The sequence below is a fragment of the Bos javanicus genome, chromosome 18 (assembly GCF_032452875.1).
Source record: "Bos javanicus breed banteng chromosome 18, ARS-OSU_banteng_1.0, whole genome shotgun sequence".
Lineage (NCBI taxonomy): Eukaryota > Metazoa > Chordata > Mammalia > Artiodactyla > Bovidae > Bos > Bos javanicus.
Genome location: NC_083885.1, coordinates 34591169 through 34733421, shown reverse-complemented (window position 1 = coordinate 34733421; position 142253 = coordinate 34591169). Strand labels below are relative to the sequence as shown.

Sequence of the window (142253 nt, the reverse complement as noted above, 5' to 3'; positions counted from 1 at the left end):
TTAATATGCTGTCTAGGTTTGTCATAGCTTTTCTTCCAAGGAGCAAGCGTCTTTTAATTTCATGGCTGTCACCATCCATAACACTGTGGCTGCCACAGTGATTTTGGAGCCCAAGAAAATAAGGGCTTCCCAGGTAGGTCAGTGGCAAAGAATCTGCCTGCCAATGCCAGAGACACAGATTTGATCCCTAGGTGGGAAAGATCCCCTGGAGAAGGAAATGGCAACCCACTCCAGTATTTTTGCTTGGGAAGACCCATAGACAGAGGAGCCTGGCGGGCTATAGTCCATGGGGTTGCAAAAGAGTGGGACTTGACTTAGCAACTAAACAACAATTACCTATGATAAATCAAGTGCAGTCTTCCCTGGAGGCAGAGAAAACTGGGAGAAGACCAGAAAAGGCCACTTAGAACCCTGAAAATGTGGCCTTCTGGGAGGAAGGCTCACTGGCTTACCTGGGGAGCCTGGCCAGCCCACCTGGATCCAAGGACATGGCTGCCATAAAACAGCTTCTGTCAGACTTGCTGGTGATATGATATTCATACTGCCACTCACCCTTGCCGTTTTTCAGAAGTTCTACCAGTAAGACAGAATTTGCAGTATCTCTCTTCCTGGATATTGAGACAGCTGTTTCCAACTTAAACTAAAAATAACTCCAAAGGATTTGAAATAAATAGGTGCAATTATTATTATTTTTACGGGCAACACAGTTTCTGGGTGCCTACCATATGTCAGGCCCTGGGCTGGTGACTACTGGAGAAACACAGATGGCAGCCCCAACAGCACTTTCCTGAGAAAATTACATCATTCTGCTGTCTGAAATCACTGAGTTTTTCTAAGTTACCACACGTACACCACTTCCAAAGTAAAAAATCCACCCTTGAGGATTTTGTGTGCATTGGTACTTTTGTTTAAAGCCTATAGTGAGTTTAGTTGCCCTATATATACATGATGGCTAGCCCAAGAACCCTATTCAGTGTCAAGTCTTCCTTGGCACAAAGTCTTATTAGGGAAAAAAAAAAAAAAGAAGGAAAAGGACTTATCTGTGCCTTGATAAAGGGAAAGCAGCAGCTCAGCTATCATTTTCCAAGAAAATATGTAAAAAATACTGTCTCAATGAAAACCAAGCAAATGTGAATACTGATGAGTTACTGATTTTTGTCAGTCAAAGTGAAAAACATTAAAACATGATTAATACCTAATGTTGATGAGTGGGTGTTGCCTTCTTGGTAGGTGGAGTATAAATTGAGTTTGCCCAATGGGCAGCTCTTTGATCCACTAATTCTACATCTTTTAATTTTACAGAGACAATCAAAGGCAAACACTGCAAATTTTCTACAATAAACATACATTCCCCCATCTTGTATAATCAGAAAAAAAAAAAAAAGAAGCAAAACTGTATTTTGCAAGCAGAGGAGTGGTGGGGGTAGGGAAACAAATCTCTTAGATGATTCTGATTAGGTCCCCTGATTCCTTAGCAATGCAGATAAGCCCACCTATGGAATGTTAGGAAAGCTGGATTTGAAGATGACCAGGAGGAATTGAGATGGTGGCAGGGGGGTTTTGTCTGACTTGTCAAAACTGTATCTGGCCTGATCATCTGGGAGAGTTTAGAAAAATGTCAGATGTCTTCTTTGCCAGCACAAGCTTGCCCCTGCAGCGTTTCTGTGGCATCAGTGTTGCCCGAGGTGGCTTTAAGCCCAGAAAAGCCTTCTTGCTGATCTGAGCACATCTGTGCTTTGAGTCAGTTGTCCCAGAGACCAGTGCCATCCCAAATCAAGTGATTTAACTTCACCACCTTTGAGCCAAGCAGGTGGCTTTCCCTGGCACTGTTCTCTCCCAGATTGATCACACATACACACACGCACACCCCACCTCTCTTCCCATTAGAGGGAATGGTTACCAATCCCTGCAGAGCAGCAAACTCAGGGACATATTTAGCCAGTCTTGAGGATGCTCGTGACAAAGGCTTGGAAATTTTTGAAAAATACAAGTCCTGCCTCAGCCCTCTTAAACCTGTTGTGAAGCAACAGCACTGACAGCCTTGCCAGCAGTCTTCAAAAATGGTTATGTTAAGCACCTAGCTCCTAGAGTCAAGCTAAGATTGCCCTTCAGTAGAGGAGGATGGGCAGAGCCTTTTTGGGGAAACACAGCCTGTGTTTCTGTCTCTTTAAGGCTTCCTCAAACATAAGTTAATCTTTTTCAGCTGCTGCCAAGGCTGCGATGATCTAGGCCAGAGGGCACCTTCTTCTGTGACCCTCAACGAATCATTCCCTTTGCCACTGTCACCCCATACCCATTCTCACTCAGCCCTTATTAACTGGTGAGCTCAGAATTTTCCATCACCCTGGAGTCCCAAGTCTGAGGCCCAGCTCTGACACCTACTTGCTGTGTGATCATGGGCCAGTCACTTTCTCTCTCAAAGCCTCCATAGAACTATTTGGAGAGGGCAGTTATGTGGGCCTTGGAGTTGTCATTTGCGCTCCAGTTTGCCCATGACATATCCTTTCTTGAAAGTGAATTTGGAGAGGAGCAGAAGAACAGCATGGGCTTCCCAGGTGGCACTAATGGTAAAGAACCCACCTGCCAATACAGGAGATGGAAGAGATGCAGGTTTGATCCCTAGGTTGGGAAGATCCCCCTGGAGAAGGAAAAGCCAACCCACTCGAGTATTCTTGCCTGGAGAATTCCATGGACAGAGGAGCCTGGTGGACTATAGTCCATAGGATCACAAAGAATCAGACTGAAACGACCTAGCAGCAGCAGCAGAACAGCAATATGGGCCTAGTGTGGGGAAGACAAAGTTGGGAGACAACTCTGGAGCTCCGAAGAAGCACACTTCCTGTTCTTTCCCTTGAAGCGCCATCCTGTGCTCCCCTGTGAAACAGTAGTTCTCCAGGAAAACTTCCAGTGCCTCTCCCACCACTCCGGTGGAATCCCCACCCCAAGTGCCCAGGGCACCTCTTTCAGACAAGGTTGAGTGAGTGAAGTTGCTCAGTCGTGTCCGACTCTTTGTGCGACCCCATGGACTATAGCCCACCAGGCTCCTCCATCCATGGATTTTCCAGGCAAGAGTACTGGAATGGTTGCCATAGACAAGGTTAGGAGTGGAGTATCAGCACCTTGGCCTGAGCAGGTCCCTAACACCCAACAAGAAGCCAAGAGCCAGGTTGGAAAGTCCAGAAAGGAGCTATTGTGACCAAGAGACCTCAGATGGAAAAAACAGATTACAACAGAGAGAAGGCGTTTGATAATAACAGCAATTATCTCTGCATTTCTCCCAACCCCTCTTTTCTCTGCCTGCAAAGAAAATTAAGTAGGACACATGCCAGCAGTTAACAATGCTTATCTCTGTAGGAACTTTCACATTCTTTGCTTGTCCATTTATTATTTCCTTTAAAAAAAAATGTTTTTAACAGTCAGCCTGTCTATCCTACCTAATGACACCTGGGAGTGGGAGGGAAGGAGACACAGCACAGGGTGGGTAGGGACTGTCCTGAGGCCAGGGAGGCAGCTGGGGAGAGGGCAGTGTCCTAGAGGAGACTGCTGTTCTAGATGGGGGAAATCAGGTAGGTTAATCTGATAAGACAGGCTTTGGCCAGAGATCTGAAGGGAGTTAGGGAATGAGCCTGGCAGTATCTGGGAAATTGAGATACATTCAACAGAGAGAAAATATCAGGGACAAAGGTCCTGGCCTTGCCAGCCAAGGGAAGGGCTTAAATTTTATGGCTAGGGCTGCCTGTCTCATCTCCAGCTGGCTGAAGAGAACTTAAAGGAGCATCTCCCCCTTCTTTCCTGTCATGAGAGTGTATGTTCCTCGGTTCTTTGTCTCATCACAATAAAGATTTGGCGTGACAAACATTAAAGCCCCCTTGGCGTGTCACAGCTCTCGGGTCTTAGATAGACCGTGTTATAGCTCTCGGGTCTCGAAAGGACCATGTTATAGCTCTTAGACAAATCAATGTTACAGCTCAGTGTTACAGGTCTATTTTATTTAGAAGATAGCAGGAAAATCCATCTTTGAGGCATGAGGGCACTTCGATCCAAAGATTCGAAGAGAAGAGCACCCCAGCGTGGGAGAGAGAAAGAGAGAGCTAGCTTTGGCTCCTCTTTTTATATGTTTATCTCTCCCTGGGCCTGTCCTGTGTAAATTGGGCCAGCCAGGAGTGTTGTTTGTTTTACCTGAGGTCCTCACTCCGGTCCTCGGACCTTCTTTTGTTCTATTTTCGTGGGCTTTTCCCGTCTTCGTCTTTTAGCCACCACCATTTTGGACTCCTTTTCCCTATTCTACCTACCTGACATTCCTAAAGTGTGCTCCATGGAACATGGTCTCCGAAAATGTTCTGAGAGAAAAGGGCCACATCCATACCACTCTGCCCTGGCAGAGATGCATAATAAACAATGGCTTTGTTAGTTAGAATAGGAAACTGGAGTCCAAAATGGCAGTGGCTAAAAGACAAGGAAGGGAAAACCCTGTGAAAATAGAACAAAGGAAGGTCAAAAGAAGGTCCGAGGACTGGAGTGAAGACCTCAGGAAGAACAAACAGCACTCCTGGCTAAGCCCAATTTGCATAGGGCAGGCTCAGGGAGAGGGAAAAAAACATATAAAAGGAGGAGCCAAGTCTCTCTCTTTCTCTCTCTCTCTCTCTCTTTCTCTCTCTCTCTTTCTCTCTCTCTCTCTCTCTCTCTCCCTCTCCCTCTGTCTCCCCTTCTCTTCTCTCCTTTGGGTTGGCATGCCCTCACTCTTCGAGGATGGATTCTCCTGCTATCTTCTCAATAAAATAGACCTGTAACACTGATTTGTCTAAGAGCTATAACACGGTTTCTCCAAGTTTGTGACGTGCCGAGGGCATTGGAGAAGGAAATGGCAACCCACTCCAGTGTTCTTGCCTGGAGAATCCCAGGGACGGGAGAGCCTGGTGGGCTGCTGTCTATGGGGTTGCACAGGGTCGGACACGACTGAAGTGACTTAGCAGCAGCAGAGGGCATTAATGTCCAAATCTTTGCTGTGACGAGACAGAACCGAGGAGCATACATTCGCCTGACAGCCTAGTCAGAATTATTGGCTGAATCAAAATTATTCCGTAAAAGGAATTCATCCAACTTCATTGCATCAATGCAAAACTGTTCACCATGGACCTCCTTTTTACCATAAAATTTTGACACATCTGGTAGAACCTGTGTACTTTGTGAGATGCCATATATCTGTTCTTGGAAGAGCAAAATAGAGTCGGAAGACCTGAACTGATTTCCCCAGGTTGCCCTTTAAGCTTGTGGCTGAGAGGAGTCTGGGTCTTGCTCTCTGGACTCATTGGCAAGCCACATTCCTAGAAGCACCTTATGCATATTTAATAGCCTGAGGGACCAGGTTAGACTTCTTCAAAGCCAGACAAATCCAGAGGAAGACCCCTGTACACTGTACAGGGAAGCTAGTTTTCACCATGCCATGTTTTTGTTTAGCCATCTTTAGGTAAAGACTGTAGCTTAAATAGGCACTTCATCTTCATGGGTGTTAACAATGTGTGTGTCTTGAGCTTGGTCCCCCAGTGGGCAGTGCAGGCTGATGCATTTCAAACACACTCATGGAAAATCAAATATACTTTAATCAGGTGATAGAGATAATCAAAACCTCTGTCTGAACACTCCACTTCTTGTAGAAGACTGGGAATCTGTGGATTGTTTCCTCCCCCGCCCCATAGGATTTTTTGAAATCAAAGTATAGTTTGATTGTGTTGTATGTTGTATTCTTTTCTGTTGTAAAGCAAAGTGATTTAGATATACATACTATACATTTTTAAAAATAGCCTTTTCCATTATGCTTTATCATAGGATATTAAAAAAGTTCTCTGTGCTATACCGTAGGACCTTGCTGTTTCTCCATTCTGTATGTATAGCTTATATCCGTTAACCCCATCCTCCCACTGCGTTCCTCCCCCGACTGTCTCCCCCTGTGCAAGCTGAAGTGCGTTCTCTATGTCTGTGTGTCTGTTTCTCTTTTGTAGATAGGTTCATTTGTGGCATAGTTTAGAGTCCACATATAAGTGATATCATATGGTACTTGTCTTTCTCTTTTCTGACGGACTTCACTTAGTATGATAAGCTCTAGTTGCATCCATGTTGCTGTAAATGGCATTATTTTGTTCTTTTATATGGTTAAGCAGTATTCCATTGTATGTATGTGCCACATCTTCTTTACCCATTCATCTGCTGATGGACGTTTAGGCTGTTTCCATGTCTAGACTGTTATGAATAGTGGTGCTATGAACATCAGGGTGTATGTATCTTTTTGAATTAGAGTCTTGTCTGGCTATATGTCCAGGAGTGGGATTGCTGGATCATATGGTAATTCTATTTTTATTTTTCTGAGGAACCTCAGTGGCTGCATCAACTTACATTCCCACCAAGAGTGTCATAAACCAGGTATTTTTTCTTCCCTGCTGAGGACCAGTGTGGCACTGTGGTCTTGGGCCTCATTTATGAAGTGCCAAGCCCCACCTCAGTACTTTTTACACCTCTTCCAAAAGAAATGCCTAAGGATTGATGCTTTTGAACTGTGGTATTGGAGAGTCCCTTGGATTGCAAGGAGATCAAACCAGTCAATCCTAAAGGCAGTTAGTCCTGACTATTCATTGGGAAGACTGATGCTCAAGCTGAAGCTCCAATACTTTGGCCACCTGATGCAAGGAGCTGATTCATTTGAAAAGACCCTGATGCTGGGAAAGATTGAAGGCAGGAGGAAAAGGGGATGACAGAGGATGAGATGGTTGGATGGCATCACCGACTAGATGGATATGAGTTTAAACAAGCTCTGGGAGTTGGTGATTGACAGGGATGCCTGGCGAGCTACAGTCTGTGGGGTCTCAGAGCCAGACAAAACTAAGTGACTGAACTGAACTGAACTTCCAAAAGAACACACTTCACAGACCGTGTGCAGGCCATCGCAGGAGAGAGTGGCCTCAAAATGTGGTGTGTTAGCTTTTATGGGCTGAGTAGTTTCATAGCCTAATGAGTGGGAGGATTATTCCAACTCTTTTGGGGAATGGGAGGGGATTTCCAGGAATTGGGCCACCGCCCACTTTTTGGTCTCTGAAGGCCTTGGAACAGTCATGAAGCCTGTGGGTGTGTCATTTAGTTTGCTGATATGTTACAATGAGCCTGTACTGAGGTTCAAGGTCTAGTGGGAGTTGTCCTGTCCACCATCTTGGATCCATTTGATTCTAATCAGTTTATGTTGTATCCTTGGGCTCTGTCTTTCTTTCAAAGGCTGTGCCCCTCCTCCTTCCCTTCTGTTTCAAAAGGGCACCCCATGTAATGTGGGAGTTTCAGAGGCTGGGCCAAAGGTCAGGCAGAACGTGAGAACCCCAGCCATCAGCTGGATACATGATTAGGGCCAGAGGCCTCAGCTGAATTTAGAGCCTCTGTTTCTCTATCTGCTGAATGGGGGCAGCCATTCCCATGTATGTTGTTGGGGTGAACTCCTCCCCTAGGTGTCTTGTGACTACAGAATGGCGGCAAGGGTTAGCATATGGGGGTGTTGAAGCAGAGCTGTCCTCCTTTCCCTGGCTCTGGAGATATTTCTGTCTAAAGAACTAGGGCCTGTTACTGTAATCAGGGCACCCCCATCCCCAGACTCTGCCGGAGACTGGGTCAAATTTAATTCAGCTTATTTTCTGTGCTCACTTCAGTCCCATGTAACTACCTGCAGGCCTTTGTCCCTATTGTTCCCCTGCCTAGAACGCCCTATCCTATCCTACACACCTTTGGGAACAGTGGGGCCACTGTCTCAGCCCTCCATGCATGCCCTTTCCTAAGTAGCCCAGTGGTCTCGGTGGCACTGACCAGCTGCCTGCTCCACCCAGTGCTGGACCCCAGGGGCAACAGAGGAAGCAAGAGCCTAGGATGTTAGTAAAGCAGGACCACAGACAACAGCAAAAATATTTAAAATATTTCAACAAGTAAAAACCTGCTGGATAGGCTTCCCAGGTGGCACAGTGGTAAAGAATCTGCCTGTCAATGCAGGAGACGCAAGAGACTCAAGTTTGATCCCTGGGTTAGGAAGATCCCCTGGAGTAGGGAATGTATTCTTGCCTGGAAAATTCCATGGACAAAGGATCCCGAAGGCTATAGTCCACGAGGTTGCGAAGAGTCGGGCATGACTGAGCGTGCACACACACACACACACACACACAGCCCACTGTTGTTGTTGTTCAGTCACTAAGTTGTGTCTGACTCTTTGCAACCCCATGGCTTCCCTGTCCTTCACCATCTCCCTGAGTTTGCACAAACTCATGTTCATTGAGTCGGTCCAACCATCTTATCCTCTGTCATCCCCTTTTCTCCTGCCTTCGATCTTTCCCAGAACCAGGGTCTTTTCCAATGAGTTGGCTCTTCGCATCAGGTGGCTAAAGTATTGGAGCTTCAGCTTCAGCATCAGTCCGTCCAAAGAATATTCATGGTTGATTTCCTTTAGGATTGGCTGGTTTGATCTTCTTGCTATCCAAGGGACTCTTAAGAGTCTTCTCCAGCACCACAATTCTAAAGCATCAATTATTCGGCTCTCAGTATTCTTTATAGTCCACCTCTCACATCCATACATGACTACTGGAAAAAAAAAAAATAGCCTTGACTCTGATAGCTTAGGCTGGATGGTATCAGATTCATGATCTTCAAAGAAGATTTAGCTTTGGGACCAGGGACCAGGCTTCATCACTCAAGAGCTTTTGAGTAGCAGAGTTTTACTGAAGTATGAAAAGGCACAGAGAAAGCTTCTGATATAGACATCAGAAGGGGAATGGAGAGTGCCGCCCTAGTTTTAGCAAGGGAGCTATATACTTTTTCAATTGGTTATTACAGTAAATCAAAAGAATGTCTCAAGGTTGTAAAGGTCTTACTAGACCCACTCCCACAATATACATTTTAAGATAAAAGGATTAGTCAGAAGGTTTTCAAGAAGGAGAAACATGTCCTCAGGCAGGATACATTTTTGTTATATAATCCTTAGTACAGAGTTTAAACTGAGTTGTTTTGTTGTGTAATCATCAGCTCTGGGCTTAAAGGGAAAAAAAAAAAAACGTTTTATGTGACTAAGACTAAAGATGTAGAAAAAAAAAGTTTGTTCTTTTCTCCTCCTTGAGAGCCCCAGACCCCACTCTCCTCCTCGGGGACCTCAGACTTCTTATCAGTTCTTATCAACCTACATAGAAATTTACTCTCTCAACTCTACAGACAGTTGTCAGCAAAATGATGTCTCTGTGTTGTAATACACCATTTAGGTTTGTCATAGCTTTCTTTCCAAGGAGCAAGAGTCTTTTAATTTTGTGGCTGCAGTCACCATCTGCAATGATTTTGGAGCCCAAGAAAATAAATTCTGTCACTGTTTCCCCACCTATTTGCTGTGAAGTGATGGGACCAGATGCCCTGATCTTGGTTTTCTGAATGTTGAGTTTTCAGCCAGTCTTTTCACTCTCCTCTTTCATCTTCATCAAGGGGGTCATTAGTTCCTCTTCACTTTCTGCCATTAGAGTGGTATCATCTGCATATGTAAGGTTATTGATATTTCTCCCAGGAATCTTGATTCCAGCTTGTGATTCATCCAGCCCAGCATTTCTCATGATGTATAACTTCACATAGGAGTTTAATAAGCAGGGTGAACAATATATAGCCTTGTTAATATTTCTTTTCCAATTCTGAACCAGTCTGTTGTTCCATGCCCGATTCTAAACTGTTGCTTCTTATTCCACATACAGGTTTCTCAGGAGGCAAGTTAGGTGGTCTGGTATTCCCATCTCTTTAAGAATTTTCCACAGTTTGTTGTGATCCACACAATAAAAGGCTTTAGCGTAGTCAATGAAGCAGAAGTAGATTTTTAAAAAATTCCTTTGCTTTTTCTATGATCCAACAGATTTTGGCAACTTGATCTCTGGTTCCTCTGCCTTTTCTAAATAGAGCTTGTACACCTACAAGTTATTGGTTCATATACTGCTGAAGCCTAGCTTGAAGGATTTTGAGCATTATCTTGCTAGCATGTGAAATGAGAGCAATTGTGCAGTAGTCTGAACATTCTTTGGCATTGCCCTTATTTAGGATTGGAATGAAAACTGACTTTTTCCAGTCCTGTAGCCACTGCTGAGTTTTCCAGATTGCTGGCATATTGAGTGCAGCACTTTCATAGCATCATCTTTTAGGATTTGAAATAGGATCTGGAATTCCATCACCTCCACTAGCTTTGTTTATAGTAATGTTTCCTAAGGCCCACTTGACTTCGCACTTCAGGATGTCTGGCTGTAGGTGAGTGACCACACCAAAATGGTTATCTGGGTAATTAAGACCTTTTTTATATAGTTCTTCTGTGTATTCTTGCCACCTCTTCTTAATCTCTTCTGCTTCTGTTAAGTTCTTGTTTCTGTCCTTTATTGTGCCCATCTTTGCGTGAAATGTTTCCTTGGTATCTCTAATACTCTTGAAGAGATCTCTAGTCTTTCTCATTCTGTTGTTTTTCTCTATTTCTTTGCATTGTTCAGTTCAGCTCAGTTCAGTTCATTCAGTCATGTCTGACCTTTTGCGACCCCATGGACTGCACACGCCAGGCCTCCCTGTCCATCACCAACTCCTGGAGTTTACCCAAACTCATGTCCATTGAGTTGGTGATGCCATCCAACCGTCTCATTCTCTGTTGTTCCCTTCTCCTCCTGCCCTCAATCTTTCCCAGCATCAGAGTCTTTTCAAATGAGTCAGCTCTTTGCATCAGGTGGCCAAAGTATTGGAGTTTCAGCTTCAACATCAGTCCTTCCAACGAATATTCAGGACTGATTTCCTTTAGGATGGACTAGTTGGATCTCCTTGCAGTCCAAGGGACTCTCAAGTGTCTTCTCCAACACCTCAGTTCAAAAGCGTCAATTCTTTGGCACTCAGCTTTCTTTATAGTCCTACTCTCACATCCATACATGACTACTGGAAAGACCATAGCCTTGACTAGATGGACCTTTGTTGGCAAAGGAATGTCTCTGCTTTTGAATATGGTATCTAGGTTGGTCATAACTTTTCTTCCAAGGAATAAGCACCTTTTTATTTCATGGCTGCAATCACCATCTGCAGTGATTTTGGAGCCCAGAAAAATAAAGTCTGACACTGTTTCCACTGTTTCCCCATCTATTTCCCATGAAGTGATGGGACCGGATGCCATGATCTTCGTTTTCTGAATGTTGAGCTTTAAGCCAAATTTTTCACTGTCCTCTTTCACTTTCATCAAGAGGCTCTTTAGTTCCTCTTCATTTTCTGCCATAAGGGTGGTGTCATCTGCATATCTGAGGTTATTGCTATTTCTCCTGGCAATCTTGATTCCAGCTTGTGCTTCTTCCAGCCCAGTGTTTCTCATGATGTACTCTGCATAGAAGTTAAATAAGCTTATTGTTCACTTAAGAAGGCTTATTTTTTTAATCTCTCCTTGCTATTCTTTGGCACTCTACATTCAGTTGGGTATATCTTTCAGTTTCTCTTTTGCCTTTTGCTTTTCTTCTTTTCTCAGCTATTTGTAAGACCTCCTCAGACTACCATTTTGCCTTTTTGCATTTCTTTTTCTTGGGGGTGGTTTTGGTCACTGCTTCCGGTACAAAGTTATGAACCTCCATCCATAGTTTTCTGTCTATCAAATCTAATCCCTTGAATCTATTAGTCACCTCCACTGTATAATCATAAGGGATTTGATTTAGGTTATACCTGAATGGTCTAGTGGTTTTTCCTACTTTCTTCAATTTAAGCCTGAATTTTGCAATAAGGAGCTGATGATCTGAGCCGCAGTCAGCTCCATGTCTTGTTTTTGCTGACTGTATAGAGCTTCTCCATCTTCAACTGCAAATAATAGAATCAATCTGATTTCACTATTGACCATTTGATGATGTCCACGTGTAGAGTTGTCTCTTGGGTTGTTGGAAGAGGGTGCTTGCTATGCCCAGTGAGTTCTCTTGGCAAAACTCTGTTAGCCTTTGCCCTACTTCACATTATACTCCAAGGCCAAACTTGCCTGTTACTCCAGGTATTTCTTGACTTCCTAACTTTTGCATTAGAATCCCCTATGATGAAAAGGACATATTTTTTCGGTGTTAGTTCGAAAAGGTCTTGTAAGTCTTAAAACCATTCAACTTCAGCTTCTTCGGCATTAGTGTTTGGGGCATAGCCTTGGATTACTGTGATATTGAGTGGTTTGCCTTGGAAATGAACTGAGATGACCCTGGCTGGTGTTCCCTGACTGGGATGGACCAGAGATGAAGCTGCTCATGGCCACCAGGGGGCGTAAACACACTTCAGGAAGCACTTGAGCCTCCCACTTTGCCTAGTTGGTGGAGAGAGAATGTGTGTGTATATGCACACATCCTTCCATAGCGCTTAGCACCAGGAACTGACAGTCAGTGGTGGAGAGGTTAAATGCCTTTTAAGCAATTTAAAGAGTGGTGGCTCAAGCTTAGCTCTGGATGTTGGCCAATCCCGGTCCCAGCAATTCTTGCTGTGTGCCCCAGAGCAAGCTTCTTAATCAGTCTTATCCTCAGTATCTCATCTCCCATATGAGAATAAGAATGGGCCCCACCTTGGACTTCCCGGTGGTCCAGATGCTAACACTCCAATGCTCCCAATGCAGGGGACCCAGGTTCAATCCCTGGTCAGGGAACAGGTTCCTACATGCTGCAACTAAAGATCCCCCATGCCACAATTAAGACCTGGGCCAGCCAAATAAATATAAATATTTTTTAAAAATGAAAGAATGGTGCCCATCTCAAAAGGTCTTGAGTTTAATTAAATGAACCAGTTCATGGGCTGTGTTCACTGGTTGGTCACACCACAGGCATTTGGAGCATGTTCTCAGGGGCAGCAAAGGAAGGTACTTTAAAGCAACTCATTACTTAGTATTGTATTAAAATAAAAGCATAATGGGGAAAATCAGAACTTTGTTTAACTTCTTTATTTTAGTATCAATTTAGTATCATTGTTTTTATATCTAATTACACAGGTGCATATGCACTTACTCGCTTAGTAGTGTCTGACTCTTTGCGACCCATGGACTGTAGCCCACCAGGCTCCTCTGTCCATGGGATTCTCCAGGCAAGAATACTGGAGTGGGTTGCCATTTCCTTCTCCAGGGGATCTTCCTGACCTGGGGACCAAACCTGGGTCTTCTGCATTGCAGACAGATTCTTTACTGTCTGAGCCACCAGAGAAGCCCAGTTACACAGGTGAGGGTCCTGTAATCCTTTTGATATATAGCTTATGTGGGTTTTTCACCCCAGGAAGGTCCCTGGAGGAGCTACTGAAGATGGGGCCCCCTATATCTATTAGGGGGTTTCACTTCCTGTGAGGCCCAGAGCAGTTGAGCAGACATGCATGGAGGGCTCAGGAAAGTAGGTCCTGGTAGCATCCTCTGAGGAAGAGTGGGGATGGGTAGCAAGGTCCACATAGGTCCCCAGCCCTCCATCCCCAGAGACCAGCCTCCTACCCCGGAGCTGGCCTTGGGGAGGCCCCGCCTAGGGATCCCATCACTCCTCTCATCCATACCCCCACCTCCTTCAGGCCATGCCTAACCTTCTACCCTGTGCTTCCCTTGCCCCCGCCCCCACCCCTATGGTTCTCTGACCCCCAGATGACCTCCCCATTTGTCCCCTAGACTTGTGGTACCACCTCAGAAAGCATTTGGAGAATCTGGGGGTAGTTGTCAAATGGTTGAGGAGACCTTGGCTTCTGGGACGGTCAGGGTGCTAGGAGTCCTACAGGACAGCTCACACCACAGAGGATGTCTGAGTCCTGCCCCACCTTCAAACATCTCACCTGGATATTCAGTCAAGTGAAGAAACTTTATCTACATCAGAGGCTACAACCTTGTTCCATTTTATTTGGAAATGCAAAGTAAGGCTTGCACAGGTTTAATATGCAGCAAATTATCATACTTAGTGTCATTTGGAATTTCACCAGGAGCTGTTCACCAAATAGGAAAATCTCCCCATGATGGCATCAATACTCATGTTCCTCCGCCTGGAATGTGTGTGTGGCTGCCATGTTACAGGGCTTCTGAATATGGGCACGGACACACGGGAAGACTTCTTCACATCCTTGTGCCCCTGTATTTGCATAAGGACACACATGATATTTTTATTGAAAATTACATATTTTATGTATATAAATATATCTTTTTATGTACTATAAATCATTGTCCTTTATATCAGTGGTCCCTAAACTTTTTGCCTCAAGGCACTGGTTTTGTGGAAGACAATTTTTTCCATGGACTGGGCCAGGGGATGTTTTAAGATGATTCAAGTGAGCTTACATTTATTTCTTTTAATATGACATCAGGTCCACCTCAGATCATCCGGCATTAGATCCCAGAGGCTGGGCACCCCTGATTTATTTACAACTAAAGTGTTACATTGATTTTTTGAAATTATGTGTAGATGTTACATTTTCTTCCATTTTCATTGAAGGCTCATAATGGGACATATGGCATTTGTTATTTTAGAAAGTAAGCTCTGAGAATCTCACAAACATACTATAAGCAAAACATCCAGAAACCATGGATGTTTCTGAAATAAATGACTTTATTTATTTGGAGTTCAAAACAAGACAAATGTAGTTTATGCTATTAGAAGTCAAGATGGTGGTTACTCTGGGGAGATAGGAACTTGATGAGGACTTGAGGGGTTTGGAGTGCTGAAAATGTACTTTTGTTGATCTGGGTGCTGTTTGCACATGTGTGTTCAGACAGTGAAAGTTCACTGGGTGTATGTACTTTTCTGCGTATACCCTGTGTGTGTGTGTGTGTGTGTGTGTGTGTGTGTGTTTGTTAGTGGCTCAGTCCTGTCAAACTCTTTGGGACTCCATGGAATGTAGCTCGTCAGGCGCCTCTGTCCATGGAATTCTCCAGGCAAGAATACTGGAGTGGGTTGCCATGCCCTTCTCCAAGGGATCCTCTCAATCCAGGCCTCCGAAGCTGGGTCTCCTGCGTTGCAGGCAGATTCTTTACTGTCTGAGCCAACAGGGAAGCCATATATACATTATGCTACCATGAAAAACAATAACGGAAAACAAGGTTAACATCACCAGTAATGGGACAAGCTAGAAAAATCACGCTAGCAAAGTGATGCTCAAAATTCTCCAAGCCAGGCTTCAACAGTACGTCAACAGTGAACTTCCAGACGTTCAAGCTGGTTTTAGAAAAGGCAGAGGAACCAGAGATAAAATTGCCAACATCCTCTGGATCATCGAAAAAGCAAGAGTTCCAGAAAAATATCTATTTCTGCTTTATTGACTACATCAAAGCCTTTGACTGTGTGGATCACAGCAAACTGTGGAAAATTCTTCAAGAGATGAGAATACCAGACCACCTAACCTGCCTCCTGAGAACTCTGTATGCAGGTCAAGAAGCAACAGTTAGAACTGGACATGGAACAACAGACTGGTTCCAAATCGGGAAAGGAGTACGTCAAGGCTGTATATTGTCACCCTGCTTATTTGACTTATATATAGAGTACATCATGAGAAATGCTGGACTGGATGAAGCACAGGCTGGAATCAAGATTGCCAGGAGAAATAACAATAACCTCAGATATGCAGATGACACCACACTTATGGCAGAAAGTGAAGAACTAAAGAGCCTCCTGATGAAAGTGAAAGAGAACAGTGAAAAAGTTGGCTTAACGCTCAACATTCAGAAAACTAAGATCATGGCATCTGGTCCCATCACTTCATGGCAAATAAATGGGGAAACAGTGACAGATTTTATTTTGGGGGGCTCCAAAATCACTGCAGATGGTGACTGCAGCCATGAAATTAAAAGACTCTTGCTCCTTGAAAGAAAAGTTATGACCAACATAGATAGCATATTCAAAAGCAGAGACATTACTTTGCCAACAAATGCCCATCTAGTCGAGGCTATGGTTTTTCCAGTAGTCGTGTATGGGTGTGAGAGTTGGACTATAAATAAAGCTGAGTGCTGAAGAATTGATGCTTTTGAACTGTGGTGTTGGAGAAGACACTTGAGAGTCCCTTGGACTGCAAGGAGATCCAACCAGTCCATCCTAAAGGAGATCAGTCCTGAATATTCATTGGAAGGACTGATGCTAAAGCTGAAACTCCATTACTTTGGCCACCTGATGCGAAGAACTGATTCATTTGAAAAGACGCTGACGCCGGGAAAGATTGAAGGCAGGAGGAGAAGGGGATGACAGAGGATGAGACGGTTGGATGGTATCACCGACTCAATGGACTTGAGTTTGAGTGAACTCCAGGAGTTGGTGATGGACAGGGAGGCCTGGTGTGCTGCAGTCCCTGGGGTTGCAAAGAGGCAGACATGACTGAGTGACTGAACTGAATTGAACTGAATGAGACAAGTCAATATCATGTGCTGAAGACAATATGGGATTGATGTGTGATATTCTCATGAAAGGTACATAACCCGAGTCTCCATGAGGAAACACTTGACAAAACCTGAGGGAGATACATCAGTATCCCTAGTAGATGTATTCCTAGTACATCACTGGCTCTCCAACATGGCAAGGCTGTGAAAGAAAAACACACGGGGGAGCTGTCCAGAGAGAAGCAGACTTAAGGGACCAGACAACTGAATACAATGCATGGTCTGGGAATTTGGGGGGTTTACGAAGACATTATGGGGACAATGAGCAAAATCTGATTAAGGTACACTGATCAGATAATAGCAACATATCAATGTGAATTTCCTGATTTTGATTCTTGTATTATGTATGTAAGAGAATGTCCTTGTTTTTAGGAAAAACCGCTAAAGTATTTAGGAGTGAAAGCGTATCATGACTACAACTTATTCTCAGAGTTTTTAAAAATATGTGCATATGAAGAAAGAGTGGGAGAGAGCAAATGTGATAAAACTGAGTCTGAGTGGCTAGTCTATGGGTATTCATTGTATTTTTTTTTCAACTTTTCAATAAATCTTGAGTTATGCTAAAGTAAAATGTTGGGGTTAAGGGGTTCCAGGTCTCATAGCATTGGCTCTTCCTTTCTCTATTCCTATGACCACCTTCTCTATTTCCTTCCTTTCTCTACTCCCAGTTTTCATGGGTGTCAGTGTGAAGAGAGGCAGAAAAAGAAAGAAGTAAAGCCTGGCATTTCCTGACATGGAGGCCAGGGCTGTGTGCCACAGGTGCTGAAGGCCCATCTCTAAATGTTCTAACCTACAGCAAAGCTTAGCAAAGTTGGCTGGGATTGGCAGTTCTTGCCAGCTGCCTGCCATCTGACTTCCCTTCCTCAGCATGACCTCTGACCTCAGGGGACACTGGGATCAAGGCAGGTGCCCCAAAGACTGTAAAGCTGGCTGCTGTGCTCTGACCCGTGCCCCAGAGTTTGCCAGAGCCACCCCTGGCTCCAGCTAAAGCAGCCAGGTTGGCGCTCAGCACTCTGGACCCAGCCCAAGTTCAAAGGATGCATGTGAGCAACTCTGTACATGGCAGACCTGAGCTGCATGGGCTGAGGAGGCCCCCAGTCTCCTTTGCTGCCACTAGAAACCACAGGCTGAGTGTAGGGGCCAAGGGTTTTAAGGCTTAGCTGCCCCCAAATATTTTTTTAGCTCATCTGGCCCTGCCTGAAATTGTACCATTAGAGTTCTGTTCTCCTAGGAGAGACCATTTCCAAACACTGACTTCTCCTAAAGTACAGACCTCGTGTTATAGGGGGTCATAGTTCATGGACTTGGGTAAACACATTGGATGCTTTTATTTTCCATAAATCAGTTGAATCTACCTCTAAGCTCCCATTACATTGGGCTGGGAGGGATTTCAGCACAGGTATTCTCCTGGGTTGATGAGTGCTGATGAGAAAACTCTGGGGGTTTGGGGAGGCTCTTTTGATCATCTCTCCCTGCAGGTTTTGACCCAGAACTATGTCCACTTTCAGTGTAGGGAGTGCCTAGGGTGACCCATATCCTGAAATCCAGAGCTGTCTGCCCCCCAGCTCAGACACAGACTAACTCTCCCCCTGGGAACTCTGTTTTCCCTCTTCTCTCAAGCTCTACCTCTCTCGGGCCTCTCATTGACACATTTTACAAAAGCAGAGACTGAGGCCAAGTGAAGAGACTGCAGAGCAGACGGAGAGGAGGCGGTAGTCATTCCCCCATAAGGTGTTTCTGTGTGCCCCTTCCAGGGACACTTGTCTTTCCTCAGAGGACCATTCTCAGCTGTGAGCACTGTAGCTCAAATGGCAGGATTTCAGGCTCCATGAAAGGTGTGCGTGTATGCTCAGTCAATTCAGTCATGACTGACTCTCTGTGATCCCATGGACTGCAGCCTGCCAGGCTCCTCTGTCCATGGGGATTCTCCAAGCAAGAATATTGAAGTGTGTTACCATGCTCTTCTCCAGGGGATCTTCTCAACCCAGGGATCGAACCCACGTCTCTTATTTCTCCTGCACTGGCAGGTGAATTCTTTACCACTGCACCACCTGGGAAGCCCCCATGACAGGCAAGCAGGAATTATTTGGTATGGGGGAGATCTTTCTGCTAGATTAGGCTCTTGTGATGGGTGAAGAGCATAGCACTGGGAGTCATACATCTTAGATCTCCCACCAATTCATTTGAACAGACGCTGTTCCCTCTCTGGACCTCAATTGTTCTACCTGTAAAGTGGGGTCAGACCAGGAATCCTCTCAACCTGGATGCTCTGAGATTCCCTGAGCAATTTATTGATCACTGCCATGGCTTCCTCTGGTTGAAAAAGGTGTTCCCCAAAAACTCTACTCTTGAACGCTCAGGAGAAGAAGCAACCACAGCAAAAATTCACATGCCCACCCCCAGTCCCCCTGGAGGTTGCATAGCTGGAGAGACAGGGAAGTGAGCCCTCTGGGACACCTGTGCCCCGAGCAACAACAACTTGTCACTCAGAGCAGGTGCTGAGAGGAGGAGCAGGAGAGAGAGTCCCTTTTCTGAAGATCCAAGGGTTCTATGGGGGCCCAGCTGAGACCAGGGCTCCTGTGTACCCATGCCTTCCCTGCAAGGCTTTTCCCTGGAGGGCAGCTTAGTGGAAAAGAGCCATCTGCTCACCCTCACATGCCACTAAAGACAGGTATTTGGGTTGCAGCTGGAGAGATTTAGATTAGGTTCACAGACTGCCAAGCCAGGAACTGCCAGGGCATGGGCATGAGTCCATTTCCAGGAGCCCAGGAGGGGGAGTAGAAGGAGCTGATGAATCGCACCTGCCAACATTTGTACTTGAGCCTGTGTTGGGAGGTGAATTCAGGCCAAGATGCCCAGCGCTTTCTGAAGCTCAGAGTCCTCTTTCTCCAATCTGGGAGCCCTTTAGCCCCTGCTCTAGAATTTCCAGTAGCTCCTCTTGGCCCCTGGATGTAAGGGTAGACTCCTGCCTGGCATTTGTGCCCTCCAGAGCCTGGGGACCTCTGTGTCTGCAGCCACACATCTCCCCTATGTTGATTCATGCTGGGCAAGAGCCAGACCTCCCTCCTCTCTGTCTCGTAGGGCTCCCTGCTGCTGAGGCTTTTGAGCCTCCGCTCGGATTCTGACAACTTTGCCCTGGCCTCCTCTTCCAGGAAGCCCTCCCGAACGAATCAAGTCTCCTCAACCAAGCCATGACCCTTCTCAGGGGCACTCCCACCTCCCCCAGTCTCTTGCCATTTGTTCCTTCTTGAGGGTCTTGAATCTTTTTCCCAATGGAACAGCAAGGGTCCTGCAGGGAGTGTCCTGAGACACGGCCAGCCAGGCCTGACTGAGAAAGGGAGTTAGGGCAGTTTCCTAGAGGAGGGACGTCCTGGCAGAGAGAGCCAAGTTGGCATCAAGTGTTCTGAGACTGCCCTTGTCGAGGACAGAGCCTTGGAGCAGATCTGACTCATGCCTGCCATTGCCTTGTCTGGCTCTGGGCCTGGCCAGAGGGCCTGCTTGGACACCTTGCTAGCAGATGGCCCTGTAAAGAGTGCCATCCGTTTCGGGCTGTGCTATCCAGTATGGTGGCCGCTGGCCACATGTGGTCTTGGGCACTTGAAATGTGGCCAGTCTGAGCCGAGATATGTAGAAAGTGTGAAATAAACACTGGTGTTCAAGAATTTAGCACCAAAAATAATGTGAACTATCTCATTAAATTCCTTATATTGATGATATGTTAAAATGATAAAGTATTTTTGGATATAATTGAAATATATATATTTTATTATTAATATTGAATATATTGTATTATATATAATATATTAATATAATTTATATTATATTAATATATATCATATATTTCAATATATAAAATATATTAATATAATATATTTATATGTTAAATATAATATATATTATATTTAATATATATTTATATAATATATTATGTAATTAAGATAGATTTTATTATATAAAATACATTATATAATTTATAATTAATATAATTATATAATATAATATAATTAATATATTAATTATATTGTATTATAATTAATAATTGTATTATGTTGATTAATATAATTAATATGTAATATATGACTTATAATTAATATATAATTATATATACTATATAATTAATATACAATACATTTTATATATTTATATATAATTTTATATATAATATATAATTATATATTTTATATATGATTAATATAATGTATATAATGCATTTATATATAATTTATATATTTTATATATATAAAATATATGTTGAAATGTATTTATTGAAATATATTATTATTTTGTATATATATAATTTTATATTATATTATATATATAACTAAAATATACTATTCAAGTTACTTTTTTATTTTATATAAAAATTTTATTCTTAAATTTTATTAATCTTCCAGCCTTATTGAGATATAGTTGACACACAGCACTATATGAATTTAAGGGGTACAGCATAATGATTTGACTTTATACATCATGAATTGATGGTCACAATAAGTTCAGACAACATCCATCATCTCGTATAGATAAAAATGTAAAGAAATAGAAAAAATTTTTTTCATTGTGACAAGAGCTCTATGGATTTACTTTCTTAACAACTTTCATATATGACCTACAGCAGTGTAATTATACTTATTGCATTGTACATTACATCCCTAACAATTATTTCTTTATAACTGGAACTTTGTGCTTTTGACTGTCTTCATCCAATTCCTTCTAACCCCATACCCTGCCTCTGGTAACCACAAACTTGGTCTCTTTTTTTGTTTGTTTGTCTGTTCTTGAAGTACAGCTGACCCACAGCATGTTAGTTTCTGGTACCCAACATAGTGATTCAATATTTCTATGCATTTCAAAATGATCACTACTATAAGTCTAGTTACAATCTGTCATCATACAAAGATAATACATAATCGTTGGCTGTTTTTCATATCATACATCTCATACCTGTGACTTATTTATTTTGCAACTAGAAGTTTGTGCCTCTTGATCTCCCTCACCGATTACTTTCTTCCCCCATCCCTTCCCCTCTGTCAACCATCTGTTTGTTCTCTGTATCTATAACTCTGTTGTTGTTTCTTCATGTTTGTTCAGTTGCTTTGCTTTTTAGATTCTACATATATGTGAAATCATACAGTATTTGTCTTTCTTGGATTTATTTCACTTGGTATAATACCTCTCAGCCCATATCCACATCATTGCAAATCAAGACTTCATTTTTTACGGCTGAGTAATATTCAGTTAAATATAAATGAAATTATTTCTTCCATATATTGGCAATTATAAATAATAACTAATGAACATAGGGGTACATAAATGTTTGCTCAGTAGTAATTTTATTTTCTTCAGATAAATACCCAGAAGTGGTATTGCTGTATCAAATGGCAGTTCTAGTTTTGATATTTTGAAGAATCTCCATATGGTTTTCTGTAGCAGCTACATCAATTGACATTCCTATCAACAGTGCAGTGAAGGTTCCCTTTTCCCCACACCCTCGCCAACACTTATTTGTTGTTTTTTTGATAATAGCCATTCTGACTAGTGGGAGGTAATATCTCATTGTGGTTCTGATTTGCGTCTCCCTGGTGATGAGTGATGTTGAGCATCTTTTCAAATGTCTCTTGGCCATCTGCCTGTCTTCTTTGGAAAAATGTCTGTTCAGATCCTCTGCCTATTTTTTAATTGCGTTATTTGGTTCTAGTCTTTGTCTGTGCTGGGTCTTCTTCACTGTGCATGGGCTTTCTCTAGTTGCGGTGAGTGGGGGCTCTTCTCTAGTTCTGACATGTGGGCTTCATTGTCCTATGACATATGGAATCTTCCCAAACCAGGGATTGAACCCATATTCCCTGCAATGACAGGTAGATTCTTAACCACTGGGCCATCAGGGAACTTCTATTTGGGTTTTTTTTTTTTTTTTTTGATGTTGAGTTGTATGAGTTCTTTTTATATTTTGGATCTTAACCCCGTATTGGATATATTGTTTGTAAATATCTTCTCCCATTCAGTAGGTGGCCTTCTCATTTCGTTGATAGTTTCCTTCACTGTACAAAAGCTTTTTAGTTTGATGTAGTGCCGTTTGTTCATTGTGGCTTTTGTTTCCCTTGCCTGAGGAGACATATCCAAAAAGATATTACTAAGACCAGTGTTAAAGCAAGTACTGCCTCTGTTTCCTTCTAGAAGTTTTATGGTTTCAGGATTTATTTTAAAGTCTTTAATCCATTTTGAATTTATTTTTGTGCATGGTATGAGGGCGTCATCCATTACAGTTCTTTTTCAAGTAATGGTCCAGTTTTCTTAACACTATTTATTGAAGAGATTGTCTTTTCCCCACTGTATATTCTTGCCCCTTTTTGTCATAGATTAATTGGCCATATAAGTGTGGGTTCATTTCTGGGTTCTGTATTCTGTTGCATTGATGTATAATCTGTTTCTGTGCCAATATCATATTGTTCTGTATAAAGTATACTGTAGCTTTGTAGTATAGTTTGAAGTCAAGGAGTATGATGCTCCTAGCTTGTTCTTTCTCAAGATTGTTTTGGCTATTTGGAAGTCTTTTGTGTTACCATACAGATCTTAGAATTATTCATTCTAATTCTGTGAAAAATGCCACTGGTATTTTAATAGGAATTGCATTAAATCTGTAGGTTGTTTTGGGCAGTATGGTCACCTTAACAGTATTAATTCTTCCAACCCATGAGCATGGTTTATCTTTCCATCTGTTTGGGCCATCTTCAATTTATTTCATCTGTGCCTCATAGTTTACTGAGTACAGATCTTGGATTTATTCCTAGGGGCTTTATTCTTTTTGATGTGATTATAAATGGGAGTGCTTTCTTAATTTCTTTTTTTGACAGTTCATTGTTAGTGTATAGAAATGCAACTGATTTCTGTATATTAATTTTGTATCCTGCAGCCTTACCGAATTTATTGATGAGTTCTAGTAGTTTTTTGGTGATGTCTTTAGGATTTTCTAAGTCAAGTATCATGTCATCTGCTATAGTGATAGGTTTATTTCTTCCTTTCCAGATTTGGATTCCTTTTATTTCTCTTTCTTTTCTGATTGCTGTATCTTGGACTTTTTTTACTTTTAAAAATAGAGCTACTAGAAAATTTTTACTTACATATGAAACTGACATTATATCATTTCCATTTTACAGAGGTGGACACAAGCATCAGAGGGCTTGAGTGACGTGTGGTGCAAAGCCCAAGTGTGGAAGTCAGTGACTCTGCTTTAGAATTTGTGAGCAGAGAGGACTTCAAAAGGGTGCATTCCCCAGGCCCTTTGGCTATGGGACAAACACTAGGACCCTCCATGCTCAAAGAGTCAAGTTCCCCTCCTCCTCGGAATCTTAACCAACCAGCAGTATATTCTGACTTTGAGGGTGGGCTTGGAGTTGCAGCTGTGACCCGTGGACAGAGGAGGCTCCCCAAGATGGCCAGCCTGAGCAGATGCCATTAACTGACCTGCTTCCCCAGTTCCAACCACAGCGGGCCGGCCTCTGCCCTGCCCCAGGCGCCGTCGGCTTGAACCACAGTGTGGGCCCTCCCAGACGTCACCCCTGCCAGCCACTCTGTCGGGTGTCTTGCACCCTCTGCCTCAGACCCACCTCTGTCCCCGCCGCTCAGGCCGCAGACCACTTTCCCCACAGTTAAGCATCCTGGCTAGCGGTTGTTCCTGGTCAGCCCTTAAGGGGACCCTCTCCCCGGCCCCTGAGGCAACAGATGTAGAGGATGACTTTGGATTTGGGAGCAAATTCTTGGCAGTCTGGGTCTTCACAGCCACCCCACTTCCTGAGATGGGGTGAGGCCAAGAGAAGGGAGATGCTCTGGAGCCCAGGAGGTGCTTCAGGGGGAAGATTGTGCCCCCTAGCCTGGGCACAGGCTCGGCATGCTGTGGCCACTTGCCTGGGCCCTGCGGTCCAAATCTCTTAGAAGGTCACCCTGGCTACCCTGGGAAGGGGTCTCTGGGGTCTTGGGAGTAAGCATAGCCCATTTTGTCTTGAGTACCCTAAATGTGCCTAGCAGTGCCTCCAGGAGGCAATCTTGCCACAGATGAGGATTCAGGACCCAGTCCTGTGGCCCTTGAGGTCAGGTCAGCTGGAGGCATTTGGGATCCAGCTGGCGCATCCCATTTGCATGTAATAGGGTCAAAGCTTGCACTGTAATTTTAGCAGAAGGAGGCCACTTTTGGTTTTAAAATAGTTTTAAATTTAAAAAATGAATTAAGTGGAAGGATGAAAGGCGTGAGGAATCTTGGCAGCCTTGGCATAATTATTTTAAAACCAGCTCCCATTTCTCAAGTCCTCCGCAGCACCAGGCCTGTGGTGCTGCCATCCCTGGGAGGCCGGCCAAGATCTCTGGCAGGGCCGGTGGTATGAGGCCTGTTGTACTGCCTCCAGGTGGCCACCGCTATGCTCATCCCTCCTTCCCTTGGGCCCAGCTGCTCTGGCAAAGAGCAGGCGGGTTATCGGACAAATCCAGCTTCAAATTCTGCTCGGCCACATGTCTATTTAACCTCCCCCAGACTCATCTTTCTCATCTGTAACATGGGGGTTATGACAGCTCTTGGGTCATAAGGAGAGAGTCAGACACCTGCCCCAAGCCCCTTGCCTGCCTTCCAAGGCCCATTACTAGCGTTACTTCCCTCAAGCTGAGCAAACACTGTCCTCCAGACACCATCCCTTTAACCATCATCAACGTGGAGGGAGAAAACGGTCCCTAGGTGAGGCCAGGAGTGCCTGCAGGAGTAAAACTGTCTGACCCTGTGCAGGAGCAGCTCTTGGCTAGGGACCTGTGCCTCCTGTGCCCCGACACACTGGGGAGAGGTATGCCCCGAGCATGAGAGCGGAAAGGGGCATTGTCAACAGAGCAACCTCTCCCTCCCCTGCCTCCCTGGGCTTGAAGCTAGAGGTCTGAGGCCCAATTCCGCCCTCTCCTCATGGCCTCAGCCAAAGCCCAGAAGTGTCCCATGACCTTGGAGTGCCTCCTGGTATAGTGACCATGACAAGCTGCGGCCAAAGTGAGTAGACACAGATGCGCCCATGGCCCCACCAGTACCTGCAGGTTGGCCTCCTCCCCAAGGATGTTCAGGCACATCCTGAACATGCCTCATTCCCAGGCATGCCCTGGCCCATCTCTCCAAAAACCTTGACCCTGCATCCCCTCAGCTCTCCCTTCACAGCCTCAGGCATACATTTGCTGTCCCAGTTTTACTCCCCGCCCTACTCCTCAGTGCCCCCACTGTCCACCATCCTCCCTGCTCTGGCTCATCTAGGGTGCAGCGATAGCTGGGTTTCCAACCCTTCTGGACTTGGGCTGGGACTATGTTGAGTCCAGCAAGGCACTTCAGGTGCACGTTTAAGGAGACGTGTACTCTCAACATCATTCAGATGCAGGGCTGGGACCTGAGGGTGCATGCCCCTTTACATTTTGCACCCTGAGAGATCACTTATCCCACCCCAAGCCCACCCTGCCTCAGACTCCTCAGACCCTCCACCTGCCCCCCTCACCTTTCCAAACACTCATTAAGTGTCTCAGACCCCACTCTGTGGCTTTCCCCCTCAGCAGCATCTCTCCAGGGTTGTGCCCTGGTTCTGGGCTGGATCCCTCACTGAGTACCCTCTTCCTCCAGCCCCTCAGCCTCACCTACCACCTTGAATGAAGATGCTCCAAACCTCCCTCCACCCTCTACCTCTCTTCTTGGCTCAGACCCCAACACCTCACTCCTTCCTAGCACTCCTCTCCAGGGCCCCACAAATGCTGTTTGTCCCTCCTGGTCCCCTCTTGCCCAGGCTTTCCTGTCACCTCTCTCTACCCAGGGACATACTCTGGACCCCCCCTCCCCCCTCCCTCATTAATAGATAAATGCTATCTAAATCTCTCTCATTCAGCCCCCTGCTCCCAGCCTCCACCGCCCTGTATTCTTTCTCCTGGCCGCTGGCCACCATCTCCCCCTGCTGCCACTCCTGCCTGCCCCCCAACACTCCCCAGGGATCTCCACCTTTGCACATCTGGCCTCATCCTCCCTTTACTCCAGATCCTTCCTGACTCCACTAGCCTTGGAGACAGTCCCAGGCCCTCCCCCAGGGCTCCAGCCCCACTGGTGCTTCTCCACTCCACAGACACCCTGGGCTCTTACCTGGGAGCTGGCACCCCTGCTCTTTCTGCTCAAACACACTGTTCCCATCTCTCTGCCTTGGAACACTGGTTGGAATTTAATCCCTTCACCAGATGAAGATATCACAGTTTGAGCTCAGTGCCCATGGCCTCTCAACATCCCATGCTTGACTCATCACCATGGCCTCTCCAATGTCCAGAACAGTACTTGATAGAAAACAGGCACTCAATGGGTATTTGTTGCATGAATGATTGAATTTATTAATCAGTGCATGGAGGGATTGTCATGTAGGTGGCTTTGGTGGCTGGGTGGGGATGAAGGGAGATACTACATAAGCTGTAACCAGTGCCTGCCTATGGCAGCAGGTGGCTGGAGGGAGAAGGCCACGTCACCCGCAGCAGGCTGAGTCCCAGTTTTAATGGCCTGGCAGTGAGGTGCGTGCATGGCGGAGGCCCGCAGAAGAGGTAATGCTGAGAGGGCAGCTCTGCCCACTCTTCTAATTATTGCTTGAGTCTTTCCAGGAGTGCCAGCTGCTTGCCCCAGAGAGTTTGGTCTCATCCGTCACAGTGTGAGCTCGGGGTAGGGCTGCTGCCACTGCCAGTGGGGAAGACAAGAGGAGGTTCCCAGGGGCCTTTGGGTCTTGGAGAGCAGAGGCAGCCTCAGGCTTGGACCACACTCGGCTTAGGTCCCTTCCTGTCCCCAGGGCTGCTGAAAGGTGTCCCCCGACTTGAGGGTCCTGTCAAGAAGCCTCCAGCGTGGCCAAGGAGCAAGCCAACTGAAGGAGGGTCCACAGCAACCCCAGGCAGGGAGCCTCGGATGGTTTGGTGTCTGCTGACATGGAAGCCCTTGGGAAGATGGTGCCCCGGTGACTGGCTGGGCAGGTAGACAGCTCAGGCCCGGAAAGAGGCCTTGACCACACGGCCCTTCAGTGGCTGTGGCGGCCGGAAGTTGTTCACCATGTGGATCCTCTCATCCTCCTCTGAGGTGAAAAGCAGGCTCCGGAATTTCTCCATCTTAAGGCAGAAGAGATGCTCAGGGCAGAGTAGGGTAGCTGTGGTCCCCTCTGACCCCAGACACATCATCTGGCATACCCTGCCCAGCCAGCTCTGCCCCTCTCTCCTCCTGTTCCTAGGGCTTGTCCCTACTTCTCCCCACTCGTTTCATGTTTGGGACCCCCAAGCTCAGTGACTTATTCACTAAAGAGCCTCTGAACCTGGGTCCTGCTCGTGTAGCTCCAGTCCCAATCTTCGCTCTAGCTAAGAATCGTCCGCAAATGCAGCATTCAGGTTCTAGCACGCTAGGGGCGGTCCCAGGATCCAGGGATCGCTCCTTCTAGCCTGTGTCCAGGTCCTAATGACTAACAACCAAGCTGACCCCCACCCAAGAATCTGAACATGTATTAGCAAAAAATAGGAACCTTGACGGTGGGACCGCAGGCTGTGGGCTGCTATGGTCATGCTGCCCAGGTGTGCCTGAATGTCACCTCCCTCCATCTGCTCCTCTGGGAGGACTCACCTGCCTCTCAGAGATACGGATGGGCTCCCGGAGCACAATCCAGGTGACGCTCTCGCTCAGCGGTGGCGTCGTCAGGGACCCGGGATAGGTCCAGTAGTGCCGGCTGGCAGGCAGGAGGCACTTGGGGTTGAAGCAGCTGAACTGGGCCTTGGTGCCCTGGGCCAGGGTGGGGGACCCAGGAATCAGCCTAGACCTCCCACCAGGATGAGAGCAGCACCCTCCCACCCATTTCTGTCAATAGGATTTAGGCTTATATGGCCCACTGATGCAAACTGTGGGCAAATGTCTGTGATCCCAGAGGCCATCACCCATCCTTTTGCATTAGAAAGCTGTGGCTCCTAAAGCTCTCAGGGCACCATGTTCTCTCCTTTGCCCTTGACAAACCTTAGTGGTGCTGCCTGTCGGAGGACCATTAATGGGATAAGCATCTTATGAATCCTATACCCAACCAGACAGCACTCTGGGCACACAGCGGGGCCATGGACACTGATGATGAGGAGTCAGTCGCAGCGCCCCACAGCTGCGGACCTGCACCCTTCACCTCTGCAAGGGTCTGCTGCAGGATGGAGGAGTGGGAGGGCCCACTCCATGATCTAGCCTGGCCCTCCCTCCCCTCCCAGGCTGCTCTGGATCAAGGACACCGACCCCTGGTCTCACCTTAAACCGAACCATGTAGAGCGCATCTGTCAGACGGTTCATGCTGGGGTGCTCGTCCCCCGTCTGTCAGAGAGAAGGCAGCGTGAGCCCAGAATTCACTATGTTCTGGGACTAGGGGTGGCACCAGGCCTCCCATGGCCCTCTGGGCCCCAGGTAATCCCCTTACCTCCAGGAAGACACCGACCACAGCCAGGCCATCGGGCGCCGAGGCCGCCTCCCCAAAGGTGCTGTACTTCTTGGCGTTCCAATGAACCAGGTGCAGCTACAGGGCAACAACAGGCCAGGCCACTGCGTAGTACCTCCCAGAGTCCGTGAGAGCTCAGGGCTAGGTTTCCCTCACTCCCACAGGACTCCTGGCCCCCTGCAGGAGGGGCTCCTCTGGGAGCCATGGGTCAAGATAGCATTAACCCTGTTCTAGGTCTGATCCTTTCCTGAGCCCCAAGGGACCAAAGAGCTCAGGCCCTACCCTCCATGAACTGTGCAATAGATAATGACCATCTAATGTGACACCTCCCTGAGGAAGTGGACCCTGCAGCTGAGGCCAAAGAATCAGAAAAAGGTTACCCAATGGAACTCTCCAGGCAAGGTATTTCAGGCAGAAAGAACAGCATAGGTAAATGCCTAGAGGTATGAAAGAGCCAAGCTTCCCAGGTGGCTCAGTGGTAAAGAATTCGCCTGCCAATGCAGGAGACACAGGAGATGTGGGTTCGATCCCTGGGTCCAGGAGATCCCCTGGAGAAGGAAATGGCAACCCACTCCAGTATTCTTGCCTGGAGAATCCCATGGACAGAGGAGGCTGGCAAACTATAGTCGATGGGGTTGCAAAAGAGTAGGACAAGACTTAGTGACTAAACAATAACAATAGCAACATGAAAGAGCCAGGTGTGGGCAGGGATTCATTACATGCAGGTCAGTACGAGAAAAGGTCAAGGTGAGATGAGGCCAGGCAAAGCCAGGTCACGCAGGCTCTTGAATGCCAGGCTTAATCCTTGAAGGGCTGTTGCAAGGCTGTGATGGGACTGGATCTGCCCTTCAGAAAATTCCTTCTGGACACACAGATCAGCACAACAGTGGGCCAACTTCAGGTGGAAGACCCTGTGCTGAGGGTGGGTGGAGGTCCCCTAGGGACTTCACTCCCTCCAGTGCCCCACACTGGGCACCTAGCAAACCCCTGACTCCCCAGTGCCCCACTCCCTCCCCCATCAGGCAGAGGAGGGTCTTACCTCGCTGGGGAATGACTTGCCATCCACCGTGTGCTCCGAGCCCACACCGTGCTTCTTGCCCCAGTGGAAATGGAACTGCTTAAGCCGGTAGGGCCCATCCAGGGGGCCCCCAGACACCACTGCGGGGAGAAGGGGGACCTGTAGCAATAGCTGTGAGAGACCCCACTAGCATCAGGCGGCAGTACTAGCATCAGGGCAGTGCCCAGAAGGGAGATAAACTTTTCATTTGGAACATTCCTGGGGCTAAATGGACTTGGATCAGTCCCCACGCAGTTCCCTATGCCCTTGACTGGGCCAGGGCAGAAATCCTGGAGGCCTGTAGGTGACAGAGGAGTCTGGTACTGACAGGGTACATCCTTCCATCAGGCTGTCCTCCCCACTCCTGCCCACTTTCCAGTGGAAGCTAGGATGTTGCTTCTCAGACCCCCTTCACCACTAACGGTAGATGTCCCATGCCTGCAGCCCTGACTCAGAGCTGGGTCAGAAGGATTCTCTTTCTTTAGTCTTCATGGTAACTCAGGACAGAACCTATTATTATTCCTATTGTATAAAGGAGGAACCGAGAGACAGAGAGGGCAAGGTCTTTGCCCAAGGTCACACACAGCAAGGCACTGAGCTAAGATATAAGCCCACATCTACTTCATGTAAGTCCAGAGCCCAAGGCCCTAATCACCAGGCTGTGTTGCCTGCCCAGAACTTGGTGGCTCCCCAGGACCTGATATCCAGAGGCCAGCTCCTGAGGATCCCTACTCCAAGGGTCAGGCCCCTGTCTTGTCCAGAGTCCCGCCCTCATGGCCTCTTTGGCAGGGGCAATTTATGCTGGTTTTGTGACTTTCCTACTCTGATACCCAGTGAGCAGAGGCCACACACAAGGCCTCCTGGGACTGATTGAATTTCTAGCTGAAATAGATCTAGCAGTGGAGGGAGCCCCCGCCAGGCCTGAATGTGAGCTCCTGGATCAGGTGACGGCCCTGGGCTCAGAGTTCCACTAGGCCCCTCCAGGATGGGTGACTAGGGCGGGGCCCTGACCCCTGTGGGCCCCTCGAGGAGGAGGATAATGGGACAGCCCAGAGGCCCCGTCTCACTGTCCTGCCTCACCTGAGCAGCAGGTCTGTCCATGGCAATGCTGGGTGGTTAACTGAGCCTGAAGATGGTGGCTCTGGGTTGAGGCCCGGTGAGGATGCCTCCATCCTGGGGAGGGCCTACAGACTGAGCTTCTGATATGGACTGTGGAGGCTCACTCTTCCAAGCATGCCCAACCTGGGACTCCATAGTGTAACCTCTTAAACAGTGACCTCCCTCTCTAACCCTTGAGCTTGGCTTCCTCGCCTACTCTCTGCATCCTGACCACAGAATACACTGCCATTCTCGGTGTACTTACTGTGTGTTCAGGCACTCTGCAGACATCAACCCCCACAGTGGCCTAGAGGGGGACACATTGTTACCCCCCTGGCCAGATGTGGCACAGAGGCTCGAAAAGGTAGATCTCTTGCCCAAGGTCACACAGCTGGGAAGTGGCAGAGCCCCAACTCTCTCACTCCTAAGCCTACTTTCTTTCCACTGGGCCCCTAACCCCTCAGGCCTGGGCATTCTATTAAGAAGGGAACCCCAGCCAGGCTAGAAAGTAAGCCCCTGGATCCGTAGTCCAGAGGAATGCTCCCTTGCAAGAGTGGCCTTCACTGAGCTACTTATGTCTGAATCGAGCCCTCAGTGCCCTCTGAAGGTTATTCTGAAGGTCCAGTCACTTGAAAACTACTCCTTCACAAACTGTGATCCTTGGTGCTTCCCTGGTGGCTTAGCGGTAAACAATCTGCCAATGCAGGAGATGCAGATTCGATCCCTGGGTTGGGAAGATTCCCTGGAGAAAGAAATGGCAACCCACTCCAGTATTCTTGCCTGGGAAATCCCAAAGGACAGAGGAGCCTGGCGGGCTACATTCCACAGGGTCGCTAAGAGTTGGACACGACTTAGTGACTAAACAACAACAACAATGTCATCAAGAGCCCCATGTCCCTCCCCAAAGTTCTGGGCGAGAGCCTTTTACTTAGAATTCAGTACCAGGAATGCTGTGTCTCTCTTCCGAGGATCTGCTGAATTTCCTCCCTTCTGCAGCAAGAATTATAACTGATCCTCTTTCCCTTTTTTCCTAGCCTACCAGAGAACTCGGGATTAAGCAAATAAGATCATTCCCATCTGGCTTTCCTCCTCTTGTCTGCCTTTTGATCCTCTATTTGAAACTTGAGTTCCCCTGAGTACTTTCATTGCATGTATGGGGGGCAGAGGTCGGAGACAGAGGGGCAGAGTACCAGTCACTTCCTTATGTAAGGAACTTTAGCAGGTTCCCTCCTTGTCCCCCTCGACCCCTCACAGGCCTGGTCATAAGGACAAAAATCCCTATACTAAGGAGTACTCCCAAGCCTTCTGTCTAGGAATTTATCATGGAGGAACCCTCTAATCCCAGGGCAAAGAGACTAACCCTCTAATCCCAGGGCAAGTTCCCACTGGGCTCCCTTTGGTCCAAGGTAGTTGGGATTTGAGGCTATAGGTGGGCTGGAGACTTTGGAGTAGGACCAGGCAGGTTCTGGCCCTCCCCAGCTTACTAAGTTTCTGCTAGCCCATCTTAGAGGCAGGTTCTTAAGAGGAATAAACCAACTGCCTATGACCTTAACAAGTGGCCTGGCATGCAGAACATTTTAGCTCCATTCTCTTTCTGCTGGGATTAACCAGATCACACACAGAGGAGGGTTTGGCCTTAGGCCACACAGCAGGTCAGTGATGGGGCAGGGAGTGGAAACAAACCCGACCTCAAGAACTGAATGAAAGAGAAGAAAGAGAATTAGTATTTCTTGTGCATCTACTACATGCCAGCACTACAGACATCATTCCAGGTTTTTCATTTTTTTCTCTCTGTGACCCCAAGGAGGGAAACAGGGTCTTAATGTCCCCCATTTTATGCATCAGGAGACTGAGGCTTCACAGCTAGTACAAAGTGGAGCCTTCCTTTCCCAGTATAGCGTTCTGCCCTTCTTGAGCCTGCCCCAATCAGGTTAGGATCCCAGGGAGAAGAGTGGTAGTGGCTGGCAGGGACCACTTACCAGTTCGGTCATCACTGTCATTGAAGTCCACTTGGACAGAGTGGCCATTGTTGGCGATGCTGAGGGATGTGCAGGACTCATAGGAAATCTCCAGTGGCTTCAGGCTGGGCGAGTACACAGCCTGGCTAGATACGATGTTGATTGGTGACTGGCGGTCTCCCTGGGCAATGGGATACAGCTTGTGCCAGTGTGAGGGGCCTGCAGATGGCGGGGAGAGGGCAAGGATTTAGGCTAGCCCGGATCTCAGGGCTGCAGACGAGGGCATCTGTGGGGGATTGTCTCTGTGCTATATCCTTTCAGAGGTCAGCCTCTGCTATGGAGTCGCATGGTCTGGAGCGTCACTCCCAGCTCTGCCACTTCCCCTCTTAGCCTCCATCTTCTTGTCTGTGAAATGACCTCTCCAAAGCTCTCTACTCATAGCTGATAGGAGATCCAGAGAGCTAACGTGAGGAAGGGAGCGCACAAAAGCTACAGTCTCAGGGGCAGTTTGGGATAGCAAGTCCTCCCCAACACCCAGCATATGTTTAGAGAGGTCCCCAGGGCCTCGAGGTCCCTGACCCTACCCTACCGAGTGCCTGGCCTCTTCTTGCATCTGACCAAGTTCCAGTCGGTATTCATAATAACTAACAAAAGCTCACATCAACTTCACTTTGGCTCTATGACATGCATTTGCTTCTCATAATAGCCTTGTCAAGTAGAGACAAGTGTGATTCCCATTTCACAGATGAGGGCACTGAGGGTCACTTGTGCACGTGTGCATGCACACTTGGGTACAGGAGTAAACACACAGTGTGTGCATGCCTTGCCCCCAGCTGCCCTCCCTGGGCATGTGCAGGTCCAGGGAGATTTTCATGTGCGCAAACATATGTGCACAGTGGCCTGAGTTCACCGCATCCAGAGCGGGCAGGCCCGGTAACACATGTGTACAAGTGTGCAGCCCTTCCAAGTATCTCTGACACACACATAGGCATCCTTACACAGAGATAACCCTGTTGCAAACCCGGGTCTGCACTAAGAGACTACAGCAAAACACATGCTCATGCACACACATGCACACCTGTGTGCACACCCACGAGCACCCACCACCTGCCTCCCATAGATTCCATCTGCAGCCGAAAGGCTCGGCATCTCCCTGGGGAACATCCTGAGATGCAGCCTATTTTTAGAGCCACTGCCGGCTGGTGCTTCTCCCCGTTTTTGGCTTCTTAAGTTTTCCTGAGAAAACAGCAGCAGGTGCCGACAGAGCTGTGTCCCCAGCGGATGACTCAGAAGCGTGGCCCAGACCCACTGTGGGTTATTTTTGAAGTCCTGTGAGCATGCCGCATGCCGGCACCTCCATCCTCTGTCCTTCCCGCCCTCACTGTCCCTAGGGTGGGTGACCCAGGACTGGGTGAGGCACAGCAGCTTCAGGGAGGCCAGCTACAGGGCAGACCTAATGTGATACTGGACATTCAGTGCTGGCGGTCAGGACTAGCAAGAAGGCTAGAGTCAGTGGACTTTGACTCTGGGGAAGGCATCCAGAAGCTGGCTGGGAGCAGAAGCTGGGCGTGGGGGAATCTTCTAGGAGGGTCCTGTCAACCTGCGCCTCTCTGCCTCTCTCTGCATCTCTGCGCATCTCTCTTGCCTTTTTCTGAAAATCTCTTTCTAGCTTTCACATGTCCAAACAGGGTTTTCCCCTTCAAAATATGCTCCTGTGTGCTTGGGACCTCAGAGTGGAGGCAAAGACCCCACAGCACCTCCCTAACTTTCTCTGGCCCAATTGTAACCTCCAGACCCCCAGACTTGGTACCCAGGACCCCCATCCACCCCTCACAGAGTGCCTGCCTCTCTGTAGATAAGTAGGGATGGGGGTGTTCCTCCCACCAGCACTCCCCTTCTCCCCACCCCCACCTGCCTTGCCTGGGTTTCCTCTGGATCTTGGTTCCTCGGGGAAAGCTAAGAACCTTTATCCCACATCCCCACCCCAGCTTGGTAAGAAATAGCCTCAAAGGAACTGCCCTGCCGCAGACCCACACTGAAGCGGTCTGGCTCTTACCGTCTGCCTCTTCTCTCTTTCTCTGCGTCTTAAGGAGGAAACTGAGGCAGGATCGAGGAGCTATTCTCCGGGTCAGACCAGGAAGCTGATGTGGGCCACCGGCTCCCTTGTCTCACACCGGGACGTGCTCAGACACCCTGCCAGAGGCAGACACGCAGACACATCCATGCGCCCTTAGATGCTCCCTTCCTTCACATACCTGCCGACTCGAAAGCTTGGACACTTCGACGGGCAAACTCTGCCGGGGACACCGCGCCCTTGCCCACGCGGAGCCCAGCTCCGGGGAGGTCACTGCACACCAGCCGTGCGCGCTCCCCTCACATACACCGCGCAACGCGCTGCGTTCAGCCCGCCCCCAGCTGCCCTGGGCTACCTCCACCCGCTGCGCACTCCAGCGGGGGATGAGAGAGTGAGTGTCCGGCCCAGGTCCCAGCGAGCTGGGTCGTCAGGGGCTGCGCGGAGGAGGAGGCAGGACGCGCTTGGCCGCGGGTGGCTAGCTGGCGGCGGGGCCGGACGGAGAGCGGCGCGCACTTTGCGCCAGGTGCGGGGGAGCCAGGGCTCTGACCCGGCGGGTGGGCCGGGCTCTGGGGGCTGGATGGGAGAAGGGTCCCCGTCTCGCCTGGAGGATAGGGGGCTTGCAGGTCCCGCTGGGTGGGAGGGTCAGGGGCGAGTCCCAGTGGATGGGGGCTGGCTGGGGTTTATGCCTACCGTCGTTCTGGCCGTAGCCCCAGCCGTGGTGGCCGGTCATGCCGCTGCCGTCACCTGCCGGCTCGGCTCAGTTCTGCTCGCTCGGGCTGCGGCTCCGGCCCCGCTCGCTGCTGCGGAGCAGCCTCTTAAAGCGGCGGCAGGCGGGAGGAGCGGTTCCCAGGGGACCCGCCCCCCCCCACCCCCTAGTAGGGCGAGAGAGGCCGGCCCTGCCCCGCCCTGCCCTCTCCCACCCACCCCGCAAGCCAGTTGAACCCTGAGTTGAGATGCGGGCTGTGTAGGGGGTGTCAAGGGGACCTAAACCCCACCCCCACCGTGACCCTGGCCGAGCTCTGTTCCTCCTTCCCTCCAGCACGTGTACAGCCTCTGGGGCAGGTGGGGCAGGAGAAGCCACCCATCATGAGGGCCGCCTCCGTTTCTCCACACCCCATCCGTCCCCCAGGCTTGTCTCTGGGTGGTAAATCCCACCACCGGAGACCTGGGCTCTGGGCCCCGGAGTCCTCTTGGACTGGGACCCCTTGAAACTGCAAATTGCACTGACCATCAAGTGTCCACGAGTGGAGTTTCCCCTGTTTGGTGAAGGATCCAGGTGCTGGGCCAACCTTTGGATCATTCCTGTTTCCTAACCCTCTCAGCTTTCCTACAACAATGGGTGGTATACTTCCATTAGCCTGATCGCACAGAGCAGGAGACTGAGGCCCAGAGAGGTGAAGTAACTTCTTGCTGCAGATCTTCTAGCTACAGAGTGAGGGCTTTACTCTCAATTTGTCTCACTCCTGGATTCTTGTGCTCTTTCCTACTTCCCCTTGGTGTCGGGGTTGGGGGTGGGGGCAAAGGAGTCCTGTGGTTGTGGGGGTCTGGGAGCCCTGGGGTAGGAGGAGGGCTTAGGCAGAACCAGGGTCTTATAATGGGAGTGAGGAGTTTGGGCTTTAACCACTGGGCATTAAGACAGACAGACCCCAGGGAACTTCCCTGGTGGTCCAGAAGCTGAGACTCTGCACTCCCAATGCAGGGGGCCAGGGTTCGATGGATCCCTGGTCAGGGAACTAGATTCCACATGCCACAACCAAGGATCCCACGTGCCGCAATGAAAACTTGGCGCAGCCAAATAAATACTTCAAAAGACAGACCCACAGAACACCAGCTGGCTCCCACCATGGAACTAAGTATGAGGCCGTACCTCCACCCTCTGCTTCTCTTCCTTTCTTCCTCCACTGTCCAGGTCTCTATTTCTTTATAGCTCACTGTTTGTCCCTCCTTTCCTTGCCTCCCCATGACCTTCGGCACACCTGCTGGGAGCTCAGGGCCTCCACCCTGCACTCAATCTCAGTATCTGCCTTGGCCCAACATTTTCCCATCCACAAGCCCTGGTCCTTGCTGTGCCCTCCACCTGGGACGTCCTCTGTCTTCCACCCACTGGCTCCAGCCGGCCCAATCTGATTCATCTGAGGATGTGGCCTTATGCCAAGGATAGGGCTTGTCTCTGGCTAGGCCTCAGCAGGCACTTTTGGGAAGACAAACAGATGGGTGGATGGAAGGAGAGACAAATGATCCCACCCAGGGATTTGTACCCAACCAGAGTTGAAGGACCATTTGTGAAATCTCCGCTGGTCTGACCTCTACCAGAAGGAGACTATTTCAGACCCTGTTGTTGGCTGACCTTGTGAGGGAATCTGCCAGCTTGTCTGCCAGGCTCCCCTATATCTCTGTGGCTGTCTTGGTTTCCCTTAGGCCCTGAACCCCTCAGGTCCCCGAGTAGAGTTGTGGAGATTAAGTGACAACTGGTTGGCTGGGCCAAGGTCAGTCAGTCACCTCCCAGCACTGCCTAGACACCTCTCCTTGACCCTGGAGCTGGAAGGGGCCCTTAATAAAAATCTGATTCTAAGACAGGGGGCAGAGGATCATAACAGACATGCAGAAGGTAGCCCCCAAGACTGCCTCTGTTCATCTCCCAGAAGAACCAGCCACCTTTCTCCTGGGGGAGCTGCAACACTCTCAGGGCCTGGGGTTGGGCCCAAATGTGTCTACTTCATTGACCTACTTCCCCCTCACTGTGACCCAGACATTTCCATATTTATAGTACTAAAAAAAAATGGAATTACTTTTATAGCATTGGATTGAGCTTCATTCTCACAGTAGCCCCACTTTGTAGATGAGGAAAGCAGGGCTCAGAGGACTTGAGTTAGGGTGCACAGTGAGTGGTAGAGCTAGGATAAAAACCCGGGGCTGCTGAGTCCCTTTTTCAACATGTCTAAAATCACCAGGAGGGGGGAGGAAGTGGGTTTGAAATTTGATTGTCATTTGTGTAGACAGGTAAGACTTCCTCCACAGTGACTGAAGAGAAGCCAGGGAGAGTGTTTGCCTCCTGGGTGGAGTCTGGTAGCCTGGAAGGGTGGGAGAGGGTGCAGAATGGGAATGGGAGGGACACCTTTTACTGCTCACTCCTTCACAAAGAATTAAAATATTGCCTCTTTAACAACCAAATAAAAGTTGATCCAATTCTTTCCTTCCTGCATCCAGTCTTTAGCAGTTTTCTCTAGGTGCTGGAGAGCTGGGAATTCAGGTAGGTGAGAGGAGATGATGGAGTCTGCCTGTCTGAGGTGAAGCCTCAGTTTCCCCTGTAGCCCACTCAGGTCAACTTGGGAAAGACTGTGCCCCCATTCAGGCACATCCTGTCTCAATTACATGCTGTCTTTAAAATGGAACTGGGGACTTCCCTGGCAGTCTGGTGGTTAAGACTGCGCTCCCAATGCAGGGGGCGTGGGTTCGATCCTTGGTCAGGGAACTAAGATCCCATATGCCATACAACTCAGCCAAAAAAAAAAAAAATTAAAGAAAAAGTGGAATCGAAAAAAAAAAAGAATTGTTTTCACTGCTCTGGAGTTTATTCTTTGGTCTCATTGGTGTCAGTGGCCTCCTGGATTTTGCTCTTTATGGGGGAGAGGAAGTGTAGGGATGTGAGAGCTATGATGAAGGGCTGGGGGAGGATTGTACAGCCACACCTCATTCATCCTGACCTTGACCAGATCTCACTTCCCCTCTCAAAGATACAAGTGTCTTTGCTCTACAGTAACAAGGTGATTAGGGCATCATCCCTGCCCTACCCAAACTCATGGGATCCCTGTGAGTTTCAGTTGAGACAGTAGTTGTCCAGTGCTGCACCAACAGGCAGAATCACGCCTGCTCTTCACTGTGTGTTGTGCCCAGGGCCAAAAGGCCAGACTGGAAGCCCTGCGACCTAGAGACTCTAAGATGAAAATTATAGCTTCTCAGGTTTTTTTTTTTTTCCAAAAAATTTCCACTCCAAGTATATAGAAACAATGGAAACAATGAGACTTTAGTTTCTTGGGCTCCAAAATCACTGTGGATGGTGACTGCAGCCATGAAATTAAAAGATGCTTACTCCTTGGAAGAAAAGCAATGACAAACTTAGTGTATTAAAACACAGAGACATTCCTTTGCCTCCAAAGTCAAAGCTATGGTTTTTCCAGTAGTCATGTACAGATGTGAGAGCTGGACAATAAAAAAGGCTGAGCCCTAAAGAACTGATGCCTCCGAACTGTGGTGCTGGAGAAGACTCTTGAGAGTCCCTTGGACAGCAAGGAGATCCAACCAGTCAATCCAAAAGGAAATCAACCTGAATATTCATTGGAAGGACTGATGCTGAAGCTGAAGCTCCAATACTTTGGCCACCTGATGCTAAGAGCCGACTCATTGGAAAAGGCCCTGATACTAGAAAAGATTGAAGGCAAGAGAAAGGGGTGACAGAGGATGAGATGGTTGGAATGGCATCACTGACTCAGTGCACATACGTTTGAGCAAATTCCTGGAGATGGTGAAGGACAGGGAAGCCTGGTGTGCTGCAGTCCACAGGCTCACAAAGAGTCAGACACGACCGAGTGACTGAATAACAACAACAAGTATGTGTGTGTGTGCACTCACAAGTGGAATGAATCTGGGCTGTGAACTCAGACAGACCCAGTCCTGGCTCCCAGCATCACTAGCTGTGTGATCTGGGGTGAGTTGCTTCACCTCTCCTCCTGTTTTCTGATCTGTCAGATGGGAACAGAGAGTCAAGGGGGCTAATAGGATGGTCGGGTGGGCATATCTGTGAGAACAAAGTATGTACTCCTCAGACTTCTGTTCTTTCCCCTTTTCCTTAGCTTTTTTGGGAAATTTAAACCCCCAAATATTCATTTTCCAATTACAGTAGTGGCACCTATTATTATAGAAAATTTGGGAGGATCAGAAAAGCATAGTAAAGAAAATTCACTGGTCATATTACCACCCAAGAATCACCACTGTAAACAGTGAAGTGACCATCCTGCCAGGCTTTTTCAGTACGAATTGTGCTCAGTCACTCAGTCATATCTGACTCTTTGAGACCCTATGGACTGTAGCCCACCAGGCTCCTCTGTCCATGGGAGTCTCCAGGCAAGAATACTGGCATGGGTTGCTATTTCCTGCTCCAGGGCATCTTCCTGACCCAGTGGGTTGAACCCATGTCGCCTGTGCCTCCTGCATTGGCAGGCAAGTTCTTTACCACTAGTGCTACCTGGAAAGACAATATATATTAATAGTACTTAAAAAACAATCAGAACCATATGTGGAGTTTTGTGACCAGGTATTTGTCACTTAATGCCCTATGGTAAGCATTTCCCTGCTTCATTAGTCTTGGAGAACTTGACACAATAACTGCACAATACTCTAGTATGTGGATTTTTCCATTTTTCACTATTGTAAGTGTACTGCAGTGGACAGCCTTATTTATACATCTTTGTGTGGGTGGCTGACGATTTCCCTGAGAAAGTGGATTAACCAAATCAGATGATAAACACATGGCGGGTAAGACATTTTAAAATGTAGAAGGCATACTTCCCTGGTGATCCAGTGGTTCAGAATCCACCTTGCAATGGAGGGGACATGGGTTTGATCCCTGGCTGGGGAATTAAGATCCTGCAAACCATGGAGCAGCTAAGCCTGAGCACTGCAACCAGTGAGCCTACACGTCACAAACTAGAGATTCGGTGCACGAAATGAAAGACCTTGCACGAGTCAACTAAGACCCAACACAGCACCCTGGGAGTGTGTCCTACATTGGGATTCATTCCTCCTGGCTGGTTTCCCACAGGTTATAAGCTCTTCTAGGGCAGACCCTGATGCTGGGAAACACTGAGAGCAAGAGGAGAAGGGGGTGACAGAGGATGAGATGGTTGGATAGCATCACTGACTCAACAGACATGAGTTTGAGCAAACTCAGGGAGATGGTGAAGGACAGGGAAGCCTGGTGTGCTGCAGTCCCTGGGGTCGCAAAGAGCTGGACACGACTGAGCAACTGAACAACAAAGGCAAACAACAAGGGTCCACTCTTCCTGGCAGCTCAAGGATCCGGGCTCCTCTGGCTGAGACCAAGCAGGATGGGTAACACAATAGACCTGAACTGGGGTCTGGCCAGATCTGTAGTGTGTTTGTTTCTAATCCCTGTGCCACCTTTAAATAGCTGTGAGAATTTGGAATTTTACTCACCTCTCCAAGCCTCTACTCTCTTGGGTATAAAATGGGGTGAATAGTAGTATCTGTTGCATTGGGTGGATACGGTGAGCACAAAATGGTGGTGTGGTCAAGGGTCCACCTGGCTCACGAGTCACAGTAAATGGGGGTGGTGTGTGGGTTTTAGGGCTCAGTTCTCCCACCTGTTCAGTGGGAGATTGGCCTAGGTCGGTGGTTCTCAAACTTGAGCCTAAATCAGAGTCACCAGGAGTCTTATTAAAAGTTTCTTAGGCCTCACACCAGGGTTTCTGTTTCAGCAGGTCTGGAATAGGGCCTGAGAATTTGCCTTCCTATCAAATTCCCAGGTAATGTTGATACTGCTGGTCCAGAATCACCCTTAAAAAACCAATGGTCTAAATCAATAAAGCCATGCTTTCCTGATCTGATACCTTTGATTGCCTCTCTTCTACAAAAGGAAAAACTTGTGAGGAGCCCTGAGTGCCCAGGTGGTAGGGCTTGTATTGGGTCAACCTCCATGGTTCCAGCACAGCACCTTTTCACACTGGCTTGAACTAGATCCCCTGCCGAAAGCTGTTAAAGTTTTAATGTCTAGGACCTTTGAGTGTCATCTTATTTGGAGACATGGTTTTTGAAGACTTAATCAAGTTAAGATGAGGTCATGGGTTTCCCTGATGGCTCAGTGGTGAAGAATTTGTCTGCCAATTCAGGGGACACGGGTTCGATCCCGGGTCCAGGAATATGCCACATTCCATGGGAAAACTAAGCCCGTGCACCTAGAGCCTGTTCACAACAAGAGAAACCACTGCAATGAGAAGCTCGTGCATCTTATCTAGAGAGTAGATGCAACTAGAGAGAGCTTGCAAGCAGCAACAAAGAGCCAGTGCAGCCATAAATAAATCTTTCCAAAAAAGTTTTTAGGGTAGGCCCTAATCCAATGTGACTTAGAAGAGAAGAAATACAGAGACATGAGGAGAGAATAGCATATGATGATACAGGTGGAGACTGAAGTGCCACATATGGCTGTGAGCCAAGGATTACTAGCCAACCACCAGAAGCTAAGAAGGCCACGCCAGGTTCTTCCCTTTAAGTTCAGAGGGAACGCACTGCACACTTTAATTTTGAACTTCCAGCTTTCACAACTGTTAGGCAATGCATTTCTGTAGTTTGTACCAGTTTGTGGAACTTTGTTATAGCAACTCCAGGAAATTAATACACTGAAGTATCTTCTTTTACAGGTTGCCACCAACACAAACCTTTTTCAAAATCATGTATATCTTCATAGGCAGTATGACTCCCCTTCGCCAAACTTGGGGATGTTTCTATTCATGCAGTCCATGATTGCACTGAACTCTCACCTGTCATCTTTTGACCTTCCCACATTCCCTGGGTGTATTTTATTATCTATTATATTTCACCTGTCCAATTGGAGGACATGTGACAGAAAAAGCATATGACAAGCTGGGAGAGTCTCCTGCCTCCGTTTCCCACCGGTTGTGTTCCATGGTGCTATGCAGGGGCCAGGGAAGTCACAAGAGGGCGTTCCCCAACCTGATACTGGTGACAGCACCCAGGGGGAATTTTATCCATCATTGCTGCATGGTTACTGTCAAACCATGCCCCTTACTCAGTTCCCACCCCAGGGTGGGTTGGGGTGGAGATCTGTGCTCACTTTCACCTTATTTGAGGTAATCATTAACCTGAAGATGCATGTAGTGTCTGTGAAATAGGAAGGAATCCTCATGTCCCCCTAGTCCCCTCTCTCCCCACCTTCCTCATGGAGTAGCCCCGTTCCTTGTCAGCCATCCCCACAGGGATGGTTCTTTTCAGGAAGTGCAGAGCTTTAAATTCCTCCTTGATTTTATGTTCTCAGTCTTCACAACCTGGCTCCTACCACCTCTGAAACTTCCTCTGAGCACTCCTTGTTGTTGTTTAATTGCTAAGTCACGTCCAACTCTTTTGCGACCCGGTGGTCTGTAGCCCCGCCAGGCTCCTCTGTCCATGGTATTTCCCAGGCAAGGATACTGGAATGGGTTGCCATTTCCTTCTCCAAGGGATCTTCTCGACCCAGGGGTCGAACCCGGACCTCCTGCATTGGCTGGCAGATTCTTCACCACTGAACCACCTGGGTGACCACTCCCTACCCTTCACCTAACTCTACATCACACCAAACTTCCTTTAGTGCCTCAGCCTGTCATGCCTTATCTGTCTCCCAGGGATGACACCTGCTGTTCTTTCTGCTTAAAACTTGCCCACATCATGTGAAACATTCCTGGAAGAGGGGAAGTAAGTAGAGTTCCTCTGCTCACCTCTCAGGTCCTCAACTTCCCTCTACCTATAGGAGGGTCATATTGTCTAGGGAGTACTCGTTTACTGTCTCTCTCTTCTTGGAACAGTGAACTCCCCAAGAACCGAGTCCCGGACTTATTCCTCTTTGCATCTGCAGCCAGGAGCAGCTAGCTTTGTGGTTGGAAACACTCCAACCACAACCAGGCGCTCACTGTGGGCTTCTTGCTCGAGAGGATGGAAGAAATGGGTGAATAATAACATAATAATGAAAGTTCTTCTTCCAACAGGATTTTTTTGTGAGTCCTGTGTGTTCAAAATCTCACTTAAGGTTAACAGAACTCTGTGACGGAGGCTCATTTATCCCCATGACACAGAAGGAAAAAACAGGATTTGAGAGGTAAAGAGCATATTTCTAAACCAGTGAGTGGTGAAAATCTAAATCTGCCTGATTCCAAAGCCCAAGTTCCCCACAACTACCGAGCGTACAAAGTCACGGATTGGTCGACCAGAAGGACTGCTGCACGGGTAAGGCGCGACCACCTTACCCTTCGTCATCAGACCCGTTTCTGAGCTTTGGCCGCATACTCCCGGGTGTACAGGCGACGCGTGCGCAGTGCAGTGGAGGCGCCCCCTGCCGGCCGCGCGCAGGAGACGGCAGCGGCAAAGGCGCGCTTAGTGCGCCTGCGCGCTCGAGGAGGCGGTGGCAGTTTTCGGTAGTGGCCCGGCGGTTCTCCGTGGGGCGGGCGCGGCCATGGCGCAGCCGGGGAAGCTGCTTAAGGAGCAGAAGTACGACCGGCAGCTGAGGTGAGCCAGGGCTCACCGATTCGGGCGGGCCAGCGGGTTCCTCTGCGTCCGGGCCGGGCCTAAACGAGCGGGCGGCGCGGTTGGGCCTCGGGCCTCCCGCCGGGCTGGGCCGGGCCGTGCGTCCCGTGCTCAGGGTTCCGGCCTGGGCCCCCGGTGCTTCTCGAGGGCCGGCACTCGCCTTCCCCGAGCGGCGCGCCTGCCCGCTCGCCACGCGGTGTGCAGGTCGAGGTGCACCGCCCCCAGCGTCCGCCGGGTCACCGCGGCGGCTGCCGGTTCCGCCTCGCTGTGCTCCTGGTTTTGCAGAATGAGGGGCCCGGGACTACCCCATCTCGGCCGCCGAGGGCAGCACCGAATGTTAGGTATTGTTCTAAACCGGCGCTGTCCAGTAGAAATATAATGCCAGTCTCATGTGAACCACATACGTAGTTATATATATGTGTATATATAACACATGTATATATGTGTATAGATAACATAATATTTATATTTGTAGTCACATTAAAAAAGGACAAACGGGTGAAAATAATTTTAATACTTCAGTTTATTTTGTTTAACCCAGTATGTGCAAAATATTACTATTTCAACGCATTATCAGTATAAAAAGTTATTAGAGATATTTTACAATTTTTTCATTCTGTCCTCAGAATCCAACATTTTACACTTTTGGCGCGTCTCAAATTGGACTAGCCTTATTTCTAGTGCTCAGTAGCCACATGTGGCTAATGGACTAATGGATATCTACTTAATGGACTGTAGGTCTAAGCCATTGGGCTAGTCGTTGGCTACTTCCTCTCCCATGCCTTGTCTCCTAACACTTCCCATTCCTTATTTATTGAGCATTTTCTATGTGGTTAAAGGGCTTCCATGGTGGCTCAGCTGTAAAACATTCACCAGCAATGCAGGAGACCATCTACAATGCAGGAGACGTTGGTTTCATCCCTGCATTGGGAAGATCCCCTGGAGAAGGAAATGACAACCCACTCCAGTATTCTTGCCTGGGAAGTCCCATGGACAGAGGATCCTGGCGGGCTGTCGTCTCTGGGGTCACAAAAGAGTCGGACATGACTTAGAGACTAAACCACCACCAAAGGCAGCAGAAATAGCACAACCATATGGCCCCCCTCCTTTCTGAAGACCCACAAGCCAGAAGTTACAGTATGTCCCTAAGGACTGGAACTCATTTTCACCTCTGGCTTAGTGCTGTTGTTAGGGGCTTTATGCACTCAATTGTGAGAGCAGTCTTGAAGGCAGATATTCTGTCTCCTTTATAGATGGAAAAACTGACTCTTAAAAGTTTGATAACCTGCTCTGAGTATCCCATGTGTTTGAACCAGGATGTAAACTCAAGCCTTCTGGGTTTTCCAAAGCTGATAAGGTCTGCTCCCTGGGGAAAGGGAAAGGAAAGTTTCTGGGGAAAGAAGCAAGATGGTAGAGACTTTGTAACCAACTTGTGTTCTCTTGTAAATTCTTGGAGATCCTTGTGTTTTGGAGCAGAGGTAACCATACATGACAGAGCTGATAAAATATTTTAGATTACTAAGTAACTGTGACAAAAGAGAGTTTTTGCTGAATCCAGTCCATTTAAGGAACAAACAGAACTATTTATTGATTTTGAAGTGTCAGAGGGAAGCAGGTACAAGCAAGATTGTGCCACCAGCTAGCAGTCAGCAGGCCCTGCCTTCCTTAGCCAGCAAGAGAATGGAGAGGATTGATTTTTGTTTGGGCCATTTCTTGAAACGTATTTCCTAGAGATGCACCGATATTCTCTTAGGCTCTTTCTCCAACTACCCAAGTATCCATCAACCGAATATGCCAAGTGTCTTCTGTGTGCCCTACTTTTATAGGGAAAAAACAGAGGTTTCCAGTCTGTCTGGTTCTTGTAGACTCATCCTCCATGCATTTGACAGCTATTCAATGATTATTTATCCTGGGCAAGGCACTGTATCAAGCACTGGGGCTTCAGTGGTGAACGTAGGGAGTGGTTTGTGCCCTTACGGAACTTAGAGTGGAATGGAGAGATGGATGTTCAGCAAATAAAACGCCAGATGAGGCAGTTACAGTTGTGATTTACTCTGGAGGACGTACAGGCTGCATAATAGGAGAGGATATGCTTTAGACAACAGACAGGAAGCAGCTTAAAGTCTCTCAGTCCTCCAGGCTATGATATTTTTCTAATGATTTGGGCTTCCTCTGTGTTTCCTATACTGACAAGAAAAGACACATTAGACTTTCTGGGCAAAGGTAGCCATGTTAGCTCAGCTGTCATGATGCCTGTTTGATCACATATCTTGCCCTGTTAATGATATGCTGGTGTGACAAGATGTAACATGTATTTCAGGTTATAACACATTTCTAATCCTTATTACATCTTTCTGTTTGTTAATGTATGCATTTACGAGTCATGCTGTTAGAATTGGGAATAACATTTTAAAGCACTCCTGTAGAAGTCAGTGTGAAGGCTTTTCAGATGGTACTTCAGTTTTCTTGGTAAAGCTTTTCTCACTCTTGAACATGTCATGGTGGATCAGTATTATGTCAAGATCTTAAATTATACTGGATCCCTGTAACTTAAGGAGAAATAAAATAGAGGATGCATGTGTGCTCAGTCGCTTCGGTCGCTTCAGTTGTGTCCAACTCTTTGCAACCCTGTGGACTGTAACCCTCCAGGCTCCTCTGTCCATGGGATTCTCCAGGCAAGAATACTGGAGTGGGTTGCCATGTACTTTTCCAGGGAATCTTTGCGACCCAGGGATCGAACCCGTGTCTCCTGAGTCTCCTGCCCTGCAGGCATATTCTTTACCCATTGAGCCACCTGGGAAGCCCAAAATAGAGAATGTTGTTGTTGTTCAGTCACCGAGTCGTGTCTGACTCTTTGCGACCCCATGGACTGTAGCGCACTAGGCTTCTCTGTCTTTCACCATCTCCTGGAGCTTGCTCAAACTCATGTCCATTGAGTCGGTGATGCCATCCAACCATTTCATTCTCTGTCGTTCCCTTCTCCTGCCTTCAGTCTTTCCCAGCATCAGGGTCTTTTCTAATGAGTTGGCTCTTTACAGGTGGCCAAAGTATTGGAGCTTCAGCTTCAGCATTAGCCCTTCCAATGAATGTTCAGGATTGATTTTCTTTAGGATGGACTGGTTGGATCTCCTTGCAGTCCAAGGGACACTCAAGAGTCTTCTCTAACACCACAGTTCAAAAGCATCAATTCTTCGGCACTCAGCCTTCTGAGAATAATAGGTTTTAATAATAATAGAGAATAATAGGTTTTAAATCTAAAGTACTTCTCTAATGTTAATAAATATAAAGACTTTCTGTTCTGTAAGTTATCTGACTTGAAAAGAGTAATGAACTAAGAGCTGAAAGACCAAGTGTCTAGTTCTGATTTGACCCCCGCTTTAACCATGACAGGCTCAAGCTCAGGTTACTCAGCTGTGTGATTCCCATAACACCTCCTGCTGTTCCTGTCTCACATGTGTGCCATGCTGCTCACATCAGTTATTTGATGCAAGAACACTTTAACGATCACCATTCAAATAAAGTTGTATTTTCATGGAAGTTTTTAACATGTTAAATTTGTGTCTTCTTTTGTAGGTTGTGGGGTGATCACGGCCAGGAGGCTCTAGAATCTGCTCATGTTTGCCTAATAAACGCAACAGCCACAGGAACTGAAATCCTTAAAAATTTGGTGCTACCGGGTATGATAGTTTTGTGGTTGTAAATTTACTTCTTTAAGGTTTTTAACCAGAAACATATATTCTTGACGGACTCTGTTTTATTTCCCAGGCATTGGTTCATTTACAATTATTGATGGAAATCAGGTCAGCGGAGAAGATGCTGGAAATAAGTATGTTCTATTCTTTTCAAATACATTCTTTAGAGAAGGCAGTGCATTGTCATGCGAGAGCAAGGCCTAAACCCCAGCTTCACCTCTCAGTCAGGGTGACTTGACTCAGGTGGAAAGTCAAGTCAACGCTGTGTTTAGGATTACGGCAAGGATGGAATGAGTTAATATAGGTAAAGTGCTAGCAAGCTGTCTGGCAAATAGGGTGTTAGTAAAATATAGCCATCATTACTGTCTTTATTGTTGTTATTAATGCAAAGAGTAGTCATTATTCCTTAATTTGTGAAATCTGTATCCTTCCTAAGTCCTTGCATTGATTCCTAGGTATTAGTATGTAATTAACAATAATTATATTTTGGGATTATAAGAATAATAAGAACTGCCTTTTATTTGTGGTGTCTTCTAGGCTTGGTCCAGGTATCTCTCTTCCTACACTACATTGTCTCTATAAGAATGCCATTTTAAAGTTGGCTTGTATATCATTCTTTAAAGATGATCATATATAGACTGTCAGGGCATTCCCGAATTTGGATTTCAAGCTTCCCTTTTCAGGAGCTTGGAGTCTGGGTTCTCTCATGTTTGTCAAAAATCAACAACAATGAGTAAATACAAGGGAAATCAGATTTTGGTTCATATTTGGCTTGGTTATCCTTTCTTTGGGTAGAGTACCCTGACTCTGAGAAGCAGACTCAGATATGGGCCTCCGGACATGATAAGGGTATGTGTGGGAGAAAGCCTGAGTAAATCTGTTATAGTTATCTACAAGAGCAGTCTAGCATTTCCCAAGGGTGGGTCTGTGGAACTTTGGTTCTAGGGAACGTTTATAGCTGTTAAATGGGCATATGGATTCCGTGGTCAAATTATAAAGTATTTCCTTAGTATAAGATTTTAATATTGTGTATTATATATGCTATTAATTTCCAAGAGAGGATATAATGCATGGTGTTTCCCAAACTTTTGAAACTTTCCTCCAGGGCAAACATTTTGGGAAACATTGATTTATTAGTCTGTCTTGCGACCCAGGGATTGAACCCGTTTCTCCTGAGTCTCCTGACCTGGGAAGCCCAAGATAAAGAATGTTGTTATAAGTTTTCACTCAGCTTTCTTCCTCTAGGAAGTCTATTACACTTTAAAATTAAAATATACTTTGTTTTAAACTATGAATGAAGTGTACCAGGTATTACACCTAACCTTCCCTTTATAGTCCAAGAAACCATTAAAACTTTTTTTTATTCTATTTTAGTTTTTTCCTTCAGAGAAGCAGTATTGGCAAGGTAAAAATCAGTTTGTAATAGAATACAGTTGTATTTGAACACCTAGTGATGTCACTATATCTTGATTGCTTGAAAAGCTTTACTTTGAAAGAGGTTAACTGTTAAATTGTATTAGAATCATTATAACCTGGTTTTTAAAAAGATCTTATTATTTCTCTGAGAAAAAAATTAATTCATTTCTTTCTGATCTTATAAAGATTTATGTGCTTGGTAATTTAAGAACTTAGAAGTTTTATATTGTATCCTGTATTAAAGCTAAATACTAAGTAATGTTAATAGTCAGAAGTTGGGGTATTTGGGTTAAGATTTTTTACCAAGAGTTAGTCAGAATGTGTCTTATTTTTGTATTTCATATTAAAAATCTTACAGAGCCATATTGGTCAACTTAGTGTAGTATTGTGTACTACATAATGTATTATATAGTATTATGTATGTGGTTTCCTTAAAGACTGATCTCTCTTATACAGGATTGTAAATGTGGAAGGTTAGCATAAGTCCAAACATGACTTAGAATATCCCTGCCTGCTACCCAGAGTTTTCTGGTCATTTGCCTAATCAGAAAAGTAGAGTGCAAATCATGTAGTCATGTAAGAATTCTGAATAATGATGGTTTAGCTCTGTTTTAAAGAATATTATGGTTTAGTCTCAGTTTCTAAATTCTATGAAAAGCAGACTCTTCATATCTATGCATGGAGTTTGGGTTGTTTTACAGTCTGTTTGCCTGATCTGTAAATTAGGGGGTTACATTTTAACCAAATTTTTTTCTAATTAAAGTCAAATGCTTTGTTTTTTAAAGAACCGAGCTCAAGCTGCCATGGAATTCTTACAAGAATTAAATAATGATGTCTCTGGGAGTTTTGTGGAAGAGGTATATATGTTATTATTTCTGTACAGAAATATAATTTTTTAGTAATTCAGAGCCCTAGGAATTTAGAATTTTAATCTTTGTATTTTTATGTTGAAAGTTGAATTATTTTAACATTGGAGTCTAGCATTTGCCTCACTTGTTCTAAAAAAGCTTAACCATTTCTGTCATATTTAATATGATTGTGAAATTGTTGGATTTTCTTTCCCCTGTCCTATTTAGAGTCCAGAAAACCTTCTAGACAATGATCCTTCATTTTTCTGTAGGTTTACCATTGTGGTTGCAACTCAGCTTTCTGAAAGGTAAATTTTTAAGTTAATTTGTTTTTATTTTAACCTCTTATTAGATTTGCATAGTTTTGTTTTCTCTGCAGAGTCTATGGTTTTTAAATTCTTCAATTCCATAGAAACCTTTAATTAGAAGTGGTCTAATTAAAATCTCCAGCATTAAAAACATAGGGAAGAGAAAAACACAGAGATGTGAAACTTAGAACGGTTAAATTGAACATTGGTTATTTTTTTAGTGGGAAAAAAAAACAATTAATTATAGGGAGTGCTTGGGGGTAGATAAATAGGTTTTATAAATATTTTCTTCTTTATTATAGAAATGTTTTTCAGTAACATTCTCCCTAATACGAAAGACAAGGCTTTCATATCTCTCTAGTCCAACAGATATACTTACTTTGAAACTGCTGCCTTGTGGACTTGCTTGCTTTTCAGCCTATCTTTATGTAAATATGCTGTTTATATGAATGCAAAAGTTATATCTTTGCATTTATTATTTAGTGAGGAAGTTGCTTCATTTTAAGGCATTTTCATGTTGGGCATCTATCCATTTGCTTATGTTCTTGTCTATTATGCCTTCTTTTACAGTACATTACTACGTTTAGCAGATGTCCTCTGGAATTCCCAAATCCCTCTTTTGATCTGTAGGACATATGGACTAGTTGGTTATATGAGGATCATTATAAAAGAACATCCAGGTAAAAATGTTGCACATATGGGGCTTCCTGTTGGTTGTTTTAGCTATAATTTTAGGAACTTGATAATTTAGAAAGTCAGTTTGAAATCACAAAGTTAATTTATAGCAGCACAACTCTGGTTACAGGTTCAAAGTGCTAATCAGAATCAGTAGGCTTTAATCTTCCTATTTCCTTTACTAAGCATTATAGAAGGATACAAAGCAGGAGATAAAATAGGTACAGCTTCGTCATGTTATTAGGAGGCCTGGCAGCTCTGCAAGTACCTAGCTTTTTTTGCCTCTTAGCCTACATAGGGCATATATGGCTGGCACAAGCAAGAGCCAAGGAATGTGGGTCACATTGATACAGAGAGGTTACACTACCTTTTCCCCACCTGTTTTCTATTCTATTCTTATATAGGCCTCAGGCTCCCCCAGTTGAGGTATAATTCCACACAACAATCAAGGCATTTGACTGACTACTGTTCCAAGGAAACTGTGTTAGTAGGAGACTAAAGTCATTCAAAGGCAGGCTTGCATCAACTCAAGTTCCTTACTTACACAATTTTGATCTTAAATCATCATAAGATTTTCACTCAGGACTCATACATTGCTGTGAGCCAGGTTGTCTGTTAGTGCAGTGATAGTATCACTGAAGAGTGATGTCTGCTTGGGAAGCTGGGGAGTGGCTTTTGGGGATAAGCTTTTGGCAGTGGGGCAGGGTCATTTAAGAGTTGTGAGAAGAGTGATGAGGTAAACATTTTGTTTTAAATGGGTCACTCGGAAGCCCGGTGGAGAATGAATGGATTTGGAGGGACAAAGGTTGGAGGCAAGGATTGCTTTTAGATTTTCAGCGGTCTAGGTCTGAGAAAGAGAGAGAGACAAAGACAGAGAGAGCATCCTTGACTGAGGGCAGATGTTATAAGGATAGGGAAGAGGGGAGAGATGATAATGAAGGTTAAGCTTGCTAGCTGTATGCTGGCCTTTATGTGGGTTATTTCATTTACTCTTTTCCAAATCCTTATAAAGTCGATACTATTGTATCTGCTTTTTATAGATTAGGATGCTGAGGCATAGAGAGATTAAGTTATTTGCCTAAGGTCACACAGCTAGCAAGTGACAGAACTGAGCCTCCCTCTAAACACTCACTGAAATTACACACTTTCCCGTACTCTCCTCTATGGAGGGCTGTGTACGAAATGACAGCAGGATGTGGGGAATGACTGATAACTGGGCCATGGAAGCTTGAAGTCAAGGAAGACCATCACATTCCTAAGGAAGAGGTATAGGTAGATGGTGATGCTGTCTGTTGAAAACCATAGGAGGAGGAAGGGTAGGTTTTTGGGTGCTATCTGAACACATTTTCATCTTTTCCGATTATAATAACAAGAAAATTCTGTGCTAAAGGAATCTTTGTTTTATTTTTATTAATACTGTAGTCCACTTACGATTTGTGCATTTAGTAAAATATAAGTTTATATGTAAATTTAACTCAGTAATGAACAAAACAGTGAGAAAAAGCTGTAGGCCCTGTGTCCATTTAAAAATTACAGATTTCCTAAGTTCCTGTGATATATATGTTGCCAGCAATATTGCTAAGGAAATAAGTTTATCTTTCGGGATTATTTGGTTCACAGTAATAGAATCTCATCCAGATAATGCCTTAGAGGATCTACGACTGGATAAGCCATTTCCTGAACTGAGAGAACATTTTCAGTCTTACGATTTGGATCATATGGAAAAAAAGGTTGGTGGTGTGTGTGACTTTTCATTTATAAGTATACTGAAAACTTTTTTTTTTAACCTAAGGTTTTTGAATTACAAAGTGAGAAAATATAAACCTCATCCAGGTCACACAGTAACAACATTGTACCTAATTTATTTTAAATAAATCTATCTTTCCCCCAAATTTAAAAACTTTTTTATTGAAGAAAAGTACATTAACTGAACATATCTGTGTAATCAACACTCAAGTCAAGAAATTGGACTTTGTGTGTGTGTGTGTGTGTGTGTGTGTTTGCCTGCCATGCAGCCTGTAGGATCTTAGTTCTCTGGCCAAGGATTGAACCTGTGCCCCTGCAGTGGAAGCAGGGAGTCCTAACCACGGGATTGGACACTCACATGTACCAGAAGCCCCCTTCATGGTTCTTTTCTCCTAAACAAAGAGATGTACTTTTTAAAATAGTTTGAATGTGGGGTGGATGTTTGTTGAAATTGACTCCTGTTGAAACTTATTTTTAGAGTTTGAGAATTACCAAGGCAACTGCATATTTCATTATAGAAATAATGATATTTATAACAGGCCATGTACTTTAAGGCATATATATGTATTTTCCTACCTACACGTTAATTAAAGTGCAGGTATTTGGTTCATCAGCAAACGCAGAAAAGATCCCTTGTCCTTAGTCTAGGCTTGATGTCTGAAATCAAGATGTGAAAGTGAAAGTCGCTCAGTCGTGTCTGACTCTTTGCGACCTCATGGACTATATAGTCCATGGAATTCTCTAGGCCAGAATACTGGAGTGGGTAGCCTACCCCTTCTCCAGGGGATCTTCCCAACGCAGGAATTGAACCAGGGTCTCCTGCATTGCAGGCGAATTCTTTACCAACTGAGCTATCAGGGAAGCTCTACTTGAGCTTTATTTCTTTTTTTTAAATTTTATTTTATTTTTAAACTTTACAATTTGTATTAGTTTTGCCAAATATCAAAATGAATCCGCCACAGGTATACCTGTGTTCCCCATCCTGAACCCTCCTCCCTCCCCATACCCTCCCTCTGGGTCGTCCCAGTGCACCAGCCCCAAGCATCCAGTATCGTGCATAGAAGTGATCCCTAAAAGTATAGTCTTTGAGCTTTATTTCTGAGTGGCAGTCTCTGAGACTGTTTTCTGAATGTTAAAAGGAACAGTTGTAGTATATACCTGCCTTACAAGGATTAAATTGGACACTGCCTCGAAAAGCTTTGTTAAGCAATTTTTATTAACCCAGTTCATTTTTCCTCCATTCATTATTCCACATATACTGAGAGATGCAAACATGGTGGAATAATTGAGTAAAGTATTGTTGAATTTGTTGAAAATGATACAGTGTAGTGAAAAATAAATGTTAACTAATACGGATATTTTCTTTGATTGTTTTATTTTTAGGACCATAGCCACACTCCATGGATTGTGATCGTAGCTAAATACTTAGCACAGTGGTATAGTGAAGTATGTCCTTTCTTTCTTTTTTTTCCCTAAGATTTATTTATTTATTTGACCGTGTTGGGTCTTAGTTGTGGCATGTGGGATCTTTGTTGGCACACGGGACTTCTGGTTGCTTATGCACAGGCTTCTCTAGTTGTGGCGCGGGCTTAGTTGTCCCACGGCATGGGAAATCTTAGTTCCCTGACCAGGGATTGAACCCACATCCCCTGCATTGGAAGGCGGATTCTTAACCACTAGACCAGCAGGGAAGTCCCAGTATTTTCTTTCTTGAGAAAGGACATTCCATATGTGACTGTATTTTTTCAGTTTATTATAAAGAATTTCATTGGAGGGAATGGGAGACTGATATTTTTTCCTTATGGGATTATAGGAAAAGTGGATGTTTTTCAGTTTGAATCTAGCATTTTCTCTTTGATACTGACATTTTTATTAACAAAATGAAATTTGAACAAATGTCATTCTGAAACTGGCAGTGAGGAGTGAATGTAGAGAAATGACCCACACTTTTTGTTTTCTATCAAGTCAGCTGGTTTCACTGAGGTATCGATTTGCTGATGCAATCTCATGTGGATGGGGAAATTGGCAGGAAACTGGACTTTTAATTTCCATATCTTGAGTTTTTGCAACTATATTTAAATTTATTTAACCCAATTTAGACCAATGGACGAATACCTAAAACATATAAAGAAAAAGAAGACTTCAGAGATTTGATTAGACAAGGTAATTTGGGATTTGATTAAACCTCGTATAAAGTTTAAAAAGATTGCTTGAAGCTAATTTTATTGGATTTCTGTCAGCACTTTTGTTGGATGATGCCATCATGAGCTTTTATTTTATTTTCCTCAGGGGAGGTTAAGGAACCACTCCTTGTGTAATTTTAAGAATGAATAATGATAAGCTGTATTTCTTCTTAAGGTTCAGTATCCAATCCTCCCTTCTGAATCTGACAAAGTTATTTCCTTAATGTTGGGGAAGGAGAAGGAATGAAAAGAAAAAGGCTGTTCTTTGCTAATTAGTTTCTATTTTAATAGGAATTTTAAAGAATGAAAATGGGACTCCAGAAGATGAAGAGAATTTTGAAGAAGCTATTAAAAATGTGAATACAGCACTAAATACAACTCAGGTATTAAGAGCTACTGAAGTATTCACCAGTGAAAGGTGTTTTCTAAAGTCCTCATAGGTGAAATAGTTGATTTTAGTTTTAATTTAATATTTCTTAAATTGTATAGTTGGTTAGAAATTAATATAATACAGCTTTAATCTTCTTTTATTAGATTCTGTATTGTCCTTGTTAAAATGGATGTCAGTGCTTCAGCATATAATATTTATGCAGTAATTTACATAAATTAATTGTTTGAAGTACATGATTTGTGAGTAGTAAGGGTTTAGGGGTAGGAATTATATAATGAAGGTGTTACTTTGCTAGTACAAATAGTGTTGCCTGAAAAGTTAAATCTTACTGTGCATTTGCTTTTATTTTTTTGCATTTGCTTTTAACAGTAATTATTTGAATACATTGGAAGATGTTCTTAATAATATCATATACCTTAAAAATTACTTGGAGGACTTTATTGTTGAAGTTTGACCAGTGAAGTTTTGGGGGAACTTTGGAATAACAAAATTGGTAGTTAAAATTTTCTTATAGTTTAAAACAGCAAAAAACGCTACCTTTCAAGTTAGGAAAGCACTTAAGGTGTCATTACAAACTTTTTGGAGACAGTGAGGTTGTGTTGCTGAGTGATTAAAAATATGTGCTGTGTGAACCACACAGTTTTCTGGGGTGATAGAAATTTTCTAATGTCTCAATTGGAGTGATGGTTAAAAGTATATGTATAGTTACAAGAAAGCATCAAATTGTCATTTAAGATTTGTGCATTTCACTGAATGTATAATTTACCCCAGTTGAAAAAAAACAAATAAGGTTCTGTGATTGGGGGACAGTGAGCTAAGCAGACAGACAAATGTACTAGGTACTGTGAACAAAATTAGAGCAGAACAAAGGGGTAGAGCATGAGGGGAAGGAGGAGGTCTGGGATCGGGAGGGACCAGGGAGACTTTGAAGGAGATGTGTTTAAGCAGAAGCCTAAGTGAAGTGTGACATGCAGAGGTCTGGAAGAAGAGGTTTTCAGGCTGAGGAAGTACAAGTACAAAGGCCCAGAAGTGGGATGATGCCTGGCATTTGTTCAAGGATGGGTATGAAAGCCACTGTGATTGGAATGAAGTGAACAAGAGGGAAAGTGGTGGGAGGAGTTTAAGTTTGGAGAGGCAGAAAGGGCCCCATCATAAAGGCAATGCAGGCCACTCAAGTGTTTTGAGCAGAGGAATGAAGTGACCTGATTTATATTTCTAAAAAAGTTATTCTGGCTCTTTTGAGGACAAAAGACTCTAGAGGGGAGTGGAAGCAGAGAGTTACCAGTAAGAAATTTCTTTTTTCCACATAACAGTAGAACCAAAGCCTACAATTTTTATAGTTTTTATAACATATGATGTTCTTACTTGCATTAAAAGTTCTTAATTTAACTATCTTGCTCTTTTCAGAGTGCTTGTCGTCTTCTACCATCACTAGATAGGGTATACGGGTTTCAGATTTTTTATAAGCTGAAAAAACATGAAGGATTACAAATCTAGCTTGTCTGTTTTCTTCGTTCTGTCTTCAAATATAACTATAAAAAGATTTACTTAGACTCCTTCTTTACTCCATATATGATGTAAGAAAATAGGTCAGTCTTTAAATGCTAACAGGAGTGGACAGGAGGGGATTTTCTTCTGTTCTCTCTTTCCCCAATAAATCTCCATCTGGTGATAATTCTGAATAAAAGTCCAAACAAATCAGAAGTTTGTATTTGAACTTATTTGGAAGATTACAGTGAAAATAAAGGTGGGCAGATTCTTAGTATAGGTTAATGTTTTGTGTTCCTTTATTAGATCCCAAACAGTATTGAAGATATATTTAATGATGATCGCTGCATAAATATCACCAAACAGGTAACAACAAATAAGTAAAATTAGTAACCCTTAACCTTCAGGTCAAATTGAGATGTCACTTAATATTAATTTTTTTTTCTTTTTTTTAGACTCCGACATTTTGGATTTTAGCTCGTGCCTTAAAGGAATTTGTGGCCAAAGAGGGTCAAGGAAATCTACCTGTTCGAGGCACAATTCCTGATATGATTGCAGATTCAGGCAAATATATAAAACTTCAAAATGTGTAAGTCACCTGTCTTCAAGCTATGTAAGAGAAAAATCAGTCTGTTTATATTAGAGAGGAACATGTTTTATCAGTCTACCAGAAATCAGAAATCAAATGAAAGTTTGTTATAATCTCATTGCTTTAAAAATAAGCTAAAAAACTTAGAGGGCAGATTTATTTTAAAATAAAATTTATTTTATTTTTAAGAATTTATTTTATTTTTAAGAATTAATTTTAGGTTCACAGCAAAATTGGGCAGAAAGTATAGAGAGTTCCCACTTAGTTTCTGGGCGTCAGACTTTTTCTTTCATATTTCAAGATAAACCCAACATTTGAACACTTAATTCTGTGCAATGAACCGGTCTATGTATTAACTAGTTTAATATTCACAAATATCCTATGAGAGAGATACTGTTATTGTCCCAGTTTTACAGGTGAGGAAACTAAGGCATAGAAGAGGTAATTTATTCAGGGCAGGACAACTGGTAAATGGTAAAACCAGGATTGGAATTCATGAAACCCAGATCTGTACTCATAACCATGGCTCTGTCCTCTTTTATCTGTAATTACAAGCTTTCAAGACTCTAGTTTTTGATAACTTTTTTGTCATTAATGTTTCATAATTTAAAGAGTTCATGACTGTAGACAGACATGTGCTATCCACTGTCATAAGGATGGGTCTCAATAGATATTACCCTTGTGTATCTTTGGGTATGCTGAGGATGAATGCAGGGCCACTGGCCTGGCTTCTTCAAGGGCCAGATAATGTCACACAGAGAAGGTCTTTATTCCATAGACAGATTGTACTCTTCATGTCAGTCATTCTCTTAACAAATCTTTGTTGCCCTAGCCTAAAAGTTCAACTACTTAAAACTTGGGGAAAGTCAGTTGAGAGAAAGAAGTATGACCTCATATCAGAGGTGATCAGCTTAACACTGATCATCTCTACAGGGTGACCATCTCAAGTTTTACATGGATTTGTTAGATGGTCGGTTTTGAAGGGTTTAACTTTCCTTGGACTTGACCAAGGAGATTGAAAAAGTGAAGTCGCTCAGTCATGTCTGACTCTTTGCAACTGCATGGACTGTAGCCTGCCAGGAATTCTCCAGGCAAGAATACTGAGTGGATTGCCATTTCCTTCTCCAGGGTATTTTCCCAACCCAGGGATTGAACCCGGGTCTCCCGCATTGCAGGCAGACTCTTTATCATCTGAGCCACGAGGGAGCTTAAGCATGTTCTTTTTTTAATTTTTTTATTATTATTTTTTAAGCATGTTCTTTTGCAGCATATTTTGTTAGGTCCTCTATCAGAGAAGCATGGATCATGGACTTCTCCAGGAGGGCAAATTTTAAATTAGGTGCTGTTAATTACTCAGAGATCCTAGGTATTAGGTGAAGTCCCAGAGTCCATCACCAGCCACTAACAGGTGCTACTGGTAGCATTTCCATGGCATTGTCACATTTCATACATTGCCAGATCAGTATTTTTTTCATGAAAGGTAAAGACATTTTTTTGTTTGCTTCATGGTGATATTTAAATCTGGCAGTTTAAATATTTGTTAATAGTAGCTTTTTGTTGTTCTTTTCCAGTTACCGTGAAAAAGCAAAGAAAGATGCTGCTGCTGTGGGTAATCATGTTGCCAAATTGCTTCAGTCTATAGGCCAGGTAAGCTGCTGGGCACAGTGCCTTTGATAGACAGTACAGCTCCACATGGGCCGGATTGCATTGCATAAACCCAGCCAGGAAGGGCTCAGAGAGAGGGTGTGGCACTGGCTCAGACCTTCTGCAGAGGGTCTTTCACTTGCCTGCCTAATGAGAAGGCCAGTCATAGTGACTGGCTTTGTGCTGCACCCTCTGTTGATCTTCTTTTACATTGGAGCAAAATCTGCATTTATCTCTTTACAGGCACCAGAGTCCATTTCAGAGAAAGAATTAAAATTACTCTGTAAGTCACCTTGACTTAAATTTCCTTATTTTGTTTGATAAAAATTGTGACATGGGAAATGTTCCCAGCAATTTTAAATGGTTGAAATTAACATTTTTCCATGGTCTCAGTGGTATCAATATAGGTAATTATTGGGTAAGGTTTTTTTCTCTCTCTCATAATGAAAGGAGAGGGTATTCTAGGACTGATCAGAGATAGGTCATATCTGTATTGATACACTGAAAATTATCAGTAGTGCAGAATTGTTTTTGGCTTATTAATTTTAAATAACTTGGAAAAGTCTTATCTAAAGAGTTTGGGTATGAAGTCTTGAGTCACATGTACATTGACAAGATTGGTTTAAATACTAATTTTGACCAGTATTTGATCAGACTGTTAGAATTAGGAATTTCGCCATTTAGTTTCGGAGTGGCTAGGCTCCTGGGGTCTCTTTGATAATTCTTCAGTAGGCCCAGAGTATTTAAGAGTTAATTTAAGAATAATAAAGTCTGTTTCATATGCCACCTGGGAGTTTTTCCCCATAGCTATGACCTCTCGTTGCTGGAAAAGCATGTTTTGTATGTTACCCATTCTTAAAATATATGTGTCCAAATTATCCATTTTAAGATTCTTCAGCAATGTTTGTTTAGGCTTAGATTTAATGTTTTGTTCCACTACTAATCTTGTGCCTCGTTTATGCATTAGTATTTGTTGTACTACATTATATGATACCAGATTAAAAGCTGGATATTGGGTATTTGAGAGTATTTGAAGGTATTTGGGTAGTATTTTGGTCTCTCTACTGGAATACATTTGAAAATTCTCATAATACAAAGTTTTTTGTTTTTAAAGCCTTAACTTATACCCAGAGCACACTATATATACCACTCTCCTTCAGGACTGCTTATCCAGAATAATAATAAAAATTACCATTCATTGAGCCTTGTCAGGCTTTCTGCGAGGTATATACTTTATACAGTTGGAATTCTGATCCACAGAACAACTCAAAGTTAAAAAATATTATTTCTGTTTTACAAATGAAAACTGAGGCTCAGACAGGTGCTGTCACCCACGTACTCAGTGCTGAACTGAATGTAATGCCAAGAACGTGAATTTAAGATGGCTTGTGTTATAGTGCCATTTCTGCTAACCATTAGAGCCACTTCTTCATATTTCTGTGTCTGTAAAGAGAATACACAAAATTTTCTGTTCTTAATCAGGATATTAGTGTATCTTAACCATTTACTTCCATCATGCCTTTCCTGTGTTCAGGCAGCAATTCAGCATTTCTTCGAGTGGTGAGATGTCGATCCTTAGCTGAAGAATACAGCTTGGATACAATTAACAAGGATGAAATTAGTGAGTAATAACCTTTTGATGCTAGGTTATTAATTTTAAGGATATGATATTTTATACATATTGTATGACAGTATGTATAACAGAGTGTATGGTGATAATATAAAGGATAATATAAATATTTATACTCTAAATTTTATTCTGTTAGCCTGTCCAAGTGGTAGTAATTTCAAAATATAAAACTCAATGTGCTGTGTGGTGCTTAGTCGCTCAGTCATGTCTGACTCTTTGCGACCCCATGGACTGTACACCACCAGACTCCTCTGCCATGGGGCAAAATACTGGAGTGTGTTACCACACCCTCCTCCAAGGGGTCTTCCCAACCCAGGGATTGAAGCCAGGTCTCCCACATTGCAGGTGGATTCTTTATCATCTGAGCCACCAGCAAAGCCTATAAAACTTAATGTACGTATATATAATCATATTTAGGTTACTGAGTAAGTTGTGTTATATGTAGAAGAGCTAAATTTAGCATTTTACTACTTTATTAGAGATTATGTGGCCATAACTAACTATCCATAATACCACTGGGTTTTATTTTAATAATATATTTTCCTTTATTTTACTATTATGTATCATTTTCTATTTTATCATTACAAAATATTTAAATTTTGTGATAGAATTACCTTGTATTCTGAAACTTCAGTATATAGTAAATTCAGTTTTTCCTTGTTTTTAAATCATGAATTACCCAAATTACACTGAAATGTTTTTCCTTTCAGTTTCCAGCATGGACAATCCAGATAACGAGATAGTATTATACTTAATGTTACGGGCTGTTGATAGATTTCATAAACAGCATGGTAGATATCCAGGTAAGGATAGCAATTAAATTATCAAATACAGTGAAAATATTTTTTTTTGGCTTCACAGCATGGCTTGCGGGATCTTAGTTCCCTGACAAAGGATTGAACCCAGGCCAGAGCAGTGAAAGTTCCAAATCCTAGCCATTGGACTGCCAGGGAGTTCCCAATAAAATCTTAAATAAGTACTTAAATGGAATGAAATCTTAAAGGGCTCTTGGGGTGTTGACAGTAGTAGATGCTTGAATTCACACTGTAAACAGTTTACACATGGTTCATCTCAGTGAGGCCAAGTGTAACCAACTGCAAACAGTATTTGATTCTGAACTATTGCAGGGGACTGTTGGTTGGTTGCATATAGGATAAAACTTCTTCCTGCTAGTTTCTATAGTTGATTTCTAAGATTCACACTGAGTTTGATTTGGTAGAATGGGAAAATCACAAGAAGTATGCCAGTGACTTCTGAACTCAGAACTCTGAAGATGTTTCTTTGCTCAGTATCTATTTTTTGTTATCTATAAATGTAGTAATTGGGGAATTGGCATATGCTCCAAGGTCTTCAGTTGTCCAGGACATCTTTATTAAGATGATAGTTTTAATTGTGCAGGATTATTGCATAGCAGCACATTCTGGGTGTGTCATAAAGCCTGTTGCCCCAACTGATGTAGTATACCCAACGAGTTGTAATGTTAATGAGCAAGCTTACCAGAAAAGGAAAAAGAATGAAACAGCAAATAAATGTACTGCTTTATTTGTATTGTTTGCTTAGAATGTATTTTTTGTTATCTTCTGCATAACAGACCATCCCCAAATTTAGTAGTTTAAAACAATCCATTATTGTGTCTGTGACTTTGAGGATTGGCTAGGCTCAGTTAGATAGTTCTCCCTGGGGAAAGGGGATCCCATGGAGATGCATGATGCCTAGGGCTGGAGTCGTCCAAGAACGGAGGTGCAGGACACCTGGGGCTGGGGTCATCCATGAAGACGTACCCACTGACATGTGTGGCACTTCAGCCAGGGTACTGGAACTTCTGGGGGCTGCTCAGGCATCTGTCATCCTGTGGCTCACTGGGGCTTCCGTTCAGCATGGCAGTTCGAGATTTCTTACGTAGTAGCTGCCTTCCCCAGAGTTAACAGTTCCAAAAGACTCAGGTTGATGGCACAAAGCTTTTTATGACTTGGCTTTTGAGCATCACTAATGTCCTATTGGCTTCACAGAGTCAGCTTAGATTAAGAGTGGAAGGGGGACCACATGAGGGCATGAAGAGGTGTTCATTGGGGAGCCATCTTGGGAAATTAGCTATTATATAGAGCACAGACTTTGGAGTTAAACCTAGGTTCAAATCACTTCTTGTCTTCTTGGTCTTGGGTGAGTCACTATTTCCTTCCAAGTCTCAGTTCTTTCAGTATGGAATGGTGATAATAAAACTCTTGTTAGATTGTTAGGGTTAGGTACATGATGTATGAAAATCACTTAACACACTGCCTAGCTTTTTATAAGTACTTAATAAAAGGTTCAGTTCAGTTCAGTTCAGTTGCTCAGTCATGTCCAACTCTTTGCGACCCCATGAATCGCAGCACACCAGGCCTCCCTGTCCATCACCAACTCCCGGAGTTCACTCAGACTCACGTCCATTGAGTCAATGATGCCATCCAGCCATCTCATCCTCTGTCGTCCCCTTCTCCTCCTGCCCCCAATGCCTCCCAGCATCAGAGTCTTTTCCAATGAGTCAACTCTTTGCATGAGGTGGCCAAAGTACTGGAGTTTCAGCTTTAGCATCATTCCCTCCAAAGAAATCCCAGGGCTGATCTCCTTCAGAATGGACTGGTTGGATCTCCTTGCAGTCCAAGGGACTCTCAAGAGTCTTCTCCAACACCACAGTTCAAAAGCATCAATTCTTGGGCGCTCAGCCTTCTTCACAGTCCAACTCTCACATCCATACATGACCACAGGAAAAACCATAGCCTTGACTAGATGGACCTTTGTTGGCAAAGGAATGTCTCTGCTTTTGAATATGCTGTCTAGGTTGGTCATAACTTTCCTTCCAAGGAGTAAGCGTCTTTTAATTTCATGGCTGCAGTCACCAACTGCAGTGATTTTGGAGCCCCCAAAAATAAAGTGTGACACTGTTTCCACTGTTTCCCTATCTATTTCCCATGAAGTGATGGGACCAGATGCCATGATCTTTGTTTTCTGAATGTTGAACTTTAAGCCAACTTTTTCACTCTCTACTTTCACTTTCATCAAGAGGCTTTTTAGTTCCTCTTCACTTTCTGCCATAAGTGTGGTGTCATCTGCATATCTGAGGTTATTGATATTTCTCCCGGCAATCTTGATTCCAGCTTGTGTTTCTTCCAGTCCAGCGTTTCTCATGATGTACTCTGCATATAAGTTAAATAAGCAGGGTGATAATATACAGCCTTGATGTACTCCTTTTCGTATTTGGAACCAGTCTGTTGTTCCATGTCCAGTTCTAACTGTTGCTTCCTGACCTGCATACAGATTTCTCAAGAGGCAGGTCAGGTGGTCTGGTATTCCCATGTCTTTCAGAATTTTCCACACTTTATTGTGATCCACACAGTCAAAGGCTTTGGCATAGTCAATAAAACAGAAATAGATGTTTTTCTGGAACACTCTTGCTTTTTCCATGATCCAGCAGATGTTGGCAATTTGATCTCTGGTTCCTCTGTGTTTTCTAAAACCAGCTTGAACATCAGGAAGTTCATGGTTCACGTATTGCTGAAGCCTGGCTTGGAGAATTTTGAGCATTACTTTACTAGCATGTGAGATGAGTGCAATTGTGCAGTAGTTTGAGCATTCTTTGGCATTGCCTTTCTTTGGGACTGGAATGAAAACTGACCTTTTCCAGTCCTGTGGCCACTGCTGAGTTTTCCAAACTTGCTGGCATATTGAGTGCAGCACTTTCACAGCATCATCTTTCAGAATTTGAAGTAGCTCAACTGGAATTCCATCACCTCCACTAGCTTTGTTCGTAGTGATGCTTTCTAAGGCCCACTTGACTTCACATTCCAGGCTATCTGGCTCTAGATGAGTGATCACACCATCGTGATTATCACACCCATCTTTGCATGAAATGTCCCCAGTAAAGGGTAGATGCTACTATTTTGAGGACAAGGAATAATGATCGTTTTTAAACTAGAGGGATTTAACAGTACCTGGATATTATGGCAATGACATTTTTCCTTCCAAGTAATAATAACAGGTTCCCTTTGGAGACATCATAGTTTGATCATTAAGAACTGCCTGGGCTCATGTTGCAGTTTTGCTACTTATGAGCTAAGTAACTCAGGCAAATAACCTGATCTCTCTGTGCCTCAGTTTTCCCATCTGTAAAATGAAAATAATAATAGTGTCTATTTCACAGGGTTGTTGTGAGGATTAAATGAAGTAATATACAGATGGTATTTAAAACAATGTCCAACGTCTATTAATGCTCCATAAGTGTTACTTATTATTATAGCTTTATGTCCTTAGTGTTATTTAATCTCCTGGAAAGGGTAATAAACACCAGAACTTTTATAAAGGATGTGTGTGTGTGTGTGTGTGTATAGGACATTACTTTCTCATTTATTCAGTTCTATCAAAAAATCATTGAGCACCAACTATGTGTCAGATAGTCTTCTAGATACTGGGTATAGAGCCCTGAACAAAGCAGATTTGTCAAATTCAAATTTTTAATAGGTCTTTAGATGGTTTCTTTGATTGATACAGGTTTGTGATAGTTGCAAATATTGGTCTCATACTTTCCATTATTTTTGTTCTTATTTCAGATTTATAGTTTTGACTAAACAGCTAACACTGGATTAAATAGAAGAGGCAGTCAACAATTTTGAATCATGTATTTATTTCAATGAAAAATAATTTATATATATATATATTTTAGGAGTGTCTAACTATCAAGTTGAAGAAGATATAGGAAAGTTGAAGTCTTGTCTCACTAGCTTCCTTCAGGAATATGGATTATCTGTAATGGTGAAAGACGATTATGTCCATGAATTGTGAGTATTTTTTTTTAGGGAATATAAGAGACAGTACTGTTGTGTCATATGGCTAATTGTGTTCCTGTCTCCATCCTTTCCTGTAGTTGCCGATACGGAGCTGCTGAACCACACACCATTGCTGCATTCTTAGGGGGTAAGTTCCAGAGACGAGAAGACTGTCACCTGTTGTTAAATAGTACAGTTGTGAAGTTTTTGTTTTCCTAGCTGTTTTAACTAGGGAGGTCAGTGTAGCACAGTTGGTTTCCCTGCTTTCCATCTCTCCCACTGCTGTCCTGAAGCGTTAATTAGTCTTTCTAAGGCATAGCTCTGAGTGTTTCTCTCACTTAACTAACCTTCTGACCTGCCAGTACACACATATACACTATAGTAGTCCTCAGAAAACAAATCCAGAGTCCTTTATTCTGTGTTCTGGTTTTACCCAGCCTTTCTTTCCTTGTTTTTTTCAAGTTACTTGCTTTCCCCCTAGACATGCCCTTTGATTTCCTGCTCCTTGAATCTTTACCCCTCTGCGGACCCATTTGCCCTAAATCTCCCTCTTTCTTCCATGTCTAAAATCTACCTGTTTTTCATGACCCAACTCAACAATATCTTCTCTTTTGTAAGACTCCTTGGAGGCTGGAAGTTTGAGATCAGGGCCGGTATAATTGGTTTCTGGTGAGGCCTCTCTTCGTCTATTCATGGCTTGTAGGCAGTCAACATCTTGCTGTGTGCTGTAACCTCTTTTCTGTGCAGGAAGGTGAGGGTGGATGGAACAGAAGCTCTCTAGTGTCTCTTCTTCGAAGGCCCCTCCCCATGACCTTAGTTACCTAATTACCTCCCAAAGACTATCTCCAAATATGGTCACATTGAGGGTTAAGGCTTTAACATAGAAATTTTGGGGTACATGCCTTTGGTCTACAACACGTGCATCCTATTATTATTCTGCACAAGTTACTTCTTTGGGGGCTTTGTTTAAATATTATCTTCTTTGTGAAGCCATTCCTGATACCCTGATTTAAAATAGTCCCTCCTCTTGCACTCATATCCCCCCCACCCCTTGCTTTTTCTCCTTAGCTCTTAGTCACTTGACATTTTACTTGTTTGTAAATTCTCTCTTCCTCACTACTGAAAAGCAAGATCCATGAGGACAAGGATTTTTGTCTTTTGTTCCCTGCTGTATCCCTAGTGCCTACTAGGACAGTATCTGGTACAGAGCAGAGTCTGATTTTTTTGAATGAATGAATGTGAAAGCAGAAGCTTCAGATTATAAAAGATGAAAAGTTGTTTTCTTAGTTGTTTTTTGTTGTCGTTTCTTTATTTTCTATTGTTCTGTTTTGAACGTGCATGCGTACCAGTTGTGTTTGACTCTTTGTGACCCCATGGACTATATAGCCTGCTAGGCTCCTCTGTCCATAGAATTTTCCAGGCAATAATACTGGAGCAGGTTGCAATTTGCTTGTCCAGGAGATCTTCCTGACCCAGGGGTAGAACCCAAGTCTCCTGTGTCTCCTGCATTGCAGGTACCTGGGAAGCCAAGTTGTTTTGAATAGTAACTTTAAAACTTGTTACTATCTCTATATACTCAGACTGTTACTGAGTATAGCAGTCTAGCAGTATTTAATATAGATCTTTTCCAAATTACAAATATTCCTTTAACCCCTTTTTATTATAAAACATGTACGGGGTAAAATTCAAATGCAACAGAAGGGTATCCTTTGAGAATCTTTTCTGTCTTTAAAAAAGCCTTTTTAAAAAAATGCAGTAGTTTATAATACTGTTTGACTTTTTCTTGCATAATATTTTTTGCCAATATTTTTAAACCACCATAATTTTAAAAACTTCTTTCTTTTAAACTATGGTATAATATTTCAAGGTGTGAATGTATAGAACAAATTTTTATTTCCTTTAATAACATAGTTATAAAAGCTTATAGTCCCTTGTTTTCATCTGACTCAGTAAGTTATGTCTGTTTTGGATTACTGTTAAACATCTTTGGTTTTGGAAAGGAAAGGTTTTTATAGAATTGAGTATTTTTATATTTATATAATTTTTTAAATTCTTTTTCAAAGATTTGCTTTTCTCCTTTTTCCTTGCAGGAGCTGCTGCTCAAGAGGTTATCAAAATAATCACCAAACAATTTGTAATTTTTAATAATACTTACATTTATAGTGGCATGTCACAAACTTCAGCAACTTTTCAGTTGTAGAATAAGCACCCTATAGTGTGTTAATGACTGAAACTGTAATTGTCTTCAGGTTGTGCCCTAGTCTGTCAAGTTCCGCTAGGGAGAATTGTTAAAATTGTTTCCTTAATAAACATTTTTCTCATTTGTAATAATGTAATCTTGTTCTTTGCGGGGGCAGGGAGCTGAGGTGGAGAGGAAGGAAACAGTTTTCTCAGAGAATAAAAGTTATCCATTCCTAATTGAGTTCATTATTTCTGGCTTGCTATTTCAAAGTTACTTATAGAAATGGATTACATTAGAAACAGCTTAAAATATTTTTTTCTTAGGCTTAAATAATGAATTTAAGGCATGTGCAGATTTTAGCTGTGGAGATCTTTGTACCCATCACTATTTGCTAAAACTAATACAATTTAAAGAAAACACATTTCAAATGTATAGTTTTATCAGAAAACAAAAGCAGGCTACAAAGGGGAGGGAGAGGGAAGACTGGAAGAGAGGAATGAAGGCAGGGCTTGGAGCTCGTATGCTATGCTATGCTAAGTCACTTCAGTCGTGTCCGACTCTGTGCGACCCCATAGACAGCAGCCCACCAGGCTTCCCTGTCCCTGGGATTCTCCAGGCAAGAACACTGGAGTGGGTTGCCATTTCCTTCTCCAATCCATGAAAGTGAAGAGTGAAAGTGAAGTCACTCAGTCGTGTCCGACTCTTAGCGACCCCATGGACTGCAGCCTACCAGGCTCCTCCCTCCATAGGATTTTCCCGGCAAGAGTCCTGGAGTGGGGTGCTATTGGGGCTCGTAAGGCCTAGTCTTAGTCTCCACGTCTGCATACACCTGCTGGGCCTCAGCGACTCTATGGCCAGTTCTAAGTTCTTGAGGCAGACGCCCCTCTAAGGAAAGAAAGCCCTTTACATGGAGAGCGGTGAGCTTAGAGGAGTTCTCGTTTCACGTTGTGACTTTCCACCACTTAACAGGCGCACAGTTACTAAACCCCGGCCCTTTGGAGTGCTGGTGAGCGGCTGCGCGCATTTGACTCCGATTGGGGGTGGGACGGCCGGAAGTCCCGCCCCTCGGAAGTGCTCCCGCCCTCTCGGCGGGAAACGGTCCGGCGTCAAACTAGGCACGCGTGGAGGGAGAAAGGGCGAAACCCAACGCGCTGCGACTTAAGGGTAAAGGCCACAGACTCCACTCTGCGCCTTCGGGCCCTGCCTCATCCCCTCCTGGGAATCCGCCCGTCGCCTCCTGTGGAATGTCTGGGGTGCGTTACACCTCGCCCTAACCTTAACAGACCCACAAGAAGGAATGGAATGAGGTGGCGGGAAGGGGCCCTCCTAAGGAGGCGGCCTTCCCCGGCTGCGGCCTCCACAGGGAAAAAGAAGTGTCACGTACCACTTAGGAGGCTTGACCCTGGCAGTTTTCGGTCTGATAGTACTTCAGAATCCCCGGGGGTCTCCCCAGGTTATTCTGATACACGAAGGAGGTGTGCGCTGCTGCGGAGGTCGTTTCTCGGGTCGGGTGTGAGTTCCTATGTGCTGCATCACCTGAGGTGGAAGGCATGTTAAAGGGACTGATTTTCGGACCCACCCACTCTCCTGCGGGTGAATCGCAAGTGATGGGGCCGGCCTCAGGTCGCTAACCAGCGCCCCGCTCACTGCAGGAGTTGGAGAACCCTGGACTAAGAGGGAAAGGCCCGAGGGACCACCTATGCTCTTCAAAAGGAGTTTCCTCCAGCTATTTAGGTGAGCCAGGCCAGGGGGGGTTGCTGCTGCTGCTGCTAAGTCGCTTCAGTCGTGTCCGATTCTGTGTGACCCCATAGACAGCAGCCCACCAGGCCCCCCCCTCCTCCCTGGGATTCTCCAGGCAAGAACACTGGAGTGGGTTGCCATTTCCTTCTCCAATGCATGAAAGTGAAAAGTGAAAGGGAAGTCGCTCAGTCGTGTTCGACTCCTACCGACCCCATGGACTGCAGCCTACCAGGCCCCTCCATCCATGGGATTTCCCAGGCAAGAGTACTGGAGTGGGTTGCCATTTCCTTCTCCAGGGGGTCTTCCTGACCCAGGGATTGAACCGAGGTCCCCTGCATTGCAGGCAGACGCTTTACCGTCTGAGCCACCAGGGAAGTTCCTGCCTTCTCCGCCAGGGGGGGTTAAGGAGCGCCAATTGACGAAACAGGGTGGAGTTTGCCCTCCATCTTGGGAAAGACGTCTATCAGTTACCTCTGGAAACTGGGATAAGGTGATGCGGGTGGATGCAGACCGGCGGCTCCAGGCTCCTGAGGCTGGGAGTGCTGATGTAGTGAAATGGCTCCTGGTACTGGCAGCCTGTTTCTGGACCCAATCGAGTGTTATTTCTGAAGGCAATGGCACCCCACTCCAGTACTCTTGCCTGGAAAATCCCATGGATGGAGGAGCCTGGAAGGCTGCAGTCCATGGGGTCGCTGAGGGTCGGACACGACTGAGCGACTTCCCTTTCACTTTTCACCTTCATGCATTGGAGAAGGAAATGGCAACCCACTCCAGTGTTCTTGCCTGGAGAATCCCAGGGACGGGGGAGCCTGGTGGGCTGCCGTCTATGGGGTCGCACAGAGTCGGACACGACTGAAGCGACTTAGCAGTAGCAGTAGCAAACTATTTTAAGAGAAAGTTTAACATTACTTGCATACTGGCCCTTTCTCTCCTGCCTTGCCTGCTTTAGAGGAATGTTTCCACGCGAATGAGTCCAAGCTGGGGATCCACTGTCAGCTACTTAGTGGTGGCGTTTATTGTGGGATTTTCACCCCTGCCAGCCTTATCCACAGAATGATGTCATTTATCGTTCTAATATTTTGGGGGTGCTATTTAGATTTCAAAAAGCTTTTCATGTTAACATGTTCTAGACCACATAAGTAATGTTCAGCTCCTTTACTTACTTAAGTTTTAATTTGAGCTTGGGGAATTTATTGAGTGAAACCTGTAACTAGGGTAGTTTCTTTCTGGTACCTGGGGGGTGAGGAGGGTGATGGGGGGAGGAATCCCTTTTTTCCTCTTGTGAGAATGCAGTAAATGATTTTGAAATCTTGTTCATGACAGTTTGCATCTATTCACTAACTTCTGAAAATAAACTTAACAATATGCTTTATTGGAGCAGGTGCTTTTGTTCTTGGGAATATACTGTATTTTATACTTTAAAATTAATTTTATAATTATTAATCACTTGAAAGTTATAACTTGTCCTTTGCCGTGGATGTTTTTAAATATGTAGCAAGTAAATATAATGACTTGTTTTTAATGTTACTAGATATTTGGCAAACTTTATTTTACTGTGTAACTATTTATTTAAAAATGGTATAAAAAAGGGGACTAGAAGGTAGTTTGTGTTGTCAGTTTCAATTTAAAAGTTATATCCCTCTTTAATAATGAAAATCTTATTAAAAAGCAGATCGACTAAAATGAAGGAACTAGTCCTTAAACTATCTCACAAAGCAAAAACCTCCATGTATGATACAATGGACTATTTTTTTAGCAGAAATATTTTTAATTGGAAGATAATTACTTTAGAATGCTGTGTTGGTTTCTGTCATACAATAGCATGAATCGGCCATAAATGTACATATGTCCTCCCTTTTGAACCTCCCTCTCACCCCTACTCCATCCCACCCTTCTAGGTTGTCACAGAGCTCCCCGTGCTTTACAGCATCTTTCCACTAGCTTTCTGTTTTACACATGGTCATGTATATGTTTCAGTGTTACTCTCTCAATTCATCCCACCTTGTCCTTCCCCACTGAATAGACTAATGTTTCAACAGATTGCTTTTTAATCTAGTCTTTTTCCAAATCTTAACACATTTGCTCATAGACAACTCAACCTTTAAAAAAGAATGAAAATTTTCCTGTATACTTTTATGTATATATAGTATGTCTCTTTATAACATGTCTCCAAATTATATGTAGGAAACAGAGTAACGGGGGATAAGAGTGTAGCCCTTACCTCAGTTTTCTTGATTCTCATTTCAGCTCTGTCACTTACTAGCTGTTTGAACTTGGACAAATTGTTACTTTCTCCTCGTCTATCCTTATAGCTCCCTTGCATGGTTGCTGTAAAGACTAAAAATAATAGGTTTATAGAGGTTTACAGGGCCTGACCTACCATTGGACTTGCTGAACATTAGAAGCTTCTATTACAAAACCTGTGAAAAATGAGAAACAGTGAAATAAAACACTACCAGCTAAAGACAACAAGTGTTAATATGTTGCTGTTTTCCATCTAATTTTATATTTGCCTCTAGATAGTTGGGGTCATACTGTAGATAAAATTTTGAGTCTTGCTCTTTTTGATTATATTGTAACATAAGCATTTTTCCATGTTATCAAACATTTCAAGTAAATGTCAATATTCTTGTAACAATATCCTATCCTGTGGATATACTATGATGTACCTACCCATTCCTTTTTTAATGGAATATTTAGGTTAAAAAACTGCCAAAACTAGTAAACGTGTGTATGCACGTGTACTAAGTCACTTTAGTCACGTCCGACTCTGTGTGACCTTGTGGACTGTAGCCTGCCAGGCTCCCCTGTCCATGGGATTCTCCAGGCAAAAATACTGGAGTGGATTGCCAATGGCCTCTTCCAGGCGGTCTTCCTGACCCAGGGATTAAACCCATGTCTCTTACATCTCCTGCATTGGCAGGCATAGGGTCCATGGGGTCGCAAAGAGCTGGACATGACTGAGCAACTGAACTGAACTGAACTGATTGGCAGGCAGGTTCTATACTGCTAGCACCACCTGGGAAGCCCCCAGTAAATATGTGTATATTACTTTATAAAAGATTTGCATATTTGTCATTAAATTTTTTGTTGGGAATTTTAATTTTGAGAGTAAGAATGAGCAATAGAATAATTGTCTCCCTTTACCTACATAGTATTGGGTTAAATAAGAATTTTTGAATTCTTTGAGTCCTGATTTATTGTTCTAAGAAGTTGACTGGACGCTGATATCTTTTTCTAAAAAAATCAGTTTAGCATTTTAAAGTAAAGAATGTGAGAGGCCATATTAGGGTTGCCAGTTATTTTTAAAATTCTTCTAATGAATGATTTATAAACAAAGATTTAAGCTTGAACGTAAGCAGAAGTTGTTAGAAAAAAACTTTAGTATTAAGCTAAGCTTGTGAAGAGAAATGCACATCTAAAGAGTGTGTGTGTATTTGTGTTCTAAACCTCTGATTCATGGAGGGGTGCCCAATCTGAAATGATGGGAGGAAAATTTACAGAAAAGGAAATAAGGAAGGAGGAGCAGAGCAGTTAGATTCAATCAATAATTCATGTGTTTGTTTAATAAAACCTATTGAACCTTAAGTGCCTGTAGAACTTAAGAATGTGAGGTGCATTCATGTATGTTCTCAATTTTAATTCTTGTAACAACTCTATAAAGTTGGAAATTTCTATTTTATAGATGAGGAAACTGAGCCACAGAGAACTTAAGTATACCTAATATCTAGTAAGTTTCAGGGGCTTCCCTGGTGGCTCATTGGTAAAGAATCTACCCTGCCAGTTCAGGAGATGTGAGTTTGATCCCTGGGTCAGGAAGATCTACTGGAGAAGGAAATGGCAACCCAATCCAGTATTCTTGCCTGGAGAATCGCATGGACAGTGTAGCCTGGCGGGCTACAGTCCATGGGGTTGCAGAGTCGGACACGACTGAGCACACGTGTTCTTTTCCTACTCCTTTGCATACTGCACTTCTGGAAATCTCAAAATAGATTTAAATTGAGAGAATACCTTTATCTTATAGATGAAATATAAGGAAAAAGAATGCAGACAAGCATGGAAAGTGAGGACACAAAGAAAATACAAGGTGAGAAATTTATGGATCATATATCTGGGATTTGTTTTTTAGTCTATTTGTGGAATATACTGCAGATTATCTGACAGGCTCCAGGAATTGAAAGAATTATTCAGTAATTTACATAAATATTTATTAAACATCTAGTCTGTACCAGTCACACTGACTTCAGGAAACTGACATTCTAATGGGAGATGGCATGCTGATAATTAGAATACCATATGATAGCTGATTCAATGGAGGTATATGTAATAACAGTGGAAACCTGAGAGGACCACCAGCAAATTTCAGACTTGTCTTCAGAAAAATGGAAATTTAATTCATGGAAATGGAGGAGGTTAACCAGAGAGGAAATACTAAAATATAATAGGCTGGGAAATAGTACTCCCCGATGGACCCCATCACATCAGGGTTTGGCTGAGGAAGAGGACCACCCCCAAAAAAGACTAAGAAAAACATTTCAGAAAGGTAAAGAGACAGGAATGTGGTATTTAGGAAATTAGCCTTATGAGAATGCTTTGCGAAAGGCATTCTCATTACCCTCATACCCAAGAGGCTCAGTCTTAAATGTCACAGATGATGACTGAAGTATCCACTGGACTTAATTTGTTTTATCAATAGTAAACTTAATAGATTTCAGCCAGATTGCAGTATATTGAGGTCTGGGTGGGAAATAATTTGGAGACAGTATGAATAGCTTGGTGGTGGTTGTTTAGTTGCTAAGTCATGTCCAACTCTTTGCAACCCCATGAACTGTAGCCTGCCAGGCTCCTCTGTCTGTGGGATTTCCCAGGCAAGAATACTGGAGTGGGTTGCCATTTGCTTCTCTAGAGGATCTTCCTGATCCAGGGATCAAACTCAAGTCTCCTGCATCGCAGGCGGATTCTTTACCATTGAGGCACCAGGGATTCCCGTGAATAGCTTGCTCTTCAGAGCTTATCTGAAGATATATGGCAGTAACTAGAGGGTGGTTGTAATGTTAAGGATCGTATAAGAGGTACAGAGATAAGAGAATTTGTGAAGGGACTTTCCTGGTGGTCTAGTGGTTAAGACTTCACACTTCCACTGTAGGGGGCTAGGTTCTGTCCCTGGTCAGGGAACTAGATTCTACATGCTGCAACTAAGACTTTGCATGCCACAACTAACAAGATCCTGCATGCTGCACCTGAAAAGACCCCTCATACTCCAACTAAAAGATTCCACATTCCAGAAGAAGGTAGGAGATCCTTCATGCCACAACTAAGATGTGGCGCAGCCAAATATATATATATATATTTTTTTTTAAGTTTTATAGTTTCAAATTTTACATTTAGAACTACAGTTCTAATTAGTTCTAATTAGTGAATAATGGATTCAAGTTTTGTTTTATTGTTTTTTTGAATATGAATATCCAGTTGTTCCAACACCATTTGTTGAAAAGGCTATGCTTTCTTCTCTACATTGCCTTTTTAAAAAAAAAAAAAAATAGCCACTCCTATATATGGGTTTATTTTTGAACTGTATTCTGTTTCATTTATCTGTTTATCTGTTGATGCCATACTATACTCTTGATTACTGTAGGTTTGTATTAAGTCTTGAAATTAAAGACAGTTGAGTCTTCCATCTTTACTCTTCTCTTTCAGAATTGTTTGGCTATTTTAGGTCCTTTGCATTTCCGTATGAATTTTTAAATCAGCTTGTCAACTTGTACCAAAATAGCCTGTTGGGATTGCATTGAATCTCTAGATCAATTTGGGGGAGAACTGACATCTTAACAGTATTTAATCTTCTTACCCATGAACAAGGTGTATCACTTCCTTTATTTCAGTCTTCTTTAATACCTCACCGTATTTTTTAGTTTTAGTGTGTATGTAATTCACATCTTTTGCCAATAAAACTTCTTTTTCTCTTTTTTGGCCACAGCTTGTGCAGGATCCTAGTTCCCTAACCAGGGATCAACCCTGTACCACCTGCAATGCAAGCACAGAGTCTTAACCCCCGTACCACCAGGGAACTTCCAGTGTTTCATATTTCTTATGCCATTTTAATTGGCATTGGTTTTGAGTTTCAGTTTCCAATTATTTATTGCTGGTATATAGAAATGTTACTGATTTTTGCATGTTAGTGGATATTCTGAAACCTTACTATACTCACTTATTAGTTCGGTAGCTATTTTGCAGATTCCATCAGATTATCTACATAGAAGGCCATGTCGTATGTGAATACTGATAGTTTTATTACTTCCTTCCCAATTTGGATGCCTTTTCTTTTTTTTTACCTGATGGCACTGGCTAGACTCTCTAGTGCAATGATAAATGTAATGTTAAATAGAACGACATTGGCTAGCTTCTCCAGTACAATGGTAAACATCTCTGTCTTGTTCCTTAGGGAGAAAGAATGAATTCTTTCTCTGCTAAGTAGGATATTTACTGTAGGGTTTTTGGTAGATATACTTCATCAGGTTAAGGAGGTTCCTTTCTATTTCAAGTTTGCTGAATTTTTTTTTAGATCAGAAATGAAATTTTATTTTATCAAATGCTTTTTTTGCATATACTAAATGACGTATTCTGTTTTAGTTTGTTGTATTACATTGATTTTTAAAATCATAAACTAATCCTGCATTCCTAGGATAAACTCATTTGGTCATGATGCATTATTATTTTAATTTATTTTTGAATTCAACTTGTTAAAATTGTTTAGAGTTTTTTGCATGTATGTTTGTGAGGGATATTGGTCTGTAGTTTTCTTTTTTCCTTTCTAATGACTTAGTTTTAATATTAGAATGAGGAAATAATACTTTCCTAAAATAAGTTGTAAAGTATTATTTCTTTTGAAACTTTTTGGAAAACTTTGTGTAGAATTGACATTATTTCTTCCTTAAATGTTGGGAAGAATTTACGGATGAAGCCATCTGAACCTGGGGTTTTCTTTATAGAAAGGTTTTAAACTATGATTTCAATCTGTTTCATATATATATAATATTTATTTCTTCTTGGGCGAGTTTTGGTAATTTGTTTCTTTGAAGCAACTTGTCCATTCACCTAAGTCATTGAATCTGTAGGTATGAAGTTGTACATGATCATTATTATCTTTTGAATATCTTTAGAAGCTATGTTGATGCATCTGTCTCAGTCTGATATTGGTAATTTTTATCTTTGCTCTTTTTTTTCCTGATCAGTTTGTCTAGGGGTTTATTGGCTTTACTGATGTCCTCAAAGACCTGGCTCTGCAGTTCAGCTTGGATCTTTATGATTTCCTTCCTTCTGCTTATTCCTTACCCTTTCACTAGTTTCTTTAAGGTGGAAGCTGAGATCATTAATATGTGACTTTCTTCTTTTATAATGTAGACATTTAGCATTACACATTTCTCCTAAACACTGATTTAGTAGCATCCCACAAATTCTTTTTTTTTTTTTTTTGGAGGTGTGTATGCTTCATGGCTTGTGGGATCTTAGTTCTCCAACCAGGGATCAAACCCAGGCCCCAGCACTGAAAGTGCTAAGTCTTAACTACTGGACCATCAGGCAATTAGTACATCCCACCAATTCTAATATACTGTATTTCACTTTCATTCAGTTCATTCTAAATAAATATTTAAACCAAAGTAGCTTTAATTACCGGAGAAGGCAATGGCACCCCACTCCAGTACTCTTGCCTGGAAAATCCCATGGATGGAGGAGCCTGATAGGCTGCAGTCCATGGGGTCGCTAAGAGTCAGACACGACTGAGCGACTTCACTTTCACCTTTCACTTTCATGCATTGAAGAAGGAAATGGCAACCCACTCCAGTGTTCTTGCCTGGAGAATCCCAGGGATGGGGGAGCCTGGTGGCTGCTGTCTATGGGGTCGCACAGAGTCGGACACGACTGAAGCAACTTAGCAGCAGCAGCAGCAGCTTTAATAGAATAATAATTGTATTTTCTTTTCCTATATTTTGTGTGAGGGGAAAATCAAATAATTATAAGAAGCTCATTTCAAGTTGTTTTATTTAAGGAGCATCTTTCTTTTACATATTTTTAGTCCTTGTTGGATTTTTAAAAAGTAATACATATTATTTAAAAAACAAAAATATGTATTTTGAGGGTGAAACTTAAATGATTAGTTTTTGAAAGGAAATGTTTAAAATAATGAAATTTTTGTTCTTTAGAAGTGAAGACTGACCTGAACTTATTATTGGAGTGTCTGAAGTATCAAATGGACAATGCTTTTTCACAAAAGGAAGCTTTGGTTACTATTCATTCAATTTGCCAACAAAACAGTAAGACGTGATAGTGAAATTTTGTTTGTGATTCTTTGTAGTATTGTGATATACGAAATATGCATTGTTCTTTCTCTTCTATTCAGTTATTTTATATGTTACTATGTTCATGTGATTTATTGTCCTTAAAAGAATAATTATAATAAATCTTTGTTTTGTCTGCAAATTTTACAGGTAATGCAGGTCTTTATTTTCGGGAAATTGGTGGTTTGATGTTTGTGAAAAATCTTGCAAAGTCAAGTGAACATAGTATGGTAAAAGAAGCAGCCTTATATACATTAGGAGCTGTTGCAGAGCAAAATGGTAAAATATGAAAACTTTATTTCACTTTCCTAAGCATTGTGTTTTACTTTAACAAACTATTGAAGTATAATTTTAGAATTAAATTTTTTACATGTCTGGATAGTTTTATCCAAATGTTTTATTTAAATTAATGCATGCCAAATATTTTATTTAACTTTTTAACTAATGAGGGAAGCAGTAAAATGTTAAAACTGCTTCAAAAGTAATGGCAAAAAACAGTGCTGTAGACTTTTGGGAAAGCTGAATTTTATGAACAGGTACATAACTAGTCAGTGTCTGCAGGTCAAAGATCAGTTGCATTCTACTGGTCAAAATGTTTTGCATTTCTGTGGACAAGAATAACTTGGGTCACTATCAGTTTTCTAGAGTTATGAAATAGCCCAAAGACAGTAAAAGGCACAAATAATCTAGAAAGAAGGCTAGACAGGACGTTCAGTACTTGTTATCATCCATTTCGAAATCTTTCATAATTTTTTTCTTGCCAATAGTTGGAAACATTTTTTTACTTTTGTCTTTTACTATGCTTATCCCCCCCCCCTTTTTTTGGCCATACAAAAGTTTTTTTATTTTTATAAAAATAAATTCATCATTCTTTTCCTTTCTTGTTTCTGAATTTTGAATCGGAGGAAGTTTTCCCATATTCCCAGATTATAGAGGAATCCACCCACGTTTTCTTTTGGTACTTGTGTGACTTTATTTTTTATTTTTGCATATTTTATTCTTTTTGTATTTTCCTGGGGTATGAGATGATGAATGGTTCCAGTTTTATGTGGCAGTCCAGCTATCCCAACTCTTATTGTAAAGTAGATCTTTTTCACATTGATTTGAGATGCAGCCACTATCACTTAGTGAGTCTATCTTTAGTTTTTCTATTCTGTTCACTGTCTGTATATTTGGGTACTTGAATCAGAATATTAAGGTAACCCACAACCATCTTGTATGTGGATAAAGATGTTTTGGGTGCTTGGCCGCTCAGTTGTGTCTGACTCTTTGCGACCCCACGGACTGTTTCCTGCCAACTCCTCTGTCCATGGGATTCTCTAGGCAAGAACACTGGAATGGGTTGCCATTTCCTTCTCCATGTTTTGGGTGTGGCTGACAAAAATATTTTTTTTGTAGTGTACCTGAAATGAAGTTAAATCTAAACCATCAATTTGTCAAATAACTTTATATTCTTATATTTTCATCCATTAACTTCATCACTTGTTTTGAGAATAAGTTATGCTCTAGGCACTGGGGGTAAATAAGACATTGTCTTTGCCTTTGAGAGTGTCTAAAAACTGTTTTAGACACTGGATATATGTGTTCAAATTATGTTTTACAATTCTGCTTATTGCATGATTATCACCAACGAACCCCTCCTTATCAGGTAGGTATCATTTTTGCTTTTTGGAAAGATATTTTTATATCTAGAAGAGTCTTTAAAAATAGCACAACTATCATTTACCCCCTTTTCTAAAGCAGGTTTCTGAATTTTCTTAAATTTTTTTTGGCTACATTTTGTTACTTCTCCTCAAATTTTTGGGTCATGTTTTATCTTATATTTTTGTTAGGCTTAACTTTGAAATGTAGTTACTGAAAATTCTATGAGATTGCAATACATGCTTTAGAGCTAGGTCAAGTCCTTCTGATTAAGATACTGCTTCTTTGGTCTGCTAATTGAGTAAGCACTTAAATTTGTCAGAATTTGTTATATGACTGATGAATGTCAGTGAAATGAGACTTGGTTGAGAACCATCCATAATGACAATTTTATATTTTGTTCAGCATATTTTAAAACTTGTTTGTGCTAATACATAGAAATTAAAATTATATTTTCATGTTTCAGTTTACTGTCAGCAGACTTTATGTACTTCAGAATTGTTTGAAGACTTAACTTGGTTCTTATCTAACAGTGATTCAAACACAAATTTGAAAAGAATGTCTGTCTATGTTATTTTGGTTCTGGTTTCAAATAACAGTAAGTACATTCTCTTATGTTATAGAAATATTTTTAAAAATAATAAATTGGGACAGTATTAATTTTTTTATTCTAGTCAGTGCCTTTTAAAACCTTACTAACTTTTTAGAACTACTGGTTCTAAAGACAATATAGCATGATTTTAATTATTTAATATTTATTAATTTAAAAAATAGTAAAGTGATTTGTATTATTTAACTAGCATTGAAAAGGAATGGGATTAAAAGCAAAAAGAAGCATTTAATGAATTGTTGTTGTTTTGACACTAAGTCATGTCCAACTCTTTTGTGACCCCCATGGACTATAGCCTACCAGGCTCCTCTGTCCAGGGGATTTCCCAGGCAAGGATACTGGAATGGGTTGCCATTTCCTTCTCCAGGAGATCTTCCTGACCCAGGGATCGAACCCACGTCTCCTGCACTGGCAGGCAGATTCTTTACTGCTGAGCCACCAGGGAAGCCCCATTTAATGAATTTATTTGGTTGATTTTCCATTGAATTGGCCATTCAGTTATCATCAGATTTAAGGTCATTATATCAGTCAGCAATGACCTTAAATTTCATGTAGCTCTTGGCTAAAGTTTTACTTTGCTTTTGTTGTTTTAGTTTTATTTTGGAATAATCTTAGCTTTACAAAAAGTTGCAAAGATAGTATATAGAGTGTTCCTGTATACCTCTTGCTCAGGCTAAAGGCTATTTTTTTGTTGCTTTATTTCGATCTTCAAATTGTTAGAAATTTTATATGCATTTAAATGCTTCTAGATTTTATTTTTTCAGTTTTTAATATTTTAAATTATTTTTTTCTATTTTGGAGCATATTTTGGTACTATAATACAGAACTATGCAAAATAAATGTTTTGTGATTTTTAGAGGAAATTTGAATACTGTCATTCTCTAAGCATAAGTAATACATTTTCCATAATAATCTTGATTATATATTTTTTACCTACTGTAATTCTGTATTGTACTTTATAATACTTTAAAATGGCTGAAAGTTATTTATTAAAAGTACTGCTTAAATGTTGTTTTCCATTTGTGCAAAATTATTTTCTAAACAGAAATCTTTCATGTAATACATGGCAATTTTTTTAAGGGACTGGACAGACACTTGTGAGAGAAACAGGTTGTATTTCAGTTCTATCACAGTTGTTCAAGTAAGTAAATATATGTTTCTTCTTATTAATTATTCATAGCTTAATACCTTAACACATATGTATTAATTACTTTCTTTACTCTTTAACCTAATAGGACTGTTCTTTCAAAATATGAGTTGAATTTGTCAGATGAAAGTGCTTTTCAGAGTTATCAGTTGTGGTCTTCAGTGTGTAGTACTCTGTGTGTCTGTGTCAACAATCCTCAAAATGGTAATTATCTCAAATATTTAAATACAAAAAAAGACTAAAAACAAATAAAAAGCTGATATTTTCCAAGTATACTAAAATATGATTGCCTTTATCCCTTTCAGATGAAAATCAAATGCTTTGCTGCTCACTTTTTATGCATGCTAATGACTGGCTGATAAATTGCATGAAAGCTGAGATAATTCGCCCTATTTGCTCATTTATTGGACTCACTCTTGCAAATAACAGTAAGTATTCATTATTCTCCAGGCTTTATTTGAAGAACTATATTTCAAAGCATAACCTGTTGAATTAATTAATGAATTCCAAGTAAATTGGGTCGTTTTGGATGCATTTTACTATTGTATAAGTTAAAATCTTATACATAGAAAAACATAGCAAAACTATAAAAACCCACATAGAGTGTTCTCTGAAAAAATTAGAAATTAATAAAAATAAAACATCTAGAAAAGTTCCTAATATCTAGAAATTAAGCAACAAAATACTAAAAACCCACATCAAAACAAAAACACAAACCTATGAGTCAAAAAAAATTACAAAGGAAATTAGAAATGTTTTTAACTTAATGATGATGAAAACACAATATTTTTGACGGAAAGGCTTGCATAGGAAAGAAAAAAGGTCCCAAATCAATTATATTAGTTTCCACCTAAGAAACTAAATAATAAAACAAGTTAAAGTCAATGTAAGCATAACAAAGGGAATAATAAAGAGAACATTAGCAATCAATGAAATATAAAAAGAACAGAATAGAGAAATAAATTAAACCAAAAACTAGATCTTTGAAAAGATCAGTAAAATGGATCCTTTACCCAGACTAATCACAAAATAGAGAGAAGGCCCAAATTATGAGGAATATAGCTTTATGCCACTAAATTAGATAACTGAAGTGAACTGGACAAATTCTTTGAAAGACAAGCTACAAAAGCTCACTCAAGAAGAAATATATAACCTGAGTATTCAGTATCTAACACAGAAATTGAATTTGTAGTTTAAAACCTTAACACAGGAAATTCTAGGTCATAAAGGCTTCACTGGTAAATTCTACCAAACATTTAAGGAAAAAGAGTTCTACATAAATTATTTCAAGAAGTAGAAGTAGAAAAAATACTTCCCAACAAACTTTTAAGGCCAGCGTTATTTCCATACTAAAGCTTGAAAAAAGCATTACAAGAAAACTATAGGCCAATATCCTATATATATATAGATGTAAACACCCGTAACAAAATATTGACAAATCAATCCAGCAAAATATAGAAAGGATAATGTATTCTGATTAGGTGACATTCATTTTAGGAATGCAAGGTTGGTTTAACATTAGGAAATTCACAATATTCATAGACTAGAAAAGAAAATATGATCTTCAAAAATGTAGGAAAAGCTTTTCATGTAATTTAACATACATTCATGACAAAAGATTGTCATGTTCCTAGGTGAGCTAGGAACAGAAGGGAACTTTCTCATTCATGACAGAAGATTGTCTGTTCCTAGGTGAGCTAGGAACAGAAGGGAACTTTCTCAATGTGATAAAGGGCCTCTACAAAATATTATAGCTAATACACTTAAATGGTGAAGGACTTAATGCTTTTCCCCTAAGATTGGAAAGAAGACAAGGATGGCCACTGTCTTTATTTAATTGGACATCCAAGTCAGTGCAATAAGGCAAAAAAATGAAAAAAAAGGCATAGAGATTGAAAAGAAAGAAGAAAATATAGTACTTATTCATAGGTGACCTGATTGTATAAGAATCTACAAAAAGCTACAAAACTAATAAGTGATTTTAGCAAAGTTGCAGGATACAAGGTCATATGGAAACAATTAGGAACTTAAAGTGACTATCATTTATGATAATATAAAAAACTCAAAATACTTAGGGATATATTTAGTGAAATATGTGGAATATATATATGCTGAAAACTATAAAACATTGCTGAGATTAAAAAAAGTTAAAACTTAATGGGAGAGATATCATACTCATGGATTATAAGATTCAATTATGTCATAATGTCACTTCTCAAATTCATCTCTAGATTCATAGCATTCCCTATCAAAATCTCAGCAGGCTTTTCTATAGAAATTGACAAGTTGATTCTAAAATTTACATGGAAATGCAAAGGGGCTAGGGTAGTAAAATTTATTTGAAAAAGGACAAAATTGTAGAATTAATGTTTCTTGATTTCAATATGTACTGTACAGTAATCAACAGTGTAGTACTGGTGTTAAGTGTAGGTATAGATCAATGGAACAAAATAGAGAGCCTAAAAATAGACACACACACACACACACACACACACACACATATGGTTGATTTTCTACAAAGATGCCATGGTAACTCTGTGTTGGAAAATGTAGTATTTTAAATAAATGATGCTGGTAAAAGTATTTACCTATCTGTGAAATATGAATATCAACCCTTACCTTACACAGTATGAAGTGAAGTGAAGTGTTAGTTGCTCAATCGTGTTTGATTCTTTGCAACTCAATTGACTGTAGCTCGCCAGGCTCCTCTGTCCATAGAATTCTCCAGGCAAGGATGCTGGAGTGGGTTGCCATTCCCTTCTCCAGGGAATCTTCTCAATTTGGGGATTGAACCTTCCCGCATTGCAGGCAGATTCTTTACCATCTGAGCCACCAGGGAAGTTGGTATACAAAATTAACACAATCTACAAAAATTAACTTTAAATGATCTATATACCTCAATATAAGAAATAAACTATAAAACGTCTAGACAAAAACAGGAACAAATCTTTATGATTTGGGAGTAGATACACATTTCTTGGGACACAAAAACATGAGCCACCAAAGAAAAAATTATCATTTGGAGTTCACTGAAATCGAAATGTTTTATTTTTCAAAAGTTCCTGTTAAGGTGAAAAGGCAAGCCATCGACTGGGAGAAAATATTTGCGAAATGTACATCTCATAAAGAACTTGTGCCCAGGAAAACCCCAAGGAGATATCACTATACACTCACTAGCATGACTAAAAGTAAAAAGGCTAGTGACATTAAATATTGAGGTTGTGGAACAACTAGAACTTTCTCACACATTGCTGGTGGTATATCTATATTCAGATATTTAAAGCAAATAGTTGTCTTTCACATGCTCACATGCAAAGGAACATATCTCTATATAATTTCAAAAATTGAAACCTATTTCCATGATGCTTTGACATTTCCTCTTTCTTTAAATACCAATTTAAATGAATGATACATAGAGGAACATATTACTCTCAGTGGATTGGTATGAAATAGATTAGAGGCATCATCAACTCAATAGACATGAGTTGGAGCAAACTCTGGGAGATAGTGAAGGACAGGGAAGCATGGCATGCTGCAGTCTCTGGGGTCGCAAAGAGTTGGACACGACTTAGTGACTGAACAACAATTTTAAATACTCTGTACAAGTGTAGACTAGGATGTTCTGCTTATAAGTCTGATTTTTCATTACATAGAATATAATTGAAAGTACTTTTTAGTAAAACCTATTTTGGAGTCCCTGTAATACTGAAAATGTCTGAATGAATGAATGAATGAAAGTTGGTCAATCATGTCCGACTCTTTGCCACCAGTCGTGTCTGACTCTTTGCAGGATTATAGTGTACCAGGCTTCTCTGTCCATGGAATTTTCCAGGCAAGAATACTGGAGTGGGTTGCCATTTCCTTTTCCAGGGGATCTTGCTGACTCAGGGATAGAACCGGGGTCTCCCACACTGCAGGCAGATTCTTTACTATCTAAGCCACAGGGAAATTGGAGAAACTGAAAATGTTTACATAGCCTTAAATAACATTTCCTAACAGTCTGTTCCCAGATATAGAAATTTTTGAACATGATTTTTTTTAGATTAAGAGCTTTGTGTTTTATTAAACAATTTTAATATAAAAAGTACTTTTTGTGTTTAAATCATCCTGGCTCAATTTGTGGTTCTAGGGTAGACCGGAAAGAAGGTTTATCACAGAATTATAATCATTAGCCCATATATCCATTGATTATATGTCCCCTGCTTGGATAGGGGCTATAGAGACTATTGAATGCATAGACCCATGGGGTACTTACCCATCAGAATCATTTTCAACAGGGGAACAAAAGACTGAAGGCTTTTAAAAAATGTATCTGTCATTGAATCTTTGCTTGGAATAGTTGTTATGACTCTCAGTAATATGTTATACTTTTATGCTCTAAGAAGTAAAAGAATTAGGCTTACTTAAATAAGATGGATGAAATATGTGGGGTTTTTTTGAAACAGTTAAATTACTTTGTTTTTTGTTGATTTAGCCAATCTGAGGAATGAGTTATTTTGGAATTCAGAAAATAGGCAGCTTGCTGGTTGTAATACCAAGCTAAATAAATGAATCTATAGCTCTTGTAGGACTTGAGTTTAATATCATTCTTGCAAAATTTACCAGTTCTTGATCAATGAAATGAGATGTCTAACATACAAGAAAGAAGTACTATACTATACATATGGTTGTACTATGTTGAAATGAGTTTCTTGTATAAGTAAATAGAATCAGTCTTGTGATTATGTACATGCATAGGTAAGGATTAGATTTTTCATTCTTTAATTTTGGGATTTTTAGTAAGTATTTTTAAAAGTCAAGTTAATGTTATATTTAGTACAAGTTAATTTAATGAAACCATATACTTGTCTTATTTGAAGTATTAATAGTTCTGCTACTTTTTTCCTTAAGCTTATGTTCAGAAATACTTTATATCTGTGGGTGGACTGGATGTATTGTCTCAAGTTCTTGTGCAACTGGAATCTGATTCACACAAGACTCCTTTCAGTGCTAAACTTGCAGTGGTGGTGACAAAGACAGTGGATGCATGCATCGCTGATAATCGTGAGTGAAAATGCTTAGTAATTTTTCCACAGTTGCATTTTGTTTGAATTTGGCATGGTGAGTGTTGAAATGGTATTGAACACAAACATGGATTGGACTTCTAGTTTCTCATAAGGGGGAGAGAAACTTAGAAATTATCTAGTCCGACTCCTTATTTTCTCATGGAGGTTATGACGTCCTTAAGGATTCAAATCTAGGTCTTCTGATTTCAGATTTGATGATAGAATCAAGAGAAGAGTCTGTCAGTCTTAAATCTTTGTTTCACTTACAAAGCAGCATTAAATGAAAAAGATTAGAAATCAAGGGACATTTTGGAGACATAGGGAATGGAAAGTCCGATTTATAGATTTTAAAAAATGAGATAAAGAATTAAGGTATGCCTCTATCCAGTAAGTATGAGAGGAACTTATCCTACCACAACTAGTGAGTGGCTGAACCAGACTAAAACTTATGGCTATAGATTTTAAAAAATGATGTAAAGAATTAAGGTATGCCTCTATCTGTTAAGTATGAGTTGGACTCATCCTACCATAACAACTGAGTGGCTGAACTAGACTAGAACTCATAGCTGCTTCTCACATGTACAAATACTGAAGAATGATAGTCCACAAATTTTGTAATAAGCAGTTCTTGAAATTCATAAATAACTGAAAAAAATGGTAGATCATTTTTTAAAAATTCAGTTATGTGCTAGGCTCTATGTAAGCTCTAGAGATAAAAAAATCATTACGACATAGTCCTCTGAGGAATTCACAACCTTTTTGTTGCTATCAGGACTATTGGATTCTGAACTCTGTTTTTAAAAACTGCAAAAAAAAAACCAACAACAACCCATGAGAAGTGTAACTTCTTGAATTTTTCACATCTCAGTATAGATTCAAGTATGCTTCACTGCATCATTAACATCAATAGAACCACGACCAGCTAGTAGTGTATTTCAATGACAGGCAGGAATTGATTACATAGGAAGGTCTATACTGTCAGTCTAGATAAGACAAGGTATGTAAGATGAGAGTAAGCAGCTTTTAGGGAACGTAGTATTATTACTTCATATTCACAGCACTATACAGGACAACTTAGGAGAAAGCATCCTTCAAAAAATTTGCTTTAGTATAATGTCTTTAGTATGGGAAGAGGAATTAATGAGGGCTTTATAAGCCTCCATCTTATTATAATGCATCTGTTTATAGTCATACATATATATTACATGTTATATGAGATGTGAATTTTAGATACTATGTAGATATATAATATCATTCTCCCAGGATAAGATCTGAAAAATAGTATATGTAATATCTGGAAAATATGTATAGGTAGGGATAAGCTGTAAGTTTGTACTTGTTCTTTTTTTTCCCCTTTTTAAGCTACTTTTGGTGTTGTATTATCCAAGTACCACATTGTTTCAAAACTTCTGGCATTGCTGCTTCTTGACAATCTGGATTCAGGAGAAAAATTTAGTGTCATACTTACTCTTGGTCATTGTACAGAGGATTGTGGTAAGTACTGGATTTATTTAGCATGTTAATTAAAACAGTAGAGTGGAAATACACTGTTATTTCCTCCCCAACTTAAAAGTACTGTTGCCTTTCTCCTAGTCCCCCAGCCAGTCATTCATTGCTCCTCATCCTTCTTCATCCATGGTATTCAGTCAGTCACTAAGACCTGTGGTTCTATGAATACATCTGTTTATCCTTCCTTATCATTTTCTACTCAATTCCAGTGCTACTTTCCCAACTTAAGCCCTTAGCCCCTCAACATCTTTCATCAGGGTTTTTGCAAGAGAGTCCTCCTTGTGTCCTCTTCCTTCTGTCTCCGTTTTTTCATTCTATTCCTCACATTGCTGCACAGATATGATCCTGTTCTCCCTTGTTGAAAATCTTCAAAAAGTTCTATCTTTCTTTCTCTATTTATCATTCTCTCCTATTTTTTCTCTTCCCCTTTCATTTTTTCCCTCTCTAGTTTCCTGCCATTTCACTTGCCTCCTTTCCAACCTTCTTCACTTTTCTCTCTCTCCTCCTCCCACGTTTCCATTTCCCTTTCTTTGTGCTTTCTTGCTTCTTCTGCTCTCTCCCCTCATTTTCCATTCTCTCCATTCATTTATTTCTCTATACTTTCTCTTCACCTGTATATAATTTAGGGTTTACTATGCCTTTAAACGGAGAAAGCAATGGCACCCCATTCCAGTACTCTTGGCTGAAAAATCCCATGGATGGAAGAGCCTGGTGGGCTGCAGTCCATGGGGTCGTGAAGAGTTGGACACGACTGAGCAACTTCACTTTCACTTTTCACTTTCATGCATTGGAGAAGGAAATGGCAACCCACTCCAGTGTTCTTGCCGGGAGAATCCCAGGGACTGGGGAGCCTGGTGGGCTGCCGTCTATGGGGTCACACAGAGTCAGACATGACTGAAGCGACTTAGCAGCATACCTTTAAAATTATTAATTTTTATTTTTTAATTGCGGTATAATTGGCAACTAAACCTTTTTTTAAACCAAGTGAGGACAGTTCATTTACTCTTATGAGATATGACACTACTCTGTGGCTGTATTTCACAGATTATCACTTATGAGACGTAGGTATCTTATGTAAGTAGATTATTTTCTAAATTGAAAATACTTTTGAAACTTTGTTTTTCTGTATTTTTAAATTTGAACTATGTTGATAATTATCACAAGAAAGAATTATGACCTCATGCATATAGTTTAAGATAAAATAACTCTCAGAATTCCATGATGGTCCAGTGGTTAGGACTTGGCACTTTCACTATCAGTTTGATCTCTGCTTGGGGAACCAAGATCTCGTAAGCCCCATGGCACACCCAAAGAAAGATGAAATAACTATTTTCTACTTTAATTTTTGATGTGTTTTCCAGAGGAAAATCAGTATGACTTTTTTAAAAACAATGGCCTTCCACTCATGATACAAGCCTTAACTGAATCTCAGAGTGAGGAACTAAACAAAGCTGCCACTTTTGTGCTTCACAACTGCAAAAAAATTAGTAAGTTTACTATTACTTAAAAAAATGCCTACCAAAGTTTTTGAAAGAGAATTTACATCTGCTTTTTAGCTCCCAGCCTCCTCTTACATTTGAAAAGTAGATTATATAATTTTGACATGACAGCTAGAGTATTACAGCATATAAAAAAACTTCTGTGGAAGGGAGCAACAGTATAGATAATTCACTTATTTAATGCACTGTGGACAGATTTAGTTGTAGGACTTAAATCTGAGGGCTACAGGTGACTTAGGATTAAATCATAATATAAAGTACTTTCATTTATTTATTTAAAAAATATTTGAGTGCCTCTTATTTGCCAGGCACTGTGCTAGGCTTTAGGGAGACAGTGATAAGGTACAGCAGTCTATGTGCTCATAGAACAGTTTAACTGGAGAAATAGGAAGTAGATGAATATATTATTATAAATTAATGCAAAGGTTAAGATTGGATGGAGCACAGATCTTAACCTGTAATAAAAGACAGTGACCTAGACTTGGAGCAGAACAGGCTTTGGGAGGAAGTGATTTTTCACCTGAGATCTGAATGTAGAGTTAATTAGGTGAAAAGAAGGGAGTTTGTCTTGGTCCAGTGTCTCAAGCATAAGCAACAGTGAGGCACAAAGGTCCTGTGAGACGAGACAACCTGGAGCATCCAAGAATTGATGGCTGGAGCATAGCGGAAATAGCCCTGAAAAGGAGTTTGGTCTTTTGAAAGGAAAATTGCAGCCACAATACGTAAAAGAATTTAAAATTATAGGAAGGAACCTATAATCCACAGTTGTGGAAACTGTGTTAAAAAAATACTTTAAAACCAGTATGCATAAACTTGAGCATGTTTATATGCCTGGTATAACATGTTTTCATGCTATTTTTTCCCTATAATTCTGAAAAGTAAAGTCTATTTTATGACTCTTCGGGTCCTCAACTTCTGCCAAGCACTTTCTTTCCACTTAGTTTCGTTACCAATTAGGCAGTTAAGATGGTTTGGATGTGCAAAATTTAGAGAAGGGGTTGTGGGGTATGAGTTTGTCCTTATTTCAAGTGTTCAAATAGCATTTCTAGTAATGGATAAACTCACTATTTTTTTTTCCATATTTCAAAGCTGAGAAGTTATCTCTAAGCCTAGGAGAATATTCTTTTGATAAAAATGAAGAGCATTTAAAGGACATAAATATGAAAGAGAAGAATCTTGAAGATTATTGGAAGAAAGCAAAGGAAATTTTACACAGAATAGAAGAACTTGAAACAGAAGGAAATGAGGTTGGCTTTTTTGTTTCAAATAATACAGAACTTTTTTCAAAATTTTTTTAATAATAGAAGTTGGAGGGTAAAATATTTTTCTTACAAATTTAATTTTTATTTTTATGGTTTTAAATTTAAAATTCAATAGTAATACTTGAGGAATCATCCTTGAACACAGAAAAAAAATATTTTTAAAAAGTGAAAATGAAGGACTTCCCTGGTGGTCCAGTGGTTAAGAGTCTGCCTTCCAATACAGTGCATGCAGGTTCAATTCCTGGTCAGGGAATTAAGATCCCACATTCCACGCGGGCATTAAGCCTGGCCTTCACGACTAGAGAGCCTTCTTGCTGCAGACGGCAGAGCCCAGGCACTCCAGAACCTTGGTCTCTACAACTACAGAGAAGCCTAGGTGCCACAACTGTAGAGCAGCTTAAAATAAATATTTTAAAAAGTGGAAATAATGACTGAAAAAATAAGAGACATGGAGGATAGAGTCATGAGATCTATCATTTATATAGTAAGGGTTTGAGAAAGAGAAAGAATGGAGAAGTAATAGTTGACCCTTGAACAACAGGTGTTTGAACTGCTTGAATCTATTCATACATGACTTATTTTGACTTTATTTTTGTGTAAACTGTGAGATATATGTTCCCATCTGACTATCCAATGTCCCCTTTCTCCCTAATGTAAACTTCATCTTTTATAATGTATATTCTATTGACAATCATAAACTTTTTATATATTATTTAAAGGGAGTGTAATTTGGATTATAAAACAAATGATTATTTTGAAATTATTTACTTATTTTTACATTATAGGAAAATATAAAAGGAGAGAATTATAAGAATAATGTTTCATCTGTGAACATAAATATTCAAGATACACTGAAACACCTCCATGCAGATAGCAGCGGTGGTGTTCCCAAAGCAGAGGATAAAGATAAAAGCCAGGCTAGAAAGCTACATGGTTCTAAGTCCCATAAAGTCATGTCTAAAGCATGTACAAATGATGATCAAGTGAAGATGGTATTACGGAGTGCAAATCCAGTTAATGCTTGTTATAGGGAGAGTGGGCAAAATAAGACTTTATGTACAGCCAATTCAAGCTGCAAACAAAACCTATGTGAAGAAACAACTTCTGAAAAAAAGAACTTTGTTTCTCAGTCAAGGTATAATTTAATAATTGTTTCTAACTTTTATTTACTTATTCAGCATTTGTGTGTGTGTGTGCCTGTAGTACAATGTGCTATACTCTTTAAGCACTGGGATACAGAAATGATAAAACATGGTTTTGGGGAGGAACCTAATGTAGGAAGTTTTGGGAAAGGGGTTTGGATGGGACAGTCTTGGCCAATTCATCTAGGGTCTGGCATGTCATGCGCAAGATTTTCTGTTTTAACTTACAAGGTATAAGGAGCCATTGACAATTTAAAATCAAATGGCACAGTCAGATTTGAATTTTAGAAGGGATACTCAGAAAACTTAAACTGAATGTCTATAGCTGAAATAACGATGCACATATTGATACTCAATCAGCAATTTGGCAAAAGCCAGTTTGTAAGTTTAATTTGATAAATGGGGTTAAGGTGTGAATAAGATCTGGTTTAGGCTCACCTTTTCATTTGTTCCCTGTACCTCCTCTCCTGTACATGTTCTTTCTCCCTCACGGGTAGCCTATGGGGCTGGACCTGGAATCATAGGCTTTCTTCCAAGAACCTATCTTGCGTTCTGCTCTTCTGATAGTTACTGGACTATGAGGGAGACTGAAGAGGATGCTGCTATGTTTTGGGAGGTTGTAGGGTAAACCAAGTGTTAGAAAGATGGATTATATCATCACATTCCCTTTTTCCTTTTCCAAACCATTCTTCATGTAATTTTAACTTGATTTCTTAGGGATGTAGAATTGGGAATTAGTGAAATATGCTCTTGCGCCAGCCTTCTTGCCCTCTGGCCCACTGAATTTGTTATTTCCTCTTTTTTGCTTTTCTTCTTTCCTATTTTCCTTTTTTTTCCCCCCATGTTTCTGCTGACATCGGTATTATTGCCCTTTGGAGTCTTGTTTAACTCCACTTTTTTTTTTTTTTAATTGAAGTAGAGTTGATGTTACAGTTACAATGTTTCAGCTGTACAACAGTGATTCACTTACTATTCTTTTTCAGATTCTTTTCCATTATACATTACTCCAAGATATTGAATCTAGTTTCCCATTCTATACTGTAGGTCCTTATTATCTATTTATATATAATAATTAACTCCACTTTTAGAAACAAGGTTGTATGTAACTGCTGCATTCCATACTTTGGCAGAATTTGGTGAGTTTTGGTAGATCCTGGTGCCAGCTCCTTCTGTCTGCCAAACTCTGCTTATATAGAAACATTTGTTCACACACCAGTGTTTACTTATAGTAATCTTGTGTCTGTTTTCTTTTAGAGACCATATTTTTAAACACCCAACTCCTGTTGCCCAAAACACAAAGCAACACTTACCAGTAACAGGTATGACTAAAAATGTTTCTTCTTTGATTGTTGAACATATTCAAGTGATATAGCTAAAAATGTACATTGGTATATCTTCTCTCTGACATATAAGCCATGCCTCTACCTCTCTTTCTAAACTAAGTGCTTCAGTCACCTTTTGTTAATATCCAGAACCTTTCTGTTTATCCACTAGGATGACGGATGTGTAGTCCTGGGCTACAGTTTATAAAAATTTTCAGAATTAATAAATCTTGTAAATGTCACATACTTTTTACTAATCAAAAATACCTTGCATTTTGCATTTTTTTCTCCAGATCCATTTACATTATGTTCAGATATAATAAATAAAGAAGTCATCAGTTTTCTAGAAACAGACAGTTGTTCCAAAATGTTGAGGTATAGATGCTCAGGTAAGTATTTTTTTAATTGTAATTGTTTCATAATTAAAGTTTATATGACATAAGTTAACTAGAATTTGTAATAGTTCTACCAGTGTGATTTAAACTTCATTCCCTTTGGAGAAATAACAATCATGGGTGTCATAAAAAATGCAAATTAATACCTTTTATCTACAGTAGCCTGTGTTCCCAATATTTGTTCATATGCGTCAACACAGCTAATAGTTTTTAAAAATTACCTTATAATTCTCTTTTTGTCACCATCTATAAGTTTAGCTTTACTGAGTAAGGTAAACATTTTTTGTATTTTCAGAGAGTCAATAAATAGGTATATATTCTGGATTATGTTCTGAAAATCATAGACATTAACTGTCTATTATATTTATAGTAAATTTATAAGTTTTTCTAGTGTTCCATGTCCCATTATTTCTTTTTTCTTCGGGGTCCTCAGTGCCTACTCCATCCTTTCTTCTTCATATCCAAGCATTTGCTCTTTGTTTACTATTATTGTCACACTCTGCCCTTTGGAGAAAATTGAGGCTATTCCACATTAGGCTCAAAATACTACTGTTCTTCTGTTTTCCACCAGTCGTGTCCAACTCTTTGCAGGATTATAGCCTGCCAGGCTCCTCAGTCCATGGAATTTCCTACACAAGAATACTGGAGTGGGGTGCCATTTCCTCCTCTAGGGGATCTTCCTGACCAGGGATCGAGCCTGTGTCTCTGTCTCCTGCATTGGCAGGCAGATTCTTTACTACTGAGCCATCTGTTATTCCTTGATCTTTCTCCTCCTGCCAGATTTCTGCAGGTATTTCCCCCACTAAATAATCTACAGCACTTACTCAACTCTGCTGCAACATATACTTTTTGGTATCATCTCTCATTTTACCAATGATTTCAAATCTGTATCTCCACACTTCACTTGTACCTTGGGTTATAGCCACATTCTGCCATTTCCACCTGTATCCAGGACATACTCACTTTAATATCTTGTTATTTCAAGTTTAATATATTCAAAACACAACAACTTTCTCCCTCTTAAACTGCCCTCCCTCCAGCGTCTTCATTTTTGTTAATATTGCCACTATTCTTCTGGCCCCCCAAATTTCAAACATTGAGTCATCTATAACTATCTTTTCTCCTTACACCCCCTATTTCTAGTCTATCAGATTTGGTTCTTTCTTTCTTTCCCACACAGGCCTCTTTTCCTTCATGCCTCAATTACTCCAGCAACTCTGCAGCAGTCTTTCAGTCTCAAGTCTCACCAACCCCCAAGTCATGCATAGTGCTATTAACTTCTCTTCCTCGTGTGCTTTTTATCATGTTACCAGGGTAAAGAACCCTCAGTGCTCCTCTGTAACTCACCAAATCAAACTCTCTGCCTGGCTTTCAAAATTGTGTGGAATTTTGTTCTTGTTCCACTTGTAAAATTTTACTGTACATCTGTTCTACCCAAAATGTGCCATGCTTATTCCAGACTCTGCCATTCGATCTATCACAATTGAGCATTGTCCTAAACATCTCTTTTACCCTGCTGCTGCTGCGTTGCTTCAGTCATGTCCAACTCTGTGTGACCCTATAGACGGCAGCCCACCAGGCTCCTCCGTCCATGGGATTTTCCAGGCAAGAGTACTGGAGTGGGGTGCCATTGCCTTCTCCAATGCATGAAAGTGAAAAGTCAAAGTGAAGTCGCTCAGTCGTGTCCGGCTCTTAGCGACTCCATGGACTGCAGCCTACCAGGCTCCTCCGTCCATGGGATTTTCCAGGCAAGAGTACTGGAGTGGGGTGCCATTGCCTTCTCCGTCTTTTACCCTAATAGCTCATTATTCATCAATTTTACCTCAGAAATCTCTGCCTTCTCCCAGCAAATGTTGTATTTCAGAATCCCCACATTTGTTTTCTGGACTATTTGAGTTATCCCTCAACTGATTCTCTTACTTTTCAGCTGAACTTTCTGTTAGACAAATTACATCATATCCCTGCTTGATAAATATCCCTCAGTTCTCCCATTGACTTGAAGATAGCTAAAAATCCTTAGGATGGTTCTCAAGACTCTTATTGATTGGCCCCTGGCAACCCTTACCAGCCTCAACTTTTCTCCCACACTTCTCATACCTATACTCTAGCCACACATGACACCTATGATTGTCTGAACACACTACACTTTCTCACTCTTCTGTGCTTTTGAAAATGTTCTTTGTATTTAAAATGTCTTCATCCCTGCCAACTTTTTGTCTGGCTAACTTTTCCTTTAGGTGACAGGCAAATAGAGTACCTTATAATGTATGGATGTGGCTAACATTACCTGAAGCTACTGATCAATGTTAAAATTTAAAAAAAGATAGTCAGACTTTATGTGTCTGTTAATATGATGCAGTTAGAAGTCCACAGTACTACCTGAGAGGAATTCTACTAAAAACAAGTTAATCTGAATCTGATCAGTCATCTAGATCTACTTAACAGTTTCTTGGGCACACAGGAACATTTTAAAGGATACAACTAGGATGTAATCAGCAAAACCCTAACTTTGGGAACCTGCACATTACAAATGACCTGGTGTCTCCAACAGGCAAATGACAAAGAGGAAGAGAGGAGAATTGATAGATTAAAAGAAACTCAAGAGACGTATCAGCTGAATGTAATGGTCAACCTTGTTTGAATCATGATTCAAATAAACCGACCATAAAAAGAAAGTTTTAAAATGATGGGGAAATTGAGCATTGACTGGATATTAGATTACATTAAGCATAATTTTCTTAGGTGTGATAGTGGTTTTGCTGTTTAAAAAAATAAGACAAAATAAGTACTTTTTAAAGAGTTCTTATCTGTTGAGAATGCATATGAAATAATACTCAAATGCAACTTCCAGGCTTCATAATCCAGTGTGTACAGGAAGGCAGAGCTGAGTAGGTAGAGAAAGATAAAATATGATTGGTCATGAGTTAAGAATAGTTGAAGCTAGATGATGGAAACATGGTGGTTCATTATTCTTTTCCATTCATTCTCATGTATTTGAAGTGTTCCATAATATTAAAAAAAAAAAAAAAAAAAAAGATGACTGAGCCTAAGGGTCACATCTTTTGGATATCTTCCCTGACAGTGACTCCTGCTCAGAATTAGACCAAGCTAGACTCTCCTTTCCTATATCACCATAAGTGTTTACACCTCTGTGGCAACACTTGTATTTGTTGTCTTTACTTTTTCATATGATGTGGCTTTAAGTTTCTCGATGTATTTATAATTAACTTCCTGATTTCACTTGTTACTATCATAAAGATATTTGCTTTCATAAATTTGTTATTAAATATTTTATAACATCTATGCATCATTTTAATTTGTTTTCTTTTAGGTTGCATAGCAGTAGGAAAATCCCTGAATAGTCGAAATTTTAGCAAGCTCTTGCACTGTTGCCCATACCAATGTGATCGTCACAAAGTCATTGTGGAAGCTGAAGACAGATATAAAAGTGAACTAAGGAAATCACTTATCTGTAACAAAAGTAATTAATTCAGCAGTTTAAAAACTGTAATTATGACTGTACCTTCTGAACTATGATCTAGAACGTTAAGTATATTAAAAGCTAAAGGGTACAAAAAGTGTTGAAAAGAAAATCTGTCTCTGAGCAACCATAATTTAAAATGTTCCCAGGGAGTAGATTTAGTCTCTGGTGGTTTAAAAATTCTTCCTAATCCACCTAAGGAGTCCCATTAGAAGGGGGAAAAAGGAAATATCATACTAATGGAATTGTGATACTACTCAGATTAATACTTTAAGTAGGCTAAATGTTTTCGTATTTTTCAGAAATTCTGCTGACCCCACGTAGAAGACGTCAACTCAGTAGTGAATCTACTACCCCTGGAAGAATAAGTGAATATACTTAATTTTTAAATAAATATAAATTTCATATATTCCTGAAATAGAACAGCTCAATGACTGTTCTCAGTCACATCATTAATGGCTTCTAAATAATAACCCTTGGCTCTGATAAGAGTCATATTTCCTGAGAAAAGAGGTTTCGCTCCTCCCTTCCTCATGCCACTCGCTCATCTCTTGCTTTCTAGCTGGGGAAGGAGCAAGAAAAACTTAACATTTATTAAGAACCCATTATGTATTAGGTGTTTTATAGACATTATTTCCTTTATTTCATAAAATAAAATTGTAAGATAAGGTATTACTTTATTTCCACTTTACTTTCTTTTCTTTTAGGTTGCATAGCAATAGGAAAATCCCTGAATAGCCAAACTTTGCCAGTGAGCAAATGGCAGGACTTAGATTCAAATGCCAGTTTGTCTTTCTTCAGAACCCCCAGTTCATTCCTCTGTATCACATTTCTATTTTAGCACTTCAGATAATCAAAATTGAAAAGACAAATAGTATAAAGCTTAGATCCCTGCTTAAAAATTAATATACTTCTCAAACTATGAGTTAATTTATAGTTTTTTTTTAAACTACAGGGTTAACAGTTCAGGTTTATCACCATTTCAAATTTATCATGAGACTTAAAGAACATTACCATTTTCTTCTGTTCATATGGAATTAGTACCTGCAGAATAAGAGTAAGCAATTGAGTACATTACTTGTCAAAGTAACCTAGAAATTAATAGCCATTAGTAACTATAGAGTCATTCTGTTATTTATTGTGAAGAGGTCTGGACTTGATCCATCCAGGAAACATTTTGCCACTCACTTTTGTTTGGCCATTTTCACTGCCAAAACCTTGAAAGAAATTTCAAATTTACTTTTTATAACTGGGTCTTTTTCAAGATTAAAATTTCTGCATATAAATTAAAATTAAGTGCAATACCAGTATAGGGTAGCCCACTTTTTGAAGTAATATTTTCTGTAGAAACTGTTAGAAAATACATATTTTTCCATAGAAATGTTGCAGTTGGAAATCTTGTCTTTGACAAGGAATTGGCATCAAATTAACAATAGAATTTCTTCAGCAGCATGTCTTAAAAGCAAATATAAAACAACTGAAAATATTTGATAATCATTTTTCATAGTAAAGTCATTTGCAGAACCTCATGAAATATACATAATTATTCCTATATATTGATTATACAAAGGGATCCTAAATACTGTTAGAATCATTTTCAACTCATAAACACCTACATCTTTTTTGTAGGTTAGAACTGCTTAGTTAAAATCAAATAATAAGTTGGCCTGCTTTTTTTCAAATTTAGGCATCTGGAGGATTAGATTGGTCTTATATCTCTTATGGGGCTTCCCAGGTGGCACTAGTGGTAAAGAACCTGCCTGCGAAGGCAGGAGACGTGGGTCAGGAAGATCCCCTGGAGGAGGGCATGGCAACCCACTCCAGTAATCTTGCTTGGAGAATCCCATGGACAAAGGAACCTGGAAGACTATAGTCCATGGGATCACAAAAAGTGGGACATGTCTGAAGCGACTTAGTATGCATGCATATCTCTTTTACAAGTAGGCCAGGAATATTTGATGTACTGTTTTCCCCCTCTTAATAAATATCCCTTTCATACTAGAGACATTCATTTGGTTATAGGTTACACTCAAATTTGAGACTGTTCTTTTGAGAAGGGACCATTGCAGCATCTAAGTATTTAAAAGAGTCTTGGGGACAAGGCTTTTTTAGGATGGATTGAAAAATAAGTCTAAAACTGAGGCTTCTTGCCTACTTTACCCTGCTATTTTCTTCCCCCTGTTTTCTTCTAATGCCCAATCAGTATAAAAAAGAGCACTAAAGAAGCCACAGAAGGGAGCCTTGTGATGTAGAGAGCTGTTTCCCCTTGTAGGCTGCCCACTACTCTGCTGCAGAAACCTTTGAGGAGTTGAGCACAGATGTTAAGTTAGAAGTCATTGAAATGGCAACTGCAGTAGAAAAGTGGGGATGGGCTCTACATGAACACCCCAAGACCCAATATCCTGAATGATATAATAACCCATCTGGTTCTGATTATAATGAGTTTTGAGATCATTTAGCAAGTCAAATTGAAATCATCTAGTTCTTGGAGAACTACAGTTTTCCAGTAGACCCAAAAGTAAGAAGTAACTTCATTGATGAGTTTTTTAAAAATTTATATATATATATTAATTTTATATTTAAAATATATTAAATATATATGATTTTATTTTTGGTTGCTCTTTGTCTTCGTTGCTGCGTGCAGGCACCCTCGAGTTGTGCGGAGAGCAGGGGCTACTCTCCATCGCAATGCATGGGCTTCTCATTGAGGTGGCTTCTCTTGTGGAACACAGAGTCTAGGCACACAGGCGTCAGTGGTTGCAGCACACAAGCTCAGCAGTTGTGGCACACTGGCTTAGTTACTCTGAGGCATGTGGAATCTACCCGGACCACAGATCGAACCCGTGTCCCCTGCACTGGCAGGTGGATTCCTATCCACTGTACCACCAGGGAAGTCCCAGTGATAAGTTTTAAAACACTTTTTACCAGTAGTAACTTTTTTTTTCTTTCAACAAATATTTATTGATCACCTCCCGTGTGTCTGACACAATTTTAGGCACAGGGGACATAATGGTGAGTGAAACAGACAAAAATCCCAGTCTTCATGAATCTGACATTCTAAGCAATACCATTTGATAATAATTAGACATTGTTTCATTGATTTCTTGGCCTTCTGCTGCTAAGATTTTTCTCTTCTGATTTAAGAGATCTGAACTGTGGCTTCTATCTTAGGAGAGATGGACTAACAGTCCTGACCTGCAAAGGCAAGATTTTCTAAGGTTGTCCCAGCAGTTATTCCAGGTCCTACTAGAGTGAATAGCAGCCTTATTTGGAAATACAAAAACTCCTCCTCATCAGCATTAACAATGAATTAAAAGCCTTAAAGGAAGAGTATTTCCTGGTAATCATGACTAGAAAATATTTGTTTACGGATACCAACTGTGTATTCTTTCTGTTGTAGAAATTACCCCTAAAAACCAGATAAAACTTCCTCCTTGTGCAGCCTGGTTGGTTTTCTTTCTTTTTTTTTTTTTTTTAGTTTTAATCAAGCTGAGCCCTCATATAGGTAAAGAACATGTTCTTTAAGTCAAATTTCAAAAGAGACCCTTAATCCTTTAAAAATATTAATCAAGCATGATAATTAAAGTAACAAGTGTTGATATTCTTTTCTATGAAGTTATGGAGCCCTTTGGGAAGACTGTAGCTGTAAGACAGGTAAGTGGTTCACTGTCTTCACAGAAATGTTGAAAGAGTTAACAACCAAATGTTTATAAAATTTTGTGTTTCTTGATTATCGTAAGATTAAGTTACAATTATTGCAGGATCACAGTGATAGCATCTAGGTTGATAGTAGGTGCTCAGAGTTTGTTTGTTTGTTTGTTTTCATTTGAAGTGGATTTCCATATGATGAGTAGCCCAGGCATGAAGTTTTCTCACTGTGTAATCCATATCCTTAGAATAAGTTTTTATTTGATTCTCAAGATCTCTTTTTTTAGCAAGTACTAATATATTCTACAATTCTCATTAATTACAGAGAAAAGAAGAATTCGTAAAAACTTTACCAAAGAAGAAATAAATTACCTTTTCAATGGAGTTAAGAAAATGGGAAATCACTGGAATTTAATTTTGTGGTCTTTCCCCTTTCAACAAGGACGGAAGGCTGTGGACCTTGCTCACAAATACCACAGGCTGACCAAATGCCCCAAGCATGTGGCTCCTTGATTGGAAGAAGACTTCCAATGTGTCTTCTTTTAGTTTGACACACTAAAAAAGTGTCAGTTTTTAGTTTGACACTTTGAAAAACAGTGTGTTAAAAATACAAAATTTAAAATATTTTTAGACACTCTCATGAGACAGGAAATGTGGCAATGGGGATACTGTTTTAATTATTTTTTGTGATGCTGTAGCTCATCAGACTATTAAAATAACTTACAGGACTTCCCTGGTGGTCCAGTGTCTAAGACTCCTTGCTCTCAATGCAGGGATCCTGGGTTCAGTTCCTGGTCAGGGAATTAGATCCCATAAGTTGCAACTAAAGATCCCCTGCAACTAAGACCCAGTGCAGCCAAATAAATAAATTTTTTTAAAATTATAAAACAAGTACATTTTCTTTTAAAAATTTTATTTTATTGTATTTTTGGCTGCGATAGTTGTGATGTGTGGGGTTCTCTCTAGTTCTGGTGTGAGAGCTCTCTAGTTGTAGCAGGCAGCCTTAGTTGCCCCATAGCATGTGGGATCTTAGTTCCCTGACCAGAGATCGAACCCATGTTCCATGCATTGGAAGGCAGATTCTTAACCACTGGACCATCAGAGAAGTCCCTAAAACAAATACATTTTCAATGTGTAGATTAGTAGGACAAAATTCCATATGAGGTAAAACATATGTTTAGGATTATGTTTTTTTCCCTTAAGCTCAACCTAGGTCAGAGAAAAAAAATTTTTGGCCTTTAAACATTATTTGAAATTATATACTATATGAGACACTGGATTTAGTATTTTTCAGTCAGTTCAGTTCAGTCGTTCAGTCGTGTCCGACTCTTCGCGACTCCATGAATCGCAGCACACCAGGCCTCCCTGTCCATCACCAACTCCTGGAGTTCACTCAGACTCACGTCCATCAAGTCAGTGATGCCATCCAGCCATCTCATCCTCTGTTGTCCCCTTCTCCTGCCCCCAATCCCTCCCAGCATCAGAGTCTTTTCCAATGAGTCAACTCTTTGCATGAGGTGGCCAAAGTACTGGAGTTTCAGCTTCAGCATCATTCCCTCCAAAGAAATCCCAGGGCTGATCTCCTTCAGAATGGACTGGTTGGATCTCCTTGCAGTCCAAGGGACTTTCAAGAGTCTTCTCCAACACCACAGTTCAAAAGCATCACTTCTTCGGCACTCAGCCGCCTTCACAGTCCAACTCTCACATCCATACATGACTACAGGAAAAACCATAGCCTTGACTAGACGAACGTTTGTTGGCAAAGTAATGTCTCTGCTTTTGAATATGCTATCTAGGTTGGTCATAACTTTGCTTCCAAGGAGTAAGCGTCTTTTAATTTCATGGCTGCAGTCACCAACTGCAGTGATTTTGGAGCCCCGCAAAATAAAGTCTGACACTGTTTCCACTGTTTCCCCATCTATTTCCCATGAAGTGATGGGACCAGATGCCATGATCTTCGTTTTCTGAATTTTTACCCAGTGAAAGTCCCTCCCTGGAACTTAGATAGTTTCCCAAGTTGTTCAAATCATGTTCCCACACACTAATGTGTCTCCTTCTAAAGGCAATTGTGCAATTGCCCAAATACTCCAAATTCTATTGTCAGGTTCACTTTTTGGTGCATGTTTATTTGCTTCTGCATTTTCAAAGTTTGAAACAATTTTTGATTGTTTGCTTTTAAGTTAGTTTTCTTCTAGTTGGAAACCAAACTATTAAATCTCAAAGTTCTATTTTTCTTACTTTTTTAATATTCCATTACACCAATACATTCCTCATTATACTTAAAATACTGTTACTGTGGCAAAGTGATCAAGTATCAAGGCCTGAAAGCTCAGTTGCACTTCTGTACATATTGGCTCACTGCTTGGTGTCATTCTTACAAATACTGAAGGGTATTTTCCTATAAGCATGTGTTCTTTGACCCTTTCAGATCATGAGTATGTCTACTTAGACAAAGCAGAATTTTTATTAATTTCTGTTCCACAATGAAAATTCCAGAGGGTCAATAAGCAGAAAAGTCTGTTTAAAATCCAAAATTTCCTTTAGGCCTAAGAATAATTTACAATTAGGAAAATTCTTTGCATCATTTAAAGTGTGAGTGAATTTAGTCCATTATCTGTCCGTATTTCCTAAGCTCTATGGAGATGATTTAAATGGTCTGCTGGGCTATTTTGATGTGTAATTCTCAAGATGTGTGAATGTTGTTTTAGGTCAATGGGGAAAACATTTTGTTGCCTCAACCTTGCTGGCAATAGTTTTTTTTTAATTGGAAATTATCTATGTACCAGAAGATCAAATAGTACTTAAAGAAGCATCCCCAAGAGTATGACACACTGTAACTTGGACAATATTTTGTATCAGTCACTGACACTTTATTTAAAATAACTTCCATTGCCTTCTGAAACCTTTAAATTTTATCCTAACCTTTGGGTAACTTGGTTAACATGAACTGCTTTTTTTCCCTCAAATGGAATATGATAGTAAATATACATCAAAAGGAAAGCCAAAGAATGATCACATAATTAGAGGACTGTTTGGTTTTAGGAACCCAAACCCGACCAGTTCCACAGGGAACAAAAAGTCAGACTCTTGGAGTTGGAGATTACCTCAGTTATAGCTCCTTGCCAGAGGCATGAACTAACTGCTATACAACAATCTGGACATTGGTGGCTGTCTTTTGTTTTGCCTATATGCTCAGAAACCTGGAATTCACTGTTTCACAGGGTGATAATTGATGGTCAGTTCTTGCTTATGCCAAAATGAAATATGCCTTTGTGGAGTACCTCCTGCAGAACCACAAAGTTGAATCTCTTTTCCACATACCAGCCCTTTAGAGAGTTAATGATAAATGTTCATCAATTTCCCCTCTACATCCTTTATCTTCCATGCTGCTGAATCTTAGCTACTTCCTGCTTCAGCCGAATAGTGTCATGTCCCCTTATGAACTTAGTCACTGACCACTGGGCACCTTTTTGTTTATAGACTGTCCCCCCCAAAATGTGGACTGACTGGCAGAGTATAGGGACCAGTTTTTTTGCTAGCCCAAAGGATTTACAAGAGCAAGTGAATGTGGACTCAATTCAGTGAGTCTTGTGTGCTCAGTCATGTTCAACTCTTTGCAGCCCCATAGACTATAGCCCACCAGGCTCCTCTGTCCATAGGATTTTCCCGGCAAGGATACTGGAGTGGGTTGCCATTTCTATCTCCAGATCTTTCTGACCCAGGGATCTTCCCGACCCAGGGATTGAACCTGTGTCTCTTGCCTCTCCTGCATTGACAGGTGGATTCTTTACTACTAGTGCCATCTGGGAAGCCCCAAAGGATTAATGGACCTTACCTAAGATGCTTCTTGGCATTCTACATGACCAACTCTCCAATTATAATTGATATAGTTAAGACATTTTTAAATTAATTCTTACCTTGTTCTTATTTTAACTCCACTACAAGACTTCAGTGTTTGTATGTGTTAATCAGTTGTGTCCAACTCTTTGTAATCCCATGGATTATAGCCTGCCAGGTTCCTCTGTCCATGGAATTCTCCAGGCAAGAATATTGGAATAGGTAGCTATTTCCTTCTCCAGGGAATCTTCGCAATCCAGGGATCAAACCTGGGTCTTCTGCATTGCAGGCAGATTATTTACCATCTGAGCCACCAGGGAAGCCCCCCTGTTGAGTTTTAGATTTATTCTGTACTCAGTTTGTCATCCAGTGTGTTAGGCCTCCCTTCCTGCTTCAGGTCATCCACAACTTCTATGAGTGTGTGGCTGCATTCTCATCCAAGTTGCGCATGGTATACCCTGAATTGCCTGGGCTAAGGCAGGAGATTGGAGCAGGCTCCTAGAAGCCTCCTCTGGGCCGGGCAGGGGGGCTTGCTCATCAGCCCCCTCTGGGCCTGGTCTTTAACAAGCCTGGATACCATCATCCAGCCTACATTTCACTTTCTTGTCTACGATATGCATTGGCAAATGTCCTGTTGAAATCTGAATTTGCTGTGTCTGCAGCATCCTCCTACTTGGTATTCCTGCAAAAAAAAAAAAAAGAACTAAATCTGGTGCTATCTTTTCCTTTTCCAACTGGTCACATTAGAGAATTTCACCTAGGGCTGATGAATTTCACTGGCCTGTAGTTTTCAACTCCGTCTTTTGTCCAGTGAAAATTCTGATACTACTTGCCTTATGATTTACAACACTTTCTCTGCTTTTCCTAGACTTCCAGAGGTACAATTCTCAGTAAGTTTTCACTCTTGTTTGAACCTTACATTAAGGTTGGCAGAGGATATGCCGATTTGTTGGATCCTTTAATTTTTGGCAGAGCCAGGATCAAAGTCCTACTCATCTGAAACCCACATACTCCTTGCTTTTCTGCTATATCCTACTTCCTTGTGATATTTAGAAATGCCTTGTAAAATGCCTCTGCTTCCACAGAGCCCTCAGGTAGCAGTCACACCTAAAGTGAAACTGGACAGGTGAAATGTATTTTTTCTTTCATTTTCTTCCCATTACCCTCTTCCTTCCCCTTTCCTCCCCTGCCCCTTCTCCTTTCACATCTATCCCTTTTTCTTTCTTTTCCTGAAGAAAGGAAATTAAAGCCTACTATTTTTGGTGTCAAACGCTGGCTCCCAGAAAAAAAAAAAAAGCCCTGTAATTAACGTAAAAAGTGTATTATTCACTGCCGTAAAAATCACTGCCTTGTGGTCTTAATAGGGTCAAGGAAGGACGAGGTGAAAAGCATGATATTTGTATTTGGGGAGTCTCGTTTAAGGCCGATCTTTCAACTCGTGGCTCGATTAGGATTAGGCAAAGTCCATGGTATATATAATAGGTTAAAACTGATGAGTAAGACTCAAGTACCAGGATGCTATCACAAGATAGCTGGAAAGCATTGAGTCCTTGGTCAGGGTTCTCAAGATTTCTGAGCTTCAGGTTCCTCACCCTTAGAGAGTTAGACGAGATTTAGTGAGATAACTTGGCACACGATAAGCACTCGATAAACGGCGCTATCCTGTATTGTTCTCATTCCAAAGCCTAAGCTTTTCGCTTCAGCGCCTCCGTCCGGTGCCTGGGCCCCCGGACAGCGCAGCCGGAGCGGCCACTGGACGGAAGACCTGGAACAGGGGTGCTGTTGCGCTCTTCGGCCGGCAGAGGCCGCCAGCGCGAACTCCGCCCGGGCGGCTCCCGCTAGCACCGCCGCCTCCCGAAGCAGGGCTGCCCAGGCGGCTGCCTGACCACCGCCCACCTCCTACCACTGCGGTGGCCTCACGACCCTGCAGGAGCCCGCGGACTTCGCAAGCCCGGCGGAGCTCGGCGAGCGGCGCGGACCGTGCGGGGCGGGCGGCGCGGGGGGCGGCGGGCGCGGGAGGCCCGGCGGGGTCCTCGCGGGTCCTCGGCGGGCCCGGGGGAGGGCCCTCTTTGTGGCTGCAGTTGGCAAGATGGCGCCGGTGGGGGTGGAGAAGAAGCTGCTGCTGGGCCCCAACGGGCCCGCGGTGGCGGCCGCCGGCGACCTGACCAGTGAAGAGGAGGAGGGCCAGAGTCTGTGGTGAGACTGCGGGGCGGCCGGACTAGGGCAGCCGGTCCGGGGAGGGTGCGACCGGGCGGGGCGGACCGTCGGACGGACTGACGGGCAGTCGCGGACCGGTCAGTTTCAGGCTGGTCCCGGGGCCGACAGCTCTGCCGTTTTCCCACAGGTCCTCGATCCTGAGCGAGGTGTCCACCCGCGCCAGATCCAAGCTACCGTCTGGCAAGAACATTCTGGTCTTCGGTGAGCACCGCCGGCGGGGCGTTGTCCGGGGAGCTGGGGTGGGCTAGGCGGGGCGCCCTCTCCCTGGTCCCTGCCTTCCTCTCCTCTGCCGCCTGCCTGCTCGGGAGGGTCTGTAGACCCTGGCTGGATAGCCCTATGTGGCCGAGTCACCACGGCCGAGGTCGGGACGCTGCCCCTTTTCGAGAGCCCAGGGATGCTGGCAAGTGCTCTCGGCACATTCCTTAGTCGCTTGGCCGCAATATTAGCTTTGCTTTAAATGACCCTGACTTCCTGCGCTCCTAGCCTCGAAGTTCACCAAACTGGGCATAAAGAGGGGAGGGACTGGATGAGGAGGTTAGCGGAGGAGGCGGGAGGAATGCGGTGAACTGGGGGTCGTCGGATTGGGAGGAGATGCCACAGGAGCCATTTCTCGATCTTGATGAAGCAGTGTAAGGTGAGAGGAACGCCGCAAAGGGCAGCAGGCTTCGGAGTCCCCACCAGGGACTTTTCCTGCATTGTTTCAGGCTTCACTGCTGGGTTACCTGGCTTAGGTCCCTCAGCATCTCTGTCTAGTAAGAGGCTTTGGCTGGGTTCATTCATACAGCCAATACCCATTTGTTGAGTGAGTCCTGTACTGCCCAGGTTGGATCTGGGGACTGTACAGACATCCCGCAGACACTACCCAAGAATCTCAGTCTAGTGAGATGGGGATAGATGTCCTGGGCATAGGCAGATGATTCTGGAGCATCAGCCATGGCTTGCTGCTGTTTGGAGTTAGGTGTTTTGAAGGATAAGTGTCAACATGCAGGGCCGCAGAGGGTTAGTATTCTCAGGAACACAGAGGTGACGAGGATGGAGGAGGGTGGAAGCTAGCACAGCCTCCTTGTGGAAGGTGACTGATGAGGTAAGGTGGAGGTACACTGTGGAAGGCTGAAGAGTCGCTGCCTTTTCCTGAAGCCGCTTGATTCTTGGGGGCTTTTTATTTCACCTCTACAGTCTGATTCTCATGGGAATCACTTGGAGGGTGGTTTTCCCACTATTTTTGAGGGGAATGGATGGTGTTTAGTTGATGACCACTGTAGCAGGTAACGGAAAATGCTTAGGGGTCTTCACAGATTGGGGGATCCAGGGCACCAGATCTCTGTTTAGAAAGGGGACTCTGGCAGAGAGTGGCAGGTGGCCTGAAGTCAGGCTGAGTGCTCACCACGTCCAGATGGGATGTGGAGGGCCTGAGTGAGAGTGGCATTGGGGGTGGAGAGGAGAACTTGGATCTGTGGATTGCCTTTCGGTTTTCCTGGTCCATAATTCTGTATTATTAAATCCAAGGAGTGCCAGCAGTGTTTCTTGGTGGTGGCTCCTTCTGATGTTTAAGGTTTCTTTTGAGGCTGGGGGAGGGGAATTGTTTGCTGGTGGAGGGGGACGAGGGGAGGCTTGGTGGTTACTAAGGCTGCGCTTTAAGAGTTTTGCTTAGGTCTGTGATTATTTTCATTGGTTTCCTAGCCTTCAGGGTGCTTAAGAAAGAAACGCACGAAAACTGAAAGTGGAAAGCAGCCCATCACTCATGGTTATGAGGCAGGGTTAGAGTTTTTTTCATTAAGGTTGATTATATTTTGAAGATTTGCTTTTCTTGGGGCAGAAGTTTATTTTGTGAGACACTAGCCCGACCTTTTACTTTCACTTTTCCATATGCGTGTCTTATAAATTGTAGATAGGGTCTGTGGACCTGCCTTCTTCCTTTCCTTGGGAGGTAAGGATGGCTGCAGTAGATTGTCATTTGAGATCTTGGAAATTACCACCTTTCTCACTCTTCCCCACCCTGACTACTCTTGCAGCAGGGCCTGCTTTGTTTATGAATGCAGATGAGACCTCTGTAGCAAGCTCCGTATGAAAGTGCCTTGTGTGACTGTGCAGACTCCCCATCCTTGCCTAGAGTAAACAGTACACTTTGTCTTCTTACGTGCGTCACTTGTAGGTGAAGATGGTTCTGGTAAAACAACCCTCATGACTAAACTTCAAGGAGCTGAGCATGGCAAAAAAGGAAGAGGCCTAGAGTATCTCTACCTCAGCGTCCACGATGAGGACCGAGATGGTGAGTGAAGCATTGGTACCCATGCAGGTGTCTGAGTCCTTGGTTACCATTCCTGCAAAATGGCCGTGCATTCTCAATTTTCTGTTTAGTTCTAAGAGAATTAGTCACAGGGGACTAGATGAAGTGTGTGTCTTTGTAGGACTTTACCTTCTTCTCTTTGTATAGAGTATGGCAGCAAAGTGGGGAATGGGCCTGTTAGCTGGGTGGCCCCACTTAAAAGGAGATACTGAGGGTAAAGTTTCAGATGCACATAAACATAAGAAACTAAGAAATTTTTAAGTGCCTTGCACTTTTCTTTGAGAGAAATGCTTGGCTGGCTGATCTGGGCACCATTGTTACTCTGGCTGGTTCTAGTGGAAAATCTGAAATTGGTGTAGTTCAAAATGTAACAGCTTAACAGATATTCACAAGAGGATTTTGGAGTTTTTTTGGTGACAGTGTAGAAATGCTGATTTCCTGGGGGATATTTGTTTAGTGTTTTCTGTTTGTTTTCCCCAAGTGGAGAGAATAGAGACTCAGAGGCAATAATGTTCTCTTTTAATTCACATTTGTAGAATGTGGATAGTAATTGTTTTCTACCTTCTGGGTATTTGAGATGATTAAAAGTGCATGGTAAGCTTTCTTATAAGGATTAGATATCATTTAAAAGTTTTTTTCTTATGAGTCCAGTTGGAATAATGGTTTTTGGTTACCATTAGTCAGTATTGCCTCCTTTCTAAACTTTCAGGTTTTATGTTAGATCTTGAATGACTCTAAAATAAATAATTATTAGTGCCTAGGTCTTTAAATTTGTAGGAAAGTTATCTGTGTAGCCTAAGGATGAAATATCTTCATTAAATTACTTTATTTAAAATTGCCTTTACCCATTTAAACAGTAAGAATCACCATGTAACAGTGATTTTACAGGAGGACAAATTCCGTCACCTCTAGTTCCTCATTCTTTATTGCTGAAATGAAGAAGCTGATCACAGGTGGTTCCTTCTACCTTAATTCTTCGAGCTCCAAGAATTATTTAAATAGAGGGGGAAATATCTTTAATCTTAACGTTATGGTCATCTTAGCACTCCAGGGATTTTTTTCCTGCTCCTCCTTCCTTGGCTTACTTTTCCTTGCTGAACATTCCCTGTGTTCAGTGTGAAAGAGAGGTAGAAGGCGCTGAGGACTCTCCTTGTCTGAGGCGAGCAGAGGCTTTCCAGTGCCCGTCTAGGCCCACTGGAGTTTGTGTAGGTAATAGGGTTGGGACTTGGGTCCCTGAGCTAGACTCGGGGGCCTTACATGTCCGAGTCTTTTGCTTCCTGTCTTTGATGATTATTGTGGAAATAACTTGGGCACTGTAGCCGGGCAGGACTGGTTTAGAATCCCACTCCTGTAGTCACTAGTTGTAACTGACTTCACTCTGTTCCTCGGTTTCCTCATTAGTAATATTGGGCAATGAAACTAGTGTGTAAGTTGACAAAATGAGAGGTGGCGTGTGTTAAGTGTCGCTGAGTGCTTGAAACACAGTGGTAGGTCTAGTACCCATTTTTTTTCCCCAAAAAAACTTTAAACTTTTAATTTTGTATTGGGATATAACTGATTAAGTGTTGTGGTAGTTTCAGGGGAACAGCAAAGGGATCTAGTAACTTTTTGAAAGTATATGAAACATCATGTATATACTCTGTACATTTCTACAGATGCTTATTTCAAAGGGCATAAACATATCTCATCCCAGCCTCAAAGTAACCATGTTCACTTGCCTTTGAGTTGAAGTACATGTTAAGTTTTATTTCAGATTCCTTAGGTTGCCTTAAAAGCTTCTTGACCTCTGCATTTATGGGATTTTTTTTAGGCCTCCTACTTGGAGGTTCCTCTTTGATGAAAGAGTTGTCCTTACCTGTGGTTAATTATACATTTTTCAGCCTCCCTTTTTTTAATTGTGTGTTATGACTGGGTTATAAATATACATTTTGCAGGCAATCACCTAGGTAGAGAATATAGGATCTGGTTTGTCCTTCATTTGTGGTAGAACTTGACATGTCAAAGGACCTCTGCCTTCAGGATTTGGGGTATCCATTTAACACCACTTGTGGTGTGTGTGATCTCCATGCACAGGGGTTGGGTTATATGTAGTGGGCAGTGGGAAGAAAGGAGCTATGTCTTGTGAGGGGCAAGCATTAAAATCTGCAGACTTCAGGTACAATGCAGTATTTTTGAAGGCATTCAGAGAATCCAAATCAAAACCGCTATCTGAAATGTGTTAAGAGTTTTGAAAGCATAGTTGGATGTAGATATCTTTATTGTAAACTGTTGAAATAAAGTCATGAATATAAAATTTTTTACAGCCTGTAAATTAATTGATTATACCAGAAAAAGGTAGCTAACTGAAGATAGGTTGTTTTTTTTTTTTTTTTTAAAAAGCAAGAGACTTCATTGGGAAGGGGCACCCAGGCGGAGCACAGGAGGGTAAGGGAACCCAGGAGAAATGCTCTGCCACTTCTCGGATTTCATGGCTTGAATTCTCGGATTTTATGGTGATAGGATTCGTTTCTGGGTTGTCTCTGGCCAGTCACTCTGACTCAGGGTCCTTCCTGGTAGCACACGCATTGCTCAGCCAAAATGGTTTCCAACAAGGAGGATTCTGGAAGGTCAGTAGGACACCTAGAATCTCCTTTTGACCTTTACCCAATTTGAAGACAGGTTTTTTAAAGTGTAAGTTGGAATTTATTAGGGAAGAAGTTAATAAAATTATATTTTTGATAGTAGGATGGCTCCCTTGACGTGCTTATATTTAAAAATTTTTTTTCTTGAAAAAGATATTTAAAAATTTTTATGTATGTTATTAATTCGGAGAATTCTACGGTTTGATTACGTAGGTATAATTTTAGAATCATGTGCTTCATTAACTGTCAGCACTTGCACATTTGTGCATATGCGTTTTTAACTTTACTGGGGAAAACCAAACTACCTAAAACACAGACGAGTTTGATGAGCCCCAGTGTATCTATCCCCTGCCTTCAGGTTACCAATTCTTGGTCAGTGTTATGTCAGCTATACTTTACACCCTCTTTTTACTCCAAGTTGGATTATTTTCAAGCAAATTTCAGACGTTATTTCTTTTTATCTGTGACTACTTCCATATGTATGTCTAAAAGATGAGGATTTTTGAAAATGTAATTATATTATACCAGAAATAAGTGTAATTCCTTAATATCATCAGGCATCCCATAATCCATATCTTAGTTATGTAAGTGATGAGTTTATCTCAGCATTTAAATACAAAGGTCCTGTTTCTGTGGCACCCTTTGTGGTATGTGAGCTCACTGTTGAGTGTGACTGACAGAATAAGAGCTTGTTTAACCACAGGCTCTTGGCCACAGCTTGCCGCCTCACAGATTGCTGATATCTTAGAATGGATTATTTAGACTATGGCACAGATGTCCAGGGAACTTTTGTAGCTTTTATTCATGTTTTCTGATTCTTACTGAAAGCTAAAATGTCCTTTGTTAAAGAAATTTTATAGTTTGGACAGTTCACAGGGCACCTTGATGAAGAGTTGTTGTGTTTTCTGGTCAGGATTTTTTTGTGTTCTGTGTGGAATTCTGTGGCTGTCATCTTCAAATTTATTCCTGCTGTGACTCTCCTTTTCAGCTGTGCTGATGGTCATCATCAGTAACTTCACTTCGCTTCTTTTCTTAGATCACACACGCTGCAATGTGTGGATTCTGGATGGAGATCTATACCACAAAGGCCTGCTGAAATTTGCAGTTTCTGCTGAATCCTTGCCGGAGACCCTGGTCATCTTTGTTGCAGATATGTCTAGGCCTTGGACTGTGATGGAATCACTACAGAAATGGGCTAGTGTTTTACGTGAGCACATTGATAAAATGAAAATTCCACCAGAAGAAATGAGGGAGCTGGAACGGAAGTGTAAGTAATGCAGGGTTTTCCTAATTGGAAAATTCCCTGGTCTCTTTGGATGATTCCAACCACCTTCCTTTTCACAGGATCAAGAGGCTGCAAAGCTCTCCTTATAGAGTTTTTGTTTTGTTTGCACCGTTTATTTCAGAGTTGCTTTTGTCGATTCAGTAGTCAGAAAGTCTTCAAAGCAGGAATTCCCTTGCTGTCCAGTGGCTGGGACTCCGTGCTTCCCCTGCAGGGGATACTGGTTCCATCCCTGGTCTGGGAAGGAAGATCCCACAAGCCGAGTGGTATGGCCAAAAAAGTCTTCACAGCAGTCTTTGTCTCCGCTGTCACAGTTGAAGAAAATACATGAATCAGTATTCCTTATTGTCATTGGTTTTCTTTTATAATAAGTGTTCTTGCCTCATCCCCTAAAATGTGATTGGTTCTATAAGTCTTTTTCCTCTTCTGTTTACCCCTTGTCTGCTGAGTTCACATCTGTGGGTGTGGAGATTTATTGTGATTTCTGTAGCAAGTCCATTGCCCTGGATATCATTGAGGTCCTTTCATTTGCAGATTTAAAGGAAGCCTCGCAAAAGATAAATCTTTCGGCTCTTAACTTAGTTCATTTTGCCATCCAGCAAATACGATTTTAGTAAGAAATAGGAAGTTCTTTTTTGTGTGTCATTAAAATGAAAGGATATTTTAAGACTCAGGACATCCAAGGCCTTTTGAGAACAAACTTCAAAGGAAGTTCGTTTTTGTTTTGTTTTTCCTTTTTGTGATTCAGAAGCTTGTTTTTCGTTTTCTTTGCTTCTGTGCAGTTACATCAGCTTCTGTCCACTTGCCAGGGAAATGGGAGGGGCAGGGGCTGGAGCTGTGGCAGCGGCAGCAGTGCTGTCTTGGCCAGGGCAGTCTTGGCTCCGCCTGGCTTATTTCCACAGGATGACATCATTCCCTTCAGTGAATTAATGAGGGCTGCTGGGGCATGGCACACGGGACCTTCATACTTACTGGCAGAGACACATCGGGAATCTCGATGTGCTTTTCAAATCAGATTTCTTGCTGGGTGTCTTCCTGTCATAACTTCTGCTTGCCCCTGGCTCAGATTACCTAACACGAATTTAACGGGTGATTGTTTAGTTTGTCGTGTGCATATGTTTCCTGGGACACCCGCCTGTGTGCTGCAGTGATTGTTATGCAGCTCAGCGCATCTGTCCTCAAACACTGACTTTTTTAGATAAAGCCGATCTTTCCCCTAAAATAGAGACCCTGAAGGCAACTTCTGAGAAGAGTTCTGAGGCTGAAGAGCTGTTTTCCTTTCGCTGCACATTTACCATCGTACCCAGATTAATGGCACAGGAGATTTCAGTTTCTGAACCTGTTTTCTTAGAGTTATAAACCTTGTAAAGGTTTGTTAAAACAGAAAAAAAAAAAAAAAAGGAAGACATTGGGCCAAGGATATTTTTGCTTCCCAGAGAAGGCAAGTGTCTGTCTGGGGCCACGTCTGTTCTAGGTGTTGGGGATACATACAGCAGACAGGGTGCCCAATCCTGGGGAGCTTGTGTTCCCATGACACACTGAATTTATTTTGTGGTCTTAGTCATTGATGTCTGTGTCACTTAGGATCAGATTGAGCTGCATGTGACACAAGCCCCAAAATAACAGTGGCCTAAACAAGACTGGGTTTTATTACTTGCTCCTGCAAGTGAAATCCAGAGGTGGTTAGTTAGTTCAGGCCTGGAAAGCAGCTCGAGGAAGACAGGTCAAGGACCCAGGCTCCTTTTTGCTTACTGCTTGGTCATCTCTAGGGTGTGGTTCACTTCCTCTTGGCACCTAGAGCTCCAGCCTTCACATCTGTGTTGCAGGCACCTGGATGGAGGAAAAGCAACGGACTGAAGGGCGTGTGCCCATGGTCTTCCTAAGAAGACATTTCCTTAGGAGATGTAGTCAATGTGGCCGTGTGTTCTAAGTATCACGGTTCTGTTTGGTTGTAAGGAAGAAGAGGAGGGGACACTGGAGGGTAGCTAGAGATTCTGGAACCGCATCCATGCCTCATGACTCTGGTTAACCTTCTGAGGGCCTCTCTTGTTTTCACTGCCCTTCTTATGAGATGCTTGGAATGGTATTCACGCCTTTGTGTTACCCGTTGAAGGATTGCCTTTGTTAGTGCTGGTTTTAGGTTACATTTTAATAAAGCGGTTGCCCATCTTCTCCTTGAAGGACTCCCACTTTCCAGCTTAATTGCACTCTAGGTGTTGTATTGAGTAAGAAAAGGCTGTCACCCATCCTGCTTTCAGTCTCCAGTCAGCTGAGTTTGGAACGATGCTCCCTGGCCAGCCGCTCTTTTCCGGATTAGGGTCCCCAGTGGTCCTGAATCCATGGCAGCTGTTTGGCAGCAGGATTGATGGGGGAGGATAGAGCAGTCCCTGAAGCTGCCAGAAGGTGGTGCTTGTGTGTAGGTTGGTCTTCTCTTTTCAGCTTTGTGTTGGTGGCTTCCCTTGCTTATCAGGTAGAGGAAAACAGTTAGGTACTGTCTCTTAAGTCTTCTCAGAACTGTGGAACCAACAGGTGATCAGTGAGGCAGGAGGGAAAAGAACAGAAGGAGGTGGCAGCAGCAGGGTAGAGCGCTGCTCCTTCCTGTACCAACTCCATCTGACGCCCCAGGTGGGCGCATGGCTCCTGCTGTGAAATCCCGGCCATCCCACCTGCTGGAGAGAAACTGTTAATACTATAGTATGTGTGCACTTGGGCTTCCCTGGTGGCTCAGTGGTAAAGAATCCGCATGCCAATGCAGGAGACGCAGGTTCGATCCCTGGGTCAGGAAGATCCCCTGGAGGAGGAAATGGCAAGCCACTACAGTATTCTTGCCTGGAGAATGTCATGGACAGAGAAGCCTGGCGGGCTACAGTCCATGGTGTCACATGGAGTCAGCACCACCTAGTGACTAAACAACAACAAATTTGTGTGCCCTAAGTGAAATATACACATTATTATTCAGATTACACAGTCCTCACTTTATTTTTATCATTCCTTTTCATCACCTCTGTTAGGAATATCTGCTCTGCCTTCCAGCTTATTTTTTTAAAATGCTGGATTATTAAAAACGTGTGCATTTCCTGTTGTTTTTGGATAGCAGTACTTAAGCCAGTCCTTCAGAGAATAAGGAGTCTAGCCCAGGGTTTCCCACCCATGTTCATGTCATGGCATGTGTAGAACACAACACAGTTTATGCAGCATGCTGGGAGTGGAGGTTCAAGGAGCAGACTGCTGGAGCTTCCCCCCCACCCCCACCTCCGCCTGCCTTCCCGCAGTCACCTGGCTCACCTGTAACCAGTTCCAGGCTCTGCCATGCTCATTGTCTCACGGCCTGTTTGACTGCTGCATGTGACCTTGGGGAGTTACAGATACTACCCAGTTAAGCCATTGTATTTTTCATTGACTTGAAGATCTATTAAAATGCTTTTAAAGAGAAAATGTAGGAAGACTAAAAAGAGAACATATTCTCAGTTACATTTATATATAATTCTAGAAAACGCAAACTAATCTGTATTGAAAGAAAGTGGATCAGTGATTGCATGGAGTTAGGGATGGTGTTGAGGAGAGGTGGAGAGAACAGATTACCAAAAGGTATAAGGAAACTTCTGGGGGTGATAGATACATGCACAATCTTGATCGTGGTACTGACTCAGGGGTGTATTCATAATGTCAGAAATACCAAATTTAGGGAGTTCTGTGGTGGCCTGGTAGTTAGGATCTCAGGCTCTCACTGCTGTGGCCCAGATTCAGTCCCTGGTCAGGGAACTGAGTTTCCGCAAGACACAAGTCAGGTCTTCCCCCACAAAAACCAAATTTACATTTTAAACGTGCAGTTTGTTGTGTGTCGGTCTTGGCTGCATAAAGCTAAAATAAAGCAGATTTCTAAAAAATAAGTGGGAACTTTTGATGCCTTCAAGATCCTTCATCAGTTATCAAAAAACCCTTCTCTGTTTTTGTCCAAAATGCAATGCAGTGAAGATCTCTTCAGTCATTTGTTTATATTGGCAATGACTTTATATGAATGAGTTTAATTAAAGAGAAATTGTAGAGGTGAAACATTACATCTCCACTTTTGGGGTTAATCAGTGGTTTTCAATTTATGTGAAAGACAGTGTGTTCCCAGATAATTGCAGAAGCTTGGATAATGATAACCTAAATTCTTTGTAAATTAGAACTCATCGTTTGAAAATATTTGAAACCTGTTCTGTGAGTGAAGAAGAGAACACGCGCCTCTCTCCAGGTTTGCGTTCGTCTAGTCCTCTGTGTTTTCTCAGTGAGCATGTTGAGGATGCGAGCAGAGGTCCCTTTAGGTCCTTTACTCGTGTTATTTGTAGAAGAGTAGAGCTGCTCATTCCTCTGGCTGGAAGTAGCTTTAATCACCATGTCTTATTCTCTGGCCTCACATGTGACTTTGAAGCACCAAGAAAAAGGGGCAGGTCTGTGGGCTTTGCCTGAACCAAGACCATAGACCGCTCTCAGCTTGAAGGCCCTCCTGTGGGATTGCATCCTTGGCCAAAATAGTGACTGTGTGTGCCAGGGAGTGAATGTGGTAACGCTGACCCCTACTTGTGTGAGGTAGGGACAGGTCCATGACACACATACCTCAGGATCTCTTACAGGTGAAAGTCCACAAGAGTGAGGACGATGAGGAGGTGCAGGTGGTGCTGGGCAAGTGCAGCCTCACTCTTTACCACGGACACACCTCCTCTGTGTGGAAACAGCGTATTTTTGTGTAGATCAGGTGGTTTTAACTATTTCTAATGAGAAAGCTGGGAAGTTTAATAAATTATAACCTATTTCTAGTGGTTGCCTCTGTTGAATTAACACAGTTCAACTACCCTAATATTTTGAAAGTGTAAAACATATAAGAAAATCGTTGGGAATTCCCTGGTGGTCCCACAGCTGGGACTCAGCACTTTCACTACTGTGACCCGGGTTCAATCCCTGATTGGGGAGCTAAGATCCTGCAAGCCTCCCTGTGTGGACCAAAAAAAAAAAGTGTTTGCTTTTTGTTTTCATAGTAGGAACTGTTGAAGCCTTAGGAGATTTTTAAAAACCTGCTTAATTGTTAAGAGCTGGATACAGTTGAAGATGACCAGGGCACTATCTTTGCCGCTCTGAGGTTACACTGCTCAGACTGACAGAATTGCGAGTTTTGCATCAGTACCCCTAAGTCCTAATACTGCAATTAAGTCAGATGCAGTTAGGAAGTTTGTCACAACTCTGAATGTTTTGTGCTTATTACTCCCTCTTTCAGTTTTCTAAAGCTGGCTTGTGCATTTTTTATTGTGTGAATGCGTGTGTAATTTTCTTTTCCTTCTTTACCTGTAGTTGTGAAAGATTTTCAAGACTATGTCGAGCCTGAGGAAGGTTGTCAAGGTTCCCCACAAAGAAGAGGGCCTCTGACCTCAGGTCCTGATGAAGAAAATGTTGCCCTGCCTCTCGGTGACAATGTGCTGACTCATAACCTCGGGATCCCGGTGCTGGTGGTGTGCACAAAGGTGGGAGCCGTAAGGTTGGCTGGGTTTGGTCAGTGAACACTCACCATCTGTAAGAAACTTGGAGAAGCTCTCATTAGGTGTCTTCCTAAGGGGATGTTGGGCTAATTCAGGATTCATTAAGGTACACTGAATATATCAGTATAGAAAATATTGTCATTTTACCTTGCTGCTAGAAATGTGACATTTACTTATAGCTTGAGTTAATCTCATGGAGCACTGTCAACTTTATTGAGGGATGCAGACTCAGATCTGAAAGTAGTTTTCTTAAGGCTGTGTAAACCAGTTCATTTAGCTCAAACTAGTGGTGAAAAAGGAACACAGAAGAGCAGAATTCTTTTGGCTTTTGGTCTCTAAAGTCTGTTGGACTTGTTTTCAGAAAGGAACATAGCAACCCTGGAAAAAGAAGAAAGTGGATTCAGGGTTTGTAAAATAATGAGGTAGGAATAGAAATTAAGGGTAGTCATAGAGACATAAAGTTGTGTCTCTTAGAAATGAAAAGGAAATAGCTGTAAAAACACTTCGGGTTCAGAAGTTCTGTGATCTTAGTCAGAGCTGGTAGGCTGCCCAAGTATAGCATGAGCTGTTCACAGCATACTCTGTGAGGATGCAGCCCTGTGGAGTGTGCGATGCATAGTCATGTCCAGGGGGCCTGTTTCCTGATGTGCCCTTGTTTGATTCCTAGAGCAACTGTGAGATGATCAGGGCTATTTTATCCCACTTTACACATGTGGAAGCTGAGGCCCAGGATGAAGGGGAAAATCTCCAGTTGCTTTTCACTCTTGTCTGTTTAGTCAATTAACGCGTGGACTCTGGGCTGTAGCTTCCTTCTTTGAAGCTATGATGGTTTTATTTCTGAAGCAGCCAGTGGTCCCAGCCTCAGCAGGCAGAGAGGCAGAAGGGTGACTCCCTTCTCTTTCTGTCTTCCCTGCAGTGTGATGCGGTGAGCGTCCTGGAGAAGGAGCACGATTACAGGGACGAGCACTTTGACTTCATCCAGTCACACCTACGGAGATTCTGCCTTCAGTGTATCCTTGGGGCGCTGAGCTGGGGCCCAGGGCACAGGCTTCCCTCTGTGTGTTGATCCGGGCTTGCTCCGGATGGGGCATCTTCAAAGAGGTGAAGTGCTTCCTGAACCCAAAACAGTCTCATGCCAGGATGAAACTGTATACATGTTTTTACTTTTTAAAATTTTACGGTGTTGGTATTTGAGACTTATTAATTTCTGCTTGTTTTTTATTGCTTTCTATTTTTAATGGTGCACATATGATAGGCTTTCATATTTTTTTTTTTAGGCTTTCATATTAAGAAAGCTGATACATGATAATTTTATTACAAATTATCTTTACTGTATCTTGGAAATCTTTCTAAACTTCACTTTTTTTTGTTTTTAGAAAAGGTTAATTACCCAAATGACAGTGTTGTAGATGCTTCAGGGTTTCCTCTATTATGTTTTGTCCTGTCAATGAGAGAGATGCTTTGTCAACAGTCTTTTGAGTCTTCTGTGAAAATCTAGTAGCCCCACGTCCTGGGCTGGGGAGGGTAAAGGTGGGTTCCACTGCTTCCTTCGGGCTCTTCAGCTTGTCCAGCTCAGTGGTGAGGGCCAGTAACATGGTGGTGCCCGTCTCTTTTATGCTTAATGGCACACTTGATCACATGTGGGCATCTGTCTGGGAAAGAACCTGTGTGCCTTGACGGGGCTGAGGGTTTTCCCAGGCTATAGCCTTAGAACCAGTAACTTGACTGCTTGGGACACAGACTAAATTGGTCAGAAGATGACAGTTTACATGTTTAAAAAAAAAAAAGGCCTACGTGGCCCGCTATCATCGACATGCTCTATGCTTTTGACTTGCTTCTTCTGCTACTATTCCCTTTTTCGCTGTTAAAATTTTAACACTTTCTCTTAATCGTGTATTGATCAAAAATGAGCAACCTGTGACTAATACTTTGAGGGTTGTGCTTGTATGTGTTCGTTTTTGTCTCCTCCTGCAGTGAATTGGTTTTCCTTAAGCAGATTGATCAGATGGAGCGGCTTTGATATACACATCAGTTAAAGAAGAGAAAAACCTCGACTTGTTGTATAAGTACATTGTTCATAAAACATACGGTTTCCACTTTACCACTCCTGCCTTAGTTGTGGAAAAGGAAGCAGTTTTTATGTGAGTTCTTTACAGGTGATGCCTGTGTGCGTGTGTGTGTGTGTGTGTGTAGCAGAGTTTTATTACAGTGAAAAAGGGACAGAGGAAGCTTCTGACATGGACATCAGAAGAAGGCAGAGGGTGATGCTTTTGAACGCTTCTCTTTATGGTGCATTTGCTCTTGACATTTTATCCTTCCAAGTGAGGTGCTTCTGTTTCTCTCATACAGCCAGCTTGCTTGGCAAAGTTCTTGGAGTTGGACCTCCTAGGGTGTAGATACACCCAACTTTACCTCTCCGCTGCTTTCCAGATTACTTGCCATTCTGCCTCCTGTCTGAAGGAAGTGGGTGGAGTGAGGTCAGGTGTGCTGCCTCTTTTCATTAAAAGCAAGTTGTCAAAACATTTTTGCCACTTACTGTCGACTCTGGTAAAATACTGGCTGAGAAAAGGAGTGGCAGCATAGGGAATTGGCGCTTCGGGGATCCTGGACATTTTCTGTTGCAACGTCTGGTGTAATGGCATCTGTTGGCAGGATGACTGCCTGTGCCCTCCCTGGCATCTCATCAGCTTGGGCTTAGGCTATACTGAATGTCTGTTGTGTTTCTGACATTTCACACTTGGGAGCCACTGGGGCCGACCGTCCTGGGCAGAGACTTGGAACCTGTGTCATTCCCTCACTGGAGAATGAGAAGTATGGTGGATGCATAAATAAATGTTGAAGGTGTGGTTTCTGAGAGGCCTTGTGCGTTTTTAGGCTTAGATGTCCTCTTGACTTAAAAAAGAATGGCAGTTCATCCAGCAAACACTGAGCACCTCCTAGGTGACCACGTTCTTTGCTGAGGACACAGAAATGAACGAGATGTGGTCCCTGTGTGTGGCCTGTAAGAGACACAGCTGAGGGGGTAGGTCGCTGGTGAGGTAGTAGAGGCAGTGCCACAGGGAGAGCAGAGGAGAGATGCTGGCGGGGGAGTGGAGTGTGCAGGCCAGAAGGAATGGAAGGGTGGGAGGGACGGTGTGGGAAAAGACTGAAGGTGAGGAAGCCCAGAGCTCTCGGGGGACTGAACAGGCTGTCTCCTTGACATTTAGGGAGAGCTTCATTTGGGAGATTCCCAGACAGCAGACTCAGAGACGTGGACTGATTTCAGAGAACCGTTGTCCAGAGCAGTCAGGCCAGCACCAAAACCACAAGCTCTCAGTGAGTGGTTTGCTTTTGGAGTCAGTCAGTACTCAAGTCACTTCAGATCTCAGGAGGAGGAGACATAGGGAGACTGGTCGTGTTCAGGGCTGGTCTGGAGTGGAGAAGCAGCTCAGAGCTTCTGAGGGTGACATGGGTCGTGGCAGTGTCTTTGGCACCTTAGGTCCTGTTGGTTGTTGCCCAACAGGAGCTGGTGAAGTCAGCAAAGCCATTCATGGGGAGCGCCCTGACTAAGCACCTCCTTGGTTATAGAGCTAGAGTTGGATGGGGAATGGGAAGCCTAGACAAAAGTATGTCGTGTAGGGCATTTTACAGTTGCTCCTTACCTTAGGCTTCAGCTTAACTTAATGGAGCCTGGGTGCCATCCTGCCCTGCGATGTCCATCTGGGCAGCACCCATTTAGGATCCTCAAAAACTCCTGTGTTCCTCTGGTTTGGGGCCTAGGGTAGTGCAGGTCCTACCGCTCCCCGTTGCTCCAGGGTACATATTCACACATCAGTAAAATTAGCCAAGCCATAAGAGGACCATTGTCAGAAAGAAGAGGTTTCAGACTACTCATGGGTGGGTCTCCGTGCCAGATTCCAAGAGAGACAGTCTCACCCTGGGCTCCGTGTTGCTCTGTATTCTCCCCTCTGTCAGAATAGGGCCCCATGGTGTCCTTGTCCTTCTGGGTGAAGCTGTGGAAAAGCTCTGAACACTTGCTGTGGGTCAGTCAGCATGTACAGTCAGAGAGATCTTTTGCTGGCTCCTCAGGCCTTGGCCCTGTGACCTCAGTATGGAACTGGACCTGCAGTGAATATTGGCTTGTCTGCCAGAGACTACCAGCCAGCCCAGCAACTGCGTATCAGAACTTGGGGGAAAAGGGTGTCAGCCGGAGGTCCTCTAACCCGGAGTGTGCGGAGTGTTCTCTAATGCATCTAAGGAGAAGCAAGTTGGTTTCTGTCTCTTTGCCTTTAGACCCGCAGGCTGGGACAATGAAAAGAAAATAGCTATTTTACATGAAAATTTCACAACTGTTAAGCCAGAAGATGCATATGAAGACTTTATTGTGAAACCTCCTGTGAGAAAGGTACCCTAATCAATCATTTTTTAAGAGTTGTAGGTGGTTTTTTTTGTTTTTGTGTTTTTTTAATGTATAAAAATAGACATCTTACACATTGAACCACTTAGGGGGTAAAAAATAGATAATAATCCAAGGGCCTTTAAAAAGTCTTTAAATGAAATCTGGTGTTATGTAAGTGGTTCTGGGTGGTGCGGCATGAGGGACGGAGTGCCTGCGTTGCCTCTGGGTTACTCTTCGTAGATGCCCTTTGCTCCTGAGATCACCTGCAGACCCTGAGCTGGGAGGTATTGTTTAGAACCTGCCAGACTTAAAATATCATTTGCCCATATGCCAGGGCTGGCCTTGAAACAGGGTCTTTGCTAGGCTAGAAAAACCTACCTCTGCAAAGACTCCCGAAACCCACGTTGAGACATGAACCCAAGAGTCTCCTTTCGGCGTGAATTTTGACAAGTAGTTGGGGTGTTCTTGGCCTGTGACTGCAAATGAGTGTGTTGCTTCACTTCACAGCTGGTCCATGACAAAGAGTTGGCAGCGGAGGATGAGCAGGTGTTTCTAATGAAGCAACAGGTAAGAAGACCAGTGAGGCTGGAGCAGAGGCTTTTTGTGAGTGGAAGGCCAGCTCCCTGGGGCAAGGTTAGGGGATACCACAAAGAGCTTGCGGCGACAAAGGGGTTGTTACCAGTTCTCGTCATTCCCTCTCGTTTGTCAGATTAGTACAAAGTACCTGCCTTGCAGATTCTCCTGCAGTGATAGGCTTACAACCTTATTAAGTGCCTGTTCCTTTCTGGGGTTTTTTTTGGCCATGCTGAGTGGCATGCGGGATCTTAGTTCTCTCACCAGGATTTGAACCTATGCATCCTGCATTGGGAGCTCAGAGTCTTAACCACTGGACCACCAGGGAAGTCCTTAAGTACCTGTTCTGTCTGTAAATGTACATTTTCTAACATAGCGTTTTCCATGTTGACAGTTTACCAAATGCCCTGACCTCACTTCCAATATGTCACCTAGCCCCCCCACAGCCCTGTGCATGAAGGAGGTGAGCCAGTACACACACTTTGTAGGTGAGGGGAGTAAAGCCAAGCTGGTGGTTCAGATTGCAGACCCTGCCCCACCTCTCCGTTTCACTGAGACAGTTGTTAGACCCCATGGTGCAGACAGGTCAGCAGAGGGAGTTGATAGTTCCTCTGCCAGCTTTTCCTCCCTTCTGTGCTCTCTTTACTTCTTTAGCTTAAAAACTGGTTCCTGGAAGTATTTTTTTCCCACCATCGATCAAATTGCTCAATTAAAATGTTTGCATTTATAGTGTAGACCCTATGATTTGGCTGTTGTTAATGGTGCCCTCTAGTGGAGTACTCAGAAGTGTTTCTCCAGACCCGTGCACTCTGCAGGCGTGTGTTAATGGCCGGTGTGTCCCTCTCTTTGCAGTCACTCCTTGCCAAGCAGCCAGCCACGCCCACTAGAGCCTCCGTAAGTACCTTAAATTAAGCTGAGGGTCAAGGGCCAGCGTCATGGGTGGCCAAGCTTTATACCATTATTTGTGAGAGCTTTTATTTGTGTGGGCTTTTATGTTTTCAGAGGGAATGTTGTCCCCCTTAAAGCCCAGGGCCAGAAACATGGTAGAAAATCAGAAAATGTCTGATGAAGGAATACAGAGTTCTGGGCATTAGAGTGAACAAGCTTTGTTATCTTGATATTTCTTCTCTCAGGAGAAACTGGGATCTAAAAAGAAACTGAGCTGAGTACAAACTCTCATTCCTGCCACCTATCTCCCTAGACTATGAAAAATACCCCACAGAGGCATGTCTTTGTTTTGGGAATATGTATTTTCTGTTATTTTGACGCCTGTGTGACTCGACTTGGTTTTGGACTTAGGAATCCCCTGCAAGAGGACCCTCTGGCTCTCCGAGAACCCAGGGCCGGGGAGGGCCAGCCAGCGTGCCCAGTGCCTCCCCAGGCACGTCAGTAAAGAAGCCGGACCCGAATATCAAAAGTATGTACCCTGTCTCCGTGGAGGGTCCTTGGCCTCTTTCCTGCTTTAGGGGCTGAGTCGGTGGGTTTGGTAGGTGGAATCTTAAGGCAGCTGAGCTGTTTTCTTCCCCACAAGGGCTGTTTTCCACTTCTGTCTTAGAGAGAGGGAGTTCATGGGTTGGCAGAGACCAAGGCCTGTTCCTTCGCTGGAATTGGTGCCCTCACGCCTGGCTTTGTAAAGGCCTTGGTTAGGCCTCTCTGTATTCAGGGAAGAATACAGCATAAGTCATTTTAAAATGTATATTTTGAATCCTTGGTTTTGTTTCTTAATAGGTATATATTTTTACCAATTATGAATTGTCACTTCCTTTGTCAAGCTCGATGCCTTACTGGCCCTCATCCCAGTGACTTAATAATACCCCAAGATACTGGCTTTAGTAAAACGCTCAAATTGTATTTAGTTCTTGCATGTTTGATGCCTGTATTCTGAATGAGAGTTTTTCACAGCACCTTTGGAATGTCATGGGCTTATAAAACTTCTGCCTCATGGACAGGGAGATGATTTGGAGTACAGGTTCAGGTGAGAAATATAAACAAGTTTCACTTAATTAATTATGCTAACATGTAATCAGCCTTAGCAGTAGCAGTATATAAGGCATCACAGTGAAGGAATGTGCTCAGTATCAAAGATCATAACCACAAGTGGATAATTCTAAGCTGAAAAATAGTTTGTTGTTTAATTGAGTCATCCAGTTTGTGTGATGCTTTTTTCCTTAATGTTTCCTTAGATAATGCAGCAAGTGAAGGGGTGTTGGCCAGCTTCTTCAATAGTCTATTGAGTAAAAAAACAGGCTCTCCTGGAAGTCCTGGTGCTGGTGGGGTGCAGAGCACATCCAAGAAGTCAGGTACTGGGAGATTTATGACCCTTGGGATGGAGGGGTGCTGGAAGATGAGGTGGTAGACAGGAGTGTCTGCTTCCACTGACCTGCAGACCCTTGATGTTCTGGACAGGTGTTTGGTTTATACTGAGCGGTATACTTTACAACAGAATTACCATATTACCATGCAAATTTCTTGGCACATTTGAGGTGGGATTTATGTATATTTGGTTCTCAGGAACCGAGTCCTGGGTGGATTGAGGTAGATCCTAAACGTATGGCCCAGGTGTAGAAGCTCTGTCCATTGAAAGCATGGTCTAGAGTGTACTGTTGACATTTTATTTACTTTTTAATTTTTATGTTGCTTTATAAGGATTTTGTTCACTCTGCTGCCCCCGTCTTGTCATCAGCTGCCTGTGAACTCTGCAGGCATTTCTCCTCCATGAAGCTCCCTGTCTTGTCACACATACACATCTCTGTGACCGCCCACTCATCTTCTTCCACATGGGCAGGTGGGGCAAGTCTATGACTTGGAGGTCTCTGAAACAAAGGAACCAGCTTCCTCAAAAATGATGCATTTTCTCAGGAAGCTTGAGGCCATTTCAGAAGGGTTTTACTTTTCCATTGGCTATAAGGAATATTAATTAATACAGTGTTTTCCTTAATTGGTATTTTCTGATCAAAGCCCTCGGGAAATCACTGTATCCTCAAGTCAGCCTGGGCCTTCAGGGGCTCTTGTGTTCTTGGAGACTCAGGAGGCTGGTCTGGTGGCCCAGGCTATAAGCTGGTATTCCCTGGGAGGAAAGAGGGGTCACTTTTAGGCCCCAGTTAGTGTTCAATACTGTGTGCACCAACTTCGTGCAAGGTTGAAATTGTCAGCCTTAGTCTAATATTCTTACTGAAATATGGTGATTCCAGGACTCCATATGAGTCCGTTGTATTAGAAACAAAACATAGACATCTGTCTGAGGCACAGAGAGTAGTTTGCTGCATGCCAGAAACTCAAATACCACCTCTCGGAAAATGGTGATGAGACTGCATAGGGCTCAGAGGGTTTTCAGAAAGGCCTTTGTGTTTGGCACAAAGGCATCCCCAGGCAGGGGGCAGTAATGTAGTCCGGGAGCCCAGAACTGTGGCATTTGGAATAAAGAAGGGCTGAAATACGGTCTGTCTCCTTATAGTCAATACAGTGAAAAAAAGACTTTTCTTGTTCTTACTGGGATTATCACCAAAAATGATTATAGAAATCTGTATTATTTTAAATGTTCCTTAAAAAAAGTTTTTTTTTCTGGTCTCTCATCACTGCTGTTTTTTTTTTTTTTTTTTTTTTAAGGACAAAAGACTGTGTTGACAAATGTTCAGGAAGAACTGGATAGAATGACTCGAAAGCCAGACTCCATGGTAACAAACTCTTCAACAGAAAATGAAGCCTGATCCTCCTTAAAAAGTGCATATGTAAAATGACCAAATAACTATGTATATTGATCTTCTCTAAGACCAGGATTTTTCTGATATGGCACATGCTATCAGTTTTTTGGGGCAGGGGAGATGAACTTAAAAAAAAAAAAAACTTCAGTGGCTGTCCGAGTGTGAAATGCACCTTTAGGAAGGTTGTGTGTCAGACCCCTCTGTGATGGATAACCCTTGGACTCTCAGGCGTGTGGCTCTCTTGTGGGCAGCAAGTGCAGCTGGGCCTCTTGTGGAAGGGAAGATAGATGGAGAGAAAGAGGGCCCACTTTCTTTTAGGGTGGAGCCAGTGAGACCGGGAAGTCATTGATCAGATGGTGGCTAGTCCAACCAGTTGCATGTTAACAGATTCACTTCTTCATGGGAAGCACATTAAGTAGCAGAAAGTCCAGGGAAGAGAAAGACTGGAAGGAAGAATGAGAAAAGTGTTGGGGAAGCTGAACGTTGCAGGAGGCGGAGGAGGAGATGAGCAATGTTAGTAAATACTGTGTGTTCAGTAGAAGTCAAATCATTTTTAAAACTTAAAAATCAGAAGTGTTTCCAAACTAAACACTAAGCAAAATAAGAATTGGACTTGTTCTGAATGCATCTTTACCTTGTGGAAGATGTGTTAAGTGTGGGGATGCCTGAGTCAGGTGGAGCTGATGTGGGGGTGGGAAAGATGGCAGCTGCCCAGGGCTCACGTGCATGGCCCAGGCCGTGTCCTCGTGGGAGGTGTTGGGCTCCACACATGTGTATCGTGGGGCAGTCAGTCACTGTGGGGTGTGTTTAAAGTCAGCAGTTACCACATTAGTTTACCTTGAATTGTGTTTTCTGAATAGCTTCTGCTTTGTCATTTTTTATTTCATTTTTTTTTTTTTTTACTACCACAGGCTGGCCTATTAGTAGAGAATGGGTGACCAACCTCTCATTTTACCATAATGTAGTGTGCTACAGAACGTATGAAGGAGGTTTTAATGTAATTGCACTCTGATTAATTGGCTCACACTGTCCCTGCCTTAAGGTCATTGGAAACCTTCATGGAGTTCCAGTGATGCAAAAGGGTTTTGTCCTAGCTCCCTGGTCTGATCAGTGCTATCAGATAAACAGATTAGTATGAATGTTTTGTATTGAGGATGGAAATGATGCATTTCTCTTATTTTATGTCTTTCATAAACTAGCATTTTTTTTCTTATGGAAATAAGTGTTTCAGGTGTTTCCATTTAGGGCAGATACATGCACATTGTCGTGTCATACCATCATCCTGGAAGTGACTTCTGTGGATTTAAAACAGCACTTTTAATTTTATACATGACACAAAACGTTGAAATGCAAACACTACCATTAATTTAATGTATAGAACCTTTGTTGTCAAACCAAGGGAAAAACCACAGTTCACTTCTGTGGAGTTTACTTTTTTTATATGAATGTTTGTTGTACTGTTTCTGAGCATAACTTCCCTAATATCATTACTTTTACATACCAGATTTGACTGACCACTAACTGTACTGGGTGTAACTTAATATCCTGTGTTATATAACAAGACTCTAAGACTGTCTTGAATTGCTTTTTTGTAAAGGTCTGAACACTGTTAAGGAGAAAGCTGAGTATTTACTTACCTTTCTGACAAACAAAAATACGTTTCTCGTGCCAGTTTTATTGTTGAAAATACACTCCCCCCCCTTTTTTATTTTTTATTTTTTAATGTATTGTGGCTTCCAGTTACCAGATTGTCCAGGTGATGACAGTAAACTGACTTGGAATGATAGTTGTGGTATAATGACCAATAGAGGCCAAACAGCTTGCGGCACACGAATGATGGGGTCACTTTATCCCTCTCTAGCATCTGGCAGGGGCGGGCTGGGGGCACAAAATAAGTGACCTCAGAAATAAAACAAAATTCTTTGAAAGGCCACATATCCAGGAGGGAGACAGTGTGATTTTAAATTTTAACGCAAGACTTTACTTTTATCACTTAAACTGATAAGCACTTTTTGTGTCAGTATAAAATGTACTAGAACCGAAGAAATGCCAAGACATCTGTCTTGTGAAGGAGGATTTCTTGGCAATCACCTTTAGTTTCTCGGGACAAGTGGCTACTCCTAGGATCAGAAGAAGCTGATGTATAGTGTCATGTGCTCAGTGGTTGCCAAAGTCTACCAACTTTGGGGAGCTGCAGGGTTCTTTTTAGTGGGGGTGGGAGGAGGGGGCATATTTTTTGTTATTTTGGGGGTTTTCAAGCATTGGAACCAAAGGCCAAACAATAAACAGCCTTTACTTTTTAAAGTAAAATTCATTTTATTTGCAGAATACACTTGTATGGTAGACTGTTAAAGATAATTTTATGACTATTTATATACATTGTAGTGGCTACATCTGCTGTTTGTCTTCAAAACGGAAAAATCAAAGAAACAAGCCCAACCTTAAAGATATGGCCATGATAAAGGCCATGAATTGGTCTTTGCTAAAAATGCAACGGGTATGCTGCTAGAATTATTTAATTTTGTTTGCACTTTTTTTTTTTTTTGGATTGGCATTTTTAAACCAGTATTTAAACTGAAGATGTGTTTTATTAGTTAATTGAAAGTGACTGCTCTGTACATCATGACCTTAACAATGTTGATGCTGTAAGTGAAAGTTCACTGTTGTCTCTATACTAAGTTTATTGGTGTTTTTAACTTAAAAATTAGGACTGCAGATATATTCCCCCACCAGCCTTAGTCCAGGGGTGTGACTCTATCTGGATGCAGTATGCAGTCATGTGGAACCTTGCTTTCTAGTGCTGAAAAGAAGATGTCTCTAATTACTGGCTTCAATAAACACGAATCCAGACTGCTTACAATTTTTGGTGACTTTCTTTACGATAAATCATCCCGCTGGAGATACATTGAGTTGTCCGCTAGTCATATAGGGGGTGTCTACCATGTAGCTAAAAATGTATACCTCTGTCACTTGAAAATATCAGAAATTCTATTAAAGAACATTTTAAAGCCATATTCTGAGGTATGTGGAATTCCAGGCTGTGGGTAAAGGGCACGGGTTGTGAGTTGTCCAGCATAGTTTCTTGCCTCATAGGTAAATTTTTGATTGTCAGAATTGAGCTAAGAAATTTTTGCTTAACTTATTTAGAAACCTTGAGGATTCATAGAGGAATTTCAGAGCCATAATGTTTCTCACTTACTGAAATGGGCAACAGTAAAGTATGTTTAAGAAAATTGGATACTTTGGGGATCAAAGTGTCACGGTGGAGGGAACTCCTCCTCTGAGGCACAGATGGGGTTAAAAATAAAAAAAAATAAAAAAAAAAGAAAATTGGATACTTTATATTAGAGATGAATTGTGTTTCTAATTATTACACTTTTAAGCATGTTGAATTTTCTGTTCTTTTTAAGCTGATTGTTTACAGAAATTTTCTCCCCAAGTTTTTATTTTGAAAAAAATTTTCAACAGAGAAGTTGAAAGAGGAATATATTAAATACCTGTGTTCTTTTACATAGATTCACCAGTAATTGACTTTTTGCCATATTTTTTTCTCTTTCCCTCTCCCTCTCTCCCTCCTTCCTTATATCTGTCTCACTTTTTTCCCCCGAGCCATTTAAAATCAGTTTTAAACACCAGGGTATTTCACCCCTATATGTATTAGCTGAGTCCAGGCCAGTTGTCTTGTGAGAATATCCCACAGTCTGGATTTGCCTTAGTGTCTCCTCGTGATTTCATTTAGGGTAAACAGTTTTTGTGAGAACGCTACCTGAGTGAAGCTGTCTGTACCCTGGTGTGGCACAGTGGGTTACTGCTGTGTTGGTGACACTTTGATGAAGGTGTGTCCTCCACGTCTGTCAAACTGGGGTGATGCCCTTGAAGATCTTGGCTCTCAGCCGCCTTTTACACATCATTTGTAGCATCCACTGATGATCGTTTCCTAAATCAGTTACCACACTAGAAGTTCTTAAATGGTAATTTTCTTATCCCATCATCCCCTGCCTGTATCAGCTGGCATTCATCTATAAAAAAGTTTTTGTCCCTCTACCCTTCTTGTTTTCACTATGAATTTACAGTTTTGTTTTTTTAATTCGAATTGTTGTAATCTAATAGCTCGTTCTTTTTGATGCTCAGATTGTTCCAGATTTGATGAGTGGGAGCTTCTTCAACCAGCTGTGTCCTTTTTTCCCTTTTATTGAGATACAATTCATCATTTTAGAATATTCAGGGATTTTTAGTATGTATATTCATTATATTGTGCACCTATTGCCATCATCAAACTCCAGAACATATACAGTACCCCAGAAAGGAACTCCACACCTGTTAGTCCCATTTCCTTCTCCGCATTCCTAGCAACCGCAGATCTGACTGCGGATTGGCCTGTCCTGGATAGTCTACATAGGCGGGCTCATCCAACATGTGGCCTTTGTGTATCTGGTTTCTTTCATTCTAGCATGTTTTCTAAGGTCATCCATGTTGTAACATTGTATCGTTCCTTTTTATGACTGAATGATGTGCCGTTGCGTGGAAGACCATATTTTATCCATTCACAAGTTGATGCATATTCGGGTTATTTCAAGTTGTTGGTTATTATGAATAAGGCTACTTGAAGATTCATATGTGAGTTTTTATGTAAGCATATGTTCTTTAAGCAGATACTTACAAGTGGAAGGGCTAAATTGGTAATTTCTGTTTTAGCAGAGAATCACCAAACTTTTCCATAGCAACTGAACCACTTTCTATTCCTGCTATCAGTGTATAATGTTCTTTCTCCATATCTTGGCCAAGACTTGTTTTCTGGGAGTTTTTTGTTTGCTTTGACTATAGCTCTCCTAGTGAGTGAAATGGTATCTCAATGACTAATGATGTTGAGCATCTTTTCATCTGCTTGTTGGCCATTTACATAGCCTCTTAGGAGAGGTGTCCAAATCCTTTGCCCACTTTAAAACTATTTGTCTTACTATTGAATGGTAAGAGTTCTTTATATATTCTGGATAGTAGACTCTCAAAGATAGAGCTGTGTCCTTTTGACCCCATCATTGTTCTTTGAGCATTTCTCTACTTTCTGCCACAAAAAGGTATTCCAGGCTCACCTTGTATTTCCCCTGACCTGGCATCAGCCATTTTCCCAGGGAGTCCTGGTGCCTTTAGGGAGGGTTGGTATTTAGAAACCAAGATCTAGACCTTGGGCGTGTTCACGCTGGATGCTGTTGCCTCTAGGCCCTTTCAGTGGACATAGAATGTGTACTTTTTCACCTAAAAGTTGTTTATATATATCAGCTAAGTTCATGATTGTTGTTTATGGCTACACAGTACTTGGTTATGCGGATGTACCGTAGTTTATTGAACCAGTCTCTTGTAGACAGGCATTTGGGACATTGCCAGTCTTTTTGTTTTTAGATAACGCTGCAGCTAGTAACCTTGTGCATGTGTTGCTTTTATCTCTGGAGATGCATCTTCAGGGTAAATTCCTAGTTGTGGCTCTTCTCGTTAAAAGGTAAATGTAGTTTGTTTTGTTTTTAAATTTTATGTGACTTCCTTTACTGCATTACTCGTTTTTGTTTTGTTTTTTTTTTTCCTTTTCTTGTTTCTTTTTGTTTTGGCCGACCGTGCTGTGGGATCCTAGTTCCCCAGCCAGGGATCGAACCCAGGCCCTTGCCGGTGAGAGCTCAGAGTCCTAACCACTAGGCTGCCAGGAAATCCCCAAGTAAATGTAGTTTTTGTTAAATGTTTCAGCGTCCTCCTTTTCATAAAGATCACATCATTCTGTACACCTGTCAGCAGTTGTGGAAATTATTAACTTGTTATATTTTGGCCTAAAATTTAGGAAGTTTTGTGAGTAGAGTTTGTAAATAGAGTTTACTTTATGTGATGATGCCAGTAATTCCTCTAGATGTTTTATGTAAATTGATTTAATCTTTACAAAAACCCTCTAGAATCAAACTAAACATGGATAGGTTAGGCAGCTACCGGGGTCAGAGCCAGAATTTGAACCCAGTCAGTGGAGCTATGCTTGAATTCATTGTGCTTATTTTTAAAGCAAATGGGGAAAATAAAAGCGATTGAAAGTGTTTTCATCCATCATCGTAAACATGCATGGCGCTCCTCTACGGCCCTTCCCGTTTTCTGTCGGGGATGAAGGAGTCCTTGTTAGGCGGGGAAAAGCATGGCAGAGAATGCACCAAAGGAAAAGCACACAGCACACCTGTGCAGAGCGGGCGGGGCTGCAGTCAGCTACTGCGCTGAGAAAGTCAGGTTGGAATGCCTGCCACTCCCCTTGGAAGGATCTCTGCCTCTTAGGTATGAGTGATTTGGTGGGTCATGAGTGGTAAGGGCTCCTGGCAGGCCCTGAGATGTAGACCTTCATCAGTGCAGATACTCTGGAATGTATGGGAGAGGCCAGCCTGCCTGTCTGCCTGCCTGGTGGCCTTCACACACACTGCGCGCCGCTGCCACCACCCCCGTTCCCTCTCCGGCCACCTGTGGACTGGGGACAGCACGTGCAGTGAGGCAGCTAGAATGCTGGGGAGTAGGTTCCAATCCTGGTGTTTCCTCTGACTTTATGGAAGTCTCATCACTTTTGAATCAGGCAAGTAACAGGCTAGGCAGATCAAGAAGTAGAACAAGAAAACAGTGAGGCTTGGGGAACTTCACCCCTCTTAGGCCTTCATAGTAAAGTGGGGATAAAATTTCTTCCTAGTCGTTGTGAGCATTAGAGGAGGCACACAAGTGCCTGGACTGTGGTAGGTCCTCAGTGTGATGGTTGGCCCTGAAAATACCTCTAGGAAACTCCAGTGAGTGTTGTTCCAGCAACCCCTTTGTATCCCTGTAGAATCTACCCTATCCATTTGTGGGATTTCACGGTTAGTAGTCTAAAGATCGGAAGAGGCAATGGCACCCCACTCCAGTACTCTTGCCTGGAAAATCCCATGGATGGAGGAGCCTGGAAGGCTGAGGGTCGGACACGACTGAGCGACTTCACTTTCACTTTTCACTTTCATGCATTGGAGAAGGAAATGGCAACTCACTCCAGTGTTACTGCCTGGAGAATACTAGGGATGGGAGAGCCTGGTGGGCTACCGTCTATGGGGTCACACAGAGTGGGACATGACTGCAGCGACTTAGCAGCAGCAGCAGTCTAAAGATCGTCTCATATCTGAAGAAAATAGAGGTTGGAGGGATGGATATCCTGTAGCCACTTGTCTGGTCCTGTTCCCATGGGATCCCACAGCAGAGCCTTGGGTTCTGAAGGCAAGGACACTGCTTGGTACTTGGTCCTGTGTGCCTTCCCCTGTGAAGGCCTGCAGATAAGCACCAGGATGCGGAGTGCTGTCTCAATGCTCTTTCTGACTTGCTGGGGGAGGCACAGATGGTGAGTTCTGACTAGGAGGAGACGGAGATGACAGGCCTGTGGCAGGGTTGTTGGGAGCAGGAGGAAGAAGCCAAAACTCCCACTGTGGGTGGACATTGCTTCCTGCTGGTACACAGAGCCAGACTCCGGTTGAGGCATAGCCCAGAAGTCTCTCCCTGGGCTCTGACTGAGGGACTCGCAGCTTGATGGGAGAGGAGACACTGCTGAGGCAGCAGGGGGTTTAGAGGCCAGGAATGGGGCAGGGGTGGCCACCAGATAACTGGGAACCAGGATGGCTGTGTGGGAGGGTTGAGAAGTCACGAGGTCCTTTCCCCAACCTTGGCCAGCATTTCAGACAAGAAGAACCTAACCTTTAAAGTGTTTCTAATCTTGTGAAGAAATTTCTATGTGGGTAAAGTTAAAATCAACTTTTGTGTTCCATCTTGATTGTTCTCATCAAGCAACTCAAGATAAATCACAGGAGCAATACAAGATGTTTTCATTTATGTTTTTCATTTATGATTTATTCATTTATGTCAAAGATGTTTTCCTGGAACATTTAACTGAGCTTCCTCTTTGGGTGTAGGACTGAGTCAACATTCCTAAATGACTGTCAGCTTTCACCGTCTTCCTCAGCCTGCCTCTGCACAAACCCACCAACCCCATCAGCTTCTCTGTGGGACTATTCTAAAGTCCTTGAAAGGTAAACACGATGTGAACCTCAGATTTTAAGCATCTTAAGTTTCGTGTGGGGAAGAATTTAACAATTTAAACTATGTCCCTGTTGAAGGCAGTAATTTATTTTAAAGAGTGGGGAGTGCTTTGGCACATCTGTCAGCAGCCTGTGGCATGTTACATCTGTCCTTGATACTTAAAATATTTGGCAGCATTTCACTGTGAATCCATTTCTGACCTACTCAGAATCATCTAACAAATGCTGGCCCGGAATGAATCCTTGGAGTCCATGGGAAACGAAACAGTGTCACTGTTTACGTATACAGACGATATGTGTGTGGTGAGGAGGTATTTCCAAGGTTCCAATTAGCACCAGGTGGCTTTGCGCCCTGCAGGCCCATCTGAGCAGATCCATTCTCTGTTCCTGCAGAGCTGTGGGAGGCCAGCAGGCGGCAAGGCTTTGCTCGATAGTAAAGCGACTGCTGGTACGGCCCCAAGTTGGGGTACAGGCCCTGCCCCTCTCGGGCAGCCTTGCTCTTGACGTTGCTCTTTGCATCTGTGAAGGCCTAAATCTAGGTTTCCCAGAGTGTTCTCTGGCCATGTCATAGTATAGGCAGTCAAGAAGGATTGGAGGACTCAGGTTTAACTCAGTGGAAACAGGTTTTCAGTCTTGATTTGTTTCACAGGGGACTGGGTAGGTGTGACTCTTCAGAAGGCTCAAATGTGGGCGTTCCCGGCTGACCATGACTGTGGACAACCTCTGGGTTCCACAGAACGCCCTTTGAGAACATCCACATGCAGGGTTTGTAAGGCTGGGTCAAGGTCCATGTTATCATGATTCGTGGAATTTGGATGCTGGTGATCTTTGCATGTGGCTTCTCGATATCCCCTTTCCTGCCCCCCCTTCTCTTCCCTCTCACTGCCCCAGGGGGGATCAGCTTCTGTAGACTGGTGAGTTTGTCATAACTAGGACAACTGCTGGGAGGTTTTCCCCCTAGGAGTAGGTTTCTCCAGTAGCTCTCACGGCCATCGTGGTCCTAGGCACAAAAGGAGTACAGCAGACACAGTTGGCTGTGGGTCCTTAAGGGGGAGCATCACCAGCACAGCCTCAGACCAGCCGTTTGGCCCACACTTGGAACCAGAAGTGTTTCTGGCATTGAGCTGAACTGGAGCTGCTCTGACATACAAGGAACCATGGCCCACAGTTCCAGTCTGGACACCTGGGCGGTCTCAGCTGTGAACCCTGAGACAGGAGGACTTGGGTGACAAGTCACTTAACCCCTCTGAGTCTTAGCATCTTCATCTGGAAAGCGGTGAGCAGATTCTCACCTGCCTCACAAGGAGGCTAGATGCGTTGAAATGGACATGCAGCACAGCGCCTGGTGTGCAGACCATCTTGAAACAGCCAACCCTGTACCAGCTGTGTGAGAGACACACCTTAGTTTTTGAAAAGGTCTTAGAAATCGCAACTTTCAAGGTGGGTAAATAAGACCAGGGAGGGAAATGACTTGTCCAGGTCACACAGAAGAGAGCAAAGTTGTGACTGAGAATCCAAGAGTCATTGCTGCCGTGTCCCTGCTTCCTCTACACAATTGTCTGCCTCTTCTCCACCCAGCCGAGCTAAACACCAGGTCTTAAATCCAAAGAAAGAAATTGCTAGTTTAGACTGTGAGCAAGAGAGCTATTTTAGGGCAGGCACACTTTCAGCACACTATAAATTCCATCACCTGGGCAACTGCCTGATTTCTTGGGCAAGGCAGCACTCCACCATCTGCGTGCGTGGGCACCTGAATACATGGTGAGGTATGGGGTTTCCTGGGGCCTCCTCCTTGCTCCTCCTCAGCTACCACTGCCCTCTCCCAGGGAACCGTGGGCAAGAGAGGGTGACTCGAGATGCTGGTGATGGAGGGGAACAAGGTGAGCCTTCCCCGCAGGGCTTACAGTCTGCTGGGAGCAACCGACACCTGCCGTCTCTACCACCACAGTCAGCTCTCTGCTCCAAATAAACACTGAGGTCTTTGTGGTCTTCCTGTTCCCCACTGACTTGCCCCTACAGCCTTTAGGTGGGCAGAACTTGGTAGGTCAGGGTGGGGTGGGGTGGTGACCCCCAGGCTGGGTTTGGAACGTGAGAGTGTCCCCGTGGGTGAGAATGAGGGAATGGCCTGGTATGGAGCATTAACCTGAGCAGGCTGAGGGCAGCTACCTGCCCAGGGCAGGGCTTGGGCGGGACACCGATGTCAGAGCTCAAGTCAGGTGAGGAGAGCAAGCCTACTAGAGAGAGGGTGGCATGGAGCTGACCTGGCTCAGGCTGTCAGTGCAGGTGGGGTGAGGAGAGCATCCACAGGAGGTGTCAGAAACTGAGGCAGGTGAAGGGAGCCTCCACAGGAGAAGGTGGCCTGGCATGGGGCTGCATGGTAGGGGCGCATCTGGGTAGGGGAGGGAGTGATGTGGGGATGGATAAACGCAGAGGCATGGATCAAGCAAATTACCAGATGAAAGAGTAGCCAGGGTCCTCACCGCCGGAGAAGGGAGTTACAAAGAATGAAAAGAGGAAACTAGAATGTTGAATTGGAGTTGGACATAGTGTTATGAACTCATTTTCATGCTGAGAGAGAACAAATATAGATGCAAGTATGTGCGTGTATGTGTGTGTGTTTATATACATACACATTCCCTAGCTGGTTGCACTGATAGCTCAGGCCTGGGAGCAGCAACAGCCCACTGAACATACCTCAGGTCCAGATTCATTTTCGAGGTACCTTTTTCCAAAAAAGTCAGGGCTGAAATAAGAAAAGTATAAGTGAGCTTGGACATGTATGCCAGACAGAAAGGGCTCAGAGCAATGGAGACGTGTCCCAAAAGAAAAAAAAACAGCAGTCCAGTGGCCAGGTTTGAGGGGCAATTTGAGCATTAAAAAACAAAATTTGTAATGGATTGCAACCCATTTAAAAAAAAAGTCGTGAGCCTATATTTATATAAATTAATTCAAAGTTTAATAAGAAACAGCATTCCCCGCCTCCTCAAAATTTCAATGGATGTGATTTCTTTGGTGGGTTATAATTCATTACAGTCAGTACTTAATTTCATTGCTCACAGATTTATTTGTTCATTACAAGAGGGGGGTGGGGAAGAGTAACAGTGGAGAACAAGCCTGGGAGACCCAAGCCTAATCCCTAGAAGTAAATGCCATTAGTAATATAAGTGTCAGTATCAGTTCAGTTGCTCCATCATGTCCGACTCTGCGACCCCATGGATTTCAGCATGCCAGGCTTCTCTGTCCATCATCATCTCCTGGAGCCTGCTCAAACTCATGCCCACTGAATCAGTGATGCCATCCAGCCATCTCATCCTCTCTCGTCCCCTTCTCCTCCTGCCTTCAATCTTTCCCAGCATCAGGGTTTTTTCTCATGAGTCAGTTTTTCACATCAGGTGGCCGAAATATTGGAGCTTCAGCTTCAGCATCAGTCTTTCCAATGAATATTCAGGACTGATATCCTTTAGGATTGACTGGTTTGATCTTGCAGTCCAAGGGACTCTCAAAAGTCTTCTCCAGCGCCACAGTTAAAAGTCATCAATTCTTTGGCCTCAGCCTTTTTTATTGTCCGGCTCTCATGTCCCTACATGACTACTGGAAAAACCATAGCTTTGACTATACAGACCTTTGTAAGCAAAGTAATGTCATTGACAGTTGGATGGTAGTAATGTATCTTGAGTAACTTTCAGGTTTTGATGGTTGTATTTTGGTAAAGCAAGAAAACATCTGTTTGTAGTATTTGAGGTGATGTGGTGTTAGGTTGGCAACTTACTCTCAAATAGTTTGGGGTCGGGGGGAGTTCTTTGTACTGTACCTACAACTTTTCTGGAGGCTGTTTTCAAATACATTTAATTCAAACAAACCACCTTTGAGTCTGCCCATGTATGTGGACTGAAGAGTCAGGTGGTATGACATTTAGGCCATTCACGCTGCTGCTGCTGCTGCTAAATTGCTTCAGTCGTGTCCGACTCTGTGCGACCCCATAGACAGCAGCCCACCTGGCTCCCCCGTCCCTGGGATTCTCCAGGCAAGAACACTGGAGTGGGTTGCCATTTCCTTCTCCAATGCATGAAAGTGAAAAGTGAAAGTGAAGTCGCTCAGTCATGTCTGACCCTCAGCGACCCCATGGACTACAGCCTACCAGGCTCCTCCATCCATGGGATTTTCCAGGCAAGAGTACTAGAGTGGGGTGCCATTGCCTTCTCCTCAGGCCATTCATAGTAACTCCTAGAACCTTTCCACTTCTTTCTGTTTTTCTCAGCTCACATTTCATTCTTCCTCCCCAAGTCTCCTGGCTTTCCACACTTTGCCCTTGGCATGTCCTACCATCATGCTTTCCTGCCCACTCTGGTCATTTACCTAAGTCCCGTCTGTTTTCCTGCCCAAGGATCCAGAGGCCTCCATGCCCCTTCTAAGAACCAGGTCAAAGAACTGGAGCATTTCTGGCTGCCCCCTGGCTTTCCCTGAGTAGGTCTGGGGACCCCCTAGGCATCCAGAGAAGTATTCTTAGGGGCCTCTGAGACCTTTCTTCTTTCAAAGAGCTCTGTACGTTTTTCAGGATAACAAGCTCTAGTACCCATTTGATACAGCAGAGATAGGACTTTGAATTATTCATTGGTACTTCATTTTCACCCATATCCAATCACGTCAGCTCCCTGCTTAAAGAGCACAGTGCGGCTCTGATGGCTCCCTTGACTGCAGGGGCCTGCAGTATCTGCCCTTGCCCCCGCCCTTCACATACCTTTTGACCCCTTTCTGTCTGAACAAGAGCCCAAACCGCTCCCCTCTTTCTGAACCTCTACAGCCTTTCCATCAGGGCCTTTTCTCAGGCTGGGTCCTCTTTCCAGAATGCCTTGCTTGTTCAGGATGGTGACAACAATAAAGAGTAAACATTTGCTGAGTGCCTCCTTTGTCTCAAACACGATGCTAGAGCCTTTACAAGGTACAGATGAGGAGACTGAGGCTCACAGATGTTCACAACTTGTCTGAGGTCATGCAGCCAGTGAATACAATCCTGTGTTCCACAAATGCTTCTTTGCACATCCACCCCACGTCTGGCCCTGAGCCAGCAGAGGATACAACAGAGAGGCCTTTGCCCTCTCGGAGCTCATGGTCAGAGACCGATGGGTAAACAGTGAGTCATAACACAGTATTATAAACACTGTGATGCAAGGAGCCATGGAAGCCAGGGCCGGAGCACCTGACACAGCCTGGGAATGCAGGAAGGTGTTCCTGATATGCGGGACATAGCCCTCTGCTGTTTTGAGGTTTAAATGCTTTAATATGTGAGAACAAGTAGAGCAGTATCGGGCATGTAGAAAGCATGGTAAGAGTGCCACTTCCTCTTCCCATCCTCTTCTTCCTCTTCCTCTTGGCCTTATAAGGGAATGGATGTTTTTAATGTGGAAGGGGGCACAGCAGGTGAGATTATAAGTTACATTCTGGCCTAATGGAATTCAGGACACCCAAGGGTGACTTCTAGTGGGAGAAAGGTCATAGGAAAGAGGATGAAGCTAGCACCCTGAGGAACGCCGAACGCTAGGAGCTAAGGCCATAAAGATGACTGACGAGAGCCACCAGAGAGATGGGAGGAAAATCAAGAGAGCCCGGGGCTGTCTGTGCCATGCAGGGAGATTGTCACAAGAAGGCAGAAGCACTTGGCAGGATCACATGCTGCTTGGGGAACGCCTCCTCAGCTTTCAAGACGCAGTGTGACTCCGCGAAGCTTTCTCTTCCTCTCTCACCCTGGGCGACTGTACTGGCCTTGTAGTCCTGTATATACGGTAGCAGCAGATTCCTGTTCCCCACCTTAGGGCCTAAGTATCAGACTCTTGGGGGACGTCCTGAAAATCTACCCCTTGAGTGAATCCTGTGCACATTAAAGTCTGCAGATGCCTGCTTTCTAGAGACAAAAATCCCAGGGTAGGATTCTCATTGGCTCAACCTAGGTCCCAGGCCCACCCTGAGCCCGACTGGGTAAAAGGGAACCCTGATTGGTCATTCTTGGGTCAGGTGCCGACTCTTCCCAGGTGAAGATCACCTGGATCACCTGGAAGGTGGGAGGTGGATGCTGGAGTAGAAGAGGAATGGCCCCGGAGTATGAGAGCTGCTGTTACTAGGAGCAGGGATCGTGGTGGACAGACAAGTCCTCTATGCTTCCACAGTTCTTTTCAGAGAGCCTCCAAGCTCCAGCATGTGGTTTGGGCACCAGGCGTGGGTGGGTGGGGGGTGGGCCATCAGCAAAGATTTACTTTATGTGTCTCGACTCCTGGCTAACCTGGGCAGCTCCTGGAGGCTCACAGGCTAGTTTAGCCAGCCCAGGCCGGTGGGGGCCACAGGTATCGGAGGTAAGTGTAGGCAGTGTCCCCATTCCCTTGTACCCACACTTTCCTCTTTCTTCCCCAGAAAACCTTTCCCCTGCGCCTGCCCTGGGAAGAGAAGGGGAGGGGGGAAGGCAGCCAGGGAGAAGCCAAGCAGCTGCTGAGTGGGCCAATCTTCCCCTGAATCATCAGGTGCCAGCAGGGTGTGGAGGTGGCAGGTACCACAAACTGGGGTCCCACCGAGGGTGGGATTCCACTGGAGGCCCCCATGAGGGGTGCAGATGGTTTGGCCCGGGTTGTCCTTGGTCATAGGAACTGAAGGAATGTCAAACTGGAAAATCCCAGTGAGCACTATTTTTAGAGGAGACTTGGAGAGCATTTTTCCGGCTGAAGGGACAAGATCTTTCAGAAGCAGCAGTTAACTCTAACCCCTGAACCGCTCCCGCTTGGAATCGGCCCAGGCCCTCCAGGCTCATGGGAACACTTGAGGTCGGGGTTGGGGGTGGGGTGTTTAATGGGGGAGGGGATTATCGACTCCTTTCAAACATGGAAAGAGGTTGTTTATTTTGACATCTTTGAGTCAAATCCTTCAGACATTAGGAGTTTATACCAGAACCTTTCTTTAAAAGTAGAGAATCATTTCAGGCCAAGCTCATAGTCTGGAAACATTAAACATGATTTTCTTGGGTGTTCGCATCATGCTTAATAATTGTTCATGATCAACTTAGTCTTCGCACTACCTGCTTTAT

General features: G+C 42.7%; 4 protein-coding genes across 12 annotated transcripts; 3 read left to right on the top strand and 1 right to left on the bottom strand.

The window, feature by feature from the left end:
• Positions 1 to 26736: 26736 nt before the first annotated feature.
• On the bottom strand, positions 26737 to 35865 carry CA7 (carbonic anhydrase 7). The gene is made up of 7 exons (XM_061387452.1): positions 35735 to 35865; positions 32992 to 33189; positions 29897 to 30015; positions 28840 to 28935; positions 28674 to 28736; positions 28017 to 28172; positions 26737 to 27514 (listed from the first exon to the last, which is right to left on the bottom strand). Exons 1-7 carry the CDS (start codon positions 35772 to 35774, stop codon positions 27392 to 27394), a joined length of 795 nt encoding a protein of 264 aa, XP_061243436.1. The 5' UTR covers positions 35775 to 35865; the 3' UTR covers positions 26737 to 27391.
• An 8333-nt stretch (positions 35866 to 44198) lies between these two features.
• Positions 44199 to 68090, top strand: NAE1 (NEDD8 activating enzyme E1 subunit 1). Of its 4 annotated transcripts, none has more exons than XM_061387443.1 (20): positions 44199 to 44332; positions 47924 to 48027; positions 48116 to 48176; positions 49417 to 49447; positions 50244 to 50315; positions 50535 to 50614; positions 51185 to 51294; positions 52910 to 53019; positions 54419 to 54481; positions 55135 to 55198; positions 55510 to 55601; positions 57404 to 57463; positions 57553 to 57686; positions 59237 to 59333; positions 59574 to 59613; positions 60865 to 60951; positions 61671 to 61763; positions 65657 to 65771; positions 65858 to 65907; positions 67850 to 68090. In XM_061387443.1, exons 1-20 carry the CDS (start codon positions 44280 to 44282, stop codon positions 67957 to 67959), a joined length of 1626 nt encoding a protein of 541 aa, XP_061243427.1. In that variant the 5' UTR covers positions 44199 to 44279; the 3' UTR covers positions 67960 to 68090. The 4 variants fall into 4 exon arrangements, with proteins under 4 accessions (XP_061243427.1, XP_061243428.1, XP_061243431.1 ...); XM_061387444.1 differs by having other exon boundaries at positions 44200 to 44332; positions 59258 to 59333; XM_061387447.1 differs by lacking the exon at positions 44199 to 44332 and adding an exon at positions 44601 to 44691.
• Positions 68091 to 68431: 341 nt separating this feature from the next.
• On the top strand, positions 68432 to 101342 carry TERB1 (telomere repeat binding bouquet formation protein 1). 6 transcript variants are annotated; one of them, XM_061387438.1, is made up of 19 exons: positions 68432 to 69105; positions 73706 to 73768; positions 77883 to 77993; positions 78168 to 78296; positions 80125 to 80256; positions 81349 to 81409; positions 81504 to 81619; positions 81721 to 81843; positions 86306 to 86458; positions 87823 to 87954; positions 89331 to 89456; positions 90558 to 90715; positions 91516 to 91865; positions 93127 to 93191; positions 93488 to 93583; positions 96921 to 97070; positions 97373 to 97438; positions 101044 to 101250; positions 101289 to 101342. In XM_061387438.1, the coding sequence occupies exons 2-18, from the start codon at positions 73726 to 73728 to the stop codon at positions 101229 to 101231; spliced, it is 2199 nt and encodes a 732-aa protein (XP_061243422.1). In that variant the 5' UTR covers positions 68432 to 69105; positions 73706 to 73725; the 3' UTR covers positions 101232 to 101250; positions 101289 to 101342. The 6 variants fall into 6 exon arrangements, with proteins under 6 accessions (XP_061243422.1, XP_061243421.1, XP_061243424.1 ...); XM_061387437.1 differs by having other exon boundaries at positions 68433 to 69194; XM_061387440.1 differs by lacking the exon at positions 101289 to 101342 and adding an exon at positions 100687 to 100724 and having other exon boundaries at positions 68433 to 69194; positions 101044 to 101174.
• Positions 101343 to 106416: 5074 nt separating this feature from the next.
• Positions 106417 to 129987, top strand: DYNC1LI2 (dynein cytoplasmic 1 light intermediate chain 2). The gene is made up of 13 exons (XM_061387448.1): positions 106417 to 106751; positions 106900 to 106973; positions 108925 to 109041; positions 112717 to 112947; positions 118291 to 118460; positions 119392 to 119485; positions 120481 to 120616; positions 122748 to 122859; positions 123361 to 123420; positions 124279 to 124320; positions 124726 to 124843; positions 125610 to 125726; positions 127033 to 129987. Exons 1-13 carry the CDS (start codon positions 106645 to 106647, stop codon positions 127131 to 127133), a joined length of 1479 nt encoding a protein of 492 aa, XP_061243432.1. The 5' UTR covers positions 106417 to 106644; the 3' UTR covers positions 127134 to 129987.
• The last annotated feature ends 12266 nt before the right edge of the window (positions 129988 to 142253 follow it).

What these genes read in the sequence shown, in the direction of transcription:
- CA7 (XM_061387452.1), bottom strand. Translation starts at nt 35,774, where the DNA reads ATGACCGGCCACCACGGCTGGGGCTACGGCCAGAACGACG. An exon ending in GCAAGTCATTCCCCAGCGAG is followed by an intron (nt 28,936 to 29,896) that starts GTAAGACCCTCC and finishes GTTGCCCTGTAG; the next exon opens with CTGCACCTGGTTCATTGGAA. An exon ending in TGGTCGGTGTCTTCCTGGAG is followed by an intron (nt 28,737 to 28,839) that starts GTAAGGGGATTA and finishes TCTCTCTGACAG; the next exon opens with ACGGGGGACGAGCACCCCAG.
- NAE1 (XM_061387443.1), top strand. Translation starts at nt 44,280, where the DNA reads ATGGCGCAGCCGGGGAAGCTGCTTAAGGAGCAGAAGTACGACCGGCAG. An exon ending in CAGAGATTTGATTAGACAAG is followed by an intron (nt 55,199 to 55,509) that starts GTAATTTGGGAT and finishes CTATTTTAATAG; the next exon opens with GAATTTTAAAGAATGAAAAT. An exon ending in GACGATTATGTCCATGAATT is followed by an intron (nt 65,772 to 65,857) that starts GTGAGTATTTTT and finishes CCTTTCCTGTAG; the next exon opens with TTGCCGATACGGAGCTGCTG.
- TERB1 (XM_061387438.1), top strand. Translation starts at nt 73,726, where the DNA reads ATGCAGACAAGCATGGAAAGTGAGGACACAAAGAAAATACAAG. An exon ending in GGACACAAAGAAAATACAAG is followed by an intron (nt 73,769 to 77,882) that starts GTGAGAAATTTA and finishes TTTGTTCTTTAG; the next exon opens with AAGTGAAGACTGACCTGAAC. An exon ending in GGTTCTGGTTTCAAATAACA is followed by an intron (nt 80,257 to 81,348) that starts GTAAGTACATTC and finishes AATTTTTTTAAG; the next exon opens with GGACTGGACAGACACTTGTG.
- DYNC1LI2 (XM_061387448.1), top strand. Translation starts at nt 106,645, where the DNA reads ATGGCGCCGGTGGGGGTGGAGAAGAAGCTGCTGCTGGGCCCCAACGGG. An exon ending in GAAAAGGAAGCAGTTTTTAT is followed by an intron (nt 120,617 to 122,747) that starts GTGAGTTCTTTA and finishes CTTTGCCTTTAG; the next exon opens with ACCCGCAGGCTGGGACAATG. An exon ending in CCACGCCCACTAGAGCCTCC is followed by an intron (nt 124,321 to 124,725) that starts GTAAGTACCTTA and finishes TTTTGGACTTAG; the next exon opens with GAATCCCCTGCAAGAGGACC.